This window comes from Dermacentor andersoni, chromosome 4 (genome assembly GCF_023375885.2).
Source record: "Dermacentor andersoni chromosome 4, qqDerAnde1_hic_scaffold, whole genome shotgun sequence".
Taxonomy (NCBI): domain Eukaryota; kingdom Metazoa; phylum Arthropoda; class Arachnida; order Ixodida; family Ixodidae; genus Dermacentor; species Dermacentor andersoni.
The window spans coordinates 90,937,727-91,045,501 of record NC_092817.1 but is presented as its reverse complement, the minus strand read 5'-3'; the positions used below and the strand labels follow the sequence as shown (position 1 = coordinate 91,045,501).

At 47.3% G+C, this 107,775-nt stretch overlaps 1 protein-coding gene across 1 annotated transcript; it reads right to left on the bottom strand.

Moving 5' to 3' along the window:
- Positions 1 to 23,407: 23,407 nt before the first annotated feature.
- Positions 23,408 to 75,888, bottom strand: LOC126536813 (fatty acyl-CoA reductase 1-like). Its single transcript, XM_055074017.2, has 13 exons — positions 74,872 to 75,888; positions 64,119 to 64,276; positions 57,995 to 58,111; positions 52,801 to 52,976; positions 51,296 to 51,368; positions 51,013 to 51,119; positions 34,327 to 34,501; positions 33,811 to 33,855; positions 32,331 to 32,449; positions 31,473 to 31,712; positions 30,153 to 30,282; positions 28,203 to 28,330; positions 23,408 to 23,790 (listed from the first exon to the last, which is right to left on the bottom strand). Exons 1-13 carry the CDS (start codon positions 74,981 to 74,983, stop codon positions 23,628 to 23,630), a joined length of 1,743 nt encoding a protein of 580 aa, XP_054929992.1. The 5' UTR covers positions 74,984 to 75,888; the 3' UTR covers positions 23,408 to 23,627.
- Between the last annotated feature and the right edge of the window lie 31,887 nt (positions 75,889 to 107,775).

Genomic DNA, 107,775 nt, shown 5'->3' with positions numbered 1-107,775 from the left:
AGTCCAATGTTTTGACAGCGAGTTCCCGCGGTCATCGAGTGAGATGTGTTCATGTTTGCTCGTGCGCGCGTTACACCATGCTTGTTAATTCAGTAAGCGAATGTTTACAGGTAATGCGGCCGATAAAAGTACTATCCCTAATTCGTATAGCTGTTTACTGACTTGCTATCGCAATCGATGCTTCGCCTATTGGGCGAAACTGCGACTTTTTGTTTTAGAGAAATAATAAGACATACTGAATGTTTGCGTGTTTGTTTTACTTTGTACCGTAGCAAGAGAGATGGTACTTCCGTTTCGTGTGCTTGTTCCCACGCTTGCGCGCAGAGAATGAAACTCATTTTCTACCGTGAACCAGCGCTGCAATCATGCTCTTCCATCCTCTCGCGTCTGCCTCAGTGCTCGTAACTGTGGCACTGACTTGTACTGCTAATAAGATGCTTTCCTGCAGAGCGCGCAAAATCGTTCGCTGCGCGAAACGAGATGCACGTACGAGCTCGCGCATGAAACCGTCACCAGAAGTGCGCCACTCAGCAAAAAAAAAAAAAAAAAAAAACGTGCGAGAAAAAAAAAATCGCCGACGTTTACGATACTCCCTAATGCGAAATTTGAGCGCAGCTGTTTACGTATTTTCATTTCGCAATATATTGGCTGGTGCGGACACTCTGTCTCGTGCGGCAAGTTGCAAACGGAGCGAAGTGTGACGCGATTGCCTCGCTAATCGGGAGTTCGCGAGAGGAAGCTCGTGGTCGACGCGTGGGCGCGATTCACAGCAGCCGCCAAATGCAACCTCCTCTCATGCAGCGCTTTGTTTCCATACAGACGACGTGCACTACTCTTCCGCCATCTCGCAGCCATCGTCGCCGCAAAGCCCCTCGTGCGCGGCACTACACTTCTCATGCTTTCGACATGCCCTTCTCCGCTTTTATCGCACTCGCTTCGCTCTCGCCGCTTTTTTCAACTCCCGCTGCGCTCCGCGCTCGCTCTCATCTTTCGCTGTGCTTGTTCGTTCGGTTACGAGGCAGGACGTCGCCGCTCGCCGCGCGAACAGGGCGCCTAAGTGCTCTAAAGAAAGAAGGTGGACCCGTGATGTCTTCGTCATGCGATCCTCCGCCTCTGATATAGGTGAACACAGGGAAGGAATTTTGCTTGCGGAGGCTAGATGGGGACAGTGGAGAGTGTATGTTGGTGGTGGCGCTCGCCTCCTGAAATCATGCGTTCGCGGCCCTTGAAATATTTGTCTGCTATTAATGAACTAATCTGAAAAATTCCTTGCGGGAGGACGCTCCTTAGAGGACACATAAGAACTTCCAGCGTATAACCAAAATTTTCTTTGTGTCATGGTGAGGGCCCCTTTAACTCGATTTAACAAATTATCAGATATAACAAAGGTAACATAGGGTGCTTTATTTCGATTAATGTGGCACTGCTGTCAGCATGAAAGAAATCTCAAGATCCAAGACAATATCTGTTAGAATACTTGTCCTTTTGCAGCTCACAGTATGTATTCGGGTTAAGAAAATGTAAAATTGTCAGCAAGAGCAACCTGAGCACATTTTAGGAGCTTGTGCATATTTTTGGCCGGCAGGTTGGGCTTTGCTGTTCCGTAGCCATGAAGCCAACTTGATGATTTCGTGGGATCAGACCGATCGCATAGTGCAAAGTGTGTGTCTAATTTAGCGTGGTTCACGTGCTACCTATTGGCATAGCAAGTTGTCGATAGGTCGTCAAAACCAACGGACCCTTTGTTGCCCTGTTGGTGGCATCGCGCTTGCATTTTGATGCATTAGCGTTAGGAATGTCAAAGTGGAAAGAAAATGTGTCAAGTGTGGGAAGCCAGTCACGTGACTGGTAGAGAGGGGAAGGGAGAACGTAGGCGGGCGTGTGTGTACATATATATATATATATATATATATATATATATATATATATATATATATATATATATATATATATATATATGTACACACCAGGTGTTTCTACGAAGCCACTAAGGAATTTAAAAAAAATTGCCTTGTGGCAGATAGCACAATTCTAGTCCTTGAGCTGGTCTACTCGAAGAGATGAACCTTGCACGAGAAATCTAAATGCCTAATCTACTAATTAACAAAAGTTACCAATTAGGTTTTTGTCTACCTTACATCAGATATTGCAATTTACAAATTGTCGGTCGTGAGTCTGCAAGGCATATCCACTCGAAAATAATATTGTGGATGACATTCTTCAAGGTATGCATCGTCAAACTTGCTGCAAAAAAGCACTGTTGTGCCACTTTCTTTTTTAACAAAACTGTGTTTAGATTTCTCATCCGAATAATGTCCACCTGTTTGCGCAATCCAGCCTAATGATTCATCTTCAAGCGAAGCTTGTATTGCCTCACAAGTGGCGTTGTAGTGGTCACGCAAAAACCCAGATGCTTACAGAGCAGAGCAGCTGCAGGAAAGGGTGGTTCGATGAGTTGACAGCTGTGCTTTAGCAGCGTTTCAGCAGTGCCGTGTTACGGTACGGTAAGTGCAGTATACAGTACGGCATTACCGCTCCGTACTAACATACCGCGATGGCCGAAGACGTTTTAACTGCGTGTGCTGCACGATGTGTATGGTAATGTGATAATGATGATAGTGGTTAACATGGGGCTTTGTAGAGTACAATAACTGTGCTGAGCACGAAATATTTATTTTGGCGGATGCTAGAAAGCTATAGCTTGTGCACACACATATTCGTTACGGATGTGTCCGGCTATGGCAAACGTAAACGCCCCTGCTGAAGATTTGCACCAGCGGCAAAGCGCAATATAGTGGGTTACTGCAATTTTAGCTCTGTGTTTTTCTGGTTGAGCTCTACGTCACCAGGCGGCTGCACCGCTCCGGCCGGTCATGTTTACGCCCCCGCCTTCCCGCCAATCTGGCAAAACCTACCCGTTTGCCGGAATAGCGGACACGCTAAATGTCTCTATTCGAGAGCTTTAGCAATGCCGTATAACAGTACGGTAAGTGCGCCACCAACGTAACGGGGCCCGGCGTCCAACGACGCTACCACGCGCGCCGATAACGTCGGACTATAAACGCGCCTTTAGATCCGCCCGATCCCAGGCAATCCGACAGCAACGAGAAAAAGATAACGAGCTGAGGGAGCGGGGGGACGAAGCAATCCGGCACCGTTACCTGTGTGTTACTTAACCGTGACGAAGGTCTGGTGCCCGCACAACAAGCTTCGCTTACCCCCCATTTCCCGGTAGGGGGAGGGTTCGTCATTCTTTTTTTTTTTCGCCGATATCGCATATAACGAAAGCATTTTCGTGTTGGATGTGCAACTTCTTTATAACAAGGTTCGGTTTAATGCAACCAAATAGCGGTACGCAAATGCATAAACATTCTGCACTTATTGAAATGTAGCTGCCGCTGTCTGGAATTGAACCTGTGACCTTGTGATCAGCAGCAGAACTCGGGCAGTGAGTTGGTTGCACGAAGTGGGAAAATGATTGAAAATTCATATTGTAGACAGAATAGGTGCATGGAACTCCATGCAGATGGGTGGGAAAATGATAAATTCGTTCATATATGTTTAACATCGAGTGTCCATTTGGTCTTCATCTAGCCTTGACCTGGGCGAGAGCGCCGCATGTCTGTCCTGCACCGAATGTTTCTGTAAATGTAATGCATGATGAATATTTTTTTCCCGGCAACATTGAAATTATTATTAAGGCTGTATGACGTATGCCATTATTTTCCTGTTGGTCTTGCGCAGATGAAGTTGTACCGTTTGATAATTCCTCGAGGCGTGAGGAGATTCTGGCCTAGTGCATCGTGTATCCTTGCTTGGAATTGCATACGCATGTGTGATGCACGCCGGCGACGGCTGGCCTTGTTTTTGGGGGACAGCAAATGCGAAATCGGCCGCGTAAACGCACATTAGACGTTTATTACGCTTTGTTTACAAAATCTTGGCTCGCCAGCCTGCATATATCAGTTACTGTGCTAAGAAGATTGTCAGTTTCTCGATATAGCGAACATGGCTATAATGATTTACCGGATACAAGTAAGTAAATTTAAAGCATTTCTCGCTAATATCTGTGTGAAACGTGTATGCGTATAACGAATATCTGATGTAACGGAGTTATGTTTTTAATGCGACTTTGTTCTCCGATCATAACCAAACGCCGTTTTCTCATCTACTTTCTGGGCCATAAGGTTTCTGAGTGGGGGCGCTAGATCGCCTTTGCAACTGTCACGCCCTTCTTTGAACTGTTTGCTCCAACGCTTCACAGTGGCCAATGAAATGCAATGTTCAACGTAAAAGACAGCCATACGGCTACTAATTTCTTTTTGGAAAACACCTTCAGTTGTCAAAAACCTCACGACACCACGCTGTTCAACTTTTTGAGCGTCCATTATGTCAGGCAACCATGTTCATGCCAGTGTATGAAAGCATTAAAGAACATTCATCCTCACACGTACGTGCCACTTTTGTAAATGAGAAATGCATTTGTGCTACGCGCATGCCTCGCAGATAATGAACTAACTATTATGCGCGGGGTGGGTTGACTCACTTTCATTTGACTCCCTCTCGTGCATTAGAAATGCGAAGATGCAATGGAATATACAAATGCGACGATACATCTAGATTGATAAAGGGCCAAGAAGTGTCACTGGAAACAAAGTTTACTACAAAACCTCGCAATAAGATATTTAAATATACGTAAAGGTCTTCAATAAATCTACGTGCCTAAGAAAAGATCACCGTATATAATGCGTCAAACAAGGCAAACAAACATGTTGCAAACCACAGATTCACAGATCACAGCACCCCCTCCCTCCATTCCCCCTGATGTACCGCACGCGACCGGAAGCGGCTCGCCCCCTTCCTCCCTACTTTTCTCCCTTGCGCACACAAGGCTGAGCCACCATTGTCGGCTCACCCATGCCACCCCCCTCCCTACGCTTGCACTCGCACATACAGCTTGAGGCGCAGGGTCACGATGTTATCGCCCTTGGACTTACGAAACATGAGGGCGACGGCAGGAATGCGCCTGGAGTGTCCATATAGTTGCTAATAAATAAGTTGCTATAATATAATAAGAGTATCCGGCAACTGAAGCGTCCCATGGCCCATTACTTTCCGCAAAAGGAGTAACAAAATCGAACTTCCACCAGGCGATAATTTGCGGCACCGCAACAATGTCTTTTTCTTTTGTGGGGCGGGGGCACGGAAATAAAAACTGAAAGGAAAGCATGTTGGCCACAATCGAATGCCTTCTTTGGGCACCTAATGTGGCTACCGAACGAATATTGAACAAAACGTGAGACGCTTGGTCCACAGAGAACCATACGCATACTGCTCGGTAGCCTACACCGGTGAGACAAATTTTCCGGAGAGGTAGCGCTCAAGCGAACGCTTTGCAACCCGTCGACTCCCCGCAGTGATGGCGGTGAGCGGCCATTCTTTTTTTTTTTTTTTTTGTCTGCTAGCCAGAAAGCGTCCAAAACTAAGCAAGGCGAAAATCCACTCTGCCCATACTCTGCAAGAGAAAAATGATGGATGGATGGATAGATGGATGATTGAGGCTCAACCCTTTGAATCGGGCGGTGGCGACGCGCGCCACCTAGCCTTGAATGGTACTATATGCATGCATACCTATATATTTACTCCTTTACATTTGCGTTGATATTATCCACCAATCAGATAGCCTCCGTTTAGTTATTTCTACCTGTTCAAAGTCTATTTTACTTTCACTGTCTTTAAAACCCAAAGCTTTGACTAGTTCCCCGTTACATTCAACTGTAGGGTGAAGTTGTTTACAAGCAAGTATCAGTTGTTCAGCCGTTTCCTCCTCTCCGCACGCCCCGCACAACAAATCTATCTCCTGGTGTCTGGCTCGGTACGTTTTAGTCCGCAGTACACCTGTCCTGGCCTCAAACAGCAATTAGCTTCCCTTAGAGTTATCATAAATATTTTCTTTGGCTATTTCTTGCTTAGACGTCCTTTATGTCTAATGCCGATTTGATTTGCATTTCTGTTTTCCACGTACCCCTCTATGTCTCCTTAACCTTTTTCTTGGCGGATAATTCCTTACCTGTCCCCCCACTGCTGCCCAAGTATTTGCTTGTCAATTTTCTATTTCGCTTCCTCCACCTTGTGTCAACATTCCTTGTGTATAAGTAACTGAAAACCTTCCTAGCCCACCGCATTTCTCCAATTTTTCTCGATCGCTCCTCAAATGTTACCTTGCTACTAGCCTCTCTGGCCTCGAAAGAAGACCATCCCAGATCCCCCTGCACCCCAAAATTTGGTGTCTTGCCATGTGCTCCCTGAGCGAGCTTACCCACACCACGTTGCCTTGTTTCCAACTGTTGCCGTATCTCTGCTCTCATATATATAACTGCATGGGCAAAAGTCAGGCCTGGGACCATTACCCCCTTCCATATCCCTCGTACTACCTCGTACCTATTGTAGTTCCACAGTGCCCTACTCTTCATAATCGCTGCACTTCTGTTACCTTTAGTCGTTACATATTTTTCGTACTCTGTCAGATACTCAATGCCATTATTTATCCACACCCCAAGGTACTTGTATTTATCGACTATCTCCAGCGTGGCCTCCTGTATCTTATGCTCGCCGCAAATGTTATCATTAAAAATCATGACTGCTGATTTTTCTTTGCTAAACTTCAAGCCTAATCTGTCTCCTTCTGTACCACATATGTCCATCAATCCCTGCAGATCTTCTGTATTGTCAGCCATTAATACAATATCATCCGCGTATATCAGTCCTGGTAACGACTGTTCAATCAATTTTCCTTGTGTGAAAAATGATAGGTTGAAGCCGAGTCCGCTGTGCTGTATTTTGGCCTCTAAACCTTGTAGGTACAGCATAAACATCAGAGGTGACAATGGGCACCCCTGCCTAAGCCCCCGCCGAATCATTACAGGCTCCGAAATCTGCGTTTCCCATTGTATAATCACCCGCTTACATTTATAGATATCTTTTAAGAAATTGGTTACTCCATCTTGCACTCCTAAAGTTTCCAGAATGCCCCACAAGCCCTCTTGAAGTACACTGTCATAGGCTCCCTTGATATCCAAGAAAGCCAGCCATAGGGGTCTGTGTTCCTTTTCAGCTATTTAAATGCACTGTGTTAGTGAGAACAGATTGTCTTCTAGCCTCCTATGCTTCCGGAACCCATTTTTGTAGCGCTCCAAGCACCCATGCCTGCAGTCTGTCCTTTATAATCTGCATAACCACCCTGTAAACCACTGACGTTACTGTTATAGGCCGGTAGCTATATATATCAGCTTTGTCCCCCTTTCCCTTATATTCTCATCCTACTTAGCCTCCATTCGTTAGGTACTTTACCATCCATTAGCATTTTGCTCACCACCTCCCTTAATGCTTTCTTAGATTTCGGGCCCAATTTCTTTATTAACATAATTGGAATACCATCGGGGCCTGCCGATGTGCTACTTGGTACCCTCTTCTCGGTCCTTTCCCACTCTTTGTCCAAGCGAAATCAGTGGATTGACCGGGCTATCCCTCTGCGACATACTGCATGTACCATTTCTCTGTTCTGTAAATTTTTCCCTCATCTTGGTTGCTATATGCTCCATTGCCTCCTCTCCTAACCGAGTACCTTGAGCTGTTACTATATACCTCTGCTTTAGGCTTGTCCTATTACCCAAGGAGTTGAAATGTTGCCCGAATTTCCTAGCTGCCTGTATCTTTTTTATTGCTTATTTCTGACAGCCATTGGGACCCTTCTGTCTTGATTTTCTCGTTGATCAAATAGGATGTTTCCCTTCTGCATTTTATGTAGTTTACCCATTTCCTCTCTACTTCTGCTTCAGGTTCTCCCTTACTTTTGGAATACCTGTGTTCCCTGGAGGCTTCCTGACGTTTCTCTATGGCCTTCTTAGCCTCTTCATCCCACCAACTCTTGAGTTTTCGTATCCCTTGCCTTGTTTTCCTGACTCGCGCCTTACCTAGCTCACGCTCAAATAGTCTCATTAACTTTGGGTAAGTCCAATCAGTTTCAGTACCCTCTGATATTTACTCTTCAATTTGTTTGGCCGCTCTTTTCACTTGGTCTTCAGAGTAAAAAAATCACATCTGGCATTTCCTCACGTGTCGTTCGTGCATTAGTTTCCCTCTTAAAACTCAACTTGACACGTTTGTGGTCGCTACCTATACTTCTGGAGCCCTGTTCATCTATAATCATGGCTCCTAATCTATCGTACATCCTATGTGATATTAACGCATAATATATTGTCGAGTGTCGACCCCCTACCTCCCATGTTATGATCCCGTCACACTTTTCAGTAGAGTTGCAGACAACTAAGTTATGCCTCTCACACAAATCCAGCAGCATGTTACCTGTGGAGTCTGTGTAGCCATCCATATCTTCTATATGCGCATTCATGTCTCCTAATACAATTATCTCACATCCTTTTCCTAGCTCATTGATGTCCGCTGCTATACAGTCCAACATTTTTTTGTTTTCCTCTTTAGCATTTGATCCTGTCCAAAGGTACACAAAGCCTAGAAGTGTTTTCGCCCCTGCTACATTTCCTTTTAGCCATAAATGCTCCTTGCATTCCTATTTGACCCTTTGCCAATGTGGATTTTTATGAATGAGTGCTCCAATTCCCCCGCCCTTTCTGCTACCCTGCACTCTGTTGCAGTATTCCCATGCATAATGAGGGTTACAGGGCGGTTGTTTCATGTCCCTAAGATGTGTCTCTACAAACCCATAAACCATTAAGTTCTCCTGCCTTACTTGCTCTTCGATTTCCTCCCATTTTAGCCTATTTCTGCCACCTTGCATGTTAATGAACCCTATGTCTGACTTAATTTGGCTCTGGTGCTTATTCCTGTCGCCTCTCCTACAGTACCGATGTTTGCTTGTTTGTGGCTCCTGCCTCGAATCGTCCACGCCTACACTGGTTCTTTCAGCGCTCTGGGTCCCCTTAAAAAAGCTGTTGCCTGGCGACCCATCCTGCCCCCTATCCTTTTGCCAGTGGCACCACTGTAGTGAATGCCATCCTGCACAAAAGACCGGAAGCCGGCTCCGTACACGTCCCTGTTGACCTCCATCACGCTGTACCCGAGTCGTCCGCTCAGAATCCTAATGACCCGATTGGCCTCAACCACCCTCCTTTCTACCTGGTAAGATTGGCCCTGGACCTCTGGGATAGTGCATATGGTCACATGCACCCTCCCGGAGGCCTCTCTAAGCTTACTCAGCCCAGTCTCTATGTGCCTCTCAAGGTCCTGGCTTCTCCCCTTAAGCACGCCATTGAGCCCAGCATGCATAATGACCAAGCTGTCGCTCTCCGTGCTGTCCCCTACCACTTCCCGCGCCTTGGTCATTGCTTCCGCCATGCCCTTGCCCGCTTGCGCCTCCACCTGTACTCGCCCGTCTGCCTTCACTCTCGCCATCACGCCTTGTTCAGCCCTACCCCCGTTGGAGTCCCTTATCACCAGGACTCTTCTGCGTACGAACGCGCATCGAAGTGCGCCGCGTGGTGGTCGAGGCAACACGAGAAAAGCGCATGTACTCTGGCTAGCTCCGGCAGCCCGCGGGTAGCGAGAAAAAAAACATTGAAGGGACAATGTGTTTTCGCGAATAAAAGACAAAGTAGAAACATAAATAACGTAGTTACCTTTGCTGGCTTTAGTGTCTTGATATGGATGCTTTCGCGCAGGTGAAAAAAAAAAAAAAACTGTTGATATGCTTTTCTGTGACATGATGGCAAAAATGATCCACCGCAACGCTTCGTCTCATCGGACCTCGCTGCGTGCTTTGTCAACTTGTCAGATAGTGTGTTGATTTGGCTTGCCTAGTTGTATGGTCCGATCTACGACTTAAGAAAAGTCAATGCACCTTTGGCGTCAAATATTTATAACAACTTCAAACCCACAAATTTCCGGAATTTAAAATCTAAAGCACGACTTTGGAAATGTCAGTGCACCTTTCGCACCAAAAGTTTGAGAACTTTATACCCATAAAGTTTCGGAATTCAAATCCATGCGCTCCGTAGATTCTGCGGCCACCGCGAGATGCCGCGACGAGTCCGCTCGCCATCAAAACACCCTTGAAACTTTGTGCTCGGACGGGGCTCCTTGCGTTATGTGACTTCCGGCGCATGGGCGTGTCCGCGAAATCCAGCCAGATTTCGCAATGTTCGCGCTAAAATCTCTTTTCAAGCGTGAAAAAGACATTCTAGACAAAATCTAGACAAGAAGGCGGCGAGTCTAGACGCGTTCTTCGGTTCCCGCATTTCCCCAGCTTTTCTTGTATTTAATCGTCGCGAGCCAATGTTCATTTGTGCATATCTTTTCCGTGAAGTTGTAAGGACCACGTGGATACCCTTTTTGCCACAGTGAGTGACTTTTCACCATTTTGCGGACATTCCTGTGCATCCGTTGGCGGCGTCAAACGAGCACTTCGGAGACCACGCCTTGGCCTCCGGGGCGGCTCAGTGCCACTCGTCCGCTACCATCATGGAATATCAAGTAGAGGGAGAAAATATTCTCCCGGAGGAAGTCACTCAAGAGCAGGGATGGCAAACCGCAGGTGCTAGAAGAGCTGGCGCCAAATCGCGGGAAGCTAACCCGAACGCCATGGCGACGCCTTTGGCTCCCCACAGCTACAAGTCTAGCGGCGCAGCGCTGAAGACCAAGATTATTAGGGCAAGCCGAATGCCTGTTCTTCCCAAAGAAGACACGAAGATCGTTATTAGACCAAGAGGTGGGCTGAATATTTCCAAAATTGGAGCGGCCACGGTGGCTGACGCAATACTTGCAGCCTCCGGCATCAGCCAGCACGAGCTCACACAAGACACTCTGTGCCCGAACTTACAGCAAAACATCATGGTGGCCAGCACTCCCAGACGAGAGAATGCCGATCGATATGCCCGCATCAAATAAATCCGAATCATAGGCAAGATCCACGAACTCTGCTCGTACGAGACAGCCCCGCACTCCACGTGCAAGGGAGTCATTCGTGGCATACCGTTACAAGACGACCCAGCGACGGTGGATGGCAAGATTGTTAACCAGAACAATCCTCTTGCACTAGCAGCCAAGAGAATCGCTCAGACTGGGACCATCATCATCGCCTTTGACGGGCAGCGGGTACCGAATTTTGTCAGGTACGGAACGCTCCTGATGAAATGTTCTCTATATCGAAAGCAAGTGGACGTATGCCACGCCTGCGGAAGACTCGGGCATCGCGCCGATGTATGTCCAACACCGAGCGACGTCATCTGTCGGGGATGCAGCCTGCCAAATCCAGATGAGCAGCATCAATGCACACCAAAATGCAAGATCTGCGGCGGTCCGCACCTTACAGCCGGCAAAGAGTGTGCGCATAGATTCAAGACGCCATACATTGTTCGCCGACGACGCTTCGAGCGTGCCAGGCAGCAAGAGCAGCTCCCCACGCCGTCGATCGTTCGATCCTCCGATCCGCAAGCCTCATCCAGCACCAACCTTAGGGGCAGAAGACGCTTGCGCTCGAAAAGCCGCTCTACAAGCCGACGGGGCTCCAGAAATCGCTCTACCTCGAGATCGCGACTCACATCGCCTTCTCCAGCGCGCTCCAGCTCCAGAAGCTGCTCCAAGTCCCGTACTGGGAGCGACTCATCCAACAGCTCACGTCCGAAGACCCCCAACGGCGGTAAAGGCAAGTCCTCTCTAACGTGGGCCGATAGGGCCCGTGGCGACCAAACGCAGGCGTTCAACTCTCAAGACTCGCACGACCTGCGTCTCACGAATGAGCTCGAAGAACTTAGGCGTGCCAATGATAGTCTTAGGAAGGAAAACGCTCTGTTCAAGCAGGAAATCAGTCGGCTAGCCGCCGAGATGGCGGAAATACGAAGATTGGCGCTCACACAGCCAGCTTCTCAGCCTGCCGCACGCTCTTCGGCCATGGACACAGTGGAGGCCCCTCCCAAGACGGTTGCAGTGAAGCGGCGTGCCCTGGATGACTCAAGGGGAGACGAAATGGTAGAACTCCTGTCTGATCTCAAGAACGCCATCTCCAACATACAGACAGGTCTCTCTCACGTACAAGAAATGATCGCGCACCCTCAGCTGGGCCTGGTCGCCGTCAGCGCTAGAATACTTAGGCTGAAGGGGACCAGCCACGCATCTTTGCCAAGCACATCTGCAGCACAAGTCACAAAGTTGCACAGCGTCATTGCCTCACCGACGGAGGGTGCCATTATGAATGCGGCACTTTCGCAATCCATTCCCAAGCCCAAACATGGATAACGGAACTAACGTCATAACAATGTGGCAGTGGAATTGCGCAGGGTTCGTCAGCAAACGGGCGACCCTGCGACAATACCTAAAAAGCGTAAAAGAGAAACCCCAAGTAATCGCCTTGCAAGAAACGATCACATCATCACCTATCAAGCTCCCCGGTTTCCTTACGGTCGCTTCCACTGAAGGGGGAAGGGGGGTCGCTATCCTGGTCAGTAAAAAGTTCACGTGCCTTCAGCGAGACCTTGGTCCCGCGGACAATGGGATCGAGTACGTCATGGCCGAACTTCTTGTCGACCCCCCTACGCAGCGCTTAAGAAGAAACAGTATCTTCATACTGAATGTTTACTACAGACCCAGCGTTCACAGAGCCAGGCCTGGTGGTATTCTCAAGAAGGCCGTGCATTTGGCCGGCTATCAGCCTCTAGTCGTCATGGGGGATTTTAATGCTCAGCATCAGGCGTGGGGCTATTGTACCAATACCAAGAAGGGTAGAGACATATGGGACGCGGCAACGGAGGAAGATCTTACGCTTATAACCGATAAAGACTTTCCAACCAGGAGAGGGAACTCGGTGTGCCGAGATACGACTCCGGATCTTACCTTTGTCAAGAACCTAGAAAACGTCAAGTGGACCAACACAGCCATGGACCTCGGTAGCGATCATTGCATCATCGAAGCGGTGATCAAGGCTGCCCGTAACAAAACGAGGACCTTTAGGTTCACTGACTGGGACTTGTTCCGAGCCAACCGCTCCGAGCGCGTCAATAACGATGATACTAGACTCTTGGTGCGAGGAGATAAAGAAGGATGCGGCTAGAGCCACCAAGGAGGTGACAACCGATCTGGAGGTGGACAGGATGGACAGTAGGCTGGCGCATCTATTGGAAGCCAAGCAGGCACTGCTCGCGAGATGGAAGACTTAGCGCCATAACAGAAGACTACGCAAGAAAATTTCGGATATAAACGAGATGATAGAGGCTCATTGCAAGGTGCTATGCAAGCAGCAATAGGACGAGCTGTGCGACTCGGTGGAGGGCCAGCTCAAGAACGGTAAAAGCTGGGGTCTCCTTAGGCACCTACTGCACGATGGCAACACCAAGTCCAACCAGAAGAGAGCTTTGGCGAAAGCTGTCCATTTGGCGACCGACTCGACTCCAGATAAGGCAGTCACGGAGCACCTCATAGACAAGTACCTGGAGGCCACGGACGATCCGGTGCCCCCCCCAGTTTCCCGAGTACGAAGGGCGTGACGTACAATCTATGGACGAGGATTTTACCGTGGCTGAGGTCAAGCGAGTTCTCGCATCCCTCAACGGCAGATCTGCCCCTGGGCCCGACGGGATCACCAACAAAATGCTCAAGCATCTCGACGACGCCTCAATCGAGTTTCTTACGCACAAGATGAATGATATCTGGTGCAGCGGCCTCATTCCCAAGAGCTGGAAAGCAGCCTACACAGTACTCATACCGAAGCCAGGTAAGGCGCCGAGCATCGACAATCTAAGGCCCATCTCCCTGACGTCGTGTGTTGGAAAGATGGCCGAGCACGCCATGCTTAACCGCCTCACTGACCATCTCGAGTCTAACGAATGCTATACACACAACATGATTGGCTTTCGGTCGGGGCTTTCGACTCAGGACGCCATGAGACTGATCAAGCACCAGATCATTGACTCTACCTCCGCCGACACTAAGGCAATTCTCGGCTTGGATCTGGAAAAGGCTTTTGACAACATATCGCACGCCTTTATTCTCAAGAGCCTGACAGAGTGTAACGTTGGCAAACGGGCGTACAATTTCGTGCGCTCCTTCCTTTCCTCAAGGTCCACTAGACTCAAGATTGACGAGTTTTTGACCCACGAAATTCAGCTTGGGCCAAAGGGAACACCTCAGGGGGCGGTGATCTCTCCGACGCTGTTCAACATCCCCCTGATCAACCTGTCGAGGGCCTTGAACAAAATCCCGAACATTAACCACACGATCTACGCGGATGACATCACCATCTGGTGCTCCAGTGGATGTGAAGGGCAGGTCGAGGGTGCTTTGCAAGAGGCCATCGATGTGACGGAGCGGTATCTTATCCCCACCGGGCTAAGGTGCTCGCCCGCTAAATCCGAGCTCTTGCTCTACAAGAAGAGGCCCAGAGGCGGTTCACACCGGTCCTGGAAGCCAGCAACAAAGAGCCGCATTACGTTACTCACCGGTAAGGGCTCTCCAGTACCGCGGGTAGACACTATCAGGGTCCTAGGAATGTTTATCGAGTCGCACGGGGCCAATGGAGCCGCCCTCAAACGCATTTGTTCCAAGACCGAAAGCGCCCTCGGCCTGATCCGAAGAATCGCCAACAGGTACCGCGGAATCAAGGAAGACAATCTGATCCGGATTATCCACGCCTTCGTGTTATGCCACCTCGCTTATTCAGGGGCTATGCACAACTGGCTCGTATCGGAGCGCAACAAGATCAATGCCCTAATCAGAAGAGTCTTCAAGCTTGCCCTCGGCCTTCCCATCCGAACGCACACAAAAGACCTCCTCAATTTGGGAATTCACAACACGTTCGATGAAATCGTTGAAGCCCAAGAATTTTCCCAGTTTGTCAGACTTTCCGGTACCACAGCGGGCCGAGCCATACTTGGCAAGCTGGGACGTAACCCCACGGTCGTCAGTCTCGACGCTGTGAAGCTGCCTAGCGACGTAAGGTCCAAGATTTACATACACCGGTTGCCACGAAATATGCATCCCACCTACAACGAAGGACGAAGACGAGCCAGGGGTAAAGCTCTGCTCGCCAGTGCCCGCTTGAACAAGGACCGAACATGCTTCGTAGACGCTGCTTCGTATGTTCAAGAAGAGGCCTTCCCCTCAGTGGTCATCGACGGTGATTCTAAAATCCTTAGCTGCGCTACCGTCCGCACTTCTAAGTCTAGCGTTGCAGAGCAGGTTGCTATTGCTCTTGCATTGACGGACAGTGTATATGACACGATTTATTCTGATTCCAAGGCCGCTGTCAGGGCCTTTCAGATGGGAATGGTGGCTCCCCAGGCCCTACGTATCATCCTAAGTGCCAAAGACATGAAACATCACTCTTTGGCCTGGTTCCCTGCGCACCTTGGAACCATTGAGGGTGCCTCGATCAACCCCAACGAGAAGGCACATTCGGCTGCACGAGGTTTGACTGACCGTGCGCTGGGCAACGCGTCCTCTCCTGGGCGACCCGAGCCTCTCTGCTCGTACAACGAAATCTGCAAATATAATTATCTGTCAAGAAGACTCCTACCTTCGCCGCACTCCTCGCTGTGCAGGGCCCAGGCAGTCACTCTAAGGCTTCTGCAAACAAGCACTTACCCGAGCCCCGCGGCGCTGCACACAATGTACCCCGAATGGTTCCCAAGCCCGGACTGCCCTCTGTGTGGTGATTATGTGGACTTCGAACATGTCCTGTGGGGCTGCGCCTCTGCCGGTCCCCCTTTTACTCAAGAGGAAATGATGAAGCTAATTAAGGCCCAGGATCAGACCTCTCAAATCCTGGCAGTCCAGAGGGCTCGCGAGAGGACCGTCAGGTTTCACCTGATGGTCCCCGAGTGGGCCTAGCCAGGTGACGCGGAGCTTGCTTACGTCTATAGTGGACCGAATAAAGTTGTTTCTCTCTCTCTCTCTCTCTCTCTCCGGCGCCGGCAGTTGTTTCGGTCGGCGGTGCATGACAGCACGAAAAAATTACGGGGATGGGCTGAAGCGCCATAAGCAACTTTACGTATATTAGCGAAGTGCTCGGGGGCTAGCCATAGCGTTTACACACAGCGCACCTTGGTGACGCCTGTGGAACGCAGTGGCATCACTGCTAAGGGCATTTTGTTGTAACACAACAAATCAGCCATAGTGGACGCCTAAATTCCTTCGTTGTAGAGGCAAAGTAGTTGTAGTGGTCTTTGTTTCAGATACGTTCACGATATATGTGAAATATTCAACTAAAACACAATAATTTCTTCTTTATACAGGTCATTTTATTCTTTATACAGATCATTTCACTGTAAAGGTGTTCAATACTATACATCACCGGGACATCACGCACGGTGACAGGTGGCCCCAGGGGTACACACCCAGTAGCGCACATCGGCCCACATTTTGACAGTCCTACTTCCGGGATCGGCCCACGAAAATGGCTAGAAAACACCTGATGCGAAAAAGTGGTGGCAACTTTTTCAAAATAATAATAGAAGAAAAAGAATACACGTGATTTCGCTCATGGACTATCGCATTGCAGCGCTCTCAAGAACGAAGCGTGTGTTCGGCTTTCACTGGCGATTGCTGGATGGATGGATGTTATGAGCGTCCCCTTTGGAACGGGGTGGTGGGTTGCACCACCAAGCTCTTGCTATTATACTGCCTGATGTCCCACCTAGGTTAAACAGTGAAAAAAAAGAACACTATGAACTACCACGGCCAAATTTTCTGATCCCTATTGCGAACTGTGCTTTTGTACGTCTCCGTCTTTTGTCGTTTCCCTACTTCTCTTCCACCAATCCTCCAATCGCCTCTTACTAATGCCTATTGCGGACATGTTTGCCTTACCACTGCTCCCGCTGAACCCAAGGGCTTCAAGGAGGCCAGTGGTGCCTAAATCGACCGCTGGGTAGACGTTTTCACATTCTAATAAAACATGCTCCGTCGTTTCCCTAGCTTTACCGCAGCAAGCACATGTTTCTTCTTCCTTATTATATCTCGCTTTATAGGTGCGTGTTCTAAGGCATCCCGATCTCGCTTCGAAAAGTAATGAGCTTTCCTTTGAGTTATCATAAATGGTTTCTCTCCTGATTTCGTTTTTTCCTCTTAAGTAGTTACTCATGGCAGGTTTTTTTTTTTTTTCATTGCCGCCACCCATGAGATTATTTCAGCCTCTCCGAGTTTCCGCTTGACCTTCTTTGTTGCTGTGTTGCCCACCCTACAGGTCGCATACTTGCTGGTAAGCTTCCTAGTTCTTTTCCTCCACTGTGAATCAATGTTTTTCCTATACAGATACCTGAACACTCCCCCAGCCCATTTACTTTCTTCCATATTCCTCAGCCGTTCTTCATACTCAATTTTACTGCGAGCTTCCCTCACTTTAAAGCTAGTCCAGCCCATATCACCCTGCACAGCTTCATTTGTAGTCTTCCCGTGAGCGCCCAATGCTTACCTTAGACGGCGGCGCACCCTTTCGGCGCTCCGCCGAGGTGCGGACGTACTGTCAGGCCGATACTGGGAGTGGCGGTCACTGCCTCCGCCATTGTCCGTGCGGGTGATCTTCCACGATTGCATAATAATGCAATAATGAATAATGAATGAATGAAGCAGCAACGCGGCGAACGCGACGCCAAGTACTTCGCAAGCGTCCGGCGGAGACGCCGCTACCGGCGGCAGCAAGGGACCCGCCACCAACACCGGCTCGATCAAGTATCGTATAGTCAAGGCCTCAAGGATGCCCCAACTGCCCGAGGAGCATCGGAAAATTATAATCAGGCCACGAGGAGGACTAAATTTGAGCAAAGTAAGTACCACCGCTATTGGAACTGCAGTGATCGAGGCTTCAGGCCTAACGGCAGAGCAAGCAAGTGAAGACATGGTGTGCCCCAACTTCACACAAAATATCGTGGTGGTGAGCACGCCTGAACCAGACCATGCGGCAAGGTACGTGAGAATCAAGTCCTTCAAAATCGTGGAAAAGGAGTACGAGGTCAATGCGTACGAGACGGCCCCGCACGCCACGTGCAAGGGGGTTATTAGACAAGTCGACATCAGGGACTCCCAGTCTACTATCACAAGGAATATCGTGCATGAGCGCAACCCGCTCGCTTTGGCCGCCAAGCGCATCAAGACGTCGGGCTCAGTCATCGTCCTCTTCGATGGACTGAGAGTGCCAAACTTTGTGCGCTACGGGCCGACCTTGTTGAGATGTTATCTCTACAGGAAACAATTTGATGTGTGCTTTACTTGTGGTAGGGTAGGACACCGCTCGGACGTGTGCCCCACGCCGGACTCTGTTCAGTGTAGAGGGTGTGGAGCCCCCAACCCACGAGCGGACCACGTTTGCAAGCCCAAGTGCAAGTTCTGTGGAGGAGACCATCCCACCGGAGACAAGGCGTGCAAACAGAGATTTCAAACACCCTATGTGGTACGAGCTCGCCGAAGGGAACGCGCCCGGTCACGATCGGCCACGAGGGAGAGAAGCCGCTCCAAGTCGGGAGGAGCGCAGGTGCAAAGAGAACGCGCCCGGTCGCGATCGGCCGCGAGGGAGAGAAGCCGCTCCAAGTCGGGAGGAGCGCAGGCGCGCTTAGAAGATGGAAAACCTGGTGCCAAGCCGACAGTTGGGACCGCCTGGGCGGATAAAGTCAAAGGTACGGTGAGAATCGTTGGTGGCGCCACTACGCCGGCGGTGACTGAAAGCAATGATGCCAGAATAGAACAGTTGATTAGGGAGGTAAACTCTTTGCGTAAAGCTAATGAAGAGCTGACCAAACAGGTAGCAGAACTGAAAAAGAAGGCACAGCCGAGCCCTGCCAGCGTAGCAGTAGCCAGACCAGTAGGTCAAAGCAACGAACCAAGTGAGGGAGATAACTCCCCCGCCCCGAAAAAAAGAGCAGTAAGCCCCGAAACTGACTCGGTTTTCTCAGTCCTCAGCGAGCTGAAAGAGGTAATCAAAGAAATTAGAGACACGACGGAAAGGACTAACTTTAAAGTGGATAAACTATGGAAATGGAGGTTAACGGCCGAACAGCGATTCAAGAAACTCGAAACGAAATGCGACGACGACGAATTCTTGCCGTCAGAATCAGAAACTTAAAATCACTCTCCGGAACGTCAGGGGGCGCTCCAAAGAGATCGATCGCGGGTAACAGCAAAATTAACCAATTCAATAATCATGAATAGCGCCCACAGTTTTAGTGTGTGGCAGTGGAATTGTCGCGGATTCCACAACAAAAAGGCATCGCTGCGCCAATTAATTAGAGCGATGGGGGTCAAACCAAAAGTAATTATGCTGCAGGAAACTTTAGCGGACGAAGTAAAGCTTACCGGGTACAAATCGGTATGTAGAGAAAAAGATTCCGGGAGGGGATTGGCCACCCTCGTTGACAAAAAGCTACCCTTTATCGAACACAATATCCATCTCGGATTGAGTAAAATCGAGTATATCCTAGTAGAAGTCGTACTCAAAAGGCACAAAGGCAGGGCGCAGAGTATCTTATGCCTAAACATTTATAGCAGTCCCACCTACAAGAAACAAAGCTTTAGGGCACTTTTCAACAAGGCACTCGCAGTCGCAAAGAGCTCCCCGCTCATCATCGGAGGGGACTTTAATGCCCCCTACCAAGCGTGGGGATACGCTTGGAATACAAAGAAAGGTGAGGGGTTATGGAACCTTGCCACGGACCTGGGACTGTGCCTGATCACCGATCCGGCTTTCCCCACCCGCTGTGGCACGTCCACGTGCAGGGACTCTACGCCCGACCTAACTTTTGTCAACAACTCGAAACAAGCTAGTTGGGAAAACTCGGGCACCGATCTAGGCAGCGACCACTATATCATACACATAGGTATAGGTATGTCGAAACAAGAGACTAGAACCTTTCGGTGCACGGACTGGGACCTTTTTAGGAAAGTTAGAGCGAAGAGACTAGAATCGGAACCGATAGAAGCGGGCAGACAGTCCTTCCAGACCTGGATCAACCAGCTCGGAGAGGACCTCAGGGAGGCCACTAAAGAAATTAAGACCGAAGAAAACATAGAGAGCATAGACAGTAGGCTCGCGCATCTGATCGAGGCCAAACAATCCATTCTGCAAAGATGGAAAACGCAAAGACTGAACCGAAAGCTCAGGAAAAAGATAGCGTTGCTAAACAGACAGATCGAGGAGCGTTCGAGAACGCTCGTGAAACAGCAGTGGGACGAAGTTTGCCACTTGGCAGACGGCAGAATTAAACATGGAGGCAGTTGGAACATCCTCAAACATTTATTGAACGAGAGCGACACTAAGTCAAACAAGAGAACGGCAATTACAAAACTGGTACATCAAGTCAGCCAGTACACGACTCAGGAGGTAGTCATGAGACAGCGAGCGGACAAATATCTCCCGCTCAAACAACCGGGTGATGGCGACGAACGCGCGGAGTACATGGGAGGACCGTGCGAGGAAATGGACCGTGATTTCACCGAGGGTGAGGTACGGGCCGCCCTCCATGGTCTCTCTAGTAGATCGGCAGCGGGACCCGATGGTATTACTAATAAACTCTTAATGAATCTAGACGATGAGTCGATCACTTTCCTGACGGATCATTTCACCGAGTTGTGGAGAAAGGGAGACTATCCGGAGGAATGGAAGATAGCTAACACCATCCTCATACCAAAACCGGGCAAACCACTCCATCTGGATAACCTACGTCCAATCTCGCTTACATCGTGCATAGGTAAAGCTATGGAACACGTTATTCTTAACAGACTCACTAGATACGTCGAGCAAAATGACATACTCCCGTATAACGTCATCGGTTTCCGCCCCGGACTATCGACTCAGGACGCCATGCTCCTGATCAAACACCAGCTCATACACGTTAGCCCGGTGCACGCGAGAGCGATTCTGGGACTAGACGTCGAAAAAGCTTTTGATCGCATAGAGCACAAGGCCATCCTCGAGGTCCTGTCCGAGCTGGGGTTGGGCGAGAGGCTATACAGTGTAGTCAAGGCGTTTCTGGGCGGTAGGCAAGCGAGCCTCACGCTAGGAGAACTAAAATCGAAGGTGATGAACCTGGGAAACAGGGGCACCCCGCAAGGGGCCGTACTTTCGCCCATGCTATTTAATCTAGCAATGACCAGAGGAAACTGGAGAGTATAAAAGGTATACACTTTACAATATACGCCGATGACATAACCATATGGAGCGCCAACGGTAACGTAGGCCAAACGGAGACCAGACTGCAAGAGAGCATACACGCCGTGGAAAGCACACTAGGCGAGATGGGACTCAACTGTTCGGCGGCAAAGTCGGAGCTTTTGGTCCTAAAGCATCGGCGCAGGGGTCGAAGACCCAGGGGCTACGTCCCCGGGGAGGAACCCAAGATTATCTTACGCTGTCACGACGGATCCGCGATCAAGCAGGTGGAAAAGATTAAAGTTTTAGGCTTCCACATAGCAGCGGGAGGTACCAACCAGAATGCCATTCAACACATTTCAAACAAAACGGACCAAGTCATCAGGTTACTAAGGAGAATCAGCAACAGACACAGAGGCCTGGATGAGGACAGCGCTCTAAGGCTAGTGCATGCCTTCGCTCTCTGTCACTTCACCTACGTGGCAGGTCTATTTAAATGGTCGCAGGCCGAGCTGAAGAAGCTAAACACTATGATCAGAAAGTTAGTGAAGGCTACCCTAGGTATACCCATCAGCACCTCGAACGTGAAGCTCATGAACCTAGGCGTGCACAATACGATAGAAGAGATGGCGGAAGCGCAACAGATGGCGCAGCAGCAAAGACTGATTAAAACGCGAGCGGGCAGGCTTATACTCAAAGCGATAGGGACAGACCCAAATAGATCGATGAACCCGAAGGAATCCGAGGTAGAATTGAGCGCGAAACTTAGAGACGCGATCAGAACCACCCCTCTTCCAAGAAATATGCACCCGGAACACAATGTTAGCAGGAGAAAAGCGAGAGCGAAAGCTTTGTTGAAAGAAATTGAACAGCTAGGAGAACAGGCGGCCCTTGTAGACGCTGCTTGGGTCAAAGGCAAAGAGGCCTACACCGCTGTGGTGGTCGACAGCCGGGGCGAGGTACGGGACGCCGTCACCATCTTCACTAAGGATTCCACGGTGGCGGAGCAAGCCGCAATTGCTCTAGCCATCAGGAACCGTAAATGGTCTTTCATCTATAGCGATTCCAAAGCAGCAATTAAGAGCTTTGACAAAGGCTATGTAGCTGGGACTGCGGCTAAAATTATCGACAAGGTCTAAACTATCAAAACTGAAATCCGATGGTTTCCTGCACATATGGGACAAGTGGACGAGAATCGGCCCAACCTCAACGAGGTTACGAACGACCTGGCACGAGGACTTGCTTGCCGTGCCGGTCAGAGCCGAACCGACGCCCACTACCATTCCGGGGAGCATAAAGATCAGTTACTAACTTACAACGACATCACTAAATATTACTACTTGGGCCGTAGGCAATTCCCTCTGCCACACGTAAAATTGAACAGGGCTCAGGCAGTCACGCTACGTTTACTGCAAACCGGGACGTACCCCACTCCATATTTCATAAATAAAATTCACCCCGAAAGAGAAATTAGGAAAGAATGTAACGTGTGCGATGGCATCATTGACATCAGACACATGCTGGCGGGCTGTCCCGTGACTCTCGCCGACCCCGAAGAAGAATGGCTCTACTGGTACAAGTTGTTAACAAGTTCTTCATATAAAGATCAGCTACGGGCTGTCCAGAGGGTCCACGATGACGCCATAAGGCTCGGCCTGGCGGTGCCGACGTGGACGCGGCTCGCCTCGGTCTGAAAAGACCGGGCTTCAGGACACTAATAAAGTTTTGAGTGAGCGAGTGAATGCTATATTCTAGAACTGCTGAAGAAGAAATTATCCGCAAAAAAAAAAAAAGACAGAGGCCAGTTGGACAATACATTTTTTGACCATGTTCCCAAATCATGAACGTCTTCTCCACTGGCCTCGCTCATGTATGCACCCAGCTGCCTTCGCAAAAGATGTAGGGCTTGGAACTAGCGTAAGACATCTCATTGAAGAAGCTACAAGGCTCACTTTATGTGTTTGTACAGCTCCCTTTTGGTCATCATGCCGTTAGCTTGTTGCTCCTTATCATTTTCTTCTTTCGTTGCAGGAGATAAAGTACGACCAATTGCTTTCGCCTATAGCCGCAAGCGTCAAACTCATGATGTCCAGCTCCTGCGGCGATATGTTCTGCAGTGGCTATGGATTGTGTAGGCAACGGAGTCTCGTGTTTGTACAACCTGGCACGAAAGTTAATGGGGCAGATCCCAGAACAGTTCTACACCGATAAAGCTATCCCTTATAGAAGTGAATTGAGAAGTTCTCAAGACAGTGTATACTTTGCCGTCTGTGGGTTTGTGCGTGTATGCAAAATCTATAGAGTGTCTACTGAAAGCAGTCTACTTTATTCCATTTAGTCAATTTCTAATTCATAATGTATTCTGTTGAGCACCCCTGGAAAGTAGCGATCAGACATGATTTACGAGGTCGTAAGTAGACAGCTTGTTCATATATATTCTCTGGACTTATATAGAGACAGGTCTACCTACAGTCTTTCCACGAAAGCCTGTATTAGATTTTGTGAGGGATAGTAGCTTCGGTGCCTGCTACAGCTTCGGCGGCAGACCTAATGGGACTAGCAGCATTTCACACGTCTTTCGACCAAGCAGCATCGCTGTGGTGCCGATGTTCCACGCTATCCGTGTCGTCAGCAGTCGACACGCTGAAGCAATCAGGAGTGCCTGCAAGGACAACCGCATGACGTAGAGCCTGCGAAGGATAAAGAAAATTGTCGTTGCCTGTCGTGCCTTCGTTTCTTCAGTTCTTGTGCTGATGCGTGGAAATTTTTATTATCATATGTAATTCGACTGCCGTCTGTCTGTTCACGTAATTTGCATTGTTATTTTTTGTCGTACTCAAATCTAATATACCCTCCTAAGAAGCTTCTTGGATATATGCCACACACGCAGGAAAACCTGTGAAAAAATTGTAACTTGGAGTAAAACAATCTTAATCCGCGTTCGGTCGAGGCTGGTAAAAATGTATTGACTTAAAATATGTGAAGACTGCATGTAGCCAAGTTGCCACTAACGGGTGTACATGCGCAATGTCTACGCTGAACAGCCGTTCTAGACACCTAAAACGTTTTGTGGTCAGTGAGGCATAGCTGTCGAACTCCAGGGCAACTTCACGGTGCTTTAGCTGTAAAATGTGAAATTTCGGTTAAACTTAAAAAAATTGACTGAAGGCTTAGCTTGGTTAAGCCTGGAAGATTGCGAAAGCAATACTCTTGGCTGCGCCTTGGTTCAGCTGATGGTTTGGACATGGTTGCCCTTTGTTAAACTTATGGCTATGCATCATCCGACATAGCGCAAGGCAGCGCGCCGACCACTGCGAGGAGCCGAGCTGTAGCCCCATTTATCCTCCTAGCGTGACGTCACACCAGCGAGCGCCCTCTCTCGGTAGAACCGCAGCAGCGGCGCGCAAGGCTTCGCCTCCACCATCGATGCCGCGAGCTGGGGCCCCGTCTCTCGGTCTGGCGTGACGTCACACCCGCGAGCGCCCTCTCTCGGTAGCGCCGCAGCAGCGGCGCGCAAGGCTTCGCCTCCACCATCGATGCCGCGAGCTGGGGCCCCGTCTCTCGGTCTGGCGTGACGTCACATGGTCACGTGACGCGCAGCTGCGTAAGGAGGCGCCACGACCACCGATGGGCCGAAAGTGCGAGCAGTATTGCTTTCACAATAAAAATAAAGGTTACGGCGCTAAACAGGCGAGGACGAAATGAGACACAAACGACACATACGGGCACTCGTGTATGTCGTTTGTGTCTCATTTCGTTTTCGTCTGCTTAGCACCGTAACCTTTGTTTTTAAGTCATGCACCAACTAGCTCTGCTACAAGTTTTCTTAATTCGATTAAACATTCTTTTGACCCGCCGTGGTTGCTCAGTGGCTATGGTGTTAGGCTGCTGAGCACGAGGTCGCGGGATCGAATCCCGGCCACGGCGGCCGCATTTCGATGGGGGCGAAATGCGAAAACACCCGTGTGCTTAGATTTAGGTGCACGTTAAAGAACCCCAGGTAGTCGAAATTTCCGGAGTCCCCCACTACGGCGTGCCTCATAATCAGAAAGTGGTTTTGGTACGTAAAACCCCATATTTAATTAATTTAACATTCTTTTGGGACCATGTTTCTGAATTTTGATAGAAAATGTTTTTCGTTTAATGTTATATTCACCAATAGGACGGAACGTATACACCGACCTCGTACTTCTTGTTACTTTTCCGCTATGTTTTATTTCTCTTGCATTTTTTTTTTCAAGCTACGTACCAGAAAAAAATTCATAAAGTCTCAGTTGAGTAAATTTCTTGTGCTAAAAATACATGAAGCACACAAGCTTGTTTCTCATATCGAAAATTGTTGAAGACATGACGGTGATACTTGAAAATACTTGAAGCCAGTTATAGTATGCGGTGTCAGTGGCCGACTGTTATTGCTTATCTGTGCTACCTTTCTTTTCTTATCTACACTTTCCTGTCACTTTACCTCCCCTCCCCTTTCTCCCCAGCGTTGGGAAGCAAACCGTATTTCCCCTCTGATTAACCACCCTGCCTTTCCCCTTTCTTCTCTCTCTCTCTTGAAGAGATGCATTCGTTACATTGTACAATTTTCTGATTTCGGTGAAGGAGCACTCTTATTATTTCGTGTTCACTCCTACAACAACAACAACAACAACAACAACAACAACAACAGTAGTAGTAGTAGTAGTAGTAGTAAGATATTTTTATGCCCACTGCAGGACAAAAGCCTCTCCCAGCGATCTCTAATTACCCCTGTTTTGCACTAGCTGACTCAGACTTGTGCCTACAAATCCATTCTGTAACTCTAATGGTCCACCGGTTAACTGCTTTACGCACTACGTAACATGGCGCTTGCCTCCGCCGCATCGCAGCCCATGCAAGAGGCCGCGTTTCTACCAGAAAGTCAGCTTTCGTGCATAGCGTTGGCGGCCAGAGTTTCCCGGTAAACATTACGGTTACATACGCTCCTGCTTACGGGAAGCGTGAGAAGCAGTCAGGGATGTTTGAATGCGATCGCGTTCCACTCCTAAAGGCGTAGCTTAAGCGTCCTCCATCTTTTCCCTCTTAAGAGAAAGCTTTAGCTCGCGGCCTCCTATCTACACACATGGAAAAGGAGAAATCGTTTTTCTTGGCAACCACTGCACCAAATTTGATTATGTTCGTTGGATTTAGAAGAAAAAGTTATAATCTAATGGTTGTTAGTTGCGAATTTTTGATTTTCTTCGTTAACATTTTAATAAAAATTGCCGAAAATTGCAATATCAGTTTACAACCCTGAAGCTTAGCAATGAGAAGCGATATCACAATTCTATGAAGTGCACCTAATAGTATATCTAAAGTGGACAAAATTGATGTATATATATATATATATATATATATATATATATATATATATATATATATATATATATATATATATATATATATATTGCTTTTAAATAGACCACTAATTTGTCAGCAGAACTTTTACTAAACCATTGTAATCAATGTGAAAAATTCACGTAACATGGAAATTTACTTCTGAAATTTGTCCGCTTTGGATGCTCTAATGGATAGAGTTTACATAACTACGATATCTCTTCTAGGTGCAGAGCTATGAATTTGTAAACTTCGTGCTTCTGTTTTAATGAAACTCACCAATTTTTGAAAATTGGAAAACTTCAGTCCTTAAGCCGAAATTCCGCTTCCAACAGTTACTAGAATTTAACTTTCTCCCTCAAATGCAACGAACTAAATTAATATCGCCCCAGTCGTTATCTCAGAAAAGCGCTTCTGCGTTTTACGTGTATTTGAATAGGCGGCGCCGGAGTTGGGGCCAAGCTTAAGCTTCCTCTTTATGTCTACTAGAATATCGGCTACCCCCAGTTTCTTTTTAATCTACACCGCTGCATTCCTGCCTATTAACGTTACGCTTGCCATTCTTCCTTCCATCGCTCATTGCGCTGTCCTTAACTTCTCAATATTCTTTGTAAACCTTGCAAGTTTGTGCACCATATGTTAGCACCGGTAGAGTGAAACGATTGCACACTTTTCAAGGATTTTCGAGGATGGTGGTAACGCTACCGCTCATAATTTGGCAATGTCTGCCGTATGCGCTCCATTTAATTTTTATTCTTCTGTATTTTTTTTTCTCATGATCAGTGTCCCCTAGGGAGTAATTGACCTAGATAAGCGTTCTCAAAGACGCACATGCCCGCGAATACTGCTTGTACAGTGTACTAGGGGGCAGGCTGCTTGTGATAATTTTGCAGGAAGCCATGATGATATGGAGCACAGATAAATACACAAATTGTGTCGATAGTAAACAAAAGAAAGGTAACAAGTGACACACTTAAAGAAATGCAATACAAAAGAAACTGATATCAGCACAAAGCAGTGTACTAATATACATTAATTGATTTTGCGTAGGTATCGTATATATATATATATATATATATATATATATATATATATATTTATGTAGGTATGAGATAAGGAAACTAGTGTAGAATAAATTGTGTAAAATGGAGCTAATGCATACAATATTATGCACATCACGACATTTACAAACAAGGAAAAAGGTAATTTTAGTTTGTTGCTCATAAAAATAACAAGTTATAATGTCTTTTTAATTTCCTGATTGAATCTTCAACGCTTCTACATCAATAAAAAATGGCAACATTCTAAAATTATGAAAAGCTCGCCATGATTTGGTAAAGGTAAATTTTTGTTACATGCAGACCTGACAGTTTTAGCATTTTTCAGAAAGGAATTTGGAACGAAGTAATCGCGCATATTATTGGTCTGAAAAATACCAATGTTTTTCGCGATGCTGACGACAGACAAAAAGAGTTTTGTTTTGCCCATGGAAGGTACGTAATAGATTTGTTGGAATTGTTTTGTAGCACCTTAGATCTTTATCAGATCACACAGTGATTGGCGGAACCACACATTTATTGACTGATCTGTGTTGAATCATTTGATACCTTCCCGTCACAATGTTCAATAGAGAGAGAAACAGAGAGAGAAACTGACGCTTCTCCTTAACATGTTACGTTAAATATCGCCTTTAGACGACTCGGACAGCATACAGGCCATAGTTTGCATTTACAAATGTACTCACCGTCTCAAATGGCGTCGTGCGTTTGGAAGCTCCGAATCTTTCGCCTTGAAAATATATTTGCGAATTCCCAACGAGTATTGATCCCAATATGAATGCCAGTCCAGGCTGCGCATGTCAATGTTAAACGACTGAAAAAAAGAAAGATAATTAAATCCTTTATTGACAGAGGGAGAATCAGAGGTAGCTGATTGGGGAGGGGAATGCAGAGTGGGGAAAGCGGGGCATCCGCTAAATGGCACGTTCACAGGCCAGTGGCTGCAGTACAGATATTGGAACCAAATCTGGGAATAACCAGAAGCAGCCGTGACATATAAAACTGTACGCAACAACGAGCGTTGGCATTTGCGCTCCGTCATTTTAGTGCATTTAAACTTAAAGTAACGAAGTGGAAAGGCGCTGAGCACCCAAACGAATGTTTCTAGCTGCTTTAGTCGGTAGCTTAGTTTATTCGTTAATTATTATTTGTTGTGTTACGCTCAGGGCCCAGGGCATGTCAGATGAGGTGTGAAAGGGAACGTATAACAACAAAACACGACAATTACGGTAATCAATACAATATATTGATAATTCCCAACTATAGACCTTTTACAGCGCCGTACTCATGGGCGCCGCCATATTCGCACACGTGACAGTGCCCGCCATTGCGCGCTTTCCGATCGGTGTTTGCTCGCTTGTTTACAATGGCCACGGCAGCCGAAGGCACGGTTCAGACAGCTGCTATTCCGGCTTTTCGGCCACCACGGTAAGCAATGAGCGGGTAGACGACACAAGGCTTTGGCCAAAGCTGCAGAGACAGTGTAAGTGTACCTTTCATTTATTCATTCTGCCTGCGCTGCAATCTTCATCTTGTGCAAGCTCACCGTCTGAAGGCGACGAATGTGTCCTGATGTTTGATTTTACCCTTTATATTCTAGTCGTTACAGCGGTATACTTGTAAGGTTGTTGCGGCCGTGTGTCTGTGGTCGTTAACTGCACACACAACAACATTCGGGAATTGGCGCGTGTGCGCGCGCAGGAAATGCTTTGTTTGTGATCTGCTCTGACCATGGTGGCTGTTTCCGACCGCTTAATTCCTGTCGCCAGCGCAGATCAGATAACTTAGGAATTGTTTTCTGATTACTTACAGCGCAAATTAAAACGGATTACCATACGCACTGACAAGAATGTCGCAAATGGGCGAGCGATATCGTCTGCCTGTTTGAGTCCCAGCTTCGAAAGAAGATTCACGGTGCATGCCGTTCGACTTCGGCGCTATGGAACAGGAAGCTGCTCGAGTATGTCAGTCACGCTTACGCGAGGAGGACATGGCGGTGACTTGCATGCTTATCGAAGAACAACGTTCCGTGATATTTTATACCAGCGGGGGCGGTAACGCTGTGTTGTTGCTCTAAGTATATATTGTTAGCCTGGCAGTCATTACCGGAAACAGTCTTTTTTTTACCAGATTTATGCCACTAAACCACCTTCCCTATTTTGTATTGTGTTGGCAGAGTAGATATGTATATTCACCCTCGCCAAGTATTAGCCAGCATTATGGAACTAAAGAAACTGCTGCATTAAAATGAATTGCCCCTAGTACTATCGTAGCCATGAGGCTGTGTTAAAAAGACACTCGTAAGTGAGCTCGAGTAGAAAACCAGACCCATTGCGCGAAATCGATAAAACGCTAACCACGGTAATAAAGAAATTGCTGCGGCTTAAGGGAAATTCAGCATTTTTTTTTTTTTTTTGGTGGCACGGGTGCTGACAGCGGATTGCGTGTGTGAGTGTGTCTGAGCCTGTCGAGGCTTCTTCGGGGGCACCAGGAAGACTTCTCAGAATGTGGATGGACACCCAGCAACTTTCTGAAGGAACGAGAATAGCGCGAGACTTCCGAGGCGGTTTTGTTATCTGTTCGTCCAACAGTTTACATTACAGCGCTAAGCATGCATTATCCATCTTTAGACGTGCCTGTTTATCCTTGGGAGAGAGTTCACGTGCAAGCCCCACGATGTTGTTCGTTCTGAAGAGCCATCCGTGAGTCGTGAAGTACTGTACGACGTCCATGCGTTTGCGAACATTCTTGTAAAGTTTCACGAACCTGCGGAATAAATAATAATAATAATAATAATAATAATAATAATAATAATAATAATAATAATAATAATAATAATAATAATAATAATAATAATAATAATAATAATAATAATAATAATAATAAAAAGATCGACCCATTATACCCGCGAGCTCGTCACTGTCGACCAAATAGTTTGGTGGCAATATACCATCGCACTGGGCCAAGTTTTTTTTTTTTTTATTATGACAGTTGTCATGCGAACTAAATGTAGGCTAATCGTTCGGAATCCTGTTGAGCACATCACGGCTATCCCCACACTGCTCGTGCGCAACTGTATAGATTATAGTTTAAACAGTAATTAAATATTATATCAGCCGTTAGGCATCTGGTTGGGTTTTTTGCGCCCTACTTACGAGCCTTACTTATTAGCGACGATATTAATTGATCAAGTTTCACTAGAAGTTGCAGTCCGTGACTAAATTAAAATGTGGAAGGAAGAGAGGTCTTCAAACGGATACGGCTTCCGTGTTCATTCTGTGAACGCTCGATAGCTCTGTAGACACTCCGATTATCTGAGGGGAAGCCGACTGGGCTTCGAGACATTTATTTACATCTTTTGAGTCGGACAGTGACTGCCCAACTGATGTCCGTTACACTCAATAAACTCGGCAGGCAAGAGTTGTCGCGACTGCAAGACAGCAAGATCAAAGGGGCAGCGTACGGAATCTCGCATGCCGCAACACTGCTGCCAAATAGGAGCGAACGTGGATTTTCTTTGCACAACTTCTCTTGAGTCTGCCACCAAGACCTTATAAAATTGACACCGCGCTCGCTTAAGTAGCAGAAGTATAATATCTTCATTATTCATCAAGTCTGATTTGTATGAAACGTATATTTTCCAATAATATTCGTGGCACTTGAAACAACAGCCTTGATGGTGTCCGTTCGAGTTTGAGTGTACATTTAGTGAGGTTCCTTTTTTCACATAATTTCTCTTACATTCGACCTATTGTGGTTGCCGATAAGTAAAAAAAAAAAAAAGAAAAATGCTCAAACGGCAGTCTCATCGCGTATATATCATAACGGACGAGTTATGATATATATATATATATATATATATATATATAATACGAGTTACTTCGTCTCACAGACCTTACTGCCGAGAATTATCAGCGTAGCGAAACGTGCAGGCCACTGCGGTAGGTGATACCAACCTTGGCTCCCTTCTCATTAGCTTCAAGACCAAGTCTGCGGCGCTCGCAGGCAGATAACGCAGGCAATAGACTTGGATGTTGTACCACAGCTGGCTGTTGGTCACGAAGATCATGTGGTCCGAGATGCTACCTGGCAGTGGATGTCGCCAGACGGCTCTCTTCATTGTTTCAATTAGGTCAGCCCACGTGTGTTGCTGAAGGGTGCCGCTCGTGCAGTGGTACACTTTCATGTACGTTGGCCTGCAACGAGAGACTTTGTCTGTCAAGTGTGAAACAGAGTCCACTTGTGAAATGCTCATGGTAAGTTAAATGGGCAACAATGTAAGGGACGGTGATGTTTTTGCGAAAAACATAGCGAGAGTTGGGACTACTGATGCGCCTGTCCTATATCCCGATGTAAATGGGCGTGGAAAGCAAAACACGCTGTGCCGCAAACAGTGTGGCAGGGGGAACTCCCTCGTTGGTAGTTGTTATGAAATGGCGAGCCCTTTGGTAGTTTCCTCGATAATGACAGTTAGCTGTCATCACTTAGTCGGCAACGTTGTCTGATACTTTATTACTCCGACGCACCGCTTGACTGCAGCAGAGGATTTGATTGCGCAATCAACCTAGAATAGAGTTGAAGGAGAGGTGAAATGAAGGTGTACTGGCCCCACACACACACACACACACACACACACACACACACACACACACACACACACACACACACACGCACACGCACACGCACACACACACACACACACACACACACACACACACACACACACACACACACACGCACACACACACACACACACACACACACACACACACGCGCGCGCGCACATATCGTACGACGGTGTATGGCACGCTTACCTTGTTATATATGTGTGCCAGGCGACGCATATGAGTGTATTTGCCACAATGTCTACAGGAACGGTGTCGACTAGGTGCTTCTTTTCCACAAGGATCGACGGTAGCAGACCCAAAGCTAACTGTGAAGGTTTGGAAACAAAAATGACACCTCTCACGAGCCTCTAACAGTACATACTGTTTTGGTCGGGTGTTACTGCGAGGACTTTACACAATTTTTAAACATCGCCTGTGGCAGCTAGCACAAGTGTAGTACTAAGCTAGTCTGCTTGAAGAGGCAGACACTACTTGCACGACAAATCGAAATGCATAATGGACTAATTAACAAATATTTAGGTTCTAAGTTTTTAACTTAATTAGGGAAAACCATGGACCTGCACAAATTTCTAATGAAATCCTCTATATATACGCCGTGTCGGCATCCAAGTAATTCACCTTAATTTTTCGATCATCAATTAGGATTGGCTCGTTTCCCTCTTCTTGGAAGCGCGCAAAGATCGTGCCCATACACAAAGGTGGCTCCGCTTTCGATGCTAGAAACTAGCAACCTGTATCACTGAAAAGCACTTGGTCTAAGCTGCTTGAGCATATTGTACCAAAGCACTTAACGACATACCTTGATGAAAAGAATTTATTTACGCATTGGGATTCCCCCTTTACCGTACTCAGCTTTCACATCAAACTCTGCCAGTAAATATTTAGAGGCGCTAAATCGCCTTGTGTATCGTGAAGCTCTATCGTAAAAGTGTTATCATGTTGAGTGTGGCTTGTGTGCTTCTTAGCTTTTTGTTCGGTTTTCCCCATTCGCCTGTACTCGGCTGCTAAATCTTCTTTTTCTCTTGCAGGTGCACTTCTTTTGTTTGTGTACGCTATCTACTACTGTAATAGCCAGTAAAAGGCTGACAGCATGAATAAATGAAATGAAATGAAAGCTAATTACCATACAGCACTTATTGCAATTTACAAATTGTTGTAGGGGAGCTCGCATGGCTGATCCACTCAGAACGAATTCTCAGGATGACACCAGTTTCGAGATATAAATTCCCCAAATTTGCGAACAATTACATCGGTGGTGTAGTTACTTCTGTGGTTCAATGCATTAAACGACGATCCATTAAATGTGTATGTGGAGCAACAGCGCGATTTTACCTCAAGTGTGATGGCGCATATCTCGAAAACGGCGTCATCCACAGATTTAACTTCAAGTGAACATACCTTGCAGTGAAACAGGCTACAATGGGTAATTTGCTATATCTGCCGTCATGTAATTAGTTAGAAACTTAATTAGCATATCTGGTTAATTTGTCGATTACGAATTTCTCTTTTTAGTGGGAGTAAAGTCCGCCACTTCGAGTAGACAATCTCAAGGTCTAGAATTGTGCTATCTTCCACAGGCAATTATAAATTACTCAAGGTCTTCGCAGAAACACCTGGTATGTAACCCTCGCTATTAGAAGTGATCAAATATTTGATCATTACTTACCACTACAATTACGCCAGTGCAGCCGTTATAGCTGTCGACCCAGCCCTAAAAAAATAATGCAAGTGGTTATTCGAATACTACAAATATGCGATCCTAAAACATTCTCGTAAATACTGTCGGTATTATGCCCTTACGATTCACCGACGCATACCCGCCAAGCATCGTATTCAAAGGGACAGCGAAGACAGTCGTATTACCTATAATATATTGCAAATCAGTTATCAATGTGACAAATCACGAAGATAAGCACAGTGACAAAATGGCGTAGTTCACAGCCTTGGAGAAAGTTCCAGAACGCCTTCTCATCCGATACGTAAGCGCGCACCACCGGCAGACAATTTCGAGGAGAGGGCCGATCTCGAAACGCCACCACTACGGACACCACTTCCGTGTTATTTTACCTGCTACACAGCTGGCGATGGAGATATGAAAGTTGTATTGGCTAGAAAGGGGAAAACATTGGCCTGCACAGTATCTGATATTATATTTTATAATGAAGTGAAGGTAGTGTCTCACCGGAAGCGGCTCAGTCAACGAGGCAGTGACGATGGAAGGACGTACGATGACCACAGGAATGTTACCCCGTTCTTCCAGCAGCAGTGATTCAGCTAAACTCTTTGTCAGAGTGTACGTGTTTGGATGACCAAACAAGCACTCTTTCGTATTACCCTTTGCTTCTTTGCCTGCGGACCTGCCGAAGAATAATACTTGTTATATATGACTGGAAGGAAGTTCATTACGCTAAAACAGAACGAACCAATTTTTCGGCTTTTTATTGCGTAACATCATAGTGATTAGGAGTGTGTGTGAGACCACAGATGACCTGGTGTGCGCAAAAAGTTGGTGCCTTCGACAACGCAGAAAATTAGACAGAAAAACAACACATACGTATTCCCGAAGTTCGAATCTGACATTTCTGTGGCCTAAAGCAAGGTCTTTAACCTTGCGACGGCGGCATCAACAGTTTTGCGGTAAAAAAAGAGAAAAAGTTGTCGCTGCGTACGTCATATACATAGCAAGTTGAAGGCAGTAATTGATGCACCCCAGTGTCAATAATCTTGTCGCGAAAAAAAAAAAAAACAGCTTAACGGACACAATTTACTGGGCGACGACTAAAGGCAAAAAGAAAAGCAAATGCCCGTTCTCAGTAAAGGAAAATCAAACCAAACCAAACGATGGAATGAGAAAGCGGTAAAAGTATTATACGTACTGTTATAAGATCTGTGGGGAGCACACGCACCCATCTTCCCCCGCGCCGTCGCGTCGAGAGCCGGCATAGACCTTAGGTGGTGTTGCATAGACACGGGAGAGGCGCACTACGAGCTCTCCCGATTCTCCCTCGCTCTCGCGACGCGCGCGCACCCTTCCTTCCCGACTCGCGGGCAGATAGCTGACGGGCGAGCCCATTTGTTACTATTACAGAGAGGACGTCCCTCTGCCAGTGTTCTTTATTGCCGGAAGCAATAAACGTTATTACAGTTGTCGACGCTGGTTGCCTTATTCGTTCGAACCCGACGTAGCCGCGATTCCCGCGCTAGGGGTTGCTAGATCCGGAGCTCGCCTTCAGCCCGCACGCAGAGTGGAACCCCCACATTTTGGCGCCCAACGTGGGGCGCCAGGTGTGGGATCCTCACTCGTGCTCTTGGGACAAAGGAACGACAACACAGTAGTGCAAACAATCACAAGGGCATTTATTGCACCCTTTATAGATCAATGCCTGCTGGCCGAGTTGCTATCCACAAAACATGCTGACGGGCGCGCGACAAATCTAGAAGTTCGAGTCACCGCGACCGGATAACGAGCGAATATATGTTCGCCCCATGCTGGATCCCAACGCCTGGTCGTTCGCGCGTACGGTCACGCGAACAGTGGGGCGTTCGCACGAGGCCTCACGAGACGGTCTCGCAGAAGCATGGATCGGCGCACGCGTGGCACGTCCGCGCTGCTTGCCGTGCCCGAATCAAAGAGCAAGAGCTCTTCCCTTTTCGTGCCCAAGTAAACCTGCTGGTAGGCGGCCTTAGCAGCGCAACACTCGCGCCATCTCTCGCACTGCGCTTCAACCACACCGACCGCCGCGGGCCCCAGGCCACGCGGCAAAGCCGCATTGGAGGAGACGGGAGCTATGCGGGAAAACAACATATCAGGGGACGCGTGAGAGTCGCGCATCCCCACAGGTCACCGAACCAAAACAGTGGTACCACCGTTAATTGCTGCCGCCTGCCGTTAATCTGCTTGGCTTATGCAGCTTGCCATGTTGCTATGAAAATTGCATGCGTAGCTTGAATCGAGCAATGGAAACAGCTTTAGCCCGTAGCGGTTGCGCTGAGGTTCAGCTTCTTTGGTCCTTAGAGCAGCGCACGAAATCGGGTTGTTCCGAAAGCCGGGATCTCGCCCTGCCCGCGGGCCGGGCTCGGGTCGAGTAAACAATTGTTTACTCGGGCCTAGGCGGGGCTCGAGTCGGGCCCGTAATAGGCCCGGTCATGCTATTTCAACTGCCCAAAACTGAAGACTATAAAAGGTGCAGCCCTATGAAAATTTTCGGTTAGTGGTGTCGGTTTCTGGGAAAGTCGGGGCAAACAGGCCACGACACAGCAGCGATAGGCTGCTCCGCGATTAGCATACGTTAGCTGCTCTCACTGGTGACTGGGAAAACGGTGCCGGTGATCACCCGCGCCCGTTATACGCCTCGCTTAAAATCCGGTGTTGGCATCTTGCGTCGGTCATCGTTTAGCGAAAAATCATTCCGAACCACAACCACGCAGGCCCTCCGCGTGGCGCAAATGTATTACTGAAATAATTGAATTCCTGAAGGGAAGTTGGGTCCAAAAAATCGTAAATTACAATCTAAGCACAATCTACAGACGTGATAGCTTCGGATTATAATTTGAATATGCCACAAAACATAATTATGTTACGTGGAAATTCAAACATAAGCACCTTTTCCAGCGTCCCTACAATTCACAGAGCGGCGCGCTGCGCTCGGTTCCTTGCAACACCACCATCAAGCATTCGCGCATCCACGGCCCACGAAACCGGCCGCGTTTCTGCCAGAAAGCTCGCCCACTCGCTTTCGTGCATAGCGTTCTCCACCAGCGTTTCCCGGTAATCATTACGGTTACATAAGCTGCAGTTGCGGGGAAGCGCGGGAGGCAGTTAGAAATCTTTGAATGTTATCGCGTTCAACTCTTAAAGGCGAAGCTTAAGCTTCCTCCAAAATTTTAAATCTATCTATCTATCTATCTATCTATCTATCTATCTATCTATCTATCTATCTATCTATCTATCTATCTATCTATCTATCTATCTATCTATCTATCTATCTATCTATCTATCTATCTATCTATCTATCTATCTATCTGTCTATCTGTCTATCTATCTATCTATCTATCTATCTATCTATCTATCTATCTATCTATCTATCTATCTATCTATCTATCTATCTATCTATCTATCTATCTATCTGTCTGTCTGTCTGTCTGTCTGTCTGTCTGTCTGTCTGTCTGTGTGCGTCATGTTACCCATGTTGTCCAGTAACTTGAGCCACTAGGTATATCATCAGCATTGTGATAGCTTCATTGTCGTTACATCATCCTCATACAGTAATCGTAAACAAGTTGTAGCCATGCCTTCCTCGTAACGCTGTGGTACCATCGTCATCATTTAAGAAACGTCATCAAACTTTCGCCATGCTGTCGTCATCATACCGCCTTCGCATTTTATCGACCTCATTCTTTGTTCGTCGTTTCATCGTTATCACGCTGTTGTAGTGCAATCGTGGTTATGCCGCCGTTGTCATACCATAGTCGTCGTTGCGTCTTCGTTATACAGCCGTCGTCATGCATTTGTTGTCATGCTATTGTCGTGATGCATTACATTACATACATTATGGGGTTTTACGTGCCAAAACCATTTTTTGATTATGAGGCACGCCGTAGTGGGGGACTCCGGAAATTCCGACCACCCGTGGTTCTTTAACGTGCACCTAAATCTAAGTACACGGGTGTTCTCGCATTTCGCCCTTGTGATGCAGTCGTGGTCGTTCCATCGAGGTCACTTCAGCTTCTTTATCAGATTGTCGTCATACCATCGTCATCACGGCGTTGTCGCCATACATTCGTCGTCACGTCATCATCGTCATGCATTCGTCTTCATCAGATCGTCGCCACGCTGTTGTCCTATCAGTGCCATCATTTCAGAAAGTCATACAATTGTCACGCTGTCGTCATGATACCGCCTTTGTCGTCCCATGGGCGTTATTCCTTCTTATTGATTCTGTGCTGTCGCAAATGGTGCAATATTCATTTGTGCTGTCGTCAGTCAACCACGATTATGCCGCCGTTGTCATGTCATCGTCGTCATTGCGTTGTCGGCATACATTCAGTGTCATACCACAGTCGTGATGACGTCGTGGAGGTTCGGTTGTCATTACAACTTCGTCATCCGATTCACGTTGTACTGTCGCCGCCATGCTGTCGTTGTTGCGCAATTCTCCCCTTGCCGCCGTCGTCACACTGTCGTCGTTATTACTTTGTCATCACTTGATAATGGTCATCCCATTGTCGTCATTTCGTCGTCGTCGTCCTATTGATGTCATTCCTTCTTCGTAATTCCATTGCCACTATGCCGTCGGCATACAGTCGTCCTGCAGTGATGAACGACCCTAGCGAGCGAGGGTCACAGCAAAGTGGGGCCAACACGAAGACAGTGTGTGCCGCATGTAACAAAATAATTTGAAATCGCAGAACGATCACTACAAATTTAAATAAAGGTGCCTTCGGCAATGCGATGTGTCACTACATTGCTTCAATGTTAATCGCAGTAACCTTGGTACTCATCTTGAGATGGGTAATGCCGGCAAATTCTTTCGCCTTCGCGGCACGGCAAAACTGGTCAGCATTGTTTACAGGTTATTAAGACCTCGGATTCCATGAGATGATCGTGCTCGAGCGAGAGATGGACGACCTAACGTTCTAATGAAGATGGTGAAACAGGTTTGACAGGGTCCCGCCTGTCAGCAAGGGAAGCGCATTTGCTGGGTTGCGAGTGGCCCCGAAGAACGAATATCAAAAGTGGCAACTCGTCACAGAGTCTGATCAAAATGACGAAGAGTTAGGCAGATACTTGCGTTGCAATATCGTTGTATAAATTGTAAACTGTTTTAATTGTGGGTAACCCACTGCAAGACAAATTCCTAGACTGTCTTCAGTTGCTCAAGCTATCCTTCGTAAAGCAGGCGCAAGGGTAATCAAGGAAAAAAAGAACCTCAGTAGAAGTGGTTACATTTTTCAAGAGCAGAAGACGTGCCTAAAGCCAGAGTTGCTAATAATATTTTGGTGCTGCATAGATGTACGTAGATTTTAGGCGGGAGTCACTGACGTGACACTTTGAATTACCTTTTGTGTCACAATTTTATTGTTGAAACAAAGATGAAACGAATTTTAAACACGCTCTTACATTACTGAAATAAAGTGGCAGCAAACAGATACTAGAGTGTTCATCCGGAAATTAATTTGTGTGTCAAGGCATAGTGCAACTTGCTATTGGTGCGATTTATTTTCATTATTAGTTTGAGCAAGCTGACTATTCTGCTGCACTTCATTTCATGATTATAGATGAACTAAATAAATGTAGACTTCTAAGTGTCCACGTTCTTGAAATAGTTTAAGCCAAGCGCGGATGCTGCAAGATTTCGCAACATTGGTGGAAGGGTTGTGGAAAATAAAACACAGAAAATTAAAATCTCTCAATGCAGCTTGACTGCCCGGTAGGGGGCTAAGCGGTTCTGACGCATTTCGCATGGGCTCCTGCATTTTTCGGCAATTTTCTGGACACCTGCTTTTATTAATCGAAAACTGTGGCATCGACGGTATTGGCACGGAAGTGGTATCCGGAGGATATCAAGTTTATGAGCGGTACGTGGATATACCGTCATTTTTTGCCGTTTGAAGGTTTCACGCCACGCCAACGGAGCTAACCCTACAAGGCTAAGCGACCAGCCGAACGCGCCTGACCCGTGACCCGCGGAGCGTGCCCCGTGGCTCCTGAGCGCTCGTGAGCCGCCGCTCGCTCTCTTCGAGGGCGACTCGGTGCTGCCGCTGAGTACCAATGACTGACGCATCCGACGCAGCACGAAATGCACGAGAACTGAACCAGGAAAACAATAACATTGAAATGCAGGTGGATACGATACAAGAGCAGCAACAACTGGAAGCGGATTGGACGTAGGACGAAAGCAGCGGAAAGGCGATAAACATCTAGGAGAAATGGCACACATGGAAGAGGAGAGGTAAGAAGACCCGGGTGCATATAAAACCCACAGCCGGGGAAGCAGACCAATTACGAACGCATCAAGCGGGAGCAACAATACCTTTGGCGGGAAACATGCCACATTATAGAAAACCGAGACTTCCGCCTTTGCCAGCGGACGACACGAAGATCATCTACAGACTTAAGGCGGGATTAGAACTCTCCAAATGGACATTGGTGGCAGTGACACATGCCATCGGCCGAGCTAGCAAGTTGTCCTAAAAAGACTTCTAGGACAACATCCAGATTCAAGTGCAACATGCCGAGAATATAATAATTGCAAGTACACAAAACAAAGGCATAGCGTACGACATGCTCCTCAAGATCACCAGAATCCAGCTTGGATGGTCTATATACGAAGTTAAAGCACATGTCAGGACACAAGAGGGCATCACCAAAGGCGTAATCTACAACATCCCGCCAGACACGAGCGAAGAAGAACTACTACAAGGGCTACGAGTATCCGCAAGATACATGGTTATCGCAGCATGCATGCCGGAAAGATTGTCAACAGCACTCATCTACTTCGACGGACCGCACGTCTCATACAACATCATATACAAATGCTGTGACTACCGCTGCAAACCATACAGAAAATCCGTGCAATACTGCAGAACCTGCGGAGAACTAGGGCACCGGCAAGATATCTGCCCGAAACCCCTTATCAACTTCTGCTACATATGCAGGATGGAAAATCAACCGGAAGACCATGACTGCCAACCCAGTTGTAAAATCTGTCAACAACCCCATGAGGCAGCAGGAAAGGGGTATCGACATAAACTGAAACCAAATCCACCACCGTACAAGATCAGACTGCAATGGGAAAACAAGATCCAAGAGCAGCAACACAGATGGAACTCAAATTCAGACTCAGACTTCCCGGCACTATCCGTATCAAGCAGTACCTCACTACACAGTCCACGCAGATCCAGAAGTGACTCCAAATCAACAGGCGGTCAAGCAAACGATGGACATCGGTCAAGATCGCGGTCTGGATCCCGTACACGCAACCCACAAAAGGGAGTCACGTATGCAGATGCTGCAGGAGGAAACACACGAGCACAAGAACCCACAGAAACCGAACAAGATCTGCGAGCACAACTCCAAAATCAGCAAGCCCTCATTGACAAGCTCATCAAAGGTGCGAAGAACAAAACACCGCCAATCAAGCCTCGAAACCTCAAGGAATGCCAAACATCCCACCGCCCCTTACGGAAGAAAGAATAAGGGAAATTGTAACATTGGAGGTGCGGAAGCAGATAAAGGAGGCTATGACCACTTTTGCAAAGGAGATAACACAACAGCTCCAGCAACACATCACCGCTCAGCTGGCCCCTATCCATGCTACCCTCCAAGACCTCAGCAACTTCATGTCCTATGCCAAGCAGAACCACGTAACGAAAGCCACAGTAGAAAAGCTACTCAACAACACCGACACGGCTCGCAAGAAAGACCTCCGCAATGCAGCCAAACCGGAATCCGTGGCCCGGGGCGAAAACAACGACATCGAACAAGATAGCGAGTAACACCAAGAAAAGACTACCACAACTCCCAACAAAGCTGTGGCAATGGAACTGTCACTCTATCCGAACCCAAAGAACAAACCTCCAAGAACTGACCGAACTGGAACAACCAGATATCATCGCTATCCAAGAAACTTATCACACGAATCTGCGCAAACAGAGATATGATACATACACCGGATCTCAGAGAACAGCCATCCTGACGGAGAAAAATCTCACCAGGCAAGATCACACAATCCAGGCAACAACCGTGGAACACACCCTAGTGGAAGTGTTACCTGAGAAGAGGACACACGAGAGACTATACGTACTATGCTTATAAGTCCACCCAGGGATCCGTTATCCGACTTTGTAAACTTCATCGCGCAAGTCAGAAGACTATCTAAAGGCCATAAACTCGTAATAATCGGGGATTTTAATGCCCCTCACACAGCATGGGGTTACCAGCACACGACCAAGAAAGGAGCGCGAGTGCACAATTCGACGCAAAAGGATCACTTCACCCTCTGGAATGACCCTAAACTAACGACTCGAATAGGCAACAGTGTGTCCAGGGATACAGATCCCGTCCTCACATGTATAACAGGAATATCCAAGGCAGAATGGACCCGACTGGAAGAAAATCTCGACTGCGACCACCACATCCTTCAGCTTGAAATCATGCACTATAAGAAGCCGAGCAGAACAGGAACGGCAAGGCTGACGGACTGGAAGGCCTTCCGAGAACATGACATAGAAGAAAACATCGAAAATATTGCAGAATGGCTCGCCGAAGTGGTCAATACGGCGGAGAAGCACACTAAAGTCACCCAACTCACAATGGACAGGCCGGCCGTAGACTCTCACCCATCTACATCTTTGGGATGCCAGAATAGGACTACTGAGGCGATGGAAAAAGATGAAACTTAACCGCAGACTGCAGAAACGGATCGCTCACATAACAAAGCAAGCAGAAGAATAAGATCAACTCAACAGTCAAAACTGGCATAAGCTGTGCGACCAACTTCAAGGCACACTCAGCGCGAAGACTTGGCATATACTGCGAGCCTTTCTAGCTACCACCAAAACCAAGACCCAGCAAAGACATGACCTCAAGAAAATCATTAACTCCCATCCAGGAACTGAGAAACAAATTCTGGAAGAAATCAAGCGTAAACTTGTCGGAGACAATGCCCCGAAGGTTACCGATTCTCGACAGTACAAAGGCGAACCAAACCTCACCCTCGACAGCCCTTTCACGCTTCCTGAATTCCATGACGCCCTTGCTAAATTGACCCGTAACACATCGCCAGGAAATGACAAGGTGACCAACAAAATCCTACGAAACCTCCCAGACAAGGCCCTAAATTGACTCCTTGACTACATAAATAACTGCTGGGAAAAAGGTGAGCTCCCGGCAGAATAGAAGCACGCAGAATTCATTAGGATCCCAAAACACAAACCACTACAAATCAGCAACCTACGGCCCATCTCGCTTACTTCCTGTGCTGGAAAGCTTCTCGAACACATGGTTCATGATCGCCTCACCACATACCTCGAAGACTCCGGACTAATGCCTGACACCATGTTTGGCTTCCGACAGCTCCTCTCAGCACAAGACATACTACTACAGCTCAAAGAAGACCTCTTGGACTACCTAGAACGCCAAAAATAGTTCTCTATTTTAACAATATATGTAAAAGGAGCCTAGGATAATGTGAAGCATGAAGCAATCCTCCAGAATCTCCAGGACACAAACTGCGGAATCCGGACCTACCAATACGTACACGACTTTCTCAAAGATCGCACGGCTACGGTGAGTATCGGCAACATCCGAAGCAACAAGTTCGAAATGCCCAACAAAGGAACTCCACAAGGGTCAGTCATTTCACCTTTGCTTTTCAATCTCACCTTGATTAAGCTCCCGCAACAACTCGATGGCATCGAAGATTTAAGCCATGCAATATGCGCCGACGATATAACGTTATGGACAAAAGCGTCTGTAACCGGCTAACAGCAAACTACCCTGCAAGAGGCAATCGATCAAATAGAACAGTACTTCTCAAGATGCGGTCTCCAGTGTGCCCCCGAAAAACCAGAGCTACTTATACTCAAGGCAAGGGCCCGGGGAAGACCACCAGCCTACGTCGCCCCAGATCCCAACGTCAGACTCAATGGAATCGATAGCCCTCAAGTTTTCTCCCTCCGCGTCCTTGGCCTCACTATGCATAAATACGGTTCTGGCGCAGCTACACTTCCAAAGCTTCAGAAGACCCTAACACAAGTAACCCATCTCATTCGGCGTATACCCACCCAAAGAAGAGGACTGAAAGAGAGAGAAACCGTCCAATTAATCCAAGCACTCCTTATAAGCCGGATCACACATGGCACCCCGTATCTACTCCTCAAAAAAGCTGAAATTGAAAAACTCAACATCGTCATCAGAAAAGCAATCAAGAACGCACTAGGACTCCCCAGTACGACCTCAACCACGACACTCCTCAAGCTTGGCTTCCATAACACCTGGGAAGAAATGAGTGAAGAGCACAGAGCCAGCCAGCTGGAACGCCTTAAGATGACTCGAACAGGCAGAGCAGTACTTCGCAAACTCGCATATAGCGAAAACTTCATAGGAAAGCCCGATTGCCGCCACTTCGTGACTCTATCTCAGTCGCTCCAATACCTCGCAACATGCATGCAACATACCAAAAAGACAGAAGACAAGCAAGAGTTAGAGCGCTCAGCAAGAAATACTCAAAGAACCCCAACACGAGATATACAGATGCGGCAAAATACCCAGGTAGAAGAGCATACGCAATTACCGTAACCGACAACCAAGGGAATGAGCTAATAGCTGCCACCATACCGGCCAAAAATCCAGAAACGGCGGAGGAAGTGGCCATCGTCCTCGGCATCGCCTCATGCAAAAAAAAAAAAAAAAAACACTGCAATCATCTTGAGCGACTCGCAAACGGCATGTAGAAACCTACGAAAAGGCCGAATTTCTGCCGCAGCAGTGAATATTCTAAAAGAAATAACAAGACGCCAAGAACTACCCGAAACCTACGTCGCATGAACCCCAGGCTACGAACACCTGGCAGGAAACGAAGCAGCACATGCTGTCGCCCGAGAGCATACCAGCCGGGATTTCGTGCCGCACGGTCTTCGGAAAGCGACGAGGGTGGAGGACATTCCCATCAACTACGCCTTAATATTGCAACATTACCGACTGGAAAGAAGACAATACCCTCTACCACATCCAAAATTAAGCAAGGAAGAAGCCACCGCCCTCCGCAGAGTACAAACGAATACGTATGTCCATGGAATTATCATGCACCGGATGCACCCCACCAAATTCCCATGCCTATGCCGATATTGTGATGTACCAGACACCCTCCAACACGTGGTGTTGGTGCGCCCACACCGCGAGAAAAACAGTGAACATGATGCCTCAGAACCGCTACAAGCGATCGAAGAAACGTGGGAGGCAATGTTAAAGGCACAGAGCCTGGGAGATCAGCGAAGTCTGGTTGACCGGGCCCGAGCTGCGGCATTAGCCAACGGCTTTCTGCAGTAAGAGAGCCGCCCACCTAGGGCGAAGAAAGAACACTTTCACGCTGTTTCTCACAATAAACGTTCATTCCTCCTCCTCCTTCTCAGTGCAGCTTTCTTTTGAATGAGGCTCAGTGGTCATGTACACTGCCTCACATTCGTTTTTATAGAGCTACATGAAGTCCCCTTCGAATTTATGTGAAAACACAAACGTATCCTCTCCCAGCTTGACGAAAAATAAGAAAAAAAAAGTAAGTTGCTTACGCTACAGAGCGCTCAGCGATTGAAATGCGATACCCGGACAGTATGGCCGCCGGCGCTTTTCGCGCCAGTCACGATCCATCAAAAAGACTCGCTTTCATGTTGCACAAAAATGCACCAGCTCAGTGACCCGAGCGGTCACCAGTGGCGAAAAAAAAAAAAAAAACACGGAAGACACTTTGTCGAGACTAAAGTGTGAAACGGCGGGAGCCTGACACCATTGCCAATGGCGATTTGTTGCGTCGGAAACACCACGGAGGCACACAGTCGTACACTGTTATGTGAATGTTTAATAAATGCCTGCAACGTCGTTCTGGACGAAGTGTCTGTTGAAATAGATTGTGGCCACCTGGAACTGTTGCAACGCCGTTTGTGGATCAGGAGGATACGCATCTTCCATGGTGGTGTAGTTGGCCATGCTCATCATCCACTTCGCTCGATTGACTTGTACTTGCTCGGCTCGCCGCGGCAAGATGGCGGTCACGGCGCTTCCGAGCTTTGTTTGCCTTGGTACCCGGAGATGTAGCGAGTCGCTTCAAACGCATTGCCTCTCTTGCGTTGGCCTGTCGCGTTGCGCTTCGCCGCCCTGATGCATGCGACGTATGCGCTCAGCCTCTCTTGAGCGCCGCTTGCGTTCAGCGTCTGCTGCACGTCGCTTGTTGGGAGACACTGGTTTAGCGAGACGAGGCATCCTTCCCACACGATACCACAAAGTAAACTGCGGCCACTGCCGCCGCCACACCACACCCAAGCAGACGGTCACCAAGCGCACCTCGCGACAGTGACGTCAGGCCACACAGCGCCCAATCGGGAGGCCACCTCAAGTTTCTGACGACAGCAATGTCAGGGCGCACCGTCGAACACACGGCCGCCACGCGTGCCGATGTGATGAGTCATCCCGCGCGGCGCCGAACCACCCCGACGACCGCGCTTGACGACAGCGACTTCACGCACGCCAGCCAATCAGTAGGCGCACACTTGCGCCTAGCGACAGTGACGTCACGACACAGAGGAGACCAATGAGGAGGCCGAAAAGCTGTGACAGTTTCTGCTAACGGTAGCTGATCTTGACAATGAGCCATTAAAGGCTTCCGCCTCAATATAACGCCGGCCACCATGCTGTCCAAGTATTGCGTTTCAATCGCCGAGCCCTGTATATGCACTGTGCTTAACGCCTTACGTCTTCAAACAAAAGTAAAGATTCCAAATTTTGGTCACATTACGAAAGCGGGTGCCCAGAATGCCGTCTGAGGAACTGACTCCAATAAAGTTGAAGCCGAATAAGCAACATGACTTTTGTTTTGCATGCGTTTTAAAGTGCAACTTTTGTTAACTATGTTTATATGCTCGAGGAATGCGCATGCTAAGGTTATCCAATTAGTTGTACGTTATCCCAAAATGAAATTTCTTATTCAGTACTCTTAAAACCTTTTCTTCATTTGTATTCTGCTTTATTTTCATGCTTTCTACTATTTATTGCTGTTTTCTTGTGTCAATGTACATATACATTTAATAATACTCAGTCTTGATTATCTTTCAGTTTTTTTGCGTTCTCTTTGATGCTCCCCTTACTCAATGCTCCGCTGCGGCCTGCATATAGATATTTTGAAATAAATAAATAAATCAAACATTGGCATAATCTGCGTGGGAATATGACTGCGCATGAGCGTTACCGTTGCGTGTCACCAATTTATATTTAATGGAGCTAAAATGATTATAGTGGCAGTGTAATATAGGAATCATGAAAGCCAATGGACCATCATTTTTAAATTTACATTAGCGTCAAGTTTATTGGCTTGAGTTCCATGATTGTTCCTAGAAACGGTTATTGGATATTCAAAAGTGAGATGAAATGGCTAGCTGGGAGCACTGGAGAGTTCACGTATGCCTTCGCAATATGTTGCCGCACAACTACGAGTATTTGTGTAGCGCGGTCATTCTTATCACAATTTAACGTACGAGCATGGTGAACATGAGATGCAGCAGCTGGCCCGGATGGCATCTCTAACAGATTGCTTAAGAATTTGGACGACGATTCAATAAAATATCTGACCACATACATTAATGACCTATGGAAAAATGGGGTATATCCAGAAGAATGGAGGACGGCCAGTACTATCTTAATACCAAAGCCGGGCAAGCAACTCAACTTGGATAATCTGAGGCCAATTTCGTTAACATCATGTCTAGGGAAGACAATGGAGCATGTCATATTGAACAGGTTAACGAAATATGTGGAGGACAATGACATCCTACCGTACAATCTGATTGGTTTCAGATCAGGCTTGTCCACACAAGATGCCATGTTGTTAATCAAACATCAACTGCTATTAGCTAAACCAAAAAACACTCGAGCTCTCTTGGGGTTGGATGTCGAAAAAGCTTTTGACAGAATTAAGCATAGAGCAATACTTGAAGTGATTTCCGAACTGGGATTGGGGAGAAAACTCTATGAAGTGGTCAAAACCTTTCTTGGCAATCGTTCAGCTCACCTTAGATTCGGGGATATTAAATCAAAGAAGATGGATCTCGGTGACAGAGGGACGCCACAAGGGTCGGTCTTGTCACCTATGCTTTTCAACCTGGCCATGTCAAAAGTGGCAAAGGGACTAAAAGGGATAGAGGGCATTCACTTTACCATTTATGCAGACGATGTGACTATATGGACCGCTGAAGGAAGTATGGGACATGCGGAAAGCAGACTTCAGAAGAGCATTTATGAGGTAGAGTCTATTTTAGAAGGCATGGGACTCAAATGCTCTGCTAATAAGTCTGAACTCCTTGTACTTAAGAACAGAAGAAGGGGTAGAAAACCGAGGGGATACGTTCCCGAGGAAGAACCCAGGTTAGTACTGACCACGAAGGCAGGCGAATCTATTAAGCAAGTAGAATCCATAAGAGTCTTAGGGTTATTCCTGGAGGCAAACGGGGCAAATGGAAGAACAATACGACACATCACAAGCAAGACTGTGGAGGTAATAAGACTGCTAAGGAGAATCACTAACAGACACAGAGGGCTGGGAGAGGAGAGCGCCATGAGACTGGTCCACGCTTTCGCCTTGTGTCACTTCTCATATGTAGCTGGGATGCTCACTTGGACACAGACAGAGATAAACAAGTTGAACAGATTAATTAAAAGGTTAGTCAAAACAACAGTGGGGTTACCGATTAACACTCCGGATAACAAATTAATGAAACTCGGGCTCCACAACACAATAGCCGAGATAATTGAAGCTCAGCAAATTGCCCACAGAGAGAGGCTCTCTGGAACAAGGGCAGGTAGAGCAATACTAGAACAGGTAGGATGGTGCCCAACCGAATCCAAAATTTCAGGTGAAGGCACAGTAGAACTAAAAGATAGCATAAGAAAGGTAATCAAGACGACTCCTTTCCCCAGAAATATGCACCCGGTGCACAACCTGGAAAGACGAAAGGCAAGGGCCAAAGCTCTCCTACAAGAGATAGAACACGACAGAGAACATGCGGCATTTGTAGATGCTGCATGGGTCAGAGGAAAGAAAGCCTTTACGGCAGTAGTAGTAGATGCAGATGGTCTCACTCGGGATGCTATTACAATCATGACTAAAGACACGACAGTCGCGGAGCAAGTAGCGATAGCATTGGCTTTAAGGAATAATAAGTGGACGAAGATTTACAGTGACTCTAAGATGGCTATTAGACACTTTACCAATGGCTTTGTAACCAAAAGGGCTGCCCAGCTGATCGGTGAGTTGGACAGCCAAGAGATCGAAATCCGCTGGTTTCCTGCGCACATGGGGTCTGTCGATCCATCTCGGAAGAATTTAAACGAGATGGCTAACGCAGCTGCACGAGGACTTACTATCCGTGCACTACGCGACCAGGACCTTAATAATATACAGGAGGAGAACAGGGACCAATTACTAACATATAATGAAATCACGAGGCATTATTACATGAACAGAAGGGAATTCCCAGTGCCACACGCTAAGCTCAATAGAGCTCAAGCGGTGACTCTGAGATTGTTGCAAACAAGAACTTATCCAAGTCCAAACTTTATTAACAAGATATATCCTGAAAGAGAGATACCAATCAATTGCGAGAAGTGTAATGGCATCATTACTCTGGATCACATGCTTTGGCAGTGTCCTGTGACTTTCACAGACTGTGACAAGGAGAGAGACTGGTGGCAGCGAGTCCTACACAGTGGAGGTCTTTTCGATCAAGTACAGGCCGTCCAGAAGGCCCATGATACGGCGGTAAGGTTAAACCTTACTGTCCCGACGTGGGAGCCGCCTGCGTCAACCTAAGGGTTGATCTTCAGGACATTAAATAAGGTTCATCATACCATACCATAGCAACTCCAGCGGAAAACCTGACGCAGCGAAATCTGCCTTTTGCAATTAACCTTCAATTTTTTTTTTCTATTTTCTCGTTCCTGAATAGTAGTAGGCAGGCGCTGTGCCCCTATCGGTAGCAGTCGCCAGCCGGTTCCCTTCCTATTTCCCTCTCTTGTCTTTTGTACATGTATGTCTTCAAATCGAATAATGGAATAATAATCTGTGTGTGTTCGAGCTGGTATCTTGGCAATAATTGAAAACTCCACGATTCTATGTTTATGCTCAATGGTTGATGGGTCGAACAGAACCGGGCCAGGCCAGGTCGGGCCTGGCGCGGATCTTTCCGGCCCGGCCCGGCTTTAGGCCAGGTTGTTAATCACCGGGCCGAGCTCGGGCTTGGCCTGTGAAAACTGCCCATGCAGTGATCTAGTTCTTTGTCAATTTTTTACCAAGCTAGCCATAAACAGCCTGTGTACACAATATAAGTACTGTGTTCTAAATTACTTAGTATGACTGCATTGTTTACACAACGGACGCGGGCGTTAGTAGTACTCTTGCGTCCCATTATCTCGAAATTGCCAAGTACTAAATACTTGCGATCACTTATGTCACGATGACACTGCTTGCAACATCGAGCAATAAATTTTTGCTTTGCGCTAATAGAGATATGCACGTTAAAAAAACGATTGCATTAGAATTATCTGTTACCGCTGATGTACGGTTACAAGTGTGAAGGAATGCAAGACATCTTCAAAGATTGCGATACTTAATTATACATACTCTCGAGTCGCTCTCAACGTAAGCATGGTTGAAAATGAAATTCTTGACGACCACGAGCTCGTAGTGTGATGCGATGGAGAGCTCGAGTTCTGCCACATTGAGTAACTTCGAGATGCCAATGGGATGCATTATCTACTGAAATTTAATGATTGGACACATTGTGCGCGGTTATTAGAATGACACTTTCGCTGTGGCTACGTCTTGATAAGACGCACCAATATTTTTCATTTACGGAATTGTTACCCGAGATGGCCTTGCATAAATGTAGAACATTGGAATATGACTTCAGCTGAGTTTGGCTGAGTTAGCGCAGCGTAACTGTGAAGGAAGATATATATATATATATATATATAGAGAGAGAGAGAGAGAAAGAAAGAAAGAGTGCAGGATAAATGAAAGGGAGGACTGAGCCCGCTTGGCGACCTTGTTCTCGGGAAAGGGGAAAGGAAAAAAAAAGCAGAAATGCGGTGACACATACTTACTGCAAAGCTTCAAAAATTTGTTGGGCATTTTCACATGGCTGTTTTATCACCTCGTGGACATCCTGCTCGTCACAGTTGCAGTATGCTGTTGACACATGAACAAGAACCTAGAACGAAACCCCCAGGCTAAAACTCAATACTTAAAGCTAAGCAGGCGTGTACTATAAACGCAGCATTTCACCACTGACTGTAGCGCGCAACGTATGAATGTAAGGTATGAAATACATTGTACAAGATATTCGAACAGCAATGATACAATGAAGAAAGATGCCCTGCGACTTACGCATCTATTTCGTATTTGCTTACAGAGGTCCAGAACTCTCCTTGTGCCCAGTACGTTGAGTTCAAATGCGTCCCTAAAATACAGACAAGTAAAAATTTTGAAGCTTAATAACACACTCATTTCTGCACTTTTATATCATTGCAGCGTTCACAAAGCGATGAAGCATGGTATTTCAACCTAGGGTGCTACAGCGTAAAACTATTCCAAACTTTTCGATTTCAGTTCTGCAATCAGCCTTCCATGATTCGTCAAAAAAAGTTCGGGCCACTCCCACTTCGCCTGTCTTTCACGCGACGTCACGGAAACTGCGAAAACGTCCCATCTGATATCATGTGTGGACAATTATGCATGATTAGACCGAACGAAAGCAAAATAGCTATATCTGATTCGTCGCTTTTTTCGCCGTAATACTCTGCCATTGATCAAAGGCTTTCCAGCTGCGTCCACTTCGCCTGTCTGTCACGCGACATCACAAAAACACGAACACTCACCCCGTCAAAGTGAGATGTACGCGTTGAGGTCGCATTAGTATGCCGAACAATGCTGATTTTTTTTCAGAATAACCGGAGACTGCCCCTTTCCGAAAGGACTAGAAGATGGTATACCCTCCTCGGAACGGCCGAGGAGCATGAATTTATATGCGCATAATAAACATTTTTCCGTGGTAGCATATTATCGAGCCCTTTCGGCACGTATAAGACATCGCTCTGCCAACTCTTTGCTAAGGATTCGTTTTAGCAGCGTTCTTTACCTTTTGTTGCACGCCGCAACGATTTTCGACCAGGCCCTGTGAGCTAAGCAAGGGGAAGCGGGCCAATCGCAGTTGCCGGCATCACCCTCCTCATCCGGTTATGTATTTTCACCGTGCTGGCTCGGCCCCGTCTAAACCCTCTTCACTTGAATGTGCTACCTCGCCTCTTGTCAGCCAATTCGATAAAAAAATCTGCTCAATGTAGGCAATACTATTCGATTTGAAAGCAAGTGACCTCCTATAAACGAGGACTGCGTTTGATTGGGCTTTTAAAACAACGCTGCCGGTAACCGCCAGATGGTTGCGTCGGTCGTTACGTAATCTTGACGTCCGGAAATTGGAGTATATAGTTTAGCGTTATAGGGCCCCTGTTGTGCGCACGCAAGTGACATTTTTTCGCATTACGTCTTGTTTTTGAGGAACCATCACTTGAAAACGTTTGCTCAACGCTTCATCGATCGCATAGGTCTACTCATGGGTATACCATGTGCATGCTGGATGTGAAATGTTTGACAACAATTTGCACTGTCATTTCGAGATCCACTTAACTTGCGAGGAAAACTATACATGTCGATTTTTGTTGTACTACTTTGCGTTACGAACTTCAAGCTTATAACGCGATAGAACTATACATTGCTGCTGTGTGACTCCGTTTTTTTTGTGTTACGAACGGCAAGTTTACGACATACTTTGCTGTTGTGTGACACTCCAATGTGCTGTTTAGCAAACAGCCGCAGGCGTTTATCTCACTTGCCTGAGAGGTTCTTCAAACTTGATCGTGGCACCAGAGTGAAAGACGACAGACACATTGTCGACCAAGGTGGCCCGATCAGACGCACTGAGCCCCAAACCTGGCTGAGCCAAATCTCCGGCCAGTGCCGTTACTTTTTCAAGAGCCCCTGGCTGTTCTTTCTTTAGGCGTTCGAACATCTACGAACAAGAGAAAGAAAAAAGGAAAACAGATAAGAACGCGGGTGGGCACATCTTACATTGCTATTCTTCAAAAAAATTAAATTATGGGCCCAGGCTATCCAGAGGGCCCAGGAAAGAGCGGAGCATAACGGCGTTCTGTCCTTTACGTGGGCGCGGCCAGCGGCTACAATGGCCTCTCGTTAGGAGGTCCTGAAGGTAGCTCCTCAGGATTAAATAAAGTTCGTTGTCTGTCTGTCTGTCTGGGGTTTTACTTGCCAAAACCACTTTATGATTATGAGGTACGCCGTAGTGGAGGACTCCGGAAATTTCGACCACCTGGGGTTCTTTAACGTACACTTAAATCTAAGTACACGGGTGCTTGTACTCCAGGATATACTCCAAGTACTCCAGGATATTTCATAAGCATAAGTATACAAGGATCGTAGGATCGCGCGACGGAAGGCGGCGCGCTTCCTTCCCGCTTTCCTTCGTTAGGTGCACGAGATTGAGCCGCAAGCGCCGGCTCACCCTCGCCCGCTTTCACTCGCACATACAGCATACGGCAGGCGAGGACGATATTTTCGCCCTTGGACTTTATACGGAACCTCACGGCGACGCTGACGAAAAAAAAATGCGCCTGGACTGTGCATATAATTGCTGTCGCAATAAAAATTGACAGGCATGCGCGGCACATGTAGCGTGCTCCAGCGCAAACTGGAGGAGCGCCTCTATAGGAGCTTCATTTTCGGCAGCACCCACTAGAGGGTTCGTACCTTGCGAGGAGACAGCATAACGTGTACCGAAGAGTAAGCACACGTATCGAGACTATATGGCACACACGTCACATCACTTGACCCGTGGTACGATACGATACTGCTGTTGCTTCTGCTGATGATGATCTATTTGCATTCCCTTTTAAACGAGGCGGTGAGAAATAATCATCTAGCCTGCTTGAGTTGACCAGGTCGAGCTACATGCAACGACTATGCGGCGCACATGTCACATCCCTTGACCTGTGGTACGATACAATGCTGCTGCAGCTGATGATGATAATCATTTGTTTGCATGCACTTTGAAACGAGGCGGTGACAAATAGTCACCTAGCCTGCTTGAGTTGACCAGGCCCAGCTACATGCACCATGAAACTGCTACTTGCAACTGCCACATGTCGGGACACTTTGTGAAATACAACGTAACTGCAATGCAGAATTTGTACGTAACGACACTACGCGACGCACAGGTCAAGTTGCGATAGTTGACACCATATGAGGCTGATGATGATGATGATGATGATTTATTGGCATCCCCTTTGAAACGAGGTGGTGAGAAATAATCACCTAGCCTGCTTGAGTTGACCAGGTCCAGCTACATGCGCCTTGAAACTGCTTCAGATCGATTTAGGAAATGCATTTGATGGAGTGAACGACGCCTTCCATTTGAAATTATACGTAAATGTGGCTCCGTTGTTTATAAAGACGTTCGCATGTGCTACACTAACTGTTCTACCATTATCATTGTTAATGGTAATCTATCCGAGCCGGTGTCTATTCTTTCCTATCTAAAACAGGATTATCTGCTATCGGCACTTCTATTTGGCCTTTATTTAGAGCCGTTGTAAAGTTGCGCTCTAAAGTGCTGTGACATTCATGGTTTTATCATTTTGGGCAACGAACTCAATGCATCGGCTTACGGAGATGATCTTGCCTTTTTCTTCTCAGAGAAACCGAGTATTCACAAAGTTCTATCATAGACTGAAAAAAGTGGTATGGCTTCTACTGCCCAGATAAATTGGTCGTCAGAAAGCATAGGTATTTGATTTGGTTCACGAGGATGTACGCCGACTCACTATACTGGTATAGAATGGACAACCGTGCCACCCAGATGCCTTGGTGTTCCTTTTGATGCGTATAAGCTTAGTGCACATTTTTGGAGAGAACGTGTACCGGCACTTCAACGCCATGCAGATACTTTTACGCTCCACTGCCGTTGTATGTTTGGCAGGGCGGTGGCTTGTAACTTGTTCCTTGCTACAAAAATATTTTATGTACTGCAGATACTTCATTCTTCTCGGACTTCCATTCAAAGTTTTCATAGAATATTCACTACTTTTGTGTGGTCTTCTACTTATGAACCTATGAGGCCATATAATATCTTTAGACCTGTATGTGCTAATGGACTTCGTCTGGTGCATCTATTTGTGCGACAGATTGTTTGTCGTTTCTTCTTAGTTCGAGATATTTCACTCCCAGTACTACGGTCATTCATACAGGTTGATTTAGCCAATGCTTCACCCAACCTGGTAGTTTTATTGCACTATTCTGAGTGACCTTGTTTGTGGGGTTGTATGCATGATTTCGCTACGGAATTCATCTTGGTTCGGTTTTCTGTTGAGTAGCTCTACACAGAGTCCACAAAACAACTGTATGCAGATACGATATCAATGATTTTCCCACCTCCCCTTTACCATTGTACAGTTCTCCAGTCTGCCGAGGCACGTATTTCAGCGAGTCTGCAAGATGACTTTATCCCTATGTACAAAAACATTTTTCTTTAAATTAAACAGTGAAACGTGACCTGTGAAAACAATGTGAAAACAGGCGTTTTTGTATCCACTGTGAATTGTCGCCGTTGCGATGTACCCGAGACTATAGAGGATTGCTTCATAAATTTTAAAGATGCAATATTATTTCGGGATGTACTTCAAATAACTGTTCAGAAAGACTTCATCTTGAATCAACATACCATCCGATACTTGATTGCGCCCTACGATGAAGACGTACCATATGATATGTTTTCCTAAATGGACTACATAGCTTATGGAAGACACGCATGTTGGAGCGAAACGCTCAAGCAGTTGCCTCATCCGAATTTCAGCATTCTCAAATGATTGGACACTTCAAGGACATGTATGACTTTACAGGTTTTCAACCGGACTGGTACCACCTCTTGATAAGTTGCTTGTCGTTGCCACTTTTTTATTAAGTTCAAATCTAGTTGTAGTTTTTGTGTGGTGCATGGTGTCTTCAACGTGATATATACGTCCTTCCTAGGCCATGAATACGAGGTGCTTTGGCTAGTGCTTGCACGTTTCTCGCGTATATATGATTCTTGAATATACGTGATGCAATAAATACCATGTAAGAAAAACCAAAGCGCTGGCGTGACTCAGTGTTAGAGTAGCTGAATCCCGCGCAGCGGGCCCGGATTCAGTTCCTGCGGGAACTGGGAATTTTTTTGCTCATTCTTGGCGATTGCTACGACAGACACCTACGGTGGTGGACAACATCGCCAACCGAAACGGCCATTGGAATGAACCCATGTAACAGCCCAGGCTGTGAAAATACCTATTGGCGCATTAGTGACGTTATTGAAGGGCATACACCTGAGCGATCACTTGTATGAGTATGTTGCGCATCCGTTGTGCAATCGCAATTACCGCTGTCTCCTTGTTTTTCTCTTTCTACTACCGTTTTTTTTTTTACCTACGGGATGGGGTAGCAAACGAGACACTCGACTGGTTGACCTTACTACCTTTCACCTTCTTGCCTTTTCTCTCTTTTTGTGTCTCGCCAAGAAAAAAAACGAAAACACATTTCCGACCATATATCTCGAAGGGGACAATATGTCAGTTTCCTTCAACCGGATAACAAGTAATTTTCTTCAAAAACGGGGAATAAAAACGGTGGGAATAGGGTCAGTTGAACAACTTTATGATCTGGCCTTAACTTTGCTTTTTTGTTTGCAAAGGAAGCTTTCTTTTCTTTCAATTTTTTTGCCTCGGTTGTCAGGCAGATCGCCGTCGTCATATTTGGCCGAGAAACTGAGCCGATCTTGGAGATAATGTATATTCAAAACTGGACCAAGGCCAGATACTGTGCAATCATGAGGCGTAACTATAGGTGGGCCGTTTGTGACACCGGTGGAATGTATGCGTCTTCGCAAGAGTTTTAATTGGGATTTTAACGCGAGCCAACCCTGGAGACAGTGCAATTAGAGGCGTGGGTGAGTCGATCCGCACAGTACTATAGCGTTACAGTCGCTCAGGTGTACTATGTTGACCTAACTTCATCGCTTCTCACCCGTCGTGGTTGCTCAGTGGCTATGGTGTTGGGCCGCTGAGCACGAGGTCGCGGGATCGAATCCCTGCCACGGCGGCCGCATTTCGATGGGGGCGAAATACGAAAACACCCGTGTACTTAGATTTAGGCGCACGTTAAAGAACCCCAGGTGGCCCAAATTTCCGGAGTCCTCCACTACGGCGTGCCTCATAATCAGAAAGTGGTTTTGGCACGTAAAATCCCATAATTATTTCATTGCTTCTCTCTTTGTGTTTGCTGTTGATGTGGGGGCGTTGGTTTTTGGGTGCGCAAGCAGGTTTGGGTATCCACTCCCGGCTTGCGTTCTTTTGTACTCCTTTGCGGTTATCTTGTAAGCCCAGTTGTTCACGTACCGTAACTTTGCGCACGCCAAATCTTAAACTCCCTAGTCGTGTAGACGTAGCAGGGCGACACATAGCTGAGGCGAGGAAAGAAAAAGCACGAAGAACAACTACGGCGTTAGCGTGAAGGTTGTCTGGAGAGGGATGACTTGTGCTGTGGCGGAGGTTTATGCGTCACAAATCGCGTTTGTATAGTTCAGTGCGACTCCAAAGGACAATTGGCAAAGTTTCGATTGTAAGTTACAGTTGATTATCGAACGTGAAAGACTAACGACCATTCATTTCGTTCAAAGAATAAAGAAGTCAACTTATTACCGGGTAGCTGCTTGAACAAAAGGAATGTCATCACATGTATGAGAGCCTATTATCTACAGTGCGTAAAAACGGCTCCTACACAACGTAACGTAGTAAACAACACATAATGTCAACAAATTCTTCACTAACACAATCATCGGTATCAAAGAAGCTTCGCGTACACCGATTACCACACTGCGTGGGATCCGCATTGCTTTTTTTTTTCTAATGCTGCAAACATTGTCAGTTATGGCGGCCTGACGAATACATATCTTTATATATAAATGGGGATGTATACACGCACCTGTGAGTCGAACATTTTCTTCAGCCTCGCCTGTGGTTCTTCGCCGCGCTTGCTTCGCACGAGGAGGTAAATTCGCTTCAGGCCAGAGCAAGATCTCAGGAGTTTTTCCAAGAGAACCTGAGGAGGAAAAAACTTTATTGAGCAGTTAATTGGAGTTATGGCAGGTCTGGGGTGGGCCCTCAGTCAAGGGCTCCACTGGGTCTTGCGGCTCGCTGAGCCTGGTCCAGGAGGTCCTCGCTTGCGAGCAGTGCCTCCCACTGCCGTACGAAGTCCGTGACCCTTAGAAAATGTGGGTTGACATTGCTTGGCCGAGCCGTACATTCCCACGTTATGTGGGCCAGCGTGGGTTTTGCGCCGCACCAAGGGCAGGTGTCCGTGTAATATGTCGGGTGCTTCTTGTGTAAGAGGTTTAGGTGTGGGTATGAATTGGTTTCTGTGCGACGTCAGTCATGGGCTTGTCTTCTATTTAGTTTGGGGTAAGGAGGGCCCTAGGTCCGTCTCTCCCTCCTCTGATTCTCTAATATGTTGCGCACTGCGGACGGAGGCTCCTCTAGGGTTCTGGCCGCTGCTCGGTCGTTGCTTCCTCGAGCTATGCGGTCTGCCCTTCCGTTCCCGTCCAGTCGGTTGTGCGCGGGGCACCCCGTAATGCCGTGGTCCATGTCCAGGCGTGAGCCGAGTATTCTTTGGGTGCTGCGCGGTAGCATTCCCCGCATGGAGAGACGACACGCTGCCTGCGAGTATGTAAGCACATGAGCCGACTGACCCATGAAGTCGGGGTCTCGTATCGCCAGCGCTATTGCCTCTGCCTCTGCTGTGCACACCGAGGTAGTCTTAACCGTAGCGGTTACAAGCGAACCTGTAACGTGGGCGTATAGGAATTCAACGCACGTGGAGTAGCACTCTGGAAATGCGTTACCGTTGTTTCGGCATGTGGCCATCAACTTTAGACGCTTTGAGCATGTGGTTTGACGCTTTGAGCATATACTTGCCTCCCAGTAGGCCTATTTGGACACGTTTGATGGGATGGTTAACTGGAGCGTAAGTGGAAAAGAAGAAGATAGATTTATTCACTGACAACCTAGAGTTGAAGTTGTGTTCGTTTTTTAAAGCACGCGTGAGGATGAAAACAGAAAGTGGCGCTAAACGTAGAACAGCGTGAAGCAATATTAATGTACGCAGATACGTAGTGCACGCAGACGATGCCAGTATATTTTTTTCATCACCTGACTCTAGCAGCCTTGAGAATGAAGCTAAGACTGCTCTAAAAATTTTTCATGTATGGTCAAAACGAAACTAAAAAAAAACAATAGAAAAGCAATAATCTATAAGCCCAAATCTAAGCAAATAATCAGTTCCATCAACCATGTTTATGACGATGTAAACATAGAAATTGTAGATAGTTTTAAAATAATTGGAGTTATTTTCACACAAAATATGCTTTGGGACGAGCACATAGAATCGATATTGGGCAAATTATCTCGTGTAGTTGGCATGATGGTGCGGCTAAGACCTCTTTTACCTTACAGAATCAAGGTTCCTGTTTATAACACCCTATCTTTTTCTACACTCTATTACTGTCTGCTCGTGTGGGGTGCCACATGACGTACGAATCTAGAAAAGGTACATATACTTCAGAAAAAATTGTTGCGAGTACTATTTAACCTGCCTTACAATGCCCACAGATCAGACTTATTTCCGAAAGAAAATATAATACCCGTGTTTAACCTTTATAATTACAAGTTAAGTCAAGCTTTCAAACGGGAGGTAAAAGAGAAATTAAAGTTTCTTCATGAGTTATCTAATCTCACCAGGAACACGCATTCTTACATCACAAGGTGTACGGAACAGTGGAAGGTAGTCACTCTGCGTGCCAATTATTCTACACAAAAGATATCATACACACTACCAACACTTGTAAATTTGTTTCTGAAATCAAGTCTTGATATTTATATAACTGATGTACGAGCTTTACGTGAACATTTTGTCACTCAATCTTTCTTAAATAATTGAAGAGCGTTTTTCAGGTAATTTGTGTTTTTGCGTTGATTTTTTGTGCATATTTCACATATAGTCAATTGCTATGTATATATATCTCCTGTTCAATCACTGTTTGCCTTGTAAAGGAGGCTGCGGGCTCTAGTCAAGTCGCTTGCCTCTAAAGCGACTTTTACCCGCAGTCTCATCCATCACTGATGGAAATAAAGAAGTTATTATTATAGTGTGTGAAATCTTTAAAGAAGTGCAAGTGTCGCCTTAACATTGTTTTTCTTTAGAGCGCAGCTTTAAGACCAAACTACACGTACGCTTGACGGTGCGTTACAGGTCGCACCCGCGTGCCTTGCGTCTGCCGCACCTCGCGAGTAATGGCGGTTGGAACCTACAAGACGCGAGCGAGCCAGAGCGCGTCCACTTGGCTCAGATTTTCGCCTTGGTAGACATCGTTTCGTATTTTTGTGAGACAGCCAGAGGACCGATATTTGTCTGAAGAAGACAGACAGCTTTAGAATAGCGTTTGTCGCCTTAAGTACAATAAACGCCTGCACCTTTGCGAGACGTTTTTTTTTTTTTTTTTTTTTAGCGTCCTCCGTTACGCGGAGAAATTTGCTCGGACGCCTGGCCTCTCTAATGGGACCGGTGCGGCGGAAGAGTCTTGGGTTAGTTTGGATCCATGTCTTGATGTTTTGAGTCACCTGTTGCATGCCTATTGTGGCTATTTGCTGTGTTTGCAGTTGAATGGCAGACTGGACTGGCTCACTAATTACATTTGGGAGTTGAGCCACTTGCCCCGTTTAGGCCTTCATTTGCTGCTCCAGGCGGTAACCCGGGCTTCTAGGTTGTTAGTAGGCGACGCGCGTGCCGACGTTACGGTGCTGCCCAAGCACACGGGTGCCGAATTCCCCTCGTCATTCATGGGTCCTCCCGGAATCGGAGTGTTCGTCCTAGCATTTTCCAGTGCATGAATTTTTCGCGATCTAGCTGCGCGTTTTGTCTCCTGAGAGCTTCTAGCTCTTTCCGCATCTCGAGTTCCATTGGGGAAGATTGGGAGGGTGGAGAGGAGGAATGAGACGCGACTCCCGCCCAGTTACTCACCTGTTTCGAAGAGTTACCAAGAAGAGGGAAATTCCTTGCTTTGAAGGCCGGTGGCTTCGACCCGGTCTAGGATTGTAGAGCATTTTGCGTCTTCTGCGTCTTCTGTCCCAGTGGTGCTTGTCCGGACTAGCCTGTCTTCTTTTGTTAGGGTGGTGGTTGTTGTCCTCCCCGTTGCTACCGCGTTGATGACGTTGTCGCTCCTCTTGGTTGGGTCGTTGATCCCGGGCGCTTAAGTTTCCGGAATTTTTCTACACACTCTGCGGATCCAGTGAGGTAAGCTCCTCCGCAGATCATGCAGGATGGTGCGCACTCATGCTCTGCAAGTCAGTCCGTTGTGGAGCCGACTTGTTTGCCACAGAAGCCGCATCTTCCTTCCTCTGGGTGGGGGCAGTTATCCACCCAGTGGCCCACCGTGCCGCATCTCTAGCACGCGGGTATGGTCTTATACTCACGGACCGGGAGGCATTCATAATTATATTGTATGTAACGGGGGAGTCTTCGCCCTTCAAAGGTTACCACCACCACGTTAGTAGTTCCCAATTTTAGCACGAAAGCGATCTCGCCCTCCCTCCAGTAAAGCTTGGGCTTGAGAGAGGCGGAGGTTTCATCCTCGCGGACGTTGATCACCCCCTTGCGTACCTCTCCATTCAGCTTGAGATGGCCGCGAAAGGGACAGGAGTGTTCCCCTACCTGCAGGTCGAAATCTTTGATCAGCTTGTCAGCTACCGGTGTTGTCTGGGTTCCGCACGCGATAACGTTTTGCTTCCATACGGGCCACACATTGAGATCCCCGGCGGCCACTTCACTCACGTATTGGGCCACCGCCGATCCCACGTCACCATGCTTGAAGGCCATTTTCAGGTCCAAGGTACCTCGGGGCTTCAACACCACGATTGGGTCCTGGGAACGGAGTCGGGCGCCAGTTGCGAGCCGTCTTCAGTTGCAGCAGTGGTGCAGCTCGAGCACCGTCAGCATTCCCGGCGCGGAGGGAATTTCCCGCCGCCGTTGACGTCAGCGGCGCCGCGCCGACGCCGCCCTTGGTAGCCATGTTCGCTTGTTGTTTGTGTTGCCGCTGACGTACAAGTGCTTGAAGACATTCACTGTCGGTGGGCAGGATGTCCTCATCTTGGCGCTTGGGCTCGATTTCGGTCCAATTCACGGATGTCGGGTCATGCCCGGTGATCTTCTGCGTCGCCATGGCCGGAGAACTTCCGACGCTGGCTGCGCCGAGCTTAGCCCTCGTTAGGGTCTGCTCAACCGCGGCATGATGAGATCTTCAGATCGGCGTAAGAGCGCCGAAAATTGGTCCACCTGCCTCAGGTCGGTGTCTACAGGATCCTTGCGATGTTCGGCGCCGGATAAGACCAAGATTTGCGGTGTGCCGTGTGTTGTTCCGCGGTTGCAGTCGAAAATCGACGGAGCCGATGCGTCGCACGTCCGACCTCCCGGAACGCCTCCGAGCCCTCGAACAAGGAGCGACGCAACCAGTGGAAATGCGTCGACTACCGCTGCTGCTAAACGAGCCACCCGAGCAGAGGCTCCGCGCCGCCTCCGAGATCGCCCTGTCGTTCAGAATCCGACTCTTTGCCACAATATATCGCGAATTACGAACACCTAAACAGCTGTGCTCAACATTCGCAGTAGGAAGTATCGTAATCGTCGGTGAAATTTTTTCTTGGTATGGTATGGTATGGTATTCCTTATGCGATGGCTCACACCCACTGTGGGGGATTGGCCAAGGTTTGGATGAAATTAGGCAATCTTTATGAAATACTAAAATTGATAAAGCTAATTGGAGGAAATGAACAAAAATAAAATGTTTAAGAATTCAAGACAATCTCTTTGTAGCAATTATAAATTGCTCCACGGTTGAGCAAATATCCCTGTGGCACTTTCCAAGAGAGGAGGCTCCTAGAGAAAGGATATCTATAATTGAAAAGCTTAAACCAAGCTGTGTAAATCTTGATTCTAGAATATTTTTTCTTAAAGAAGTAAAACGTCTTCCGTCAGACCAACGCAAGAGCTCGTGCTTACATTATGCTTGTAGTCTTCATCAGGCACTGTAAGTACCCCAACAGTATGGTATGTGGCTGGGCTCCTAATGTAGTACAGATGGGGCAGTTAACCCTCCATCTCTCCCCTCAATGCATTAAACGATCATGCTATACCAACTAGCTCCTGTCGAAGCATTCTTGAAAATATCCGGCACTGAAAATCAAAAGCGCCGCTTTTTTCATCTTCATTCTTTTCTGAACTGGCCAAACAGTTGGAATTGTTAGCTTCTCAGGAGAAGGTTTTAGTAAGGCAACTACGGCTGAAAAGACTAACGCTGCAAGTGATGATAAAGAATATTTGAAGTAAGGGATGTAGTGTATACACACGGCTCAAGTGCTGTTGTTTCTTTGACAGTTGAAGCAGTTGAAACAGTTAGTGCTTGTAGATAAGTGAAAGAGATAGTGTTAAGATCCCTGACTGGGGGTTAGGCCAGTTGGTGCATCATATTGTGTTATTGAGCGGAATAAGGGCGGAACGAAACGATGTGGACAGGGCAGGCAGATAGTTATACCACGTCGCCTAAACCACTCACTCTTGTTTCCCACCATTTCCAGCGTGCGTGTCGCATTTACAATAATCAGAAAAGTGACGGTGTTTACTGAACTGGCGGATCTACGGAGCTAATCATGTGCTGTTTTGGGGCTCCTTTTCTATAGCTACCTGTCTGTTGTGAAGGACAACTCAAATATTAAACGGCGGCACGAAACTTGCGTGCGCAAAATGGACATTAGCTGCACCTAAAGTAATAGTGTCGGCGTTGCAACGTGATGGGAGAAGCCAAACTCTGCGCGGTTTTGTTTTTAGTACACACAGTCAACATCGTACGCTAACGTTACCCAATACTTCCACAACTCCCCAATGAACCTAAATGTGATAAACGCAAGGAACTCAGCAGATTAATAGCTCCCCCCCCCCCCCCCCCCCCCCATTAAATGCAGACGTCACAAAGGCCGTGAACATCTTGGCATCAAAAGCTTACCTTTCCAATGAATCCTGTTCCTCCTGTGATGAGCACCACTCGATCCTTGTAGAACTGCGCTACCTGGGAGCCATCGTTTCCTTCGTGGACTCCCACTGGTGTTGCACTCTGCTGTTCTAGGTAGGCTTCGTGTGACATGGTGGATGCTTCTCGGCGCTCTGAGATTGTGAAAAAGTGAACCGTTAGGAGAAATAAAATTTCAGCTTTAGGCGCAACGTTTCATTATTTGCGAAGTGATTAAGCCCAGGGTAGCTGCCTATCGTGTTGGCTGGCTCACTTTAATCTTTCGTTAATTGCGCGTTTTTTTTCACAGGAAACAATTTATCTTGAATCGTACCTCAAATATTACCTGTGGTATCTCTTACAGTCATTTCCGAAGCTGAGTTCAGGTACAGGAAAATAATTATAGACGTCACCCATACCGTGCGGGGAGATCGAGTGGTCACGAACTTCCTGTAGCTATATATATATATATATATATATATATATATATATATATATATATATATATATATATATATATATATATATATATATATATATATATATATATATATATATGTGACAGCGCAGCTTGTTCGGTTTGTCGCTGTGGTGCGTTGTATATTCTTTTATTTTCTTGTAAATCTATATATTAGGGAAAGCGCAGACCACAGCGCTTCGCCAACGCAGTGAAAATCATGTAGCCAGTTTGCTAGCGCTAAGTACGATGCGAACGTCCGATGTACCTATAGAAAGTTTTCTATCATAAATAGAGTGTCTGCGGGCTCTAGAAGCTTTTGTTTCCTTCAGAAATAATTTGGGCGCCCTGCCATTAGGATTTGCAAACAAAATACATAGGCGTATAGCGTCCGTCTAGACAACTTGCATATCTGAAACAAAAAGGAGGTTGGTGCTATGCATAAGAAATGCCGATTTTATCACAGTACACCCAAACCATATTAAGCAAACTAAAAATAAAAACTCGAAGAAACGGATTAATACACCTACTGTTCACTATCCGAATCGTCGAATGACATTCGTCGACAGACATCTGCTGGAAAGCTGCCCCCAACTATTATGTGACGACAAGGCTCAGGTCAGGAAATAAAATTGGGGGGTGGGGCTGGAGGGAGGTGAAGGGGTGTTGTCGTCGTAGTCGCTAAATACATCACTGAGCTTATTTGCACACTGAATGCTGCAGAACTGGTTATCATATCTTGCCAACGCATACACTCTTGGGACCGCGCCGTCGCATCTGCATGACATCACGTTTTATTGCTTGTCAAGACATCAGTGGAGGTGAGTGCGGCACTTTCTACTCAGCACATAGCAGGGCGCGGAGTACAGCAAGTGTAATTACTTATATTTCTGAGTATGTACACTCGAACGAAGTTATAACGTAGTGCTCGGGACCTCAGAAATTCTTCGTAATACGTGTTATTCGTTGTAAAGGTAGAGCACCGTATCGCTCACACTATATCTATAGAACAGGCTAAAAACGATTAACATAAGATAAATTTTATGTTAAAATAATTTAAAAACTACTTAGGGAAGTAAGTCGCGAAGCTAATCAGCTTCGAGAAAATTTGCAGGTCCTCGTGCCACGCTTGAGCGACACTAATGCAGCAGCGTTGACAGGACCTGCCTAGCCAATTCTTTGGTTACACAGCGTCCGCGTTACGAACTGCAGTGGTGTTTCTGATTTGTCGCCTCAGACTACCCGGGCCTGTTCGAGAAGCTGCGTGCGCCAACGCTTATTGTCTGAAAGCCGCGCCTCTGTTAGCCTTGGTCAGCCTTGGGCATTTCGCGACGACAAAGCAACTGTTTCCAACAAACATAAACTTGGTGTGAAATAGAGTTATCTCGGGTTATCAGTGAGCATAGCTGATAACGGCAGTATGACACCTGCCTAAATGCTTTGCGAGCAGACTATTTATTCCATGTGCACCTACCTCCGCTCGCAGATTTGTCATAGTCTTCCGGCTCACTTTCGTTAAATGTTGGTCGCATTTCTTGCTATGCCAGACAAATGGGCTAAATTCTGCACGCACGTACAACACTCATAACGCTCCTGAGTGCACACACACGTAATTCATTGCAATATCAGCACTAAACCCACCCACGCTGAACTTTGCCTCCACATGAGCAGGGACTTCACCCTTAGATACACCAAACAGAAACAAGGTGCTTCGGGCGGACGTCGTAGAACGCATGCAAGTACCGAGAAAAAAAAAAAAAGAACGAGTGTTCAAGAATTATTTGTAGCACTCCTAATTAAGCCCATAACGTTAAAATTTCGGGACACATTGGACACAATGTGCCTCCCCCCCCCCTATATCTGTTAAATATAATAGTTAAACGGGAAGAAAGGGGGCTAACCAAGGGGCCCGATTTTTATTAGTGATATCATAAGAAGCCAACAAACTCTGACACCATGGACAACATAGGGGATGTTACTTGTGCTTAATAAATTATATAAAGAAACGATAAATTAATGGAAATTAAAGTGGATGAAAAAACAAGTTGCCGCAGGTGGGGAACGATCCAATAACCTTCGAATTACGCCTTCGATGCTCTATCAATTGAGCTACCGCGGCGCCTTTTCCCCATCCACTTTCTTGGGTATTTATGTTTCCTAGTGGAACCCTGGGAGTGTTAGGCAGTGTCACACTCACAAACCTTGGTGGCGGATGGGGAACATCCTTTCTGCCGCAGGCGTCACGAGAACGTGATCTTTGGGTGACGGCAACTGGTCAATAAACCCACACACGCTACCTGAAGGCATCAATGTTGCCGGATTCGAGACCTTAATATTCGAGTCAATATAATAGTTGTGTTTTCGGATACTGGAAACAGTAGCTACAATGGCAGCGGGAGGTTTGCGAACACTTGTATCAGATTTTCTTTTTTTTGCGATAGCTGTGTTTTATCCACGCGCATTTAACCTCGCACACAGATTTGGCATAGCGGTCTGCACGATTTTATTATAGGTTTGGTTTTGGGGAGTATTTGTAGTTATGCCGCGGCTGCGTGCAAAATTTTGGGCCGCTCGTAAATGTCAGGGCAGTCGGCCAAAGTTCGCGTCACTCGCAAGACTAATTCATAACGCTTCGAAACACTTGAATACGTATTTATTCTAAAGGCCAGGTTTAACCAACATGCTTTGCGCTTTGCTTACGCATAAACCATTACTTGGCCTGTTCTTGCACCAAGCGCCAATAAGGCATCTTACTTTGTTCACAGAGGACACGGAGTGAAGTTTGTACAACGCCTGGAAATAGCGGAAAAAAAGGAGAGTTTAAGAATTATTTGTAATGCTCCTCATAAAGCCAGAAACGTTAAGATTTCGCAACACGTCGCAATAAATTTACCCCCTAGCCGTCGCACCCTTTCACATTTCTGCTAAACATAAAGTTCGTATGACAAAGAATTCTCGCTATACATCGGGGAATAGCTGATAACGGGAGTAGTAACTGATAACGACCTCATGGTACTTGCGAGCACTTGCTTAAGAAATTGTTTGACAAAACTGTATTTGATGCACACGCATTTAACCTACCCACACTTTTGCCACAGAGGTATCTCCACTTTTTCTAAATTTGACCTTGGTGGCAGATGCAGTTAGGTCATGGCAGCGGGATAAATTTTGGGCCTTTCGTGAAACACCCATAACGCCCCGAAGCGCGTACACACATAATTTATCTAAAATACCGCAATTTACGCACATATTTCGAACTTAGCACAGACATTACCCATAACTTCCCCCTTAGATTCACGAAATGTAAACTAGTTGCCTTGTCTAGATCACCGAGAACACTGGAGAAACCAACTACAAACCTGCCATGGCACACGAAAATAAATCAAAAAAAAAAAAAAAAAACGAGGGCTCAGTAACTTTCTGGCAAGGCTTTTATTTGAACCAGGAATACGGAAGCTTTGCTACTCATTAAACTTAACGTTCTAACTATTTTCGCCGAACTTAAAGATGGTGTCTTGTACAGTGGTTTTAGAACTTTGGAAATATATAGCGATTAGCGGCAATGTAACGCTGCGAAATGCTTGAATAATTTACTTTTCACAAGGGCTGTAATTAGGTTGAAGAAATGAAGCATTTATCGTTCGTTCTCCACGACCTGCTTCCTACATGAAATATAAACACCATGCTCGCATAAATTACCAAGCACACCGGAGAGGAGCAACTATATGCCGTGTATAATATTTATGCATTGGGAGAAAAGGAGTATTTAGCAGTTCATTTCAAAACACATATATACGCTAGGCAGTTCAAACTTTCGGTACAATTCTCACATAAGGAAGCCCTCATTTTCTCTAAGTATGAAATCTCTACCTTTTATATATCTCCCCTCTGTAGAAAGAAAACTCTTTATGCACTTCTAAACGAGCCAAAAAAAAAAAAAAAAAAACGAGGATTGAACAATTGTCATAGAACGCCTCTCAGAGACAGACATTTCAAAGTTTGCCTATCCATTGCCCTCGACAATCGCCAGGCTACCTTAGATTAGCCTTCGACGGTGATTTAGTTTCTTTCACGAAATGATGAAAACGAGCATATACCGTTTTTGCATGAAAGCATCAACAGCTTCGCGATCGCTTTATAAAATTTGGACAGAACCCATCTGACGATGAATGTCGACGTTAATGCGATTAGCTTTGAAGTGTGGGGACGCGATTATCGCTTCTAAAGCAGGCGAAGAAGAAGATGGGCTCATGTGCAGGTAGTGTGAGAATCGAACACGCCAGCGCGCTCGAGTTGAGCGGCCGCGGTTAAAATTAAACTAAATTATGGGGTTTTACGTGCCAAAACCAATTCCTGATTATGAGGCACACCGTAGGGGTGGACTCCGGAAATTTGGACCACCTGGTTTTTTTTAACGTGCACCTAAATCTAAGTACACGGGTGTTTTCGCATTTCGCTCCCATCCAAATGCGGCCGCCGTGGTCGGGATTCGATCCCGGGACCTCGTGCTTAGCAGCCCAACACCACAGCCACTAAGCAACCGCGGTGGCTGGCGGCCGCGGTGTCGGGCGCTCCCGAAATCACCGTTGCAGCATGGCTGGCCTGTCTAAATCGTTGCTGCGGTGGCTACCTCCTCCAAAAGCCAATGTAGTGAGACACCGCATTCACAGCTTCACTGTGAACTACGTAATTATGAAAAGTAAATGAAACTCGGCGTATTGTTAGAGTGGTCTTAGCGGCTAATTGTTGTATAATTTGCTTGAGGATAGTTTCGATAAAACAAGAGTTACCAGCGTTTTCTGTAACCACACCCCTTCCGTAGGTGGCCACGTATTGACAGCAGACAGGTATTCTGTAACGCTTGCAACTTCACTGTGAACTACTTATTATATGTAAATGAAAATCGCCGTCATGATAGAGTCGTCTTAGCAGCCAATTTCAGTATATATATTATAATGTTTTTTCTTAAATACCTATATTAGATTGAGAGCTACAGAGCATTCGCGAGAAACTGGAGACGAAAATTTTTTCGTGCCGACGCGACACGTAGACGGATGAACATCGACCACCGGCGGAGGGTAGCTCTATAGAGCTTCGCTGTAAAAGCAGTGCTGATCGGCTTGCGCCTGAAGTGATTACCCGCGTTAGCAGGGTATCTACCTTGCACCGAGTTTCGCGTCCAAGCTGCTTTTACACAAATAGCTATGTAAATGTTGCGATGCAAGATAATGAGCTCACGTGCGCGCCTGAAGCGATTGCCCGCGTTAGCAGGGAATCTACCTTGCACCGAGTTTCGCGTCCAACCTGTTTTTACACAAAAAGCTATGTGAATGTTGCGATGCAAGATAATGAGCTGACGTGTGCGCCTGAAGTGATTGCCCGCGTTAGCAGGGTATCTACCTTGCACCGAGTTTCGCGTCCAACCTGTTTTTACACAAAAAGCTATGCTAATGTTGCGATGCAAGATAATGAGCTCACGTGTGCGCCTGAAGTGATTGCCCGCGTTAGCAGGGTATCTACCTTGCACCGAGTTTTTCGTCCAACCTGTTTTTACACAAATAGCTATGCGAATGTTGCGATGCAAGATAATGAGCTCACGTGTCTTTCTGGAACCTTGCCGGCGGCGTACATCGCACGCCAAGTGTTTACAGGTTGTGCCGACTTGTTTTTTTTCCCTTGTTCGTGCGTGAAGCATCCTGCTTTCTTTTATAACTGAGGGGAGTACCCATGCGCTAGGTAATTGCTACGAGATGCGTACAACAGATTATGGGGGCGATCTTGATTATTTTATTTTCGTGCGCTGTTTTTTAGAATGTGGGATGTCATTGCCCTTGTTTTTCTCTATTTCGCACATTGCAGCCCCCCGACAATTTTTTTTTTGCATTATTGGCGAGGTACAGAACGAATCGATCAGGCACTCATTCTGCGATATAACAAATATTTTTGCAGGACCGGCGCCCCTGTGGGAATCGTGAGAACGGGGATGCTTTCTCGGCCTTTCTACGGACCTTGTTGCCTGACGCTGATGGCTGACGTCGTTTGATGCGATAGCGATGACACTCTCCTTCGGCATTCCGCATCTTGGCTTCTTTGGAGGTATGCCTGTGCATCTCTGGCTGTCTCTTCTCACCACCACAAGATTGCCCATAAATGCTTTCATGCGAACGCGTTGCTTGGCGTGAAATTTGATGCGTTCATGCTTGAGCTTTTACACCAACGCTGTTAATACGACTTCAAAAGCTCCCAGGAACGTTCTCTACCACTCCCGAAGGTTCAATCGTGAAATTCATCTGTCAAATAGGAGTTCAATTAAAATTGTTAGGACCTCGTTTTCGGCCCGTGGAGGCGCGCTGTCAGAAAGGCTTAAGTTACCCCACTTTTATGAAATGACCAAAAACGGCAGAAACTTCGTATTTACAGGAAATGGGGGCCAGTTTACGTGTGACGTGTACCGAAATTGTGTCGTGTGTGCGTTATACGTGTGGTTTTAAGATAATTGCTGAATACTCGTCTTACTATTTTTATGTGGTATACGAGGCATGTAGTTGCTTTTCCCATGGTGTGCTCGGCAAACTATGCGAGGCAGGTGTTCATATTTTGTTGAAGTAGGAAACACGCTGTGAGTGACGAGCGATGGATGTTTAATAGGTGTAGGAAATACAGCCGGTGCAGCAACTTACTTATTCAAGCGTTCCAGAGTGTCATACCGCCGTCATATACAATGTTTCTCAAAGTCAGAAAGCAACTGTGCAAGACACCAACTTCGAGTTCAGTGTTAAGTTTAATGTGTTGCGAAGCTTTCGTGTTACTGGCTTCATTAGAAGCATTGCAAACAATTACTCAGCGCTTGGTTTTGCCTTACTTTCGTGCTTCGAAATGGGTCTGTATTTGGTATTACCGATGTCCTCGGAGAAATAAACTAGGTACCCTGTTTATATGCGACGGTAAATAGACAAACGTTTGAAAACGTTTCTATATTTACCGAAACTTACAAAAGTTTGTAGTGTGTAGGTTAGATGGGGCATTTGCAATAAATTACGAATATAAGTGCTAGGTGAATTGACCACGGAGCACCCGTCAGACAACAAGCTGCTGTTCTTAGACTTGGAGTTATCGTTCTCAAGCAATCATGTATGCTGGGGTTACGCTCCTCGGTCTCATAAGAGCCTTCTTTCCTTTTCCTCCGCGCACTCAAAGATAGTCAAGCGCGGTATTGCGAGATCTTGCATGAAGGCGGCTCTCATCAGGTCTCGTGACCACCAAGTGGATGCAAGCTTTGAATTATAAGTAGCCAGGCTGAAGCTCGCAGGTTTCCCGTTACCGCTTTTAACCAGCATCGCTGAAAGCCTCGGAACAAGCCTTAAAAGAAAGCAATCGGCAGCTACACAATCTGAGAATCGCTCATGGCAAATGGTTGTGGTGATCCCATATGTGCACCAGGTTGCGCATGATCTCAAAAAGTTTGTCAGCAGGGAAGGCGTTAGGTTGCTGTTCCCTGCCAGAAATAAGTTAGGTAGCCTGTGCTATCAAGTCAGTCGGGTGACCGAGAACAACAAAAAAAGTTGCAAAAAGCCGCACAGACAGAGTTTTGTTGGTGACTGTTGTGACTGTGTGGTTTATGAGATCCCTCTTTCATGCAAGCGTTTTTATATCGGTCGAACGGGGCGGTGCATCAATAATCGCATGCTTGAACACTCAAACAATGTTCAAGAACGAGCTAGAGATAGTCAGTTATCACTGCATTGCAATGAATGCGACTGCGAGCCGTCTTTTAGAGATGTGACCTATCTGTCAGAATACCAATCCAATCGTTTCAATAGTTTCACAAGAGTAGCACATGGGCGTAACCCCCATTCTAAGGTGGGGATTTACGAAGGCTCGGGGTGGCCTTGGTAAATGCCACCCCGATCCTTAGGCGGCACAACACTGTCGCCTCAGAGCGGGAAACTTTTGATGGCACTTGTAGCTTTAAGGATGGATCCAACGAGGGAGCCTTCTAACGAGCCATCTGAAATACGATGTGCAAGTAACCTTCCGTAAAAGAAAATGTCATCAAGCTAAATATTATTACAAAAAGTGCTGTCGGGGAATCGTAAGCATATCGCAGATGCGTACATTCCCGAATGTAACTTGTGAAGTATGAATTCACGGTTAATAATAATAATAATAATAATAATAATAATAATAATAATAATAATAATAATAATAATAATAATAATAATAATAATAATAATAATAATAATAATAATAATAATAATAATAATAATAAACACGCTGGTTGAGAAATAAAAACTGTTCCAAACGTCTCAGCGATGAGCCATAAATTCTGAAGAATGCCTGTACAATCAAAAGGAGGAGCCGGTGCGAAAGAGGAGATACAGAACAATGTTTGCGACAGTTTTAGAGAGCCCAAAGTACAAGCGCAATGCCAAGATACTACGAGGGCGTGCCCGTAAGCCAGAGCGCCAGATAAAAGTGTGCAACCGAATTCCAAAACAGGACGAACGCACATGCGATGTGCTACTATGGGTGCGTCTCTTCTCACTCCTTTACGATGGTTGATTTGCCTACGCAAAATGCCAGTGACACGTCTACTTTTTCGGGCTAAATAATCAAGGTACGGGCGCCACTTCAAGAGAAGTGCCATAAATGATCCCGAGATATATAATGGACTGTACCTGTGGTATGTCTTCAAAATGATGAGACATGGACATATGCACTGGGTCATGTAACGGGAAAACGAGAACGGCAAATTTACTGGCATTGAGTAAACAATTATCTAGCCAGTTCTTCAGGGCATTGAGGTAAGCAGCCTTTCATATAACGTGCGGGTATTTTCAGAGAGCGCAGGAAATGAAATATCATCCACCTAAGCATTATAGTTACTAGATTATGATGGACTCAGGCTCATAAGAATATGGAATAGGCACCGGGGAAAGGAATCAGTCTTGCGGTAGTCTCCTCGTCTGTTTGCTGTCAGGGTTTCAGGCTTGTCAACAGCGTTCTATTGCTCAACACGTCCTACATAGAAGTAATTTTCCAAGCGTGAAATAAGCCCGCGAATACACGCAAATTTACCGCGCCACTTTGCGTGTATTCGCGGGCATCTGTCACAGTCGGATAAACACTTTTATGTATGCCTGTATCGAGAGTCATTCATGTTGCTCTACAATTTTCTCGCTCATATGTTTCATCTAATTAAACTATTTGATAAGTTCATCAATGAATTAAGACTAATTATCTAAATAGGCGGTACGAAAAAAATAATCTGAGCATCTTCAAGCAACGGCAAGCAACGTTACCTTGGTTCTGTTCAGCTACGTGGCATTTGCATATATTAATATCTTGGTGCATGACAGATAATCAATAATATTCCTTTTCCCCGCGGAATCATCTGTAAATCCAGGCGACTATAGATCCAAGAAAACCATATATCAGGAAAATCGAGCTATCGAAACAACGTGATCCGCGGCATCGCATACGTTAGTAATATTTAGAGTCAATGGAGCAGCGTAGTGTTTATCGTGCTAGCTGTATGCGGCTTTTTAAATCTACATGTGGCATTCCTTATTGAGCAGCTGGCCGTGAGCCCAGTTTGATAGGGACTTGTCAACAACAATTTATATGCGATGCGCGTAATGAAGTCCTCGTCCGCCAGAGTAGCGCTTGTTCTGACCTTCAAAACACGCGAACATAACTCCACAGTTCTCCGAACATGTGCGGAACGGGAACAACTTGGGAGTAAAGTGATCTGCGCTGCTCTTGCGCGAGAGTGCAGTGGTTAGCGCACCCGACTCCAGAATGCACATTGCCGCAGTGGTATGCGTTCGTATTCTAGTAGTGGCATTTGGCAACAAGTTTTCGATTTCTGCTTCCCCCCCCCCCCCCCCCCCCCCTGGAGATGGTGAAGCTGGGGATGACGATGACAGCGGTGGTCGTTAGCGTAACGGATTGGACGGACAAGGCGACCCCGTTTCAAACGCTTAGCTGTTGTAGCAGTAAAATTTGGAACGGATCGAGCATAACCATACGACAATGAAAATTCTCGCTCGCCTTGTCAGGCCCATGCTAAAACGAGCAAATGAGAAGGTAAGAGTTATCAGCCCTGCGACATTGTCATCTTTCAAGGCAATATCCAGCTGCGGACTAATGCGAACTTTTATCTCCGTAATGTTGAAGCGGACTACAAAGTTGTCTGTAGCGAACAGGGGTAAACACGAGGTATACTGCAAACCACATGGCGCGTAACAACACACCTGTCGATATATTTTTCGTCACCCCAGTAATACCTACCGGTCTGAGGGGAAGTCTCAGGGCAGGATAGGGCTGTCGTGCAGAAAACAGAAGACGCCGCAGCTGCAACATCTCCACAGGCAGCGGACGCTTTTCGGGAGGAGTAGGCCATGCAGATGTCGCCAACTTCGGTGTAACCGTCCGGGTCGCGGGAAATATTCCTCGGTGGTCGTTTTCTTGCGTGTCTGGCGCCGTTCTTCACATTTCAGTTGTTATATACAAGCGTCGTGTTCTTCGTCGCAGCAGTACTTCTTCCCTCTCCGGTGCGCACCGCGCACCTTGAAATTAGCAACAGCGTCTTTGTACCCAAAGGAAACTTTCCACACGGCTTGTGGCGTGCTGGATTGCTCGAATCCCGACTCGACCACTAGTTCACAGCTTTCCTTTGAAGTGTTGGCCGATGACCCGTGACGAATGACGCTAGCACTGCAAGCTTAGCACCACCTGTTACAACTAAATATGCGAAAGCGAGCAGAACCTGATGAACCGATAACGGCGACGTTATAGTCTGCGTGCGTTTCACCGTCCCCCACCCTGCTTTATCTGTCCTTGAAACTGCATAAACATCTCATTTGCACTACTCCGCCTCTTTAGCTCGCGCTTTCTTTCTTTCCTTCGTCTGTTCTTTCTTTCTTTCCTTCCTTCTTTCTTTCATTCTTTCTTTCTTTCTTTCTTTCTTTCTTCGACCGTGCGGCTTGCTGGCTGCACCGTGAGTTCAGCGAAACCCTTTCTTATTAACGATCACGTATTGCTTCATCTTGCACACGTGTCCCGGCGCGTATTTACAATTGCTAGATGGGTGCAGCGGGTCGTGGCACTTGCGGAGACGCCGGACGTTTGCGCGCGTGCTCGAGTAAGAGCGGGTGCGAGAAAGGAAATGTACGTACTTTTGCTCCTTGAATATATGACTCTGCCTAGGCACTACGGAGGAGTTTCTTAACGCGTGTTGTATGCGTTTGTCCCTAGGCGTGCCGGCAGAAGTTGCGGGGCGTGGTAGTGCTGAACTGAGCGTCGTAGGTTGCCGGCTGGACGTAATTATATTTATTGAATCGTGTTTTTTACTAATTGAAACAACGTGTCATTATCTCGCATTATTGGCGGCGCCTTCAGGACACCAAAGCGGCAACGGCGACACCAAAGCTAGAACCTGGACTGGTCTGAGGGTTGGGGCTCACCGAGGCCTGTGCGTGAAAGGGGTGTATAAGATCGGCTGTCCGCGATCGCGGACAGCCAGTTTTTTATGCGAGCACCCCCTGGCACGCTTCGGCCTCCGCGGCCCCAACCCACGGCCGCCCTGCTTCCAGCTTTGATCCCCCCCGCTACCCCTTGAGTGCCTTGGAGATCTTGCGCCGCCTGCTTGATTGTAACCTCAGGTGTTCTCCTGAGGCCTCCGTTTACCGGTCACATGTGCCCTCCTGGAGCAGTGCTGGTAAAAATTGCAATCTATCACTGCGACGAAAAAAGCGACCCGCGACTTATACAACACCAGTCAGAACCTCGCCCCTTCGGACGCAGCGATCACCAAATGGGGCGTCCGTGCCCACTGCCTCACTGCGCAGGCAGCCAGCGGTGGAGCGTAAACAAACTCGACCGCACTCCGCAATTCCGGCATGTCTAGGTGACCAACGCATACAACACGCGCTAAGAAACCTCCTCCGTTGTGCCTATAGGCAGTCACGTAGTCTAGAACCAAAGGCCCCCAGATTTTCTCTCTCGCACCCACTCTTACTCGCGCCTGCGCAGAAACGTCTAGCGCCGCGCGAAACGCCACGCCCCGCTGTACCTACTAGCAATTGTAAAAACGCATCCCCGTCCTGCTTCTCTAAATGCTGATGTTTCGTGGTCTTGCGCAGCATACTTAACCCTTTTGGTTTTTTCGATTGCGAAGTTCCTGGAAATCCGAGTTTTCTCACGCACGACCTCATGGAACCGAATCTCCAACTTTTAGTTGCTCTGCGTAATGAACATGGCTGCGTTGAAAGGGCCTTTCCGCACGAGCATTCTTGGCCGACAAATTAATCCCCAGAGCTTCAACGGGATAGAAAGGGAGAATTAGGCTTAATAAGTTATTCCCACGAATACGCACAGTCTACGTACTGCCCGTTCTACAGAAGTATCGCAGATGCCAAGCACAGAAAAATATAGAAGAGAATCAAAGTGAATAGAAGCTGACTGGAAAATACACAAACAAGAACTTAGGGGTAACATGAGCGACTTGCAGCAAATATACATTACCCGCCGTGGTTGCTTAGCGGCTATGGTATTTAGCTGTTGAGCACGGGGTCGTGGGATTCAATCCCGGCCACGGCGGCCGCATTTCAATGGGGGCGGAAAGCCTGGTGTGCTTAGATTTAGGTGCACGTTAAAGAATCCCGGATGGTCCAATTTATTCCGGAGTGCTCGCCCTCATAATCAGATCGTGGTTCTCGCACGTAAAAACCTAGATTAAAATATATTGGCACGCACTAGTTACGCTAGAGGTCGAGGAAGAAGAAGTGTGCGTGGTAGCTGCTGCAAACACGACCTGTAAACGGCTGTTCGCTTAGAACTGACTGACTGGCTTTTCCTCTCGTGACAAACTGGTGGAGGCGCTGGGTACGCATCCATCGTATGCCTACGGGTCCTGAACCAGAAGCTACCGACGCCAGTACCTCGGGGACGGCAGAAATCTATCGAAGCAGCCGTCGCCTCCAAGGTCTTCCACCGCAATACAGTCCCCTGGCAAGCTCCGAGAGGAAGATGTCAACAACTACCGCAAGCCAAACCGAGGTGATCCCAAATGCTCCCGTACCATGCATTCTCAACGCGCCTCGCACGCCTAACCCGTTCCATGGCGACGCCTTTGAGGACGTTGAAGACTGGTTGGACCATTTCGACCGGGTCGCCGCCTTTAACGACTGGGACGATCGCCGTAAGTTGAAGAACGTCTACTTTTCCCTGTTAGACGCGGCGAGAGTATGGTACGAGAACCACGAAGCCTCATTTACCAGCTGGCAGGAGTTTTACCGACTGCTATGCGAAGCCTTCTGCACTCCCGAAAGGAAAGAAAGAGCCGAACAGGCACTGTCTTCGAGGTTCCAAATGCCAAACGAAACCGTCGCCATGTTCGTCGAAGACATGACGCGATTGTTCCGTCGGGCCGACCCACTAATGCCAGAAGACAAGAAGGTGCGTCTGTTAATGCGAGGCGTAAAGGAACAGCTTTTCGCGGGCCTCGTGCGTAATCTTCCTACAACAGTCTCTCAGTTCGTTCGTGAGGCAACAGTCATGGAACGTATGCTTCGGCAGCGGCTCTCGCAGTATGGACGCCAGACCACCATGACTGCTGCATGCTCTCTCGTACCTGCAAATGATGACAGGGAGTCACTTACCGAGCTAATACGACAAATTGTTCGAGAAGAACTGCAGAAGTCCTATGCATCGGCTCCGACACCTCCCAGTGCCGCGGTTCTTACGGATGTCATTCGAGAAGAAATCGGCAAAGTGGTTCATCCCTCGCCACCAACACGACCCGAACCTCCCACGTTCTCGTACGCGGATGCTCTTCGGGCTTGCGCGCCGTCGACGGGCCGTTTTTCGCAGCCGCCTGCTGGGATTTCTCGACGCTCCCCAAGTCCGATCCACCGCACGAATCCGCAAGCGCCTTTTCATCCTGGTCCGCGCAAATCTACAGTATGGCGCGCCCCCGACAACAGTCCGTTGTGCTATCACTGCGGGGAGGCTGGTCACATGTATCGCGATTGCCAGTACCGACGGATTGGTCTGCGGGGATACCATCCGGACGCCCGTTGCCCGCGCTATGGCGAACGCCCGCACGAAATCGAGCAATACTTAGAAAGTAACCGGCTTCCTCCTGCCCAACAGCGAAGACAGTCACGGTCGCCTTCACCTCGTCGGTACGCGTCACCGAACCGTGCTCGACCCGCCTTTGATTCCGCTGGAGTCAACGGTGGAAGCCCGCGCCGGGGAAACTGAAAACGGCGACCTCCGGGGGTGAGGCCGCTGTCATGCGAACCGTCAAATATCCTCCGCCGACGCCATCCCCTCGCGACGTACCACTGACGCCTTCATTCGCAACTGCAAAAAAAACTTCTGCTGCTATTACTGCTTCAATCGACGGCTATCCAGTAACTGCACTTGTTGATACGGGAGCTGACTACTCGGTTATGAGTGCCTCACTGGCGACTCGGCTACGCAAGGTGCTGACAGCGTGGGACGGCCCACATCTGATTACGGCCGGAGGACACCTCGTGTCACCCATTGGACGATGCACCGCCAGACTTGCAATTTCTACTTCGACTTTCGTAGCGTCTTTCCTTGTGCTGCTCAAGTGTTCTCGGCTAGTTATACTGGGCATGGATTTTCTCCAGGAATATGGGGCGATCATTAACCTTCGTGACTTGTTCGTGACTTTTTCTAACTGTGTTTCTTCGGATTCGAATGTGGCGGATGAGCATCACCGCGCGGCTTTACGCGTGGTCGATGACTGCGTGACGTTACCGCCTCGAAGTAGCATCTTCGTCCTCGTTGAATGCCCCAAGAACAACTAGGAATAGGCATCGCCGAAGGTAACCTCGCCATGTTGCTGGATCGCGAAGTCGGCGTCGCACGAGGTCTCGTAGAGCTCCAACATAGGCAAACCACGATTCTAGTTACGAACTTCAGTGGCGAATACAAACACTTTGCGAGGCATACCACCATGGCCTACTTTGAAACGGTGGCCGAGTCCAACGCCTGTGCTTCGGTAACGACAATCTCGATTCCGGAACCCAGCGATGTGGACTTGACCAGTCACATCAACGTCAACCCACAGCTCGACCAAAACGAGAAGGAGAGGCTCCTTACTCTGCTATCGTCATTTAGCGACTGTTTCGCCACCACGTCGAAGGTCAAACAGACTCCTTTAATCAAACACAGAATCATCACTGAACCGACCGTCCAACCTGTTCGCCAACACGCTTATCGCGTGTCGCAAAGAGAACAGGATGCTATTCGTCATCAAGTGAAACAAATGCTCGACGATGATGTCATTCAACCATCGACAAGTCCTTGGGCTTCACCTGTTGTATTAGTTAAAAAGAAAGACGGTTCACTAAGATTCTGTGTCGATTATCGCAAACTGAACAAGGTCACGAAAAAGGACGTTTACCCACTTCCTCGAATTGACGACTCCTTGGATCGCCTGCGACATGCCCGTTACTTTTCTTCAATGGATCTACGTAGTGGGTACTGGCAAATTGAAGTTGACGAACGGGACCAGGAAAAAACGGCGTTTATAACACCCGACGGTCTCTATCAATTTAAGGTCCTCCCTTTTGGATTGTGTTCCGCTCCGGCCACATTTCAACGCATGATGGACACAGTTTTATCTGACCTCAAGTGGAACTCGTGTTTAGTCTACTTAGACGATGTAGTTGTTTTTTTCCACCACGTTTGAACAACACATCCAGCGGCTTGAGGCGGTTCTTCAAGCTATCCGCACCGCCGGCCTCTCCCTGAAGCCCGAAAAATGTCACTTTGGCTACGAGGAGCTCAAATTTCTAGGTCATATTGTCAGCAGCACCGGTGTGCGCCCTGACCCTGACAAAGCCCTGGCAGTTGCTCTGTTCCCGATACCGAAGACAAAACACGATGTCCGCCGATTTTTAGGGCTTTGCGCGTATTACCGCCGTTTTGTACCCAATTTTTGTGAAATTGCCGAACCTTTGCAACGACTCATCAAGAACGACGTCACATTTGTTTGGGGCCCAGCACAATCCGACGCCTTCCACGACCTTCAGCGACGTCTACAGACACCACCGATACTTGGTCACTTTGACACCGAGGCAGACACAGAAGTGCATACTGATGCTAGTAACGTTGGTATCGGAGCGACACTCGTACAGTTTCAAGCGGGTGTTGAGCGCGTTATTGCGTATGCCAGCCGAACCTTGTCCGCTGCTGAAAAAAACTACTCAGCAACTGAAAAAGAATGTCTGGCAGTCATATGGGCTATCCAGAAGTTCTGCCCATACCTGTACGGACGCCCCTTCCGTGTCGTCAGCGACCACCACTCTCTCTGCTGGCTGGCGAATCTCAAAGATCCTTCAGGCCGTCTCGCAAGATGGAGCCTTCGGTTGCAGGAATTTGATGTGACCATCGTCTATAAGTCTGGCCAGAAACACACTGACGCCGACTGTCTCTCCCGCGCCCCCGTCGAACCCGCACCACTAGATACTGACGACGATTCTGGTTTTCTTTGTACTCTCCCGTCTTTAAACCTTGCTCAACAGCAACGCCAAGATTCCGAGCTCCAGCCCTTGATTGGATACCTTGAAGGAAGCCGCCCGCAACCCCCACGGCTGTTCGCGGGTCACTTGTCCTCTTTCTGCCTACGTGGCGACATCCTATACAAGCGGAACTTTCACCCTACGGCAGCCGTTTTCCTGCTCGTTGTTCCCGCTACTCTCCGCGACGACGTTCTACGTGCATGCCATGACGAACCAACGTCCGGGCATCTTGGTTTCACGCGTACTCTCGCGAGGATCAAGCAGAAGTACTATTGGCGAAAACTCACAAAAACCGTGAAGCAGTACGTCAGAAGTTGTCGAGATTGCCAGCGCCGCAAAGTTCCACCACTAAAACCAGCCGGTCTGCTTCAGCCTGTCCGACCTCCTTGCTCACCTTTTGAACAAGTCGGGATGGATTTACTCGGCCCATTTCCCAAGTCTTCGGCTGATAACCGCTGGATCGTCGTCGCCACCGATTACCTCACTCGATACTGCGAAACACAAGCCGTTCAGCGAGCTACTGCTTCAGATGTTGCTAACTTCTTTATCAAAAATATCGTCCTTCGACATGGTGCTCCCGCTGTCGTCATCACAGACCGTGGTACGGCCTTCACTGCCCAGTTGGTCCGAGATATTCTGCAGCTGAGCGGAACAACGCACCGTACGGCAACTGCGTATCACCCGCAGACTAACGGTTTAACAGAGCGTCTCAACAAAACGATTGCGGATATGCTTTCCATGTATGTTGCCACGGATCATAAAAATTGGGACGAACTGCTCCCGTATGTGACATTCGCGTACAACACTGCCCTACAAGAAACCACCGGGTTTCCTCCTTTTCGTCTGGTCTACGGACGCGACGTCACCACTATGCTCGACGTGATGCTCCTACCAACTTCGTCTCAACCTACCGCACCAGATACAGACGCCTTTGTTCAGCGTGCCGAAGCGGCGCGGCACCTTGCGCGGCAACGAATTCTATCCCGACAAAGTCAAGATGCTCGTCGATACAACATATGCCATCGAGACGTCACGTACAACCCGGGAGATCTTGTATGGGTTTGGACCCCTATACGTCAACGAGGCCGGTCAGAAAAATTATTGCGCCGATACTTTGGACCCTACATAGTTTTGCGTCGTCTAAGTCCTGTCAACTACGAAGTTATTCCAGCCGACACTTCGCACCACTCCCGTAGACCACGTTCCTCTGACATTGTTCATGTTACCAGGATGAAGCCTTACCATTCGCGCTGACTCTCATCCACAAACTTTGTGATGCGGCCCCTGTCGTCTCGTCCGTTGTCTTTCTCATTTCTTTTATTTTTTCCTTGTGGCATTTAACATCTCCCCAACTTTATTTATTTTTTTTTTTTTTTTGGAGGGAGGGGTAATGGCACGCACTAGTTACGCTAGAGGTCGAGGAAGAAGAAGTGTGCGTGGTAGCTGCTGCAAACACGACCTGTAAACGGCTGTTCGCTTAGAACTGACTGACTGGCTTTTCCTCTCGTGACAATATATATATACATATATCGTGCGTCCCGGCTAACGTTAGCCCAACCTGTTCAACGAAGAAAAAAAAAAAAACATGGTGGTGCTAGATACGATCTTAACACCTGAGGCCTTTGGTCGTGAGAAGTATGGCCACCAAAACACCGTAGGTCTTACGATCGTATCTTGCGCCATGTTTTTTGTATTCTTTATTTCTTTGAACAGCGTGGCTGACGTTAGCCAGGGCACTCTATGGACAGGAAACTACTGTTATGCAGCAGCAGCTGCGATGACAGCAACTCTGCGGATAGATTGAATATATTAACGAGAATGGATGGCTCATGGGTCGGAAAATCTGACGACCGTCCGGCGTTATGGCGCCAAAATTCAAGCGTATCCACCGCCCGTAACCCACCAACTTTTTTATCGATAAAAGAGCTCGATTGTCACTGTTCGCGTTGAAGGCACACCTTTCTAAATAGTCAGTGTGGCCACAAAAGGGTCTGCACGCGGTTTTTCCTGTTTTGTTCGTATTTGCCGAGCAATGTACACGTGTCTCATAACGTTTCGAGGAGTATAAGTACGCCTACGACAATCGGAAATAAATCTGTCTATGAAACGTAACTCATTGCGTTTGTCTAATAAATAAATAAAATAAAGAAAGTTGCCTTTTCGTGTCCCTCTCATTCTGTCTGTGCCACAGGAAAGTATAAGGCACCATATATACAAGCCCATTTAGCTACCCTAGTCGATTAAGGTGCTAAAATAAAAAGAAATCATTCAATGAGCCTGCGTATCTGCCTTAATGGTCTTCATAGACTTGCCACGAGCGTTCTAACGTGCCATTAACCACGCAGAACCAGTGGAGAGGTCTGGGCGACCGGAAAAGAGGAACAAGTAAAGAGAAAACAAGTAACATGAAGTAACAACGCATTCGAATGTGAATGTCAAAGTAATTTATTGAACGTCTCGATAGCGTACAGGCTTTCGCCTTCAACCTCTTTAGCCTGTGCTGTAGCGATTGTCAGCTCTTTATTGTTGATTGGTGATACGGAGACTTTTGCCGCAAAGCTGTTAACGCGATTAGAAGCTCTCAAAAATGGTATATGTCTGTGTTCACGATCTTGTGAAAAATGTACATACTATTTACTAAATTTATATTTTAAGCAAATGTATGCAATGTTAAGGGCAGTGTGCAGGGAAACATTTAATTGTGTGTGTGAATTAGGGGTTCAATGAAAATTGCTGCACCTTTGTAAGTGGCCCGTTTAAAGACGTTATAAGAAACGCTTAAAAAGTTACCCCGTACTCTTGGAAGCACCATAAGCGGCATGTAGTTCGTATTCGTAGGAAATAAGGGTCTTTCTATATGCGCCGCGTACCAAAAGTTCGAAGTATACACCTAAATATTGGGCTTTCAAAAACTTATAGAGTACACGTCTTCATTTAACTTTTATTCCTTATACAAGGTATGTAGTTGCTTTTCCCGGGGCTCCTTGGCGAACTATACTAGGTACCAGTGGCGTAGCCAGAGATTTCGTTCGGGGGGGGGGGGGGGGGGGGGGGGGGGGGGGGCTCACGTTGCAGCTTGGCCTCCTCCTTAAGAGGACGCTTTATCTCGAGCGCTCCTATCTAAATGCATGTAGAAGGTGAATTAGATTTGCTCGGCAACCACTGCACAAAATTTGATGAGGTTTGTTGCATTTAAAAGAAAAACTTAAATTCTACTGTCTTCACGTTCCGAATTTTTCATTTAGGTTGTAACTTTTTTATTAAAAATTGGCACAAATCTCAAATTTTCAGAAAACGAAACTATCACGTTTAAAACTCTGTAATTCAACAATGAAAAAGAATATCACAATTCTGTGAATCGCATCTAATAGTACATCTACAGCGGGCAAAATTGATATGTTACAAATGAATCTCAAATAATTTAGCATTATCGAAATACGGCTTTCGCAGAACCCTTGTGCACCACGTAACTAATTCACGTAAGATACAAATTGAGGTACCGAATTTGACCGCTCTGACTATTATAGTAGATGCCGTTTGAAGAACCGCGATATCTGTTTTTGATGAAGAGCTTTTAGTTTGTAAACGTCGTGCTTCTATTTTTTTTCGCAGTGTCAAATTTTTCAAAATATTTGGAACAAAATTCAGGCCCTAAATCGAACTTCCGCTTCCAAAAGATACTAGAAGTTAACTTGCTCAAATTCAACAAATTCCATTAAAAGTGATCCAGGGGTTATATCAGAAAAGCGTTTCTGCGTTTTACATTTACTTGAATAGGCCGCGTCGGAGTTGGGCCCGAGCAAAAGCTTCCTCTTAAACAATTTGTCGAGAGATCAAATACATGAATAATAACTGCATTGCCATAATAAAGTTTTTCATCCATCCATCCATCCATTGCCAACGAATTCTTGAACGCTACGCTCTGTCAAAACAAGTAATATATGCATTTTTAAATAAAAAGATATACTCGTATGTGCCAGAAATTGTGCTCAATATAACTGATATCAATGCTTCGATGTTTTGTCCATTTAACAAGTGAAGAAAATATCACACGATCCTTAGAACTATATCAGTTCGAAAACAGCAAAGCAGTGCATGCCACTGATATGAAAAATGTAAAGGCCATGAAATAAACAAGTTGAGGACAAATATGTTAATGAAACTTTGTCATTCAACAAGCTTGTTTACATATTTGTACATATGCAACGGCCAGTGAAAAATCTCAATGACGCTGTCATATATACCAATGTATTACACAGGAGCAGCTGTCACCGGTCGTGTATCGTGAGTAATTGCACCGAAATTATTGTTCCAACAGAGAGCACCTATATAAAGCCGTTCTGCAAGATATACGAGGGCGAGTCAAATGAAAGTGAGCCAGTGCAAATATATGACAAACGGGGTACTTAATTTAAATGTAGTCAACATGAGCATTTAGACATTTATCCCATTGACTAACGAGTCGGGTGATTCCCGTCTCATAAAAGCCCTTAGGTTGCTGCTTCAACAAATCTGCAGCTGACTCTCACGTCATCGTCCGACACGAATCTGTTTCCCTTAGCTGTTTTTTTCATTTGCTCCAAAATGTGTAAGTCGCAAGGCGACAGGTCTTAGCTGTATGGCGGATGTTGCAGCGTTTCCCACTTCAACTTTGCCAGTTTTGTATTAACCACATCAGCGACGTGGGGACGGGCATTATGGAAAAATTAAAAATTGAATTATGGGGTTTTACCTGTCAAAACCACTTTCTGATTATGAGGCACGCCGTAGTGGAGGACTCCGGAAATTTCGACCACCTGGGGTTCTTTAACGTACACCTAAATCTAAGTACACGGGTGTTTTCGCATTTCGCCCCCATCGAAATGCGACCGCCGTGGCCGGGATTCGATCCCGCGACTTCGTGCTACACAGCCCAACACCATAGCCACGTCGTGGAACAAGATGACCCCATTCGTCAATTTTCCGCGTCATTTGTTTTTGAATGCGACACGCAGCCGATTCAGCGTTTCACAATATCGGAAACGATTGATGGTCTCTCCAGGTTTAGCAAATTCGATCAGTAATGTCTCCTGATGATCGAAAAAAAAGTCAGCAACGCCTTTCCGGCAGAAATGACGGCCTTTGCTTTCTTTGGGAGGTGGTGAATTCAAACGTTTCCACTGTAAGGTTTGCCGTCGTGTTTCAGGCTCGTAGTAGTGGCACCATGACTCGTCCCCGATCACAACTGCAGACAAGCAGTCATCACCCTCATTGTGAAACCGGATCAGATGAGTCAAGGCAGCGCAGAACCTTCTTCTGGCGGTGGTTCAAAATCTTGGGCATCCATTGCGCACACAAGAGCCGATGACCGAGATGTTCATGAATTATGGTGTGAACCGAACCGCGATTGATGGTCACACGCTCTGCCAGTTCATCGATGTTTATCCTCTGTTCTTGTCTCATCAGCTCATCAACTTTTGCACTTGTGTTGGGGGTGATTGCATGATGGCTTTGGCCCGGTCTTGGATCGTCTTTGGAACTTTCACGTCTTTTTTCAACCGTTTTCTCCAATGCTTCACAGTGGCCAATGAAATGCAATGTTCAACGTACGCGGCAGCCATACGGCGAATAATTTCTTTTGGGAAACGCCTCCAGCTGTCACAACATTCACGGCACCCCACTGCTCAAGTTCTGAAGTGTCCATTACGTCACGCAACCATGTTCCGATCTAAGACTTTAGGAAAGTCAATGCACCTTTGGCGTCAAATGTTTATAACAACATTAAGCCCACAAAGTTCCGAAATTGAAAATCTAAAGCACGACTTTGGAAATATCAATGCAACTTTCGCATCAGAAGTTTCTTAGAACTTTATAGCCATAAAGTGTCAGAATTGAAATCCAAGCGCTCCCGATTCCGCGGCCTCAGCGAGATGCCATGACGAGCCCGCTCGCCATTAAAACGCCTTTGAAACTTTGTGCTTGGATAGGCGTGCTTGCTTTATGCGACTCCCGATGCATGGGCGTTGCCGCGAAATTCAGCCCGATTTCGCAATGGTCGCGCTAAAATGTTTTTTCGAGCATGAAGAAGAAGAAGACGAGGAGGCGTGCGGACGTGTCTTGCGTGCGCTTCCAGGTTTTTCGATGTTCCTGGCGGATTTATGCTTGTGCTCAAGCCAACTTCGATTGGAATCATCAGCGGAAGTCACCAGGATCAACTGGATACCGAAATTGCGGCAAGTGGACCCAATTTTCGGCTATTTTTCGACTTTGACGCGTCGTCCCGGCGGCTGCGTTCGACCTAGCGTCGACTCCGACCACTGCCCGCCGGCCAAGCGTCGGTGCGCCTCGCCGCCGACCCCTGGGGCTTAGCACGGCTGGATAATTTCGGCGAAAATGGAGGTTGTTGTTCAAGGGAGGATATTTCTCCTGAAGAATTTTCCGAAAAGGTCGGTTGGTTCACAATCAACACAAACCAGCAACGCGGCAGCCAAGATGGCGGCCGCGAAGGAGGAAGCCAAGGTGTCGTCTCGGATCGAGGAAGAAGACAAGACGGCGGCCACGTGAGCACCAAATCAATCAAGATGGCGGGAAGGAAATTGGCGCTGCGCTCCGTGGCGTCGCAGCAACCACGCCTACCTACTGGCCTGCATAAGGTGATAATCCGACCGAGCGGAGGATTGGAAGCTCTATCTTTGGGTGGAGACGTGAAGATATATGAGATTGTTTGAGCAGCTGCGGGCGTGAATTTGAAGGAGGCTAAGGAAGACATTATTCAACTTAACACCAAGCAAAACACCATTTTGGTGGGCACTATGAGTGAAGAAAGAATGCATCGGTACCTGAAGATAAAAATACTTCAGGTTGATCAGGCAAAATACGAAGTAAACGCCTACCTGTCAGCCCCCGAGGGTAGTGGCAAAGGAGTTATTCATGGTATCCCGGTGGAACACACGGAAGCACAGATTCTGGACAACCTGGATTGTTCAAGGAACCCCAAAATCAGAGGGCTCAGAAGAATGGGGAAGACATCGACCTCAGTTCTGATGCTCTTCGTCAATGAGAATGTGCTGTTTTGGATTTATTATAGAGGCGGGCTCCTCAAGTGCTTCCTCCACAAAAAAGAAGTTTGAGGTGTGCAACGCATGCGGACATCTTGGGCACCGCTCTGATGTGTGTCCAAACCCGGACGACGTCAAGTGCCGCGGCTGCGGTACGGTGAAGCCACCGGATGGACACGTGTGCGATCCCAAATGTGCTCTTTGTGGAAAGGGACATGAACTGGGCTACAAGAAGTGTCGCGAGATCTACCGAACTCCGTACATCGTCAGGAAACGCCGGTGGGAGCGGAAGTTCCAAGAAGAGGAGGCGAAGAAAACACCCCCGTCTGGGCGGAAAAGCCGCTCAAGAAGCCGGGAGAGCTTCCGGAGCCGCTCCGACTCCTTCCCTCGCCTCGATCACCCGGGCCGTTCCAACTCCAGGGGCTGCTCCCGCTCCAGGGATCGTTCCGGCTCCGGGGTCCACTCCGGCTCCAGGGCAAGATCGTCGTCAAGGCCGAGGAATGAAGCCAACAAGCAAAGGGAGGTGAGCTGGGTAGATAAGGTCTCCCCATAAAATACGGAGTCCGAGGAACTCGCCAAGATGAGAATCACGGTAGAGAAACTCATTAAAAGAGTAGATGACTTCGAAAAGGAAAACGCTATGCTTAAAAGGGAGAAGAAAGTAGCTAACGCAGTCAAAACAGCTAACACGATTGGAACCCACCCAACCGTTGAAAGCACTGTGGCGATGCAGGTAGATGACACCCGCTCCCCACCTCTGAAAAGGAAACCAGGCGCGAACGCGCCGCAAGAGCCCACAATGGCAGATCTATGCAAGAAAATGGACGACTTCCAGGCGAGCTGGGAGGCAAAGTTCGCATCAGTCATCCAAGCCATCCAGGTGCTATCGCAAGAAAGCCAGAAACACAGGGCCGCGTTGGTGAGCATTAATAACTGGCAGAGGGAAACAGAGCAGAAGGTACATGGTGGTTCTCAGACGGCTGCGACCCTAATACCACTGGGTGATAATCCACAATTAAATCATGGCCAGTCACAATAAACACACGATTTGGCAGTGGAATTGCCGCGGGTACCATCGCAAAAGGGCGGTCCTACAGCAGCTCCTTCTTGGCAAAGACAATCCGGACGTTATCGCTTTACAAGAAACTGCAGGGATGGCAAAATTATCGGGCTACATATCATTTAGTACAGATGATGGAAGATCCGGGGTAACCACCCTGGTCAGGAGAAACTTGGCAGTCGTTAAGCATGACACGGAGGTTATCAACGTAGATCACGTCCTTGTTGAACTCATTCCAGCAAAAAAGAAAGAAGGCAGCCTCTTTGTTCTCAATATCTATAGCAGCCCGAAAAAAAGGAAGGCCCGATTTGGACCTCTTCTCCAAAAAACTCTGCGGCAAGCTTTGGCAAGCTTTGGTAGTGGTGGGAGACTTTAACGCCCAACACGCTGCCTGGGGGTACAGAAAAGAAGGAGTTAAGGGAAGGGAACTCTGGCTGGATGCACAGCAAGAGGGGCTCATCTTAATGACCGTCCCCCAAACCCCCACTAGAACGGGGAATAGTGCCAGCGTAGACGCCTCACCCGACCTCACATTCGTCAAAAACGTGGGAGATGCAACCTGGGTTAATACCCAGGAAAACCTAGGTAGCGATCACTTTATTCTCGAAACAGTGGTGAGCGCAGGCCCTGCCAGGAGAAAAGGCAGAAACCAGCTAATTGTTGAATGGGATGCCTTCCGCGAAATAAGAAGCGAGACGGCAGTGAGTGAGATAAGGGATATTGATGAATGGGCTAAGAAACTGGGCCAGGACGTTAAAAACGCAACCAAGGAGATAACGGAGGACTCTGCACTGGAGATAGCGGACAGCCACCTCCTCCATATGTGGGAAGCTAAGCTCAGCATGGAAAAACGGCTCAGGAGGTGAACGTGGAACCGCAATCTCAGGAGACGGATTGCTAGGCTTAATAAAAATATAGAAGATCACGCGCTCAAACTAACCAGGCAGAACTGGGAGTCCACCTGCGTTAGGATGGACGGAAATATAGGCCTAGCTAGGACATGGAATCTACTCCGCTACCTGCTGGATCCACAGGGCTGTAAAACAGCGCAGCGATCGAACCTTTGAAAAATTATTCACTTTTACGAAGGTACGGAGGTAGATCTAATGAAGGACATACAGGAGAGATACACAGGGGACACTAGCAAGGAACCCCTACCTAACCATGAAGGCGTAGGCAACTCCAGCCTAGACGAAACCATAAGCGAGGCGGAGGTCCGGGCGGAGATTGCCAAGCTCAAAACCAAATCAGCTTCAGGTCCGGATGGCGTTAGCAATAAAATGCTTCGCAATCTAGACGATAACTCAATAACTGCATTAACTAACTTCATGCAGAAGTTCTGGGAAGAGGGTAAACTACCAAATAAGTGGAAAACCGCTAAGGTGGTGATGATCCCAAAACCAGGCAAGAAACTCCAGATAGAGAACTTAAGACCTATCTCTCTAACCTCTTGTGCAGGCAAGCTTTTGGAGCACGTTATTCAAACGCGGCTCAATAACTACATGGAGGATAATGACCTCTATCCGCATTCGATGGTGGGCTTTAGGCCCAGGCGCTCCACCCAAGACGTGATGCTGCAACTAAAACACCAAATCACCAATGCGGAAACGGGGGACGCAAAGGCAATCCTAGGGCTTGACCTAGCGAAGGCTTTTGATAACGTCACACATAAAACCATTCTTGAGAACCTTCAGGACTTGGGAGTAGGCGTACGAACCTACAATTACATTAGGGACTTCTTGTCAGACCGAGAAGCACAAATCCAGATTGGAGAATGCCAATCGGATGACATTAAATTAGGCAGGAAAGGGACCCCACAGGGCTCTGTGCTCTCGCCCTTTCTTTTCAATGTGGCCATGATCAAACTCCCTGAAAGACTGGAGGCTATTGAAGGACTAAACCACAGCATGTACGCTGATGACATCACGTTGTGGATAGCTAGGGGCAGCGATGCCCAAATAGAGGAAACCCTCCAAAGGGCTATCCAGGCAGTTGAAGGTTACGTCGGACCTAGGGGACTTAAATGTTCACCGCAAAAATCGGAACTGCTTCTATACCAGCCGAAAGGCAGGGCCAGTAAGGAGGAACCGCAAATCTCCGTCACAGTTGGGTGGGGGGATCCCCATTCCAAAAGTGGACAAAATCAGAGTTCTGGGACTTTTGATTCAGGCCAACAGCTTTAATGGCGAAACAATAAGGAAACTAGACGGCTGCGCACTGCAGACCATGAGGCTGATCCGCAGGATTGCCAACAGGTGGTCCGGGATGAGAGAAGCGAATCTAGTTAGTCTAGTCCAGGCCTTTGTTATAGGTAGAATAGCTTACGTTGCTCCCTTCCTGAGTTTTAGGTCATTCGAGAAGAAGAAGATTGAGGGCATCATACGTAAAAGTATAAAACAGGCGCTGGGGCTTCCCATCCGCACTGCAAATGAAAAGCTTTTAGCTCTAGGGCTCCACAACACTCTTGAGGAGATTATTGAAGCAGTGAGGATCTCGCAGTATGAGAGACTTGCGGGAAGCCCTACGGGCAGGAAAATCCTAGCTAGGCTAGGCATAAACTATGAGAGGCAGGAAGGCATCAAAGTCGACCTGCCGCGAAGCGTGCGGAACCGACTAATAATCCCACCATTACCTCAAAACATGCACCCAATCCATCACAAGGAACGCAGAAAGAAATGGGCCGAGGCTCTTGAGAAGCGTTTCAAAAATTGGAAATACGTGCTCTACGTTGATGCTGCAGACTATGGCAACGGCCGCATGGCCCTAGCTGTAGCTAGCGCTGAAACTAGATTGATAGCCAGTGGCACAGTTCCAACGGATTGCTCTCAGATTGGAGAAAAATCTGCCATAGAACTTGCAATTGCAAGTACTTCAGCCAAAATTATAGTCAGCGACTCTAAGATTGCGGTGATAAACTTTGCCAGAGGCAGAATTTCTCCCGAGGCGAACAGAATCCTGCAGACCTGCTGAGATAGCAGGAAAATTGAAATAATCTGGGCACCTGCGCACGCCTCCCTCGCTGGGAATGAGGCGGCCCACGAATTAGCTCGAGGACTTACATTCCGAGCTGGTGGGCTAGCCGAAGGCTTCACGGGGCGGGACCGCTTAGTGAGAGATCACACAACACTACAAACTAGGGCGGGTTAAATATCCTCCGGCTGATATATCCTTAAACAAGAGCCAGGCCTCCACTTGGCGTCGCCTGCAAACCAACTCGTTTCCAAGCCCGGTGTCGTGCAGCCTCTACTACCCGGGTGAGTACTCCAGCCAGTGTAAGCTATGTAAAGCCAGGGCTAATCTTAATCACATTCTGTGGGAATGCCCACAGGCTCCCTCTGAGGGAAGAATAAAGTCTTTAGAACAGTGGGAGACCTTATTACTCAGCTCCGATCCGGAGATTCAACTGAAGACCGTCCGACTGGCCGAAACCGCCGCTAGGGTCCAAGGACTCCTGGCCGTCGTCTAGGTGGGAAGGCGTAAAGCCTTCCCTACATCTGTTGGACAAATAAAGTTTTACAATCCAATCCAATCGAGCATGAAAATGACATTCTAGACAATGTCGAGCATGATTTCCGGCACTTGGGGTAGTTCTGGCCGGCGGCGCATGGACAGCACGAAAAAATTTCGGGGGGGGGGGAGGCTGAAGCCCCCCCCTCCCCCCCCCCCCCCCTGGCTACGCCCCTGCTAGGTAGTGTTCGTATTTTCTTGAAGAAGGAATCATGTTACGAGGAACGAACGAGAAATGTTTATTGGGTGTACGGCAATTACAGCCTTTGTATAAAGTTTCTTATTCAAGCGTTCCAGAATGCCATACCGCCGGTATCCACAATGTTTCCCAGCGTCCTAAAAGAAACATGCAAAAAAACAACAACTTCAAATTAGGTGAAAATGAGGGAAATTTTTAATGTTACGAGAAGAAGAAGAATAAAAAGTTCGTTAGAAAGAATGGAAATAAGTTTAATGCGTGGCAAAGATTTCTCATTATCGGTCTAATTGAAAGCATTGCAATTAAATGAACCCTTCTTTTTTTTTTCTTATTTCACGCGTCATAAGGGGCTTGCAGTTGCTTTCTGCGGCGTCGTTGGCGAACAATATAGCGGCGCCTTGTTTACGTTTGCCGAATTTAAGGGGCACGTTACATGCAATTTGTAGGCAAAACTTAAAGTGTGTGGGTGAATGGTGGGTCTTGCGATAAATTAGGTATGTGAATGCTCCGTGTCATTACGAGTGTGTTTTACGAGTGGCGCCAGTTTTATCCCGCATGCACTGGCATAATTCAACATGCTGCCGAGATCAGAAGCGAACACGCTATGGTGAATTTGTGTGCGAAGTTAAATGCAAGCGGATTGTAGAGCCTTGGTAAGAAATTCCTTCAGCTGGTGCTCGAAAGCGTTATATTGTCATTTTAAACCGTTTCTTCGTGTCTCGCGGGAACGTTACATTACAAAAACTTCATATTTGGCAGACATAAGCGGCTTGTTGCACTTTTTTGCGTAGGCGAATTCAAAGCTTTGTGGTGTAATTATGGCTTTGCAATAAATTACGCATTTGGGGCACCTCTAAGCGTAAGTTAGTAAGTTTTACCAGTGCCGCGAAATGTTACACGCAGCCCTAACTGTCCCAACTATTATAGCATCCAACTTCAAGTTCAGTAAACACAGAGAGAAGGCCAAGCTTTATGTGTTCCGAATGTTTCCCGTTCCTGATAAAAATTAGAAATGCCACAAACACTTACTGAACTGTCGTTTATTTTTTCTCAGTATTTTCTGGTTTCACAAGGGGTTTACTGTTGTCACTGTGTTCACTGTGTTCAGTATCCTCGGTAGACCAAGCATCACGCCTCGTTTACGCTAAGCGACGTTAGGCAACATGGTTTGAGCAATGTCTTAAGAGAACTTCTTGCTGGGCAAGTTGGCATTGATTCATTGCACCTGTTTTTAAGGCGCCAAAAAACAACACACAGCACACAAGAGAGGACAACGGGACTTAGAGGACAACTGTCTCATAGCCCTCCCTTGTGTGCTGTGTTTTTTTTTTGTCGCCTTACAAGTTGGTATGTTTTAGCAATGTTTGGGCAAAGTTCGATGTACGTAGACCAATAACGGCCTCTGCAATAAAATACGCGCGCAAGTTCTCCTGAAGATTAGTAGTGTGTTTTACGAGCGGCGCAAAATTGAGTAAGCAGACCTGCTGTAACGACAAATGCCACCTAAATCAAAGAAAAAAAAAAGAAATGGTGCTGAACATTACGCGACATCTATGCGTGAATTTGAATTCCCGTGGATGAAGCACAGCTTTTGCGGAAACTTCAATAAAAGAAGCGTGAGGATGTGTCATGCCGCATTTACCAACTACGCCTTCCAATGTCGCGATGGAGCTCTGTGCTAGGCAAACTTTATATTCCGATGAAATGGGGGCCACTTCAGGTGCACTGTGTGGTGAAAATTTAACGTTCCTGGATCAACTCGGACGGTCACAAAAATGCATTGAACTCTTGTTTTGTTAGTTTTTCTATGCGTTATACGAGCTTCTCCCGGTACTGTCGGTCAAATAAACAAGACACATTGTTTACGTTTGGTGAATGTAAGGATTAGTTGATGAGTGATGGGTAGAGAAAATGTGAAATTTGTGTGGTTTAATTGCGTCCATAATATAATAACTACAGAATGCTAATAATTCATGTACAGATAATTGTGTGCATTATCATACAGCACTGTGAAAATTCATTTCGCACAATGAATTACAGTTTTCATGCGTAAGCATTCTTTGGCGAGTACACCTGCGAAATCTGTCCGTCACGTGAAAAGTGTAGTGCCTTGTACCTACAGAAGAATGCGTAATTTCCGAAGTGAATACATTAGTCGTTATAGTAGTGTAAATGTAATGATTGATAGCTTAATAAGTGATAAGGAATAATTGAAAAGAAAAGAGTTGTTAGAGAGAATACCCATGTGATCAGATTTATGCCTACCCAAGGGGATACATAGGGCTCCATAGAAGATGCATGGGGAAGCCTACAGTAGAGGTGGGATAATTGAAATTTGGGGGTGGACCAACTTGAAATGTAGGTGTGGGCCAACCTAAATTTGGGGGCGCGTCAAAGTGAAATTTGGACGTGGCCCAACTTAAATTGGCGGGGGGGGGGGGGGTATGTTGGAGTTTAGGGGTGGGCCAACTTGAATTTTAGGGGTGGGCTAACTTAATATTTATAAGGGCGGGCTAACTTAATTTTTTGGGTGAGGCCAACATGAAATTTGGGGGTATGCATACTTAGAAAACTCCAGTGAAGTTTCTGCATACTTTTTTCGGCATGTGCTTCAGATTGATATTTCACTTTATCGTTGGCCTGCCTTTTCCTGCGATGTGTGCGGAGCCTATCTGAATTCAATTATGAGGTTTTGCATGCGAGGAAGGCGATTTGATTATGCTGCACGCCGTAGTGGGCTATTTCGGATTAATTTCAACCCCCAGGGGATATTTTACGTGCGCCCAATGCACGCGACATGGGCGTTTTTGCATTTCGCCCCCATCGAAATGTGGCCGCCGCGGCCGGGATTTGATCCCGCGACCTTGTGTTTTGCAGCTCAACACCATAGCCACAAATCGACGTCGGCGGGTGAGGCAACCTGCCTCTGCCTGCCTATGCGAAAAGAACCTGTTCTGCAACTGAATCTTTATATTATATATGTACATATGTAAATATACGATCTGTCGCGTTATAATGTCACCTTCACGCAAAGGTATAGTTTAATTGTGAAGATAGTGCGTTGCTTGTAGGTAATAGGAAATAAAACTGCATACTTTTACCGCATAAGCTTCTATGGTAGTTTGAACTTAGAAACATTACAAAAAATATTGCGCACCTTTACTTAACGGTACACTACCAGACGCTTCTGAAAAGCCCCTGCTACAGGTGTTATGTCGTAACCTTGACAAAAAATTGGGAACCATTGCTAAAATTTGCGATTTGTAAATGTGACAGTGTTGCTTATATACTGAGAGTGAAAAAAAAAAGTTTTAAAATTCGCGCCTTCATAAAAGTTACGATATTAAGGATGCGTTTGCTAGTGTTGTCCTTGAAGTTGGAGTATAATATGCGTGAAAATTGGCTTAATTATTATGACGTTCCGAAGCACATTAGAAGGAGAGTCAACGTTGCGAATCAAACACAGCTAACGCGCAGGCTAACGCCTTTTAAATCTCGCGTTGGAATTTTATGCACCAACTATCTCCTACACGACTGGAGGAAGTTGAACAAATAATTGCTATGCTTAATATTATTGCTATTATTATTGCTCTGCACTTATTACCTACCACTTTCACACCCGCATGTTCCATTTTAGCAAAAAAAAAAAAGAATACTGAAAACGTGTAGCTTAGAAACTAGAGCTAATATGCTATAATAATATGCTAATAGAGCTCATGCTATAGCTAATAAAATGAATGAGGAACTTCCTTGTCTTTTATTTATTAGTGTATTAGTCTCTTATTCTTTGTTGGCGTGATGAAGTGATTATGATAATTACAGGAGGACTGTACAACAGCTACGGCCACGGCACTGTGGTCTGATAGGAAAGTTTCTAAAAGAATTGCTGTAGAACGGAAGTTAGAGCGAAATAAAGGATACGCTAGATGAGAAGGCCGCTCATATTTACTTTGTTTCGTAGAAATGTAGGTTTAATTATAGTAGAGAAACAGAACTTCCAAGGGTCACTTTTCTGGCTAACTATATTAAGATTCGCGTGGAAGGAAAATAGAGACTGCCTTGGCGCTCATTCGGGAACAGATGGCTGCTATAACAGGCAGAATAAACGATGATAGAGGTATGCGAATAAACTAACTGCCGCAATTCCCGCATACGTAACTATTCAATCAGCATCAATTAGTGCTAAACGAGTTATCAACTTATGGATCTTTCTTCGCGCCTTCCAAAACGTGCCTTGTATCTAGTAAAGACGACTCTGCGCTAGATTGGAGTTGAAGGGCAACTGTTATTTTCTTAATTCTATGCGCTTCGCGCATTCCTGATATGCATTTTAACGGAGTGACATGACACTAGTTATTATCGAATTGTAACCGTCTTGTTTCACCATCTTGGAAGTTTGACCAGATGCGCCTACTACTATCAACAGCTTTGCACTTGTTATTTTCGCGTGGGAAATTCCTGTGTCGCTTGCTGCAGCTACTTGGGAGCTTGGTTTTGTTGTTCGTGCACATGCTCTTTACTGCCCCAAAAATGGAAGTTTTATGCAATGTCTCGCCTTCAAGATTTCCCATGAGAGTGTATGGAGTCTCATGCATTGAGTTCAAGTATTGAGTTGACTTGAACTGGGCACAACTATTCAACATTGGTGCGCAAATATTCGAAATTTCGAATACGAATAGTTCGTGGGTAATATTATAATCTTATATGAAAAAGAACTATTTGGTATTTTCGAATAACTAAAGCTAACCAGATATTTCATGAAAATCGACTGTTTAGGTCTGGCTACCGGTGTCACTCTGCTAATAATAATAATAATAATAATAATAATAATAATAATAATAATAATAATAATAATAATAATAATAATAATAATAATAATAATAATAATAATAATAAGAAGAAGAATAATAATAATGTTTATTGCCACAAAATATACAAAACAACACAAGCAGGCTGGTCTAAGCCTTAGTTGGCTTGTAGGACCGTGCCAATGAATATGATAGACAAGGCAAAAAAATATACATAAATCGATGAGACATGAAGGAAAAAATAATAAAACGAATGGCAAAAAATTGAAAAGAACAAGATAACATTTGGTTATCTACATATAACAAAAATTGAAGAGGTAAATATTGCGATGCAACAAAATGTACAAGAGGTAAATTTTACTGTAGCTGCTTTAAGAAGTGTTTGAGCATGTTTTTTAATGTTGCGTTAAAAATTTCTTCTGGTAATTTGTTGAATATGTCAGGCACATAAGCACAGCGTCTGGCCGCGCCATACCTTGTGGCTGAACGCGGAACTTTATAACGGACATGTTTTCCAAGCTCCCTTGCGGCGGCACTTTTTCGTTTGAAAGCGGAATTCCAGAAATGTTTAACGACAACTGTTTCTATAAGTAATGAATGGAAGTTCGGTAGACCAAGTTCACGGAAGATATTTCCAGATGTTACTATTGGGGAATTGTATGCAACATTTTAAAGAATGTTTTTTATAATCCGGTCTACCCTGCATCTCCAACGATCAGAACAAAAGCCAAAGACTGTAATGCCGTTCCTCAACACACTGTAACCTAGTGCATGTGCTATAATCTTTTTTACAGACAAGGGTGAAATACTTTTGATATTAAACAACAGCCACGCTACTGACCTCAGTTTAGAACAAATACGTGATTAGTGATGTTACCACGATAAATTACTATCGAAATAGATTCCGAGATATTTCACACAATCCACGTATGGAGTAGGCGCACATTTACAATGAACGCAGTCTGACTCATGCAAGTAGGAGGCATGTTAATAAGTGTAGTCTTAAGTGGGGAGCAGAAACAAACAAGTTTTGTTTTTTGGGCATTTACAACAATTCCATTATTAGAAAACCAAAGCATTGCTTCGTGCACGTCATTTTGCAATATTTCAGTGAACGTTTTATAAGAAAGGTGTTTCGCTAATAATACAGTGTCGTCAGCATACTGGAATAGAGAACATTTCGAAATTGCCAAAGGGAAGTCGTTAACGAAAATATTAAACAACAATGGGGACAAAATGGACCCCTGAGGAACTCCAGCTTTTACCGACTGCTTAGAACTAAATACGCCCTAATCATCAGTAGAGACCACCTGAAATCTGTTGCTCAAGTAATGTTCGAGAACTTTGTAAAAAAGCCCACGAAATCACCAAAAATGCAGTTTACTTAACAAGATTTGATGATTCAGGATGTCAAAGAAAAGATTCTGATCGAATGCCGAGAACAGTTCATCTGAAAACTCCTCAATCAGTGCCACAGTACCACGCCCTGAAATAAAGCCAAACTGTCGATTTGTCAGGATAGAAAATTTGTTAAGAAAAGAAGACATAGTGCGGAAAAGAAATTTTTCTAAGGCCTGAGCAATAATCGGCAATATAGAAATTGGCCGATAGTTTCCAATACTATCTTTCTTCCCTGACTTGTGTAGTGGTACAACAACTGCAGTTTTTAAGCATTCTGGAATGCATTCTGGCCAAGACGGCCAAGACGACAGGCCAAGACGGCCTGTCGCTTCTCTGAGTGAGGATAGCCAACATGAGGCATGATGATCTGTCACGACGGTGAAATGCGGTAAGTGCGGAACTTAGCAATGGACCAAACAAGGGCCAAGCATTCACGTTCTGTTATAGAGTAGTTGCGATCTGGTGCTGAAAGAAGACGGCTAGTATACGCCATCACGCGATTGGTTTTCTGCTGTCGTTGGGACAAGATAGCGCCAATGTCATGGCCGCTGGCATCAGTGCCAGCTTCTGTGTAGGCTTGCGGATCAAAATTACCCAACACGGGTGGATTGATAAGGCGACTGATAAGCGTTGAAAATGCTGCAGCCTGGTCGGGTCCCCAACGAAAAGTGGTGTCCTTTTTGAGGAGCTCTGTGAGAGGACGAGCGATTTGAGCAAAGTTCTGGATAAATCGAGGAGAATAGGAACACAACCCTAGGAAACATTGGACATCGGTAGAAGAACGCGGAAGTGGAAACTCACCAACGGCACGAACTTTATCAGGATCAGGCTGGACGCCAGCAACATCAACCAAGTGACGAAGTACTAGTGTTTGGCGGTGTCCGAATTGACATTTTGCAAAATTGAGTTGTCGGCCAGCTTGTCGAAAAGCAGCAAGGATAGCTGAGAGTCGGTGGAGGTGGCTCTCAAAAGTCGGTGAAAAAACAATGACGTCATCAAGGTAGCCGTGGCATGTGGCCCATTTGAATCCGCGCAGAAGAGAGTCAATCGTGCGGTCGAAGTTAGCAGGGGCATTGCACAGTCCGAAAGGCATCACTTTAAATTGGTAGAGACCATCTGGGGTGACGAAGGCGGTCTTTTCGCGATCTCGTTCATCGACTGCGATTTGCCAGTAGCCAGAACGCAAATCAATCGACGAAAAATAACTGGCACCGTGTAAGCAGTCAAGCGCCTCATCAATACGCGGAAGCGGATACACGTACTTTTTGGTAATCTTATTGAGGTGACGGTAACCGATACAAAATCTCCACGTATTGTCCGTCTTTTTAACCAAAACGACAGGTGACGCCCACGGACTGCAGGAAGGCTCGATAATATTGCTACGGCACAATATGCGCGATCACGAAAGGCCAGCAGTGTGAAGACGACGACGACGATTAGAAGCTAGCGCGGGCTGTTGCCTCTTGGCCAAGCGCAGCGTATTTTCCTTGTAAATATATTTGTACATAGCTTTTCGTCTGCGTCTTCCTACGTAACATATCTGGTGGAGGTGGACGTTCCCTGTACCTCGTCACGGAGCTTCGCAGTGGACGGTACGTCGAGCCTTCCTTCATGGCTCCCGGCGACGACAACCCGACTCCGCCGGCTCCGACACCTGCTGCCACTTCGACGACCTACATCACTCTCCCCGCTCCCCGTGATCCTGGCGTATTCTCGGGCCAAGATGGGGAAGACGTCGATGACTGGATCAGCCTGTATGAACATGTCAGCCGCAATAACCGGTGGGACCCTACTATTATGCTCGCCAACGTAGTCTTTTACCTCGGTGGCACACCTCGAGTTTGGTATCGCACGCACGAAGATGAGCTCACCAGTTGGGATTCACTTAAGACACAGCTTCGAGACTTGTTCGGCAACCCCTACGGTCAACAACTTGCCGCGCAGAAGGCGCTTTCCGGCCGTGTGCAGACGTCAACAGAGCCCTATGTCACGTACATTCAGGACGTCTTGGCTCTGTGCCGCAAAGTTGACACCCACATGACTGAGTCAGACAAGGTTTCCCACATCCTCAAAGGCATTGCCGATGACGCCTTCAACTTGCTCGTTTGCAACAACGTAGCGACGGTGGATGCTGTTATAAGAGAGTGCCGCCGCCTGGAACTCGCCAAAAGCCGACGTATTGACCAGCAGTTTGCCCGTCTGCCCAACACCCCAGCGACATCTTCCTGTGCCGACGCTCCTCGTCCCAACAACACTGCCGATGTTACCAGGATCGTCCGGCGTGAGATCGAGGCCGCCTATCCGGCTGCCTTCGACTCCAGTCCCACCAACACATCTGCAGTCACGGTCTCACTGATCCAGGCAGTTGTCCGCCAGGAGTTTGAAAACATGGGTCTTCACACCATCTGCTCGGCCCATCGCCCTAATACCGGCCCGGCTTCTTCGATTTCGCCCCGTCCCGCATCTTCTTACCCACCACGTTTCCGCAACCCATCTGAATGGCGCACTGCTGACGACAAGCCTATTTGTTTCCACTGCCGTCGAATCGGGCACATTTCTCGGCACTGTCGTAGTCGCTGGAGTTCCCCGAGCCGGCCTACTTATACTGCCTACTCTCGCCCCTCAGGTGGCCCTTCTCGTCCCTATGCCGCACGCTCCGATAATGCCGCCACTGATTCTCCTGCAACGAACCGCCCCTATTCTCGTTCGCCTTCGCCCCAACGACGACAATCTCGCTCTCCCCAGCCCCGTCGCTCCTATTCGCCGACTCCCTTCGGACGCCGCTCCCAGCCGGAAAACTAGACGATGCAGCGCCTCGAGGTGACGCTGCATTGCTCCCTACGCCGCCAAATCCTCTACTGACTTTGCCCACTCATCTGAACCTTCTTGACGTGCAAGTCGACGGTGTTTCTGTGTCTGCTCTCATAGACACTGGGGCGCATTTGTCCGTAATGAGCGCTGACCTTCGTAACCGGCTCAAGAAAATTATCACGCCCGCCACGACGCCTGTTGTCCGTGTCGCCGATGGCGGAACAGCCCCCGTAATTGGTATGTGTACCGCCCGCGTCTCCTTCGCCGATCGCTCAACAATCGTGCTATTCACAGTCATCGCCCACTGTCCCCACGACATCATCCTCGGCTTAGACTTCCTTTCCGCACATTCTGCTCTCATCGATTGTTCCGCCAGTACTCTCCGCCTTGACCTGCCTGTTCTGGATCCTGCTGAACCACACCCCAGTCGCCTCAGTTCCGCCGACTTCGTTCGCTTGCCACCTTCGGCACTGACCTACGTTGACCTAGTGTCATCCCCACCAGTCCCCGACGGTCACTACATCGCGGCTCCTATGCAAGACGTCCTCCTTACACATGGGATCACAGTACCCCATACAGTTTTATCTATTACGGCGAATTGCGTCTGCCTGCCAGTGGTCAACTTTGGCTTGACGACACAAGTGCTGCCACGTGGGATGTCTTTGGCCCAGCTTTGTTCATTCGAGGATCACTCAGTAGCATCCATTGCAGTAGACGACACTTCATCCGATACTCCTCTACCATCGCAGTCGGCAAATTGTACCATCGCTGACTTACGGAAAATGATTGCCCCCGACTTGCCCTCCGAGCACGCTCGTGAACTCTACCGCGTTCTGTTTTCCTACCACGATATTTTTGACTTTAACGATCGTCCTTTAGCCCAAACTACAGCTGTCAAACATCGCATTAATACCGGCGATGCCCCTCCTATTCATCGCCGCCCGTATCGAGTGTCACCAGCTGAGCGTCAAGTTATTCACGCAGAAGTTCGCAAAATGCTTGCCAAGAACATTATTGAACCATCATATAGTCTATGGGCGTCACCTGTAGTACTGGTCAAAAAGAAGGATGGCTCATGGCGCTTTTGCGTGGATTATCGGCACCTTAACAGGGTTACCAAAAAGGACGTGTATCCCCTACCTCGGATTGATGACGCCCTTGACTGCCTCCACGGTGCTCGCTATTTCTCTTCTATTGACCTTCGCTCCGGCTACTGGCAGATTGCTGTGGACGATCTCGACCGCGAGAAGACTGCTTTTGTCACACCCGACGGTCTTTATCAATTCAAAGTGATGCCGTTCGGTCTATGTAACGCCCCTGCCACTTTTGAACGCATGATGGACTCCCTTCTTCACGGTTTCAAATGGTCCACGTGCCTGTGCTACTTGGACGACGTTATCGTATTCTCCCCAACGTTCGCTACGCACCTCGAGCGCCTCTCAGCAGTCCTGGACGTTTTTCGGCGAGCCGGTCTGCAACTCAACGCATCGAAGTGCCAATTCGGCCGCCGCCAGATTACCGTCCTTGGACATCTCGTTGACGCGAACGGAGTGCAACCGGACCCAGGCAAGATCCATGCTGTTACGCACTTCCCTGTTCCGAAGTGTGTCAAGGATGTGCGCAGCTTCATCGGCCTTTGTTCGTACTTCCGCCGTTTCGTGAGAAATTTCGCCGCCATAGCACGACCGCTAACCGACCTTTTGAAAAAAGACGCTCCTTTCCAGTGGGGCGATAACGAGGCCTCTGCATTCTCTCATCTAATCGACATTCTCACAACGCCTCCCGTTTTGGCCCATTTCGATCCTTCTGCGCCTACCGAAGTCCGTACTGATGCCAGCGGTCACGGAATTGGAGCAGTACTGGCACAACGCCAGCGTGGCCACGACCGTGTTATCGCTTACGCCAGCAGGCTCCTCTCACCCGCGGAGCGCAACTATTCCATCACTGAGCGTGAGTGCCTGGCCCTAGTTTGGGCGGTTGCGAAATTCCGCCCATACTTATATGGCCGATCCTTTTCCGTTGTCACAGACCATCACGCGCTTTGCTGGTTATGCTCACTGAAAGATCCTACAGGAAGACTTGGTCGCTGGGCCTTACGCCTCCAAGAATATTCGTATACTGTCACCTATAAATCTGGCCGACTACACAAGGACGCTGACTGCCTGTCTCGCTACCCGGTCGACGAGCCTGACGACGCCGACAGTAGTAGCGCCAACGGCATTTTCTCTGTCTCTGCCTTCGCTAACATCGCCGATGAGCAGTACCGAGACCTATCGCTGCGAGCACTTATCGAGCGTCTGCGCTCTACACCTACCGACGCATCCGTTCGCCGATATGTCCTCCAGGGTGGCATTCTGTATCGAAGGAACTTCCTCCCTGACGGCTCTGACCTCCTTCTTGTCGTGCCAAAACAGCTACGACAGACTGTGCTCTTTGAGATGCATGACGCACCCACTTCAGGACATCTTGGGGTAACCCGCACGTACGACCGCGTCCGCCGCCGCTTCTATTGGCCTGGTCTCGCTCGCTCCGTTCGACGCTATGTTGCTGCCTGTGATCCCTGCCAGCGTCGGAAGACACCTCAGGTGCTACCTGCCGGTCATCTCCAGCCGATCACCGTCCCTGTGGAACCGTTCTTTCGTGTTGGATTAGACCTGCTCGGTCCCTTTCCCACGTCATCTTCTGGGAACAAATGGGTAGCCGTCGCGACTGATTACGCCACCCGATACGCTATCACTCGGGCTCTCCCTACCAGCTGCGCCACTGACGTCGCGGACTTTCTCTTGCGTGACATTATCTTGCTTCATGGCGCCCCGCGACAGCTGCTTACTGACCGTGGTCGAAACTTCCTCTCGAAAGTTATCGCTGACATTGTGCGTTCCTGCTCCATTCAACACAAACTGACTACTTCATACCATCCTCAAACCAATGGCCTGACAGAGCGGTTAAACCGTACTCTTACCGATATGCTGGCCAAGTACGTTTCCAAGGACCACCACGACTGGGACATTGCCCTTCCTTACGTAACATTTGCGTACAATTCTTCCCGGCACGACACCGCCGGATTTTCTCCCTTTTATCTACTGTACGGTCGCGAACCTACCTTGCCCCTAGACACGGCACTTCCTCCTGCTGCGGTCTCAACAAGCGAGTATGCGCGCGACGCCATCGCCCTCGCTGACCATGCACGCCAGCTTGCCCGTGCTCGACTGACGGCCTCACAGACCACTCAGCAGTGTCAGTACAACGCCCGCCATCGTGACGTACAGTTTTCACCTGGTGCGCTCGTGCTCCTGTGGTCGCCCTCTCGTCACGTCGGACTTTCAGAGAAGCTCCTTTCGCGATACACAGGGCCCTACCGCGTGCTGCGCCAGGTGACGCCTGTGACTTACGAAATTGCTCCTGTGGCCTCAACCTCGTCCTCTCCTGTGGCATCTAGTGATGTCGTACACGTCAGTAGGCTCAAGGCCTACTACACTGCTTCCGAGTCCGATCTTTAGTCGCTCCGGGACGGCGCTTTTGCAGCCGGGGGTAGTGCTACGGCACAATATGCGCGATCACGAAAGGCCAGCAGTGTGAAGACGACGACGACGATTAGAAGCTAGCGCGGGCTGTTGCCTCTTGGCCAAGCGCAGCGTATTTTCCTTGTAAATATATTTGTACATAGCTTTTCGTCTGCGTCTTCCTACGTAACAATATCTTTGGAGAGCATTTTGTCCACCTCCGTTTGGATCACCTGGTGTGCAGCCGCAGACACACGGTAGGGCCGCCGGTGTATAGGAGGACCGTCACCAGTGTGCATTGGGTGGGTGACGACACGGGTTCGACCTAGCGGGCGATTGCCAAAATCAGAGATGCCTTCATAGGACTTTAGAATGCGGCGGACGGCGTCGGCGTAAGCATGTCGTAAATCACTAGCTATGATTGGTGTAAACTTGTCGTTGCGTGAAGTAGGTGGGGCAGAAGCTGCAGTAGTGTCGAATCGTGGTTCGGATGTAAGCTACTCGACAGTCTTCCAAAGGGAACAACGTAGCGAGAGATACACCCTCAGAAAGTACTTGCAGACACGAACCAAAGTTCAGAAGAGGAAGCCACGCTTGATTGTTGACAAGAGTTACAATTGAGCATGATAGTGCTATTTGACAGGCCAGGAGAGCGTCGCAAAGTGGGGACACCATGTAAGGACCATCTCGAAGTGGTGGAGAAAGCCACATGAGGACGTAAGTCGCAGCATCAGTTTGCAGTTGAACAAATTCAGTAGAACAAAGTCAGGACTTGTGGTAGTCGGTTGGGTCGGCAATGTAATGGGGCAGTTCAAGGCGAAGGGTGCCGGTTCCACAGTCAATAAGTGCTGAATGGGCAGTCAGAAAGTCGATTCCAAGAATCACTTCGTGGGGACACTCGGCCAGTACAGTGAATAGGACGAAACTGGACGCCAGGCAATGGTAGCACGGCCGGCGCACATTCCCATCACAGCTGTTGTACTGCCATTAGCTACTCGGACAGCAGGCGACTCTGCAGGTGTCAGGACTTTACGGAGACGGCTACGAAGACTTGATCGCATAACCGACACCTGAGCGCCAGTATCGACGATGGCTTGAATGGGCACATCATCAACAAAAATTTCAACAAGGTTCGGTCGAGCAGCAGTTGTCAGCAGAGATTTTGCGGTCCGAGTCATCAATGCAACCTCACCTCCGGGGGCTGCATTGCTTAGTTTCCCGAGAAGGGGCCCGCGTAGGACGGGGACGAAAGAAGTCGAGGTGTAGGCGAACGGGACTGATGGCATTGCGGCGAGGGCGAAAGGTTAGTGGTGTTTCGCCGAGAGGGAGGGCCGGCATGGTATGGTTCAGAGATGGGCGACAGAGGCCGAGGGTCTCGATCGAAGCGGCGATCAGCATATGGTCGAGGAGAGGAGTACCAGCGGCTACTGCGGCAGTGGCGGGAGATGTGACCGACGCGGGAGCAAGCAAATCAAATTGGTCTGTCATCCGGTGTTCACCACTCAGAGGGGGTTCCGATAGCGATTCGGGAACGACTGTCGAGATGCAGCAGGGGCAATGACAGGAGCGGTAGGGGTGGGACGTGGGCGGACGGCAGACTGGATGTCAATGTTTGCAATTTCTTGGCGGACAGCTTGAATGAGCGAGATGATCATGTTGTCATGCGTATGGGAGAAGTGAGAATTTGGAGCCATAGCCTCAAGTTCGCGACAGATGACCTGTGTCAAGTTTGGCGTTGTAGGCGGATGTGAGGCCGGAGGGTCGTTATATGACGCCGGAGGGTAGTTGCAGGAGGAAGTGGCAGCCGTATTCGGAAGTCGGTCGAAGCGTTGTACGATGCAATTGTTCTTCGCTTGCTCAAAATTCCGGCATTCCTTAATGATGGACTCAACCGTTGAGATGCTCCTGCAAAGCAGGAGGTACAACGCATCGTTCGCGATGCCCTTCAAGATGTGTCCAACCTTATCGGCCTCCAGCATGTCCGCGTCAGCTTTATGGCAAAGAGCCACAACGTATTGAATATACGCGACGTACGATTCGGTTGATGTCTGTGCACGAGACGCTAGCTCTTGCTTGGCCTCCATTTGACGTCCCACAGGTCTTTCGAAAAGATCGCGTAGCTTTTCCTTGCAGGAGTCCCAGCTGCTATTGTCGGCTTCATGCGTCTCGAACCAAACCTTCGCGGTTGCTCCCAAGTAAAAAATCACGTTGGCCAACAAAAGTGTGGCATCCCACTTGTGCTTACCGACGTGTTCATACGACTCCAGCCAGTCTTCGACATTGACCTTGCCAGTGCCGATGAAGATTCC

What these genes read in the sequence shown, in the direction of transcription:
- LOC126536813 (XM_055074017.2), bottom strand. Translation starts at nt 74,983, where the DNA reads ATGGCCTACTCCTCCCGAAAAGCGTCCGCTGCCTGTGGAGATGTTGCA. An exon ending in GAACAGGATTCATTGGAAAG is followed by an intron (nt 58,112 to 64,118) that starts GTAAGCTTTTGA and finishes TTTCCTCCTCAG; the next exon opens with GTTCTCTTGGAAAAACTCCT. An exon ending in GCACTGGCGTAATTGTAGTG is followed by an intron (nt 32,450 to 33,810) that starts GTAAGTAATGAT and finishes AAACCTTCACAG; the next exon opens with TTAGCTTTGGGTCTGCTACC.